The sequence below is a fragment of the Salmo trutta genome, chromosome 11 (assembly GCF_901001165.1).
Source record: "Salmo trutta chromosome 11, fSalTru1.1, whole genome shotgun sequence".
NCBI lineage: Eukaryota > Metazoa > Chordata > Actinopteri > Salmoniformes > Salmonidae > Salmo > Salmo trutta.
This window is the reverse complement of record NC_042967.1, coordinates 10866178-11010356: the sequence shown is the minus strand read 5'-3', so window position 1 is coordinate 11010356 and position 144179 is coordinate 10866178. Positions and strand designations below refer to the sequence as shown.

Here is a 144179-nt window from a genome sequence, read left to right as displayed (position 1 = left end):
ACCATGCTTTTTTTGTTGTTGCCATTTTAAGTAGTTAATGTAGTCAACTGGGTGGCGATTCCTATGGGTTGTAGCCTCAATGTCGCTGCCCATGCTGTCATAGATTCTATAATGGCGCAGACATAAAGAGGAGTCCTCTATCTAGCTCTATGTGTTTACCCTTCCCATGAGTTTCTTCATTGACAGTAGTCATCTTGTTGCTCAATATTTGTCGATGAACCAGATCTAATAAAAGCATTTCCAGAGTATAAAAAGTCAACACGGATCACTGTAAGAATAACAAAGAGTCTATGGGTAAACAAGAACTTAAAACTCACCTTTTGACTCAGGTAAAGAGGTTTGGTTCTTCATGCGATGATAAGTCTTCGCTGTGGATCCATGCAGGTGCAGGTGTACAGCCTAGTGAAGATCACTAGAGGGCTCTGTATCCTACTTAGACCATGCCAATTTCAGCTAGCTAGCTGGCTAACTCATTGATGCTGCTTTATTGCATATCATTCTGGTGAAAGCCAGCCTAAAAATGGACTTCCACCATTTTGTTTACACCTGTCAAGGATTTTCCAATCAGTGTATCTGAGTAAACTGAGGTGGGGCTTTTGCTTTCGTCTGTCCAATTGTCTTGCCAACCTTAAGAAAGGTCCTGTCTGGTTCAGTGGGTACGAGTGTGGAGCTACCACCAACAGCATCGTTGTGAGTTCAATTCCCACTGGTGCATGTTGAAAGGGCCATATTCCCATCAAGGGCTGCTCTGTGGAAAGAAACCTCTCTCTAAATATCTAATTAATCATTGAGCCATACTTCTCAAAAGCCCTGGTTCTAATCTTTGTCCTGATCTTGTCCACATTCTGACTGTGCCCACAGTCGTAGACGATTAAGATTGTGATCAGATCTTCCGACCTCCTCCAGAGGTAGTCAGGGACCCATTGTGTCTGGATATCTTACAAGTGTAGACGGATCTGCACAGTGAAATCATCATTATATTGGCCTCTAAAATCATTGACAGGTGGCACCATTGACTTATGGTGTCAATGTGTTTGTTAAAATAGATAATTAAACATTATTTTGAAAGAATATCTGTCAAATAATGTGCATACAGGCAGAGACCAGGAAATCTGGTCACAATGCGGACACAGTAGATGGATAAAAGACAAATGTGTCTTTTATCAGAATGTGGATAAGTTCAGGACAAAGGACGCATGTTTTTACCTGGGATAGAGCGAGGCAATGGTATTTGAACCAGGAGCATTCTTTAAACACCTGAAGGTGTATGCATTTCTCAAAGCAGGTTCGTGAATTCAGTTTTTACACCTTTGACTTTGAGTCAACATTTAATGACATTTCTAATAAATCACTGTGCTTATTTAATGAACATAACTCCAAAATATATTTGGAATAATTTACTTCCCTGAGCCTCCGTTGACACTTGAAATATTCAGTCTGATCGTATGGGCATTAGGAAACAATATAAAAATATATTTACATACACATCCCTGATTGGCTGATAGGATGGTCTAGAACCCATCCCTTTAACAGGATGAGCTGTCATTGGTTTATTATAATCATGATGTGGGCCAAATGTTCCATCCCACCTTAACAGGCTGAAATTTCAGGCATTTATTTCAAACAGGTCTTACACAAAAACGGTATTATCATAATTTTCACAATTTTCAGAGTGTTATTTTTACCTCATAGTGTGGAAATATCATAAAAAAATATGTTTTTACTGAACTGCCCCTTTAAGGCGTGGTTGTTGCTGTGCGTGACATTGCACACCATCACAAAAGGAAACATCAGGGACTATATTAGGATATGTAACCTTCTTCTTGTATAAATTAATTCAACACCCTGATACATGGAAATACCATATTATCACATGCATTTTAGTCATTGTGTAATTTGCATTCAACAGTGTGATGAATACATCATGCGTACACGCCATTCTGAGTAAACAGCTACGTGCGTCATTTGATCACAATGTGAGTTTTGAACAGGAGAGAGAACATCCTGTCTAATTCACAGGTAAATGTAAATATAGGTTTATGACCGGTGGTGTTAACTTAATGATATGATTTAAACTATAAAGTTCGTACCCAGCTCCTTGTCAATGTAGCCGCCCTATCATTACATATGGCCTAGCCCAACAACAGCAGAGAGAACATTCACACACACACATACACACACTCACACATTCCATCACTATACCATTCCACCCATCTCTCCTTCCAGGACCTATGACATAATTAGGCAGATACATTATCCTACTTAGCATGGGTGTGTTGCATTGTATCACATTGTATAAGTAGTCTTGCACGAGCCTTGGCTTGTGCAAGCCAAAACGGCTCATATGAGCAGGAGTCTCTTTTCTGTTCCGTGAGGCAGGTTGATGTACAAGTACACCCCCTGGACAGGACTGTAGTCTATCGCAGGGCCTTACCATCAATCTATCTCTTTAAAACTGCAATATGTAACTTTTTGAGAACCCTACCAAATTCACATAGAAAGTCTAAGCGTTAGATCTGTTCTATGTGCGTTATTTCTATGCTTCCCTTAAGTTTTGTTTTTGCGTCTTTTACTTCAAAACAGCAGAAAATACAATAGTTTTGGTTATTGAAAAAATATTTTGCGGTGGTTTAGATGGTACAAATTAGGCAAACTATTACATATTTAGCAGCCAGGAAATGGTGGAGCGAACAGAGAAACATCTGGTCCCATACATTCTTTGGTATGACTCGGCTAGGGATCAATCTTCCACAAGGTCCCTGAGTTGGTCTCTATCACATGTAGAGCTGTAATATCCTGGTTACTTTCCAAAAATTACCAGGTTTTCTAGAAATCTTGGTTGGAAGATTCCAGATTTCTGGCCCATTTCCTTCTAATTTCTGTAAAACTTGGGAATTTTGGAAAAATTCAAAAATCTGGAAACCCTGGTGTCAGGGACAATGTTTAAATAATGATATCATTTCATTCCATTACTGCTTGAGATATATCATTTCCATTCGGAGCTACATGTAGCTTCTTTAAGGACGATCTCCTCAAGGACTCCTGATACAGGGCAGTTTCTCAGCTCTGTGGAGGGGAAGCACAAACCTAAAGACCACTATGATAGAGAAACAAATGGACATACCAACCCCTACAACTCATCCAGAACGCCGCATCCCGTCTGGTGTTCAACCTTCCCAAGTTCTCTCACGTCACCCCGCTCCTCCGCACACTCCACTGGCTTCCAGTTGAAGCTCGCATCTGCTACAAGACCATGGTGCTTGTCTACGGAGCTGTGAGGGGAACGGCACCTCCGTACCTTCAGGCTCTGATCAGGCCCTACACCCAAACAAGGGCACTGCGTTCATCCACCTCTGGCCTGCTGGCCCCCCTACCTCTGCGGAAGCACAGTTCCCGCTCAGCCCAGTCAAAACTGTTCGCTGCTCTGGCACCCCAATGGTGGAACAAGCTCCCTCACGACGCCAGGACAGCGGAGTCAATCACCACCTTCCGTAGACACCTGAAACCCCACCTCGTTAAGGAATACCTGGGATAGGATATAGTAATCCTTCTAACCCCCCCCCACCCAAAAAAAGATATAGATGTACTATTGTAAAGTGGTTGTTCCACTGGATATCATAAGGTGAATGCACCATTTGTAGGTCGCTCTGGATAAGAGCGTCTGCTAAATGACGTAAATGTAAATGTAATACCAAATGTATTCTCCACTTGTTTTATAAAACGACAAATGATCAACTGAAGAACCAGTGGGAGGTACGTGACAACCATAGACACCATGATCATTGAAATGATTCTGCAGGCCTTCAGTTTCATGTTGTTCATCCCTTCCCCTTCCCCTGGCCCAGGACATTTCAGGGCCCAGAGAACAGCCAGGCAGCAGAACAACATCACAGAACACATAACCAGGGTGAAACCTAAAGTAAAGTCATTCATTATACATTTTGATTCACCAAGCATATAAGCAAAGCAGGACCCAAACACCATCAGTCTGACGACAGCACAACACCCCACCCTGTACCTAAGGGGTTTGTACTTCAGGAAGGTTACTGGGTAGACCACCGCCAGGTAGCGCTCCACACAGATACAACACTGGAACAGGGGACGGCCAGTAAGGATGAAACCCTTACAGAAAATCGCAACGCTCCATAAAACACCATCCTCTTGGAAGTAATTCAGGATGTGATTATGGAGTATAAACATCAGACTGGACAAGCAGGTGAGTGTATCAGACACGGCCAGGTTGAGAGAAAAAACGTCTGAGGCCATCATCCCCCCCGCTCACTATCAGCCACAGGACGTAGGCATGGGTGGGAAGACTCAGGATGAGGTTTATTGAGTCGCCAGCAGTGTATAGTTGTCAGGCGGTGGGTGTAGCTGGTGTATGAAGTCAGGCGCAGGAGAGCAGAGATGAGTGAACAACGCACTTTACTTAAGAAAATAGCACAAAGTAAACATACCAATGTGCGAACAATAACGGTTGCCACAAAGCACGGGTGAAAACAGCATCCGGAAAAAAAACAGCCGAAAACGTACCGACCTGAACAACAAACAATCACACACAAAGACATGGGGGAAACAGAGGGTTAAATACATGACCAGTAATAGGGAAATGAAAACCAGGTGTGTGGGAAACAAAGACAAAACCAATGGAAAATGAAAAGTGGATCGGCGATGGCTAGAAGACTTCGGCGGAAGTCGTGACAATAGTAGATACTGGACATAAAGTAGGGGTTTGGTGGAGAGGAGAGTAGAATTGCCGTCTACGGAATTGTTCATCTTTTCACAGCTGTTGGGGTTTGTGAATATACGTGACAAAAATGGCCTCAGAATGATATTGTAAGAATTGTAAACATCAACAGTTTACAGCTTATTAGATAAACGGTCAGATATTACAAATAAACCCTGACTATTGCTGTTATACGGCAACTTGAATCCTAAAGAAATAGAAGAGTATATTATGGAGAGATCTTCTCTCTGGTAAGGCTGTAATGGCAGTGGAGAGTGTCTGAATTTTGCATAAATACAGTAGGTAAAGTCTGTCTGAATTATGCATATTAGTAGGTAAAGTTAGCGGTCGATGTTCCTTCCTTGGTTATACGTGGGCTCTATCCCAAAATGGCACACCCTGTTCCCTATATAGTGCAGTACTTTTGGCCAAGGCCCATCGGTTAATGCACTATTTAGGGAATAGGGTGCGATTTGGGACTCAACCTTATAATGCATGTCTGAATTTGCATGATCAGCTACATTTGCTTTTGGGAGTTATGTTTCAGAACCATGATATAGCTAGACAAATCTGGGGGGGGTTATATGAAGGGACATTGTTGAACACGGTTGAAACACAATTCAGCAGGAGGAAGGAGCATTTCACATACCCAGGTTTGACATGTCAGGTCTGAGATTCACGTCTTGAAGATACTAAATATAATCCATGTATACCAGTGGAGGCTGCTGAGGGGAGGACGGCTTATAATAATGGCTGGAATGGAGACAATGGAATGGTATCAACCACATGGAAACCACGTGTTAGATGTGTTTCATACCATTCCATTGACTCCAATGACTCCACTCCATTCCATTGACTCCATATACATAAATACACTACCGTTCAAAAGTTTGGGGTCACTTAGAAATGTCCATTTAAAATAACATCAAATTGATCAGAAATACATTGTAGACATTGTTAATGTTGTAAATTACTATTGTAGCTGGAAATGGCAGATTTTTCATGGAATATCTTCATAGGCGTACAGAGGCCCATTATAAGGCCAGCATCCCGGAGTCGCCTCTTCACTGTTGACGTTGAGACTGGTGTTTTGCGGGTACTATTTAATGAAGCTGCCAGTTGAGGACTTGTGAGGCGTCTGTTTCTCAAACTAGACACTCTAATGTACTTGTCCTCTTGTTCAGTTGTGCACCGGGGCCTCCCACTCCTCTTTCTACTCTGGTTAGAGCCAGTTTTCGCTGTTCTGTGAAGGGAGTAATACACAGCGTTGTACGAGATCTTCAGTTTCTTGGCAATTTCTCGCATGGAATAGCCTTCATTTCTGAGAACAAGAATAGACTGATGAGTTTCAGAAGTAAGTTCTTTGTTTCTGGAGATTTTGAGCCTGTAATCGAACCCATAAATGCTGATGCTCCAGATACTCAACTAGTCTAAAGGACAGTTTTATTGCTTCTTTAATCAGAACAACAGTTTTCAGCTGTGCTAACATAATTGAAAAGGGTTTTCTAATGATCAATTAGCCTTTTAAAATGATAAACTTGGATTAACTAACACAACGTGCTATTGGAACACAGGAGTGATGGTCGTTGATAATGGGCCTCTGTACCCCTATGTAGATATTCCATTAAAAAAATCAGTCCTTTCCAGCTACAATAGCCATTTACAACATTAGCAATGTCTTCCCTGTATTTCTGATCAATATGATGTTAGTTTAATAAATAAAAAATTAGCTTTTCTTTCAAAAACAAGGGCATTTCTAAGTGACCCCAAACTTTTGAACGGCAGTGTATATATATACATAACCAGTCAAAAGTTTGGACTCATGTCACATGGGTCGTCGAAAGGGGACCAAGGCGCAGCGTGTAAAGTGCTCATATTTCCTTTATTTATGAAGACACTTAACCAAAATAACAAACACGACAGCCAACAGTTCCGTCAGGTACATCGACAAAACGGAAAACAACTACCCACAAAACCCAAAGGAAAAACAAGCTGCCTAAGTATGGCTTCCAATCAGAGACAACGAAAGACACCTGCCTCTGATTGGAAACCATACCCGGCCAAAACATAGAAAACAAAACATAGAAATAGAAATATAGAAAAAAACTCACATACGAACATAAAACCCAAAACCACCACCTGTCACGCCCTGACCACTCTACTATGGCAAATGACCTCTTACTGTCACGTCCTGACCAGTATAGGGGTTATTTGTGATTGTAGTTGGGTCAGGACGTGGCAGAGGGTATTTGTTTTATGTGGTTCGGGGTGGTTTGTTTAGAAGGGTGTTTGATTTATTATTTCCGGGTTTTGGGTTATGTTCTATGTTTTTGTATTTCTAAGTTCTTTCTAGTTTAGTATTTTCTATGTTAGGTATTGGGTGTTGGACTCTCAATTGAAGGCAGGTGTTTGTAGTTGCCTTTGATTGACAGTCCTATATATAGGGATGTGTTTTGTTTGTTAATTGTGGGTAGTTGTTTTTGCATTGCGTTGGTGTAGCATGCAAAACTGTTTCCTGTCGTCGTTTCTTTGTTTTTTGGTGTTCACATTTAATAAATTATAATGTTGAGCACACAACCCGCAGCGCCTTGGTCCTCTCTTCACGAAGACAGCCGTTACACTTACAAGGGTCAGGATTGTAAAATAATAGTGAAGACATCAAAACTATGAAATAACACATATGGAATAATGTATTAACCAAAAGAGTGTTAAACCAATCAAAATATATTATATATTTGAGTAGCCACCCTTTGCCTTGATGACAGCTTTGCACAGTCTTGGCATTCTCTCAACAAGCTTCATGAGGTAGTCACCTGGAATGCATTTAAATTAACAGGTGAAGCCTTGTTAAACGTTAATGTGAGGAATTTATTTCCTTCTTAATGCATTTGAGCCAATCAGTTGTGTTGTGACAAGGTAGGGTTGGTATACAAAGTTTGGAATCTACATTGAAGAATCAAAAAAAAAAATGTGTTTAACAATGTTTTGGTTACTACATGATTCCATATGTGTTATTGCATAGTTTTGATGTCTTGACTATTATTCTACAATGTAGAAAATTGTAAAAATAAAGAAAAACCCTTGAATGAGTAGGTGTGTCCAAACTTTTGACTCGTACTCTATATTATGGTGGTACCAATCCTTCCACCTTGCTGAGTATATCATTTCACAATGGGTGTGATACATTATGTATACAATGAGTGGACAAATCATTAAGAACACCTTCCTAATATTGAGTTGCCCTCAGAACAGCATCAATTCATCGGGGCATGGACTCTACAAGTTGGCGAAAGTATTCCACAGGGATGCTGGCCCATGTTGACTCCAATGCTTCCCACAGTTGTGTCAGGTTGGTTGGATGTCCTTTGGGTGACGGCCCATTCTTGATACACATGGGAAACTGTTGAGCGTGAAAAACCCAGCAGCATTGCATTTCTCAACAAACTCAAACCGCTGCGCCTGGCACTACTACCATACCCTCTTCAAAGGCACTTGACTCACCCGCTGAATGGCACACACGCACAATCAATGTCTCAGTTTGAATGAGGTAACCTGTTCTGAGCAATTGTTATTTTCTCCAACGCTCCTCCTTTGATGAGGTTTGTATCAGGCATCTTCCTTCACCTCCTGTGACCCATATCAAATGTGTGCCGCTCGCTCTCTCCACCCCTCTCTTTTCCTGGTCGTAGAATCTCTCGGAAAGCCTGTTTGGTAAACAAGTTAACACAGACCGCAGCTGATAGCGGGAGGGCGGGCGGGGGGGGCGGAGGAGGGGGGGGATATCCAGATGTGAATTGTTGTCACGCATACATCCTGGAATAAACTAAAAGCAGCAAAGGATTGAAAAAGAAAAAAAAAACTGTCTGTCTGTCTACATGCATGATTTACATAGTTCCTTGTCACAGTTTCTCCTCTCGTCAAAGCCTGTTTTACTGCATGGTAGTGGAGGTGAGGTGGACACTCCCAACGGCAACATACTTAGCCCAACGGCAACATGCTCAGCTAGGTAGCGTGCTGACAACTCCCCAGCCCTCAGCAGTCCTCTTTCTGCCAGCTAAACCTGCATTACTGTGTTACAGATACTGTGTTACGTACATAGTCATGTAACAAGGGAATGAGAAGAGGAAAGGAGCCAAAGTTTATTGTCTGACAGACAACAAAAATACAATTTTCACATATTCTATGATAATAAAGTATGCTATTGTATCATAAATATACTACAGTTATTTGGTAAAATTGTAAACACATATTGTGCTTTGTGATAAAATGTCCATTTCATAATTGGGTAATAAGAATTTTTTCTTGACTGACTTGCCGAGTTAAATAAATAAAATAAAATAAATACAGCAGTCAATGTGTACCAAGTCTCTCATATTAGTCAAATCAACTGGAGGATTTTATGATGAGGGAAATCCGAAAACTACCTTTGTTCACACCTATTAAGTAAGACTACTGGAATCTTGGTTACATCCAACGTAGGCATACAAATAGAGGTCCCATTAAATTACTATTCTAATTCCTAATTCAATGGGCCTACATTTCTACCAATTCCATAGACACATGGGTCTACTTTCTGAATGACTCGATACTCCGACCACTTTAAATTCCTTTGTCTGGGTGGGTGACAGAAGTTCGACGGTATTCCGTGTTGTTCCTCTCAAGCGGACAGGGGCTCGTAGGTGTGGAAGTGGATCCCTTTAGAGCAGGTGATCTTCATCACGGCGCCGTTTAGACCGGTATCAGTTATCAGGCGCAACACTCCCTCTGCGATCAGCGACGGTCTTGGGATAGAGATCGAGAGATAGAGAGATAACAGGGTCGTGTTAGGTAGGGAACACAGTGTCCAGATAGTTCCTCCCTGGTTCATTCAGTTGTCTTCCGCCTGGTGTTTAATGAACACGACCCAGGAAAGAGAGAGGCCATGATCATACATTCTCTTTCAATTCCTGAAGGTTTTTTGGATTGAATTGGACTAGCTAACAATTTAGATTGCAAAATGCCCTCATGATTATATCAGAGAATTCCTGAAATATGATGTAACTAAATTCAACAATTTCCTGGCTGAAACAGATACAAGATCAACATTTAAAAAGGCCTCTTTTTGACGCTGTAGCCAACAGATTTATCAAATCGCCTAGCCCAAGGCCAAACAGCTTGGACAAGGTATTGCGAAATACTGTACTTTAAAAGCAGCTGAGCTGGTAAATGTAAGCATTCAAGACTGAAGTGCATTCTGATATAAATAACAAAACTTGGCCTGCATATGATTTTAAGTGCATCTTATCTCAAACACACTTTATTTCTCAATATTTGTCTTCGCATGTTTCGGATGCATATTGTAGCAAACTTAATAATTTCAAATAATGTTGACAAAGTTAGTTAAGTCTTTCCTCAATTTTCTTAAGAACTAGATGACATGAGTACTGTAGTCAACGAGTAATGTTATGCTTTGTGCGGATGAAGGGATCGCGACAGAATGAACTGACGTGTGTATCTGTATATCTCTACCGCCGTTTGCTTCTGAAGTAGAAAACCTTATCTGATGTCATCCAAAGCACTCAAAACACAGTGACATAGAGAGGGGACAAGACACAAACACACCAGGAAGCTTCCAAGGCCCCCCTCTCTCCTCTCTCCAGATAAGACAGGGAAACTGAGGAGGGATAACAACCTCCATGGCCTCCCACACATACTACGTGGAGGGAGGATTTAAGGAGGAAATGGACACTGATTAGGGAGGCTTTGCTACTCCAGATACTGTATTACTTGATGTCGTAGAATGGAGTTAGTATTTGGGTGGTTCCGCGGGGCCATGTGGGGAGGGTACGCTGATTCTAGGTCTGTGCTGACTTGTTTAGGTATAAACAACACTTGTATACATTCATCTGAAGCAGTATCCTATATACACCACATAGGTATACTGTAAATCTGAGTTATAAAGAACGTGATAGGTAATGAGTGTAAAAGGAGGGAAATGAGGCAACTTCTACACAACATGTATATGAACTCACTGAAGCACCCCGAACTTGTGCACGCTCCTCTTTAAGTCGTCCTTGAACTTGTCAAACTTGCCCATGTTGTCCTCGTGTTCCACGGAGCGCAGGAGAGGGGTGTCCACGAAGGCAGGGCACAGTGTGTTGATCCTCACACCGTAGTTCTCCACCTCGGCTGCATCCTGCGTGGAGAGAGGAAAGGAACACAGACGTGTCAGGGTGTGTGTGTGTGTGTGGTTGTGAAAGGAGCAACGTGTGTATGTGTGTGTTATGTGTGCGTATGTGTGTGTGTGTGTGTGTCTGTGTGTATGAGATTGAGGAGCACAAACATGACCGAACACGGTCAAGCGTAATCACCCAAAGCAAAGGAATGTGTCTAGGCCAGTGTTCTCCATGCCTTTCCTGGAGTACCCCCAGCCATTCCACATATCACATATCGCAATTGTAAATGAGAACTTGTTCTCAACTTGCCTACCTGGTTAAATAAAGGTGAAATAAATAAATAAATAAATATCACGTATTCTAGTACAACATCTGATTCAACTGGTCAACTAATCATCAAGCCCTTCATTACTTAAATCAGGTGTACTGGTTTTGGATTACATACTGTATGTCTATTAAGGTAGTCCAAAGTTTAGTATTTGTTCCCATATTAATCGCTCATAATGACTACATCAACGATTATCTGTAATCATGGTAATCATGGTAGCAGCCACATTAATGTAGAATTGTTTAGAAACATATTCTATTCTTATTTACAATAAAAGTGACTCCAAAATTATTGGCACAAAATAATTTGAAACACAACCCAAACAAAACAGCAAATGCATCCAACAAATTTTTTGAGTCACAAGCTTAATGTAGTCATTGCGTGCTAGGAATATGGGACCAAAAACTAAACGTATATATTTTTTGTACTTTTACCCCTTTTTCTACCCAATTTCGTGATATCTAATTGGTAGTGACAGTCTTGTCCCATCGCTACAACTCCCGTATGGACTCGGGAGAGGTGAATGTCGAGAGCCATGCCTCCTTCGAAACACAGCCTGGGATCAAACCCAGGTCTCTAGTGACGCCTCAAGCACTGCGACAAGCCAATTGGTAGGCTATACTTTTTACTACTTTAATACACATAAATGAATTTGACAGTCTGCACTTTAACCTCATAGTCATTGATTTAAAATCCAAACTTTTGGAGTGCAGAGCCAAAAGAAGAATAAAGTGTTTTACTGTCCCAATAATTACGGAGGGCACTGTATGTGGAACGTCTAGGTGTACTCGAGGAGAGGTTTGGGGATGTGTGTTTGTTAGAACTCACCGCTATGGCTCTGGAGAAGCCTATCACACCATGCTTTGTGGCCGTGTACACTGGCTGGTAGGGGGAATGAAGGAAAGCTGAAAAAGAAATAAAAAAAGAAAGAATAAACAAAGTTTAGTCATGATAACTCATCAACATACTCTACATGGTACCCATTTCAATCTCAGACGTTTTTCATTGACGGCGCTTATCAACAATGCAATCACTCTAAAGGCATTGTTACAGAGGTTACTTGCCCTCTGTGTGTGTGTGTGTGTGTGTGTGTGTGTGTGTAAGCGCGCTATAGTGGAATCTACCGGTTTTTCTGAGATCTCATATCGCTTGCTAGAAATGAATGAGTACTGTAACTTATTCTCTATTCCTTTCCCATCATGGAAAAATAGGATCCTCCAAGGCAAAATATTTCTCCCTATTTCGCTTAATTCAAACATGAAAAAGCTGTGTGTTTGTGTATGTTGGGCCGGCCGCCGAGTTCTGTTTAAACCAGAACAATCTCCAGAACCTTACATTTCAGGAGAACTCGCTTTCCCCTCCAAATAATGGGCTCATCTTCCTTTTATGGACACATAAAACCTTCACCTTGTGAAGATCAATCATTAGTTTTCCCATTTAAAAAGGATAGAGCCAGGGCAAACCTTAAGAGAAACCTGTTCTATGGAGTACTGCAGGGACCATTGTTTCTGAAAACTCTCAACACCTTTGTATAAGAGAACAGAAGTGAAATTAGATGGAAAAATCCCTCTGGGAACATAGTCAAATCAAAGGGAATTGAGCTCAAAGAGAATGTTTACATGCATTCTTAAAAGAATGTGTGCTAAGTAGAACCATATAGTGTTCTTCAGTTTTTCTGAACCCTTTTTGGTGCTAGGTAGAACCCTTTGCAGAGGGTTTACCATGTAGGGTTCTTCATAGAACACCTTGTATATGGTTCTACCAATAACCATTTTATTATCTAAAGGTTATTCTTAGAACCCTCTATGAATGGTTCCACCAGCCATTAAAATCAAATTATTTATGAAAGATCTGTCTATCGTAAGGCCACTTGTTGGCGGGCTTAGTTAAACCCTAACACAGTGGTGTTAGGAAACCCTTGGTTTACAGGCCACGTCAGGCCTGCAAGTCACATTATGCTGGCTCGCAAAGTGATGTGTAATTGCTATTGGAATCCAGTCATAGTTACGATATCCAACAAGTGGAATTGTTTAAATCAACCGCAGCCTGCATTCAAAAAATTGCCAGGGTAGGGAAGATTAGATCCTTGACGTAGTCTCAGTATTCAAACTGGAACAACCATCTCAGTAACGAATGCAATAAGTCCAACTACTAACAGATTGATTTAGTTAAAATAAAATGTTATTTATCTTTGTGTAGCATAAAATGTATCAACCAATCAATGTACTGTACAGTTGAAGTCGGAAGTTTACATACACTTAGGTTGGAGTCATTAAAACTTGTTTTTCAACCACTCCACAAATTTCTTGTTAACAAACTATAGTTTTGGCAAGTCGGTTAGGACATCTACTTTGTGCATGACACAAGTAATTTTCCAACAATTGTTTTCAGACAGATTATTTCACTTATCATTCACTGTATCACAATTCCAGTGGGTCAGAAGTTTACATACACTAAGTTGACTGTGCCTTTAAACAGCTTGGAAAATTCCAGAAAATTATGTCATGGCTTTAGAAGCTTCTGATAGGCTAACTGACAACATTTGAGTCAATTGGAGGTGTACCTATGGATGTATTTCAAGGCCTACCTTCACACTCAGTGCCTCTTTGCTTGACATCATGGGAAAATCAAAAGAAATTAGCCAAGGCCTTGGGAGCAATTTCCAAACGCCTGAAGGTACCACGTTCATCTGTACAAACAATAGCACGCAACTATAAACCCCATGGGACCACGCAGCCGACATACCGCTCAGGAAGGAGACGCGTTCTGTCTCCTAGAGATGAACATACTTTGGTGTGAAAAGTGCAAACGAATCCCAGAACAACAGCAAAGGACCTTGTGAAGATACTGGAGGAAACAGGTACAAAAGTATCTATATCCACAGTAAAACGAGTCCTATATCGACATAACCTGAAAGGCCGCTCAGCAAGGAAGAAGCCACTGCTCCAAAACCGCCATATAAAAGCCAAACTACAGTTTGCAACTGCACATGGGGACAAAGATCGTAGTTTTTGTAGAAATGTCCTCTGGTCTGATGAAACAAAAATAGAACTGTTTGGCCATAATGACCATCGTTATGTTTGGAGGAAAAAGGGGGAGGCTTGCAAGCCGAAGAACACCATCTCAACCATGAAGCACGGTGGTGCACTTCACAAAATAGATGGCATCATGAATATGGAAAATGATGTGGATATATTGAAGCAACATCTCAAGACATCAGTCAGGAAGTTAAAGCTTGGTCGCACATGAGTCTTCCAAATGGACAATGACCGCAAGCATACTTCCAAAGTTGTGGCAAAATGGCTTAAGGACAACAAAGTCAAGGTATTGGAGTGGCCATCACAAAGCCCTGACCTCAGTCCTATAGAAAATTTGTGGGCAGAACTGAAAAAGCATGTGCGAGCAAGGAGGCCTACAAACCTGACTCAGTTACACCAGCTCTGTCAGGAGGAGTGGGACAAAATTCACCCATACTTATTGTGGGAAGCTTGTGGAAGGTTACCAGAAACGTTTGACCCAAGTTAAACAATTCAAAGGTAATGCTACCAAATACTAATTGAGTGCATGTAAACTTCTGCCCCACTAGGAATGTGATGAAAGAAATAAAAGCTGAAACGAATCATTCTCTCTACTATTATTCTGAAATTTCACATTCTTAAAATGAACTGACCTAACTGACCTAAAATTGGGATTTTTTACTAGGATTAAATGTCAGGAATTGTGAAAAACTGAGTTTAAATGTATTTGGCTAAGGTGTATGTAAACTTCCGACCTCTACTGTATATGCAAAAACACATTAAAACAAACAATTCTGAAAATCACCCTGCATTAGAGCATGCTGGGAAATATGATAAATGGTTGTACATAGAACCCTTCTTGCCTTCCAAAGAATCATTAAAAAATCCGTTCTTCCAAAAAAGGTTCTTCCGATCAAAACGGTTCTTGGTAGCACCAGACCAGTCCACAAAAAAATATTATTTCTAAGAGTGTGTTAAAATGAGTTTAACTATGAGAACTCCCAAACCACCCATGTGTTCCCGCTGAATTTCAGTCCTGCAGGAGAGGGCATAAATATGGTAGCTGGAATTGTATAGGAAACATTGTATAAAGTCTTGACTTCAAATCTTATTGCCACTTCAGCTAAAAACAGTCACAAAAGTGACAAGGAGGAAAGGGATCTATAGGAGCCACAGGTTTCCTGCTGGGACAAACAGGAAGCAAAGTATGTGCAATAACATGACAATATGGGGTAATTCATCATAAAACACCATTATCTTGCAGTTTCAGGCATACTTGTACTTCCCCTTATGCCTAAGCAGCTCGAACGGAGTGCTAACATAAAACGTCAGACTGCTCTTCCCTTATTTGGAACTACAGTGAACGATATACTGACTGTCTTAATTGGTTATTACAGTATAATACTGAACCAAATGCTTTCACCCTTTACCCTTGTGGGAATTGGCCTATATGCACAGGGCTACATTGAAATGTTTCATACAGAAGAAATATGAAAATGCATAACCATTTTAGAAATTGATAGGAAACAGTTAGGAGGTAATCGGAAAATGATTAGACCAAATGTGAGTACACAACAATTCACTTGACACAAGACTGAATCCAAACATTACACTGTTGATTTTATGTGCATTTTTTATTTAGTGTACTTTGCCACTTTTGTTGAAAACGAAATCTGAAAATACTCTGGATACATTCAGTAACATGATGAGACTATTCCTGGAAAATGTGGGGTAGGTGCAACATAAGACAAACATTACACAGGTTTGAGTGAGAAGACTAACTGCTGTCTCCAAGCGACCACACATCTCTCCAAAGTGTGCACAGTTCCTAAGCAATTTCAGTGCACTTTTATGGCTCAAAAGAAAAGTATTCAACTATAAAGGTACTTTTGTGAGCTCTCCTAGCTGTGCCATTGAGGAACAAGCTCACGTGTAGTTGTTTAGTTTGGAACACAGCCCTGCATCCCCACCATAACACAATAGGGTGATTCTGCAACTTCGGTCACTTTGGCCATGCAAGATTTCAGAAATGAAAATATATTGAAAAACCATTTTACCAGTATTATAATTGTCTTTAATTTGTCTAGAAATAGTATCTGATAATCGCTGTGATCGTACTATTCAGGAATTTATATATTTTTGTCATTTTTCTCAGACAGCCATTGACAAATGTTATTAAACATACATTTTAGTTGAAAATGAAATATCATACAATTAATTTATAACACATTTCTTATACATTTGTCTTGCATTGAACATTATTTTAAGTGCTTTTTAAGGTTTTCCTAAAATTAAGAATTCAACAGAACACCTGAATGTTATGAACTTGCCTTTGTGACAGCTGAAAACATTTATTTATCATAAAAAACAAGATATTTCCAGAAGTGAGGGGGGGGGATGTCCTAAAGCATACCGTTGCCTCTATTAGAATATGCAGTGTGCCACACACCTTTTCTTTAACTGCCAAATGTACAGTGAACTTATCTATGTTTCCCTCTTTGTTTTTCCTTTTCTCTCTCTTCAGCTTTGTTTTTCCTCTCAAACCACCATGTCTGTTCACCAGCAACAAAGTCAGATGTTTGAAGCTCTTTTGCTTGGAAAAGAGAGCCCTCCGTGTACGTACACTCTTTCTTCAGGTTCTCACAGTACAAAGACTCGATAAGGTTCTCATTGTTGCTGCAGCTGATCACTTTGTGATACTGTAGTTTGTTCGCCATGACTGGAGGTTGGCGTGCGTTTTGCAGAGGCATGTGTCCCTGTTCTGGACTGTTGGCTTAACAACCCAAAAAGGACATACTTTGCAGAATTCATAGCAGGACATTTAAATCTCTGAATATTCCCTCTTAAAATTCTGATAAAGGTTCTAAATTATGCCATTCAGGAAGCGCTTCTGCTTTTTTTCTTGCATGTCCTTTTCCCCCTGTTGTTGCTCTACTGTTGACATCACGTTGATAGAATCTAGTGATTTTCTCTTCTGTGGCTGTGCTAATTATGTTACACTGCTTTTTCCTGGAGTATTGAAGGCTTGTTGGCCTGTTTTCATTTGCCCTCATTGCTTTTGCTGAAAATCCAAATTCTCTGTTGACCAGGCCATACTTTCTCAGGATGTTGCCTCTGAGCATTTTTTTAAGCCACTTGTTTGTTCTTGGCACTGCGCATTTAAAAAAAAGACTTTTGCTTTAACTCTGCAATGACGGTATTTTGAAACAATAAAATCCTTCTCAAGTTCTTCGGAGTTCCCTTCATTTTCTGTTTTGTCTTGGGGAATCTTGTCTCTCCATTTTCTTCATCAGTTGATCGTACGTATTTTTTGTATTTCTCAGTTTCCCGTTAAGCTTGCATGACATTTGTATCAGGGCGTGCATCAGGGGAAGCTAAGTTAGGGGCAGGTATGATGGCCTCATGTTCTGGCTGCAGGTCATCTGGTGACTGAGGTGTTGTGGTGCCTGATGGGTAGGTCTCCATTGTAACTGTTCTCTTTAAAGTCTGTCTTCTATTCCGTTGGTTCCATTTCCATTGCCATCTCTTGTTTCTTTGTTCTCGCTTTGTAAGCTCAGAGATAGATTTCACTTCTCCCTTCTCTTTTTTCTTCCAGTATCTCTCCCTGTCTTTTTGCAGATGTTCCTGGTATGTCTATGACCTCTGTGCTGTTCTATGTGGCATCTTCTAAAAACAAAGAAAAATACTACTAAAGTTTTCCAATTGTGCACAACTTGGAGCGTCTAAATTATACCACAAATTAAAGAAATTATAGCCTGTGTGGAAATGACTGACAATAAAAATATTCTCTGCACAAGTAATATTTACCTAGTTTTTTCTTCAACCTCTGGAACAACTGTCTTCTGCAGCCATGTGCTTCAGTGTCACAATAAGTTTCCATGGTAACTAAGTTAACGTTCTCTTGACAACATTTTATTAAATGAGGAATTTGCCCTCAGTGGTGGAAATGACACCACTACCAAAGGACAGGTATATTTTGTTTAAATAACAATATAAAGGGCATACTCACAATACATATGATTTAGATTTTATTTAACTGACTCTTTCTCTAGAAGATAACATTACATAATGTGTAATTATGAATGTTTTCTCATCGAAAAACAGTGGAAGCTCAAAAGTCTGGGTCAGGGACAAGGGCATAACAGTGAAATTGGGGTATAAAATGCATCTGAAAAGTAGCTAAAATACTAGATAGAGAGGTGTTAAAAAAATCTGGGGTGATGGTAGTGTGAACTTAACATTTAAAGAAAAAAAACATATTTTTTAAAATAAAATCACAAAAATTGACCCTGAGGACATAGAAGTTCCTGTAGTTACAGAATCACCCAATTACTGTTGTTGTTTACGCAATCCAAAAACGGTCGCAATCAGGGTCAGGTGGGCTTGATCTGAACGCTTGTTCCGTTGTCAACATAACTAGCTGTTCTAAAATACCATCTTCCAATGTTAGGCTTTCACAAGGAAATTCAGAAAAACAGATCGGAATTTAGGTGCATTCAGGTGCGTGTGATGAAGCAATCTTTTTTCACAATAAACAAACATAGGCTCATTCTGTTCAGAAGACCCCAGGACATGACAACATTAACTGTACATCAAACATAGTGATCATAAACATTGATTTGGAAATGTGAAGTGCACATTTGGACTCACAGGTGTTTGGCTTGCTCGTATGACATCAAAGCGGTATTTATTATAATCCTCAACATCTCATCTTTCAAAATACATCCAGTCCTCTTCATTTACAGCAGTTCTCACCTGGACAACAAAAAATGTGCAAAAGTTGCCCAATTACTGGAAGGGATGGTGGCAACTTGTTGTTGTGAGCGGTGCTGAAGTTCAGAATGGCTGTCAATAAAAACCCATACAGCTCTGTGAAGCGCAGAACCAGAACCCTTACTGAAGCAGCCACTACGCTCCAATTAAGGCGCTTAATATTGCCCAAATCTGCCATTTACAACTCGTATACAGGGACGAGTGTAAAGGGCTACATGATTTATAATATATTTTACAAACTTTTTAACATATTTTTCCTGACTTTCCCAACTCACTCTGCTTGCTGTATAATCTGCAGTTCTGTCTATTGTGTCTTTGACTTGATACTGTGTTGCTTTTGTTGTCCTTTTTAAATGTACACATCTTCTCGCCTGGGGCGTTTTATTCTCAGCAATGACGTCATATATATTGTTGGGTATGTTCACCTCCAGAGTCTTGAATGATGCATGACAAAACACATCTAGTATGATTAATGACAGTCTATAATTACACAGTACGGTTTCTTGGGAGTTCTAGAGTCACCAAGAACACAACATGAAACAATCCCACACCACATACAAAATGCTAAGCTAGGGACCCTGGGACTAAACACCTCCCTCTGCGGCTGGGTCCTGGACTTCCTGACGGGCCGTCCCCAGGTGGTAGGGGTGGGCGGCAGCGGGTCTGCCACTCTGATCCTCAATAAGGGGGCCCCTCAGGGGGTACCTGCTTGGTCCCCTCCTGTACTCCCTGTTCACCCACGACTGCATGGCCAAGCACGACTCCAATACCATCATTAAATTGGGGCGGCAGGTAGCCTAGTGGTTAGAGTGTTGGATTTGCAACCGATAGGTTGCAAGATCAAATCCCTGAGCTGACAAGGTAAAAATCTGTCATTCTGCCCCTCAACTGCCCCTCAAGGCAGTTAACCCACTGTTCCTGGGCCATCATTGAAAATAAGAATTTGTTTGTAACTGACTTGCCTAGTTAAATAAAGGTTAAAGGTTGTGCCGACACAATGGCCTGATCACCGACGATGATGGGTCAGCCTATAGGGAGGAGGTCAGAGACATGGCGGTGTGGTGCCAGGACAACAACCTCTCTCTCAATGTTATCAAGACAGGGGAGATAATTGTGGACTGCAGGAGGAGGAGGAGGAGGAGGAGGAGGAGGGCTGAGCACGCCCCCATTATCATTGACAGGTCTGTTGCATTGCTGCCTGGTACAGAAACTGCTTGGCATCCGACCTCAAGGCGCTACAGAGGGTGGTGCGTATGGCCCAGTACATCACTGGGGCCAAGTTTCCTGCCATCCAGGACTTCTATACCAGGTGGTGTCAGAGGAAGGCCCTAAAAATTGCCAAAGACTCCAGCCACCCTAGTCATAGACTGTTTTCTCTGCTGCGGTACCGGAGCGCCAAGTCTAGGTCCAAAAGGCTCCTTAACAACTTCTACCCCCAAGCCATAAGGCTGCTGAACAGCTAATATCAACTGACACCCTTTGTACATTTCAGGTTAGGCTCCTCTTACCACACATCATGAAGAACAGGGTGAACCAAAACAATGATTTACATCAAACATACCGCAATCCAATATAGGAGCTGTCAGTTCGTCAATCAGTCAGTCATTGCATAACTTGCCAGTGAAGGAAGAAGCCTGTACCGAACACTACAGTGGGTCCACCTACATTCCAAAGTTCCTTGTCCCATTAGAGGCAGCTGCCATTTAAAGTGGGGCCTGTGAGCGCCTGCAGCTTTTGCTGCGGTTGTACATCAAGCAGCATCTTGCCAACCGTTTCTTCTCAACGGTAAAGAAAACAAACTGATGTCATGTCAGCGCTGTTTTGGCTTTGGGGTAGAGATGCTGTTGTCCATTGTAGCTAGCCTATCTTAACAGTTCTATCACTGTTACATAATCACAGTTAGAGTGATTAAAACAATATTTAGCATATTTATATATTTTCCCTTTCTGTAATACATTTCCAGTGTTCTATTTATGACACTCAAGGTGCACGTTGATAGTCACTAGGCTTTATACGGAATGTTTTGGATTATGCTCATATCGGTTGATAGTGATTGACGTCAGACTGGGAGGTACAAGGACACACAGATATTTCCCGGTTGTATTGATGACCTTCTGTGGACACTGATTCTGTAGCAGCTGACAAAAGCCGCTTCCTTTGTTTTGAACTGGCGAGGCTCTCGGGCTGGTGTTTACAGAACATTTGGTGATGTCTGATTTAGAATATAAAGGGCCTGTCTCCAAGAGGCCAGTTAGACATGATGTCTACTTCTGTGCAGGAGGTGTCTCCCTGTTGGAACTTGTAATAAACCAGCTTTTATTTCTCAATTCTCTTTCCTTTAGTCCATCTGGAAATACCGAAGAGGATGAGACCTTAAGGTTTTCAGCCATGTTCGTTTAGCGAAGCTTTAGAATCAGCTCTCTGGAGGTGAGTCAATTGTGTTAACCCCTCTGTGGTGAAGACTTTTCTGGCTTCTCTCACCAAGAGGTATTTCTGAAATTTGATGAATGAGCCTCGTTGTCAATTAATGATCTTGGTTTTGTTGTAATCGAGTTGGTTAAAAGTCCGTGGGTAAAAGTCGCTCCTCCAGTCAGCTGTGTGGTTTGTGTGCTGCAAAACAATGAATTTGGGAAGGGTGTGCCTGGTTCGACCCGGGTGGGGTTCTGAGTACGTGAGTGCTCTGTGAATATCGATAATAACCAATTTAAAAACTCAAGTGGCATCTGGCAGTGTCGTCCTGGTGGGAAAGTAACCAATCGGTTTCAAATAGCACACAATTGGGAGAGCCCTCTGGGACCAGGGATTAGCAGCATCTGGTCTTTTGTAGATACTGCTAGCAAAGGATACAGTGCTACTGTGTAGCAGGGTTGTTATTTTGGACAAGTAGGGCATAACCTCTCATGGGTAGAGCCTGTGTGGAGTGTTCATTTGCTTGTTTGGTACAGTTGGTACCTCAGTTTGTGGTTGTGTCAGAGTGCAGGCCCAGTTACCATTGGTGAACTATATGGTTCACTTACATTTTAGTCATGTAGCAGACACTCTTATCCAAAGCAACTTACAGTAGTGAATGCATACATTTCATTAAAAAAAAATGCCATACTGGTCCCCCATGGGAATCGAACCCACAACCCTGGTGTTGCAAACACCATGCTCTACCATCCGAGCCACACGGGACCATGCCTGTATCTAGTCCATTACGGATCCTGTTGTCACGTTTTAGGTTGTTGGTTCACTTTGTGACTGACTGTATTCCCTCCCCCAAATCTAGACTGGAGTTGTTTACCACTCATGTTCCTGAGTGGCCTAGTTTCAGTTTTGACTTACATCTGCTTGAAAGTCTATGGCAAGACTTGAAATGGCTGTCTAGCAAAGATCAACAACAAAGTTGAGAGAGCTTGAAGAATGTGAAAAAGAATAATGGGCAAATGTTGCACAATTCAGGTGTGCAAAGCTCTTGGAAATTTACCCAGAAACACTCACAGCTGTAATCATTGCCAAAGGTGATTCTAACATGTATTGTCAGAATCACCACTTTGACATTAGAGTATTTACCACTTTGACATTAAAGTATTTTGTGTAGATCGTTGACCAAAAATGATAATTAAATACATTTTAATCCCACTTTGTAACAACAAAATGTGGAAAAAGTCAAGGGGTGTGAACACTTTCTGAAGGCACTGTATCGGAATCACCCACAGGCATGGTTGGGGTATGTCTTGTTTTGGTTAGTAGCATAACTTTCACTTATCTGCTAGCGACAGCACTGAGGAATAGCATCTACAAGTAGCGTAATGATAGAATATGATGTTACCAGGTGCACAGGGATGTGTTTACGCATCTCTAAAATATTTGGATGATCGTGGACATGCACAGAGTTGTACCTCAGTACAACCACGGGGTTGTAAACTGGTTGAAATGACGTCATGTCAACCAGCTTTGCCTGTTGTGCTGGGACAACTTGAATCGGAAGCTTCTCTCTCCCTCTCGAAACTATTATGCAATGAGTAATGAACGAGGAACGACAGAGAAAGAAACGAAAAAGAGAAAGAAGTTGCTGAGACAGGGGGGAAAAAAACGAAAAAACATCACAGGAAGAAATGGGGTGGCAGGTAGCCTAGTGGTTAGAGCGTTGGACTAGTAACCGAAAGGTTGCAAGATTGAATCCCCGAGCTGACAAGGTAAAAATCTGTCGTTCTGCCCATGAACAAGGCAGTTAACCCACTGTTCCTAGGCCGTCATTGAAAATAAGAATTTGTTCTTAACTGACTTGCCTAGTTAAATATTAAATGTAAAAAAAATTAAAATCTACCTCAGCAGGAGAATGATTAACCTCCAGTCTCTAGTTAGGACAGTCAACTCAGTCGTCTGTCAAAAATTCAGTTGAAGTTTGAATTCTAGCCCAGGATCTAAACAACCTACATGGAATTATTTCACAACTCTCTCTTTAGTTGCTCAGTCTATGAGTTTGGGGATTAGGTCCAAACAACCACAAAATCCTGTCATCCAACATCATCTATCATCCAACACAGCCACAGAACAATATTTCACCAGAACCCCATGATTGACATCTGGGAGATTCTTGGCCCACGGTTGTAAACTGCGCCGGGTGATATTTCCTCCTTCTCTCTGCCGGCAAACCTTAGGAGGAATCTAACTTGGAGTTGACTGTGCTATTGTTTACCATGCAGGGTCTCAAATGTAGAGATGAGGGGATAGATATAAAGTGTCAATGTAAAGTGTGTGACTGAATAGAGTCACATGGAATATTTAGCAGAGAATCAACTTAATACTAAACGGTTTGTGAATTGGCTGAGGGAGAATGGAGTTCAGGCATATGTGTGTCAAAGTGCAGACAGAGAGAGAGACAGAGAGAGAGAAAGAGAGAGAGACAGACTGACAGACAGACAGACAGACAGACAGACAGACAGACAGACAGACAGACAGACAGACAGACAGACAGACAGAGACAGAGAGACAGTTGGTGATAAAGAGGGAGGGAGAGAGAAAGAGAGAGAAGAGAAAGAGAAAAGAGAGAGAGAGACAACATAAAACACCACCTAAAAAGGAAGCAATTCCCAAACCTTCCATAACAAAGCCATCACCTACAGAGAGATGAACCTGGAGAAGAGTCCTCAAAGAAAGTTGGTCCTGGGGCTCTGTTCACAAACTGACCCCAGAAAGCCCCAGGACAGCAACACAATTAGACCCAACCAAATCATGAGGAAATAAAAAGATAATTACTTGACCCATTGGAAAGAATTTACAAGCATTACGCTACACTAACATCTGCTAACCATGTGTATGTGACCAATAAAATGTGATTTGATTTGAATTAACAAAAAAACAGAGCCAACTAGAATGCTATTTGGCCCTAAACAGAGAGTACACTTGGGCAGAATACATGACCACTGTAACTGACACAAAATTAAGAAAAGCTTTGACTATGTACAGATTCACTGAGCATTTCCTTGCTTTTGAGAAAGGCCGCCATAGGCAGACCTTGCTCTCAAGAGAAGACAGGCTATGTGCACACTGCCCACAAAATGAGGTGGAAACTGAGCTGCACTTCTTACCTCCTGCCAAATGTGTGACCATATTAGAGACACATATTTCCACAAATTCCAAAACAAATCCAATTTTGATAAACTCCCATATCTATTGGGTGAAATACCACAGTGTGCCATCACAGCAGCAAGATGTGTGACCTGTTGACACAAGAAAAGGGCAACCAGTGAAGAACAAACACCATTGTAAATACAACCCATATTTATGTTTATTTATTTTCCCTTTTGTACTTTAACTATTTGCACATTGTTACAACACTGTATATAGACATAATATGACATTTAGAATGTCTCTATACCTTTGGAACTTTTGTGAGTGTAATGTTTTCATTTTATATTATCCATTTCACTTGCTTTGGCAATGTAAACATGTTTCCCATACCAATAAACCCCTTTGAATTTAGAGAGCGAGAGAAAGAGAGAGAGAGAAAGAGAGAGAAAGAGAGAAAGAGAAAAGTCACCATCCTCCAGTTTATATGCTGTCCTACCTTAATCAAACACAAGCAACTTTGTTTTCAGCACTGATGTTTACATTCCAAAGGCCTCCCAAAGATACAGTCTGTTTTCTGATCAAAGGATTATAATTTCTTAGAGTTCGCACTGGAGATTTCAAGCACAACATTCTCCAGTTGTATTTACAACTGTTTTATTACTGAAACTTAATGTATTACCTATGTTATTGTCAAGTAGTATTTCAACAAGCAGACCCAGGGACCGGCTCTACCTTTTGGGGCATAAGTGAGATTTAGTTAATTTATTATTTTTATTTTTTATTTAACTACGCAAGTCAGTTAAAAACAAATTCTTATTTACAATAACAGCCTACCGGGGAACAGTGGGTTAACTGTTCAGGGGCAGAACGACAGGTTTTTACCTTGTCAGCTTGGGGATTCAATCCAGCAACCTTTCGGTTACTGGCCCAACGCTCTAACCACTAGGCTACCTGCCGCCCCAAGTTGGGCCCCCCGGGCAAACCATTTTAGTGGCCCCTGTGATAGAAACATAACGTCTTTACCTGATTTATTTGATATGAATGGTTAACAATTAATATTTAACTAATAGTAAGATATTATGTCCTACTAATGCTGTGGTTTTATGGTCTCCACTCTAGTTCCCTGTAGCTAATCTTGGCATATGGTCACTAGAGATGGCTTGAGCTGACAAATAAGTTAAACACTGCATTACATCGACAAGAATGCGTTTTACTAGAGATAGCTTAAGAGTATAACAATCCCTCATTGTCTCAAAATCATCCTTGCATTTGGGAAACTAAGCCAAGGTGGGGTTAAGACAACAACCCCGTGCAGATAATGACCGGATGAACCCTTATGATGCTCCTTGGTCTGCAAGGGCCATGACTAAGCATTCTGCATTCTGAACCAGCCATGACTAAGCATTCTGCATTCTGAACCAGCCATGACTAAGCATTCTGAACCAGCCATGACTAAGCATTCTGCATTCTGAACCAGCCATGACTAAGCATTCTGAACCAGCCATGACTAAGCATTCTGCATTCTGAACCAGCCATGACTAAGCATTCTGCATTCTGAACCAGCCATGACTAAGCATTCTGAACCAGCCATGACTAAGCATTCTGCATTCTGAACCAGCCATGACTAAGCATTCTGAACCAGCCATGACTAAGCATTCTGCATTCTGAACCAGCCATGACTAAGCATTCTGCATTCTGAACCAGCCATGACTAAGCATTCTGAACCAGTCATGACTAAGCATTCTTAGTGTCAGCTATATAAAGAACTCTGCATTTACATTTTAGTCATTTAGCAGACGCTCTTATCCAGAGCGACTTACAGTAGTGAATGCATACATTTCATGTACTGGCCCCCCCGTGGGAATCAAACCCACAACCCTGGCGTTGCACACACCATGCTGGCGTTGCACACACCATGCTCTACCAACTGAGCCACAGAGCCTAACCTGTAAAGGTTAGGCTCTCGGGTTGACCAGTCTCATTTTTGCAATAGTTAAATCAATATTGAATAAAGATAATAGTTTGAAGAAATTACAAAGTTTCTCTCACTTGATTAGAATATTCCACGAACCCTCCCCCCCCCCCGACAGCGGAGAGAAAAATGTACGTTTGAAAGTAAATTTCCTGCAATTCTACCATTTTTCCATGACTTATGCCATGTAAATAATATATGAGTGAGAGTGACCAACAAAATCAATGGGGGCCACCTGGGGGTCAGGGGCCCTGGGCACGACCCCAGCATTCCCGGTTGGTATTCGGTCATGATTACTACAAGTTTAGATAGCTGGCTAGACTAACTTACCAATCCATTTTTATTTTGCTGACATGGCTAATTGAGTGACTGTCAGTGACGGACATAACAAGAGACAAATTGCTGATGCATAACCAAATTTCGAAATTGCACCTTATATATTCTACTATTCTAACTCTTAACAGTAAGTTGAGACCCCGAATGAGTACATTTTAAAAAAATAAACAGATAGATCATTCTTTTTTGGGGGAGCATAAGCTTATGTCACTTATGCCTGGAAGTGGCCCTGCGCAGACCAATGATAATAGATACAATTGTTGAAATTAGACAAGAGCACTTGACTCAAGTCCACGAGTACTATTGCACAAACTGTGGATCTTGGCACAGAAGTCACAACACCACATGACCACCACAGCCCAGTGTGAGGCTTGTCCACCTGTCTGGACTCTGCACTCTGTCGGCAGACATGTTAGCTCCCTGTGACCGCGTGTTCAAGAACCCAGAGGGGTCACGGGAAGGGAAATCTCTGCTGCTTACCAGACCAGGGGTCTCATTTATCAACCATGCATAAGCACAAATCTGTGTGTAAACCATGCGTTGAAAAACGTTCACGCAGTGTGAAATTGATCAATATGAACGTTTGCTTGAGAGTGTGCGTAAGTGTACACACAGCCATGACCATGCGTACACACAGGACCAAGTGGTGGATTAAGGAAACTGCTTGTCAAGCGTAGAATGGGGAAAATATGCTGAAATTGTGAGAGTAATAATTAAATCATTTTTCAATTTTGATTGCATTTCCATTGGGAATTCATGAAACATCGCTTGGCATGCTATATAATTTGACCACATAAGTGCATTTGTTACAATAATGATCAATATAAAGTTCAGTAATTTGTTCAAATGAGAGGTACGTGTCAAAGTGAAACCATTGTCGACATACTATAAGATTGAGATAATGGGAAATTGCATGAGAGACGGCTAACCTTGCTCTGTTGAAAGATTTGGCACACGCTGCATTTTGCAGAGAGCAAGTTTTTAGAGACAGGTGGCACATTTTTTGCATTAAGTACAGATTGGCTCATCAGATATCGTTTCTTAAAAAACAATCGTATAGGATTTTTGAGAAGATTTAAGATGTACTTTAAAAAGGCAAATGCATACCATTCCGGTGCACATCCAAGTGCTATCCACCCTTTGGTTTTCGGCAACGGACACTTTTCAGTGGGGGCTTGCCGATCACAGCCCTCCATGAGCCAATATTTTCGATGCAATCATCAGCAAAACAAACATTAAAGCATAAAATGTCCATGCACCATCTCACAACAGGTGGGTTCCCAAACATGAATGGAGCAATAGACGGCACCCACATCAGCATAACATCATCATCCTAAACGATTTCAACTATGTGAACAGAAATGGATGGATGGCTGGATGGATGGCTTATTGGCAAGTGTTGCCTGCTCATTTGAAGTATATTTGCCATTGCTAAGGCAACTTGAATTGTCCCAATGGTCCTCTTTTTGTAGTAGTTTTTATTTTTATTGGTCAGGTCACAACTGAGTGAGCCAAATAAAACCTTCTGGTTGTACTCAATCTGACACTAGCACCTCTATTTTAGTCACGGAAATGTTTTTTTTTGGTTGCACCGTTGTATTTCATGGTACAGAGTTGTAAATCCCCCTCGGGCTTTAAAGGGAGGATTTTGACCATATATGGTTAGTTAGGGGCGTTTCAAAATGCAAACAGCCAAGGTTGTGCTACAGTACTGAGGCTGAGAACAATTGGTATTTACCAGTGGTTAGCTCCTACCAGTGTGGGTATGACGCTTGTAGAATTGTTTGATAAATCACAATTTTTCTATGAGTACCACCATTCTAAAATCCATTTGTTAGTCCAAACCCCACCCAGCTGGTACTCAAGGCAGACTTGAGAAAACGCAGAAAGCATTTGAAAGATTTTGAATAGTATGTGAACCCAGGTGTGCCGCTTATATGAAAACAGATTTAGTGACACTTGACTGAGTCTCACAGCCAGTGGGCTGTCTGTCATGGCATTACTGTCTCCATTCCAACAAATCTCTCCCAATCCAACACAGCCCACCACACACCAAATTGACCCCCCCCCACCACTTCCTTGTCAGTTTAATGATTTTACTGCCGGATCAAGATGTAAGTCATTGAACCACAGACAGACATTCAGACAATTCTTGCACAAAGTGGTTCCGCTAGCTGACCTGGATTGCACTAATAACATGCTTTCTCAATCTCCACATGCCGCTGTGGAGAAAGATTGAAAAATGAGAAGTGCCGTAGTTGTTAGCTTGCCGACTGAGGCGATAGAACAGCCTTAACCTACCCCACTAAGCAAATAGTAGACGCACACAGCAATGCTTGTTGTCCACTGCGAAAAGAACATCAAGCTCTAATCTATCAAGCGGTAATGTTGCAATGTTTGCCTTACACCTGTGTTGTGTTGTGTTATGGTACACTGTGTAACCATATTGTACCAAAACAAAGGCCAGGGAATTTCAACAATAACAGTGAATGAAGTCAATGTGGTTCTTTATAGCTGATGACCTGTGACATATTCCATTGCATAGGGGTTGCTCACATCCGCTGAAAGCAACTGCATTGCCAAAGACATAGCTAGTCATTCCCACATCCACATACACCAATGTTTCCCTTTTTCTTATGTCTGTGAAGGCGTCAATGTATTGACGTGCAGCGTACAGTACATAAAGTATTGATGCATGTATGGAGCAGCCTTACCTGCCATGGATGAGACATTGATGATGACTCCTCCTTCTTTTCCATACTCTTTGCTCATATGATCCAGGGCCAGGTAAGTTCCCTTGATGACTGATGTCTATGGAGAGAAACAAGAGGGCTTGAGTTTCAATATCCGACACATACAACAGTCACACTGTATTGCTCTTATTCAGACTGTGTTAGAACTCTTCGCTGATGTCATGTAATGTAAACTAGGCTAAACTACAGCATCATGTAATATAATGTGAACTAGGCTGAACTACAGCATCATGTAATATAATGTAAACTAGGCTAAACTACAGCATCATGTAATATAATCTAGGCTAAACTACAGCATCATGTTATATAATCTAGGCTAAACTACAGCATCATGTAATATAATGTGAACTAGGCTGAACTACAGCATCATGTAATATAATGTAAACTAGGCTAAACTACAGCATCATGTAATGTAATCTAGGCTAAACTACAGCATCATGTAAGATTGATTTTGCAGTTAGTCAAGTAACAGATTGTTTTGGAAAAATAGATTTTCACAAACTATTTCAATGACAAGACATTCAAAGACAAAGATACATTCAATCTAACATTTACTGGTGTTAGTCACACACACACACACACACACACACACACACACACACACACACACACACACACACACACACACACACACTCCCCTCTTACCAGATTTACTTCAATGGTCTTCTCCCAGTCCTTCTCATTGTTGATGCCAGCATTGTTGACAACAATGTCCAATCTTCCAAACCGGTCAACTGTACTTTGAAAAGCATCTGCAATATGAAAGAAGAGTCCAACACTTGATTAACTATAGAACTATAGACGAACCCCTACAAGAAGAACACTACCAGTCCATACGAGATTGACATTTGTCAAGAACATTGCATCTTTATTTACATCTAAACTATAATTTCGATTCTATAACATCTAGCTCTTAGATTGATTATACAGGCTGTATTTACTACAATAACACTGCATCTTTGTCTATCTAAGTTAACAAGTACATCCAAACAATTATCTAAGCCACAAAAACTGCAGTATAACAGGTATTCACCAGCACCTGCCTTTCAGCTGAAAACATTCCACAACAAAACCTTCAATTAAAAAGATTATATAATTATAATCACCTTAACCAAGCTAGGAGCAACAAGTAAAGTATGTTGCTTTACTTTAACAACAAATGTCTAACAAATGTCCAGTTTTACAAGACTAAATAGACTGTGTCGACGTTTAAGTTTCAGTCGTGCACTGACAGTGTTCAGTGTTGGTTGAATGGACTCTTATAAGCGCAGATATTTAGGTAAGGCTACATCCAAGAACATTCCAATGTCTTTTGCCTGGGGCGTTTTGGAAATCTTGTCAAAAGTAACTAATTCATTTCCACACAATGAAAGTCTGTTTCAGAGGTGAATGATGTCTTAAAATAGGTAGGCCTAAGGCCTAAAGGTGATCGAAAATGAGAATATTCAGAATTCTAAACCACTGCGCAGCATGAAATAAAATAGACTATTATGCATTTAGGCAAAATGCTAAAGTTAGACTAGGCATATAGCTATACTTAAAAAAAGTAGGTTAGGCTAATAACTATAATAACCTCTAAAGAAAAAATAGCAGTACCCTAGTAAAGTTGCAATTACCTTTGCCTTGTCAGACTGTTACCATGGTTACCCCATAGACACAACAGTATCTTCTTTACAAGCCAGAATGTAAAATAAAATTAGATGTACATTTACTTTACCGGTTGTCCATATTGTTGGTCCTTTTTACAGTACGGAAGTGGCGATAAAATGTCCATAGGAATGTATAATCAAACCAACTTTTCAAACCGCTGGTAGTGGGTTCAGATGTTTATCACCTGAAACATGCTCACACGATGTAAATACGTGCACGCGATGTATGCATACTTTCCGAGCTCGTACACGTGTTTATATTGTTTCGTGCATGTGCCAGGTGATAGGAAGCAGTGCCAGCGCTTAGAGCTTGTGAGAGGAAATGTTCCAAACAAATTAATCGCATTCATCTCCGACTAAGAACCAGAAGTATCACAGTTTTATTGTCAGGCAACCATTACCTTTAAGTTTCAATCTGTCCGTCACGTCACACTGAATGAAAATGCAGTTCCCATCTCCAAACTCTCCATCTAAAATCTTCTTGCATTCCTCTCCGACACTTTCATTCAAGTCAACAAGTGCAACCTGCGGGTATAAAGTCAGAACATCTACAAAACTATGTCCAAATATTTAAAGAGGTTCTTGTGCAACACAGTTGGTTTTGGCTCCATACAACCACGATAGGTTGGTACAAGCGCCGCGCGTAAAATGCGTAAAGTAACTAAAACCACCGTCCATTTACGGGCGACAATAGGCTAATAACTTTATATATAAACACCAACCTTTGCTTCATTCTTCAGAAGGCTTTCTGCGACGGCTCTACCGATACCTTGCGCTCCGCCCGTAACTAGAGCCACTTTACCTCGCAGAGTCATCTTTTACGCTTCATCTGGCTGCGACACGCAGCGCTGCTTTATGTAGGCTCCTATATCATCGGGTACATTAGTTGTCAGGAAAGGGGCGTGTGGTGTATGTAGCGCTAAATAAACACACAGCGGATAATTACGTCTCGTCTTTCACCTTTTTCATATTCCAAACCGACCTCCTAATGAGATAGGCCTACAGTAGAAGCTCACTACTGGCATCATATAATTACATATTGCTCAATTTAATATGTTCTCTGTGACTGGCAACAAAGAGCATAAGGGAATATCTACTGCCATGCTCTTCATATTGTGCAACCATGCAGTGAAGTCATAAAGCTCGCTATTGGTAGGCCTACAGTCTGTTTTGAAAGGCAATCGCTTTACGTTCGATTGGGAATGCATTTTATGACGTTGAGATATAGACCTACAGTATATGATATCCCTTTATGTGACCATTTGCCTCTGCCAAGAGGCCTGAAACTTCATCAAGGACAACAACCACCCGAGCCACTGCCTGTTCACCCCGCTACCATCCAGAAGGCGATGTCAGTACAGGTGCATCAAAGCTGTGACCGAGAGACTGAAAAACGGTTTATATCTCAAGGTCATCAGACTGTTAAATTGCCATCACTAGCTGGCTACAGTACCACCCAGGTTACTCAACACTGCACCTTCGAGTTGCTGCCCTATGTACATGTCATGGAATCACTTGTCACTTTAATAATGGAACACTAGTCACTTTAATAATGTTAACATACTGCTTTACTCATTGCATATGTATACAGTATACTGTATTTTGGTCAGTGCCCCCCCAAAATTGATTGTCCTAAGATGTATATATTTATTAATTTAATTATTTTACTTTTTAGATTTGTGTAATGTTGTGAATTGTTAGATATTACTGCGCTGTTGGAGCTAGGAACACAATCATTTTGCAACACCCGCAATAACATCTGCTAAATATGTGTATTTGACCAATAAAATGTGATTTGAACTTTGCGGCACAGCAGGGTCACAGGTTCTATAACCACTCTATATGATCATCTGAATTGATACGATAACAAAGACACAATGACAAAATCTTCATTTAGAAATTTAACTGTTTTTTTCTCAATCTTTTTTTCTTTTCTCTCCAAAGAACCTTTATTAGATTTATGAAAAGTATTTACAGATGTACATTATAATGGAAAAAAAAGCACCTGTGTTCTTCTCATCATCACAGCAGCAAATAAAACACAGGTCAAACACAAGTTCAAAAATAAATATATTGACATTGAATTCAGTTCATGCACATAACATTTAATAATACTGTTATTTTTTTTTGTACAAAATAAAGTATTTAAATACACTTGCAATAGAAATGTACATGTAACGTATATTAATTCAGCCTTCACATTGTGTATAACTGTGTCAAATACTAATATGTAGAAGTGGTATTCAAATCTGTAGAACTATATGAAAGCTTTGTCACTTTATTAAGGAATGTGGGAGTATAGATATGTTTTTACCAAAACTATATGGCACAGTATCTCTTCATAGATTTAATCAGCAGTTGTTTTTAAATAGTGTAAAATTCTGGAAATGCCTTACCAAATATTTTGTATATCTTTCAAAAAACATCACAACAGTCTTGGAGTACAAGAACCCATCAACCATCTAGAAAAAGGGCAGGAGATTGATATATTGCACGTTTCAAAGATGTATCCATAAATATATTTATTTTATTGTCTTCTCCATTGTGAGTCAGCTTAAAATTAGGTCAGGCTTTTACACTGCAGTTTTATACTGTCTCTGTGTGTCATCAGGTTTGATCAAACACAAGAATATGAAACGACTGAATCATTGCCCATTTGTCCAATATTCCGCTGATTTGTCTGTTCATACAGCTCTGTTGTTGATAATAATTCATACCGTACAAAGTAAACAACCCCTCAGTTCTATAATTATTTTTTAAATATAGTTAAATAAAATGTTACTTCATCATAACAATTACAATCTATTCTAAATTCTTTCTTCATCTCTATACATGCACTTTTACCCCGCAACTTATGGAGAGTGTGAATTCCTTTCATTTAAAAGTCTTATATCCCATACATGTAACTATTCAAATATAGGTACTCTGGATACTGAACTTAGATCAGTTATAACTTAATTGTGATGGTGCTCCCCAGGGTTGTGTACTGCTACCAACACAGTTTCTGAGTGATATGCTCAGTGACACCAGAGCAATGGCAATTTGTGAGCATTTGATAGAAAAAAAATGATAAAATAAAGAACACATTGAAAGGCAAGTTGTAAACCAGGAAGTGAAAGGCCTGATTCAGGCTGTGTATAGTATTATGGCTAAATACTGTTAAAGTAACTGCCCAGTGAAAATCTCCCTTTTAAAAGTTCATATTCTGTTAACTAATTTCCAAATAATGTTGCTGACTCGTCCTATACTCGTATTTGTGACCAAAGCATAAATTGGAGAAAAAAACACTTCAAAAACCACACCTCAAACTGGTATCGCAAACAGACCATTCTGTTGATGGGGTACGTCCACACCCTTCAAACACAGAAAACCTGCTTTTTTAACATACTTAATTAAAACATTTAGCGAAGAAAACAATTTCACTCCTATTGTAAGAAATTATAGGTCATATTTAATAGAAATCTGAAAACACTGCATTTACTTTAATGATATCCTCAGCCTTCCAAAATCACAGTGGGGACTCATGGCGACTACATCGGTATCAAATCTCTCGTTTTATATTCTATTTTCATGTTGTTCATTCAGTTTTTCTCAGTAGGTTACCTCTTTGGTCGATCCTTTGTTAGCTTGTGTTGAGATTCTAGGTAATTTAAGGTTGATGCTTTCACATATTTGGCCCCCTGTTTGACTTGAGTGTTTCGGCAGTGGCTTGTTTGACCGAGTGAACGGAACAGTGAATAGTGAATCATCATTCTGTGGAAATAAGGAAATGAAGGTGAGAGAAAAACCTGTTAACACCGTAGTTGAGTTTGTGCTGAGTGTGGACCTGGGGAGTTGAATCACTCAACGAAGTCACAAAGAGGTTAATTACGTTTCTGTACGTGGTGAGTAGCACTAGGGACGGGACATTTAACCCACAACAGTGAGCTTGGAAATGTGCCAAAGTGGCAGCTTTTTATATCTGAGAAGTATAACAAACATCTGATGGTTATAATAAAGATACACTATAATCTGGTGGAAAATCTACAAAGGAATTGAGTGTACTGAAAGTTCTTCCTTGTTTACCAGTGTTGTATGGAAACTGTACTGTACATAGAACATTGGCAGTAAAGCTGTAAGACACAGTGTGGGTACAGTGTTTGGGAGGTCCTGTGTGTGTGTGGTTGTGTGTGTGTGTGTGTGTGTGTGTGTGTGTGTGTGTGTGTGTGTGTGTGTGTGTGTGTGTGTGTGTGTGTGTGTGTGTGTGTGTGTGTGTGTTCGTGACAGAGGGTTTGCAGAGGTGAATAAAAGCATTGCTCCTGTTTTGACTGCACATTGTGTGGGGTGGTGAAGTGGGACTCGTCCGATACTCCAAACTGGTCTCCAGTTGCATAGTGAGCACGGTGTCTGTCCTCTCTTGTTGTTGGTGGGCGATACGGACATAACTCTGCTCTGTAAATACTCTGTTCATCTCCCGAGTATAAGTCATCTCCTTAATCCTCTTTTTTAAAACCTTGGCAGGGCTTTGTTTTGGAACCCCAGGTAGTTGGTGAACTGCCAAATGTTAATGTAAAACAGTTCCCACATTGTAAGGAGGGACCGGGGTCTTCTTTCCCTTGTGTCATTGTACTGTAATGTACCCTACTGTACTGTACTATACCGTAATGTACCCTACTGTAATGTACTGTAATGTACCCTACTGTACTGTACTGTACTGTAATGTACCCTACTGTACTGTACTGTACTGTACTGTACTGTACCGTAATGTACCCTACTGTACTGTACTGTAATGTACCCTACTGTAATGTACTGTAATGTACCCTACTGTACTGTACTGTACTGTAATGTACCCTACTGTACTGTACTGTAATGCACCCTACTGTACTGTACTGTACTGTAATGTACCCTACTGTACTGTAGTGTACTGTAATGTACCCTACTGTACTGTAGTGTTCTGTACTAGTCCTTGTGCACATCCTCAGCCCGGAGAATCTTGTACAGGACCCAGTAGAAAATGTTAAAAAACAGGAAGGCCAGGGGGAAACCCGCCCGCGATACCGTGTCGATCTTCTTGGCGCGGTCGATGAACAGCTTTCTCATCTCTTCGTGGCTCTTGGCGGCAGGGTCCTTTTTGGGCTGCTGGGTGGGCTGTGGCCCCGCGGCGCCCAGGGTGGTGGCGGTGTTGTTGGTGGCCTTCGGGATGGTGCCATCCTTGACCGCTGTGCCGCCACCGCCGGTCGTGGCGGTGAAGCTCAGGCGGCTCTCCCTCACGTCGTCGTCCTACGAACAGGAAAGGCAGGAGTTAGTTAGATAGGGGTCAGAGGTCAAGGATGAATGAACTCCCCGAACGGGAGCGGACACTCCCCCGATGGACGGCCTTGAGGTGCTCCAGAGAGGGACACTGAAATGTCATCCCTCTCCCTCCATTGATCTTGCTCTCCCTCCTTGTCTCTTCACCATGGTGGATCGCTTGCCATAGCAACAGCAGTAGCAGCAATATGACAGGCTGACTAGGTCTCCCAGCCAAGTACACTTCAGTCTCCCTCCTGCTAACACTCCAAATAAACTTGACTTCAACTAAACTTCCGCCTTTGACTTCATGTTGAGTCAATGCCTATTCTCCCTAACTCAATAAATCTATCAAAGTGCAACATGAGCATGGAGTGATTTGTGCGTCATGAGACCTTGCTTAAAACATCTAGTCTATTATTGTTTTTATAACCCATAATGCCTCTGGTATTATGCTAGGACACACTCCTCTCTCTCTCTCTCTTTCAAATCTACTCATTCCTGTACCCTTTAAAGTTGTCACCACTCAAGCGTCCCCCTGGCCTTTTCCTTCAAATGTCAAAACTAGGGTCGAAAAAAGGGCTCAGAACTGGAAATTCTCTTTAAAAAGCAATTGACATCATATGAATGAAGGGGTATTACCTTTGGCCAACGCACAAACAAAGCCCTGCATGTGATAGTTTTGTTTGACATGCCCAATATGGAAATTATTTCAATGGAATGAAAACAGAATCAATTTGAGTTGAGCAATAATGTTTCCATGAGCGAATTCACAATGAACAACAAATGTTGACATGAGGGAAGAATAAGAAAGCAGGAAATGTTGTGGTATTTTCCTTGTTTCCAGGCTGAAATGCAATTTCTGCAGAAATGCATTTGGATAGGGAAATAAAAACAAACATCAACACCAACTGAAAGGAACAAGGAACTGGGAGTGAAAACAGTGAGTGTGTGTGTGACAAGTTGACAACAGGCCATTATGACATTGAACACATTATGAAGAATAATGGAAGGCCATTAGTGTAATGAAGAAAGTCCCAGAGTCAATGAGTCACCACACCAGCATTGTGAGTCACATTATCCTTAAAGGGATACTTTGGGAATTCGGCAATGAAGCCCTTTATCTACTTCCCAAGAGTCAGATGAACTGGATACCATTTTTATGCCTCTGCGTGCAGTTTGAAGGAAGTTGCTACTGTAACTGGCGTTAGCACAATGACTAGACTTCTATGGCAACATTTAGCATGCTAGCGTTTACCATAGACATCCAGTCAGTAGTTAGCATTGGCTCGCAAAACCACCTCCAACTTCCTTCACACTGGATGCTGAGATATAAAAATGGGATCCACAAGGTCATCTGACTCCAGGGAAGATTTAATTGCCACACATTTTTACAACACATTCTCTTCGATGAAATACCGTGTGTATGTGACAAATACATTTGATTTGATTTGATTTGAAATACTGTAAAAAATGTATGCTTCTATGCTGTCTTTGTTTAGTCCTCATACTGAGGTGTGAAAATCAATATGGATATGGAGAGACCACCGACAACGACAAACAGCAGAGGAACAGTGCACAACTACAAGAAACACAAACATACAAACTTATGACCAGATGGAGTGTGGGGTTCTAATAGCTGGGTTCTAATGTTCTTTACCCTGTCAGAGGAATAGTAGATGTGGCCCATAGATCCATATATGGGCGTATCGTTGTTTCTCAAACCATTAATACGTCTCAATGACTCAGCCAGCTCATTGGGATCAATGGAGTGATCCTCATCACCATTCTTTCATCACAGGAGAAGCATGCAAACGGAAAAGATAAACAAACAAACAAACAAACAAACTAAAATGATGATGAGAGTCACGCAATATAGAGGAATTCACTGTGGATATGCCTGAAACACTGTGGATATGCCTGAAACACTGTGGATATGCCTGAAACGCCGTGGACATGACTGAAACGCCATGGACATGCCTGAAACGCTGTGGATATGCCTGAAACACCGTGGATATGTCTGAAACACCGTGGATATGCCTGAAACGCAGTGGATATTCCTGAAACGCCGTGGATATTCCTGAAACGCCGTGGATATGCCTGAAACGCGCTATGTATATGCCTGAAACGCTGTGGATATGCCTGAAACGCTGTGGACATGCCTGAAACGCTGTGGATATGCCTGAAACGCTGTGCCTGAAACGCTGTGGACATGCCTGAAACGCTGTGGACATGCCTGAAACGCTGTGGATATGCCTGAAACGCTGTGGATATGCCTGAAACGCTGTGGACATGCCTGAAACGCTGTGGATATGCTTGAAACGCCGTGGATATGCTTGAAACCCTGTGGATATGCCAGAAACACATGAAAATAGACAAGAACATCAAACAAGAAGGTGAATCAAAACGAAAGTTGTGCCATGCTTTAAGAAACTGGGCGAGGTGAAATTGAACATAACATAATTGTTTTGTGTGTGTGTTGGTATTTGACTTCTAGACAAGTTGGTTACCTCAAGTTAGTTAGAGAAAGGCTGAGCCCTGCATGTTTGAATTGACAATGACCCCTATCCACGTACTACACTTCAGAGTGACTTTTTCCTCCTCTTGGTTACAAGCAGTGATCATTCATCTTTATCTCATCGTGTTCTATCTCAATTTCCCTCCATCTCTTTGATTTTATTGGCCTGAGTATTCCCTTGGTAAAATCCACACAGTATAAAGCAAATGGACTCTTCCCCTGGTACAGAGAGAGGCAGTCTTTTTTTGTATGTCTCCATTTTGTATTAATGGATGAGGGATAGGAAGAAACACAGACATCAGCCAAATGTTGAGACACTGACCCGTTCAGGAAGCTTTGTAGTAAACATGTCAAAGTAAACATTGGAGGTTTTATCCTTGGTGCACGACAGGTTGGTGTAGTAACAGTATATGGACACAGGGGAGCAGTGTTGACTCAAAGGTGGATGGTAGAACATGACCTGTTGGGGAAGTTGTTTTGCTGTTGTGCCTCAACTTTTTCTTTGTGTCAAACAAGGCCATGTTGTTTTGCCTAGTCCGAATACAAAGATTATGCTAACTTTCTATAGTCTACTTTCATGAGTAAGAATTTGTTCGCAACTGAATTGCCTGGATAAATAGCTTCAATAGCCTAAATAAGCAAGCCTTTTGACCATAGAGACATGATTTATCTGACCTGGGCCCAGAGTCCAGGCTGGGGCCCGATTTAGTGACAGACAGCGTATAATTGGACTTTTCCGTCTTAATCTTTTAAAATGTCCAAAAGGCCAGAAATCCAATTAACCACAGAGTCAAGGCCACTAAGCCGCCCCTACATCCGTCAAGTCACATTTTTGGCCGACTAATTCCCAGAGCTCCTCTGTCAACCTCATCTTTTGACATTTCTCAACATCCTCAGACAGTCTTCAGACAACATTTCATGTTACACCACTTTCATGGACTTTGACACAACTAGTTGTGGTTTGCTACAGTGCTACAAGCTCTTTACATTAGCAATCCAATATGATACAATCTGTGGTATAAACCCTCAAGGTTTACTCTAAGTATACAGAACATTAAGAACACCTGCTCTTTCCATGACAGAGACTGACCAGGTGAATCCAGGTGAAAGCTATGATCCCTTATTGATGTCACTTGTTAAATCCACTTCAATCAGCATAGATGAAGGGAAGGAGACAGGTTAAAGAAGGATTTTTAAGCCTTGAGACAACTGAGACATGGATTGTGTATGTGTGCCAAGGCAAAAGATGGGCAAGGCAAAATATTTAAGTGACTTTGAACAGGGTATGCTAGTAGGTGCCAGGCGCACTGGTTTGTGTCAAGAAATGCAACCCTGCTGGGTTTTTCATGCTTAACAGTTTCCCGTGCGTATCAAGAATGGTCCACCACCCAAAGGACATCCAGCCAACTTGACACAACCGTGGGAAAGGATTGAAGTCAACATGGGCCAGATCCCTACGGAACGCTTTTGGCACCTTGTAGAGTCACGACGAATTGAGGCTGTTCTGAGAGCAAAAGGGGAAGGTGTTCCTAATGTTTGGTATACTCAGTGTACTGTATGTCTGAGAAGGATATATCTGTGAAGGATAGAATTGCTTGTTTTTATTTGCTAGGTGCTAAAGCATTGAGATATGACTTGTTCATTAGGGCTATGTGACCACTTACTTCAGCCTCAGAGCTCCTTAAGGAACCACATCATAACGGCAATATGAAGTCATTGTTGCACGGAGTTGTTTGTTCACGCTCTGATTCGACGAACGTGTTCTAGATTGGTCTGTAAACGTTACCTTCTTCTTCGTTCTCCGCGGCCGGAGTCTTAAGAGTTCCTTGTGTTGCCTGGAGACGAAGTTGACGGCGGCGTACTCGAGCAGAGCGGAGAATACGAAGAGCAGACACACCGCCATCCAGATGTCGATGGCCTTCACATAGGACACCTACAACACCAGAGAGACAAAGTCACAGTCACACAGTCAGAGAGCAGAGACAGACCGACAGACGGAGACAAAGTCACAGTCAGAGAGCAGAGACAGACCGACAGACGGAGACAAAGTCACAGTCAGAGAGCAGAGACAGACCGACAGACGGAGACAAAGTCACAGTCACACAGTCAGAGAGCAGAGACAGACCGACAGACGGAGACAAAGTCACAGTCAGAGAGCAGAGACAGACCGACAGACGGAGACAAAGTCACAGTCAGAGAGCAGAGACAGACCGACAGACGGAGACAAAGTCACAGTCAGAGAGCAGAGACAGAGCGACAGACGGAGACAAAGTCACAGTCACACAGTCAGAGAGCAGAGACAGACCGACAGACGGAGACAAAGTCACAGTCACACAGTCAGAGAGCAGACAGACCCACAGACGTAGACAAAGTCACAGTCACATAGTCAGAGAAAAGAGACAGACCAACAGACGGAGACAAAGTCACAGTCACACAGTCAGAGAGCAGACAGACCGACAGACGGAGACAAAGTCAGTCACACAGTCAGAGAAAAGAGACAGACCAACAGACGGAGACAAAGTCACAGTCACACAGTCAGAGAAAAGAGACAGACCAACAGACGGAGACAAAGTCACAGTCACACAGTCAGAGAAAAGAGACAGACCAACAGACGGAGACAAAGGAGTTGAGAGAATGAATAGTCTGACATAGTCTGGCAGAATTTCAGAATTTCATAGAATTTCAACTGTGTGGCCAAGTTTGCAGCTTGTTTTATGTTTTCATTTCACAGAGATTGGATTGATGCTGTTACATAATCTGGAGTATGTTAGGAGTATATGAGAATACATAATATGCGTAAATATCAAATATATGTCATGGAGTATTTAGTTGTTTTTATCTTGATACTACCTATACTGTATATGTAAGGTTTTAAAGGCACAAAAACTATATTTGTCTGTGTTTTATATATATTTACACACTATTAGGTTGGAATAATGCTGTGAAATTGTGAAAATTATGATAATGCCCTTTTAGTGTAAGAGCTGTTTGAAAAGACCACCTGGAATTTCAGCCTGTTTAGGTGGGATGGAGTTTTGGCATCCCTGGTGATATCACCAGGCAGTAAATTAGTTAATAGACCAATAAGAAAGAGAGTTCCAAGCCTCTCTGCCAATAACAGCTAGTTTTCAGTTTTCCCCTCCCCACTCAGACCACTCCCACAGTCCTAGCTAAATTCTTGCTTGAGAAATTGCTCTGCTAAGAAGCTATTCTTTTAATTGTTACTCAGAAATGATTTGATATTGGCGGTAACAGCTGCATTGGACCTTTAATATTTAGTCTGTCATGATGTTACCATTTTATTTTTAAAGAAAATCGATATGCAATCACTTATATCATGACGGTGTAAAAACGTCTTCTTGCTGAATACTTAATTAAGTTACGTAACAGAACATTCCATATACTATACTGCATTATTCTTTAACACATACAGAACACTAAATACTACTCAAGGGTAAAAGGACAAGTTAGGTATTTTTTTTATTTAGATTTATTTGAAATTTGACCTTGACAGTAGTCTACAGCCCAGGAGAAAATTGTATCCTCGGTTTTACAGTCAGTCTAAAGATACTGAACTTGTCATTTAACAAGTAAGTGCCAGTATTTTGTTCTTCTACATGGGTAAATCCCAAACATATATACATGGGCCCTTTGGGAGGAGATGTATTAAACCGTACTGAGATGCTCCATATAGAAAGAAATTCTCTGAATACTAGCAGGGGCATTTACATATCTCAGAACATCGCTTATATATAATGTCTTAATGCATATCTCTCTTTAGGTAACTCTTTATACAGTCTATTTGAGATAATTTAGGTGTAAAAAGAGTGTATAAACAATGCAACACATTCAATCTTGTAAGATCTCTGCAATACTTCCCACTGCAAGGGTCCGTTAAGCAAACAGATAAGGTCACCCTGTACCTAGACCATAAATCAACAACGGACAGTCAGTCCTGAAGAAGGGACACCTTTTTGGGCGAGCACAGTGGTGATGCACACAACACACTCTCCTGCAAACCCACACACCCGCATCCCCACTCACACTCTCACACACTCTGCACCCGACCCACCTTAGGTAGAGACGTTCTAGAACCGGAGCTCTGGGTGGTCATGGTGAGCACGGTGGTGATGCCCAGTGCCACCCTAGCGGGCGCGGCGTCCATGTTGATCCAGAAGGAGACCCAGGAGAGGATGACGATGAGGAGAGAGGGGATGTACATCTGGATCAGGTAGTAACCCATCTGTCTCTCCAGGTGGAAACGCACCTCGATGCACGTGAACTTCCCTGTGGGAGGAGGGAGAGACAGAAGAGAGGTGAGCGACTGAGACAAGTGCCGATGTTTTCTTTGTTTCGTATTAAAGTCTGCCTGAATAACATACTTGGAAATGTACAGTGAAAATGTATAGGAGAGATGAGGCATAGTCCTTTGGAGACTATTAGGTTTCTATGTAGACCATATCTTACAAACGTCAGCATTCCTCCTCTCATACACACCGTATACTGTACATGTAAACAAACTGTACACATGGCTTCTCAGAAAATCTCAATTCTAGCAACCCATATAATATGCAAAAGCCCGTGCTGTGGGGGAGTTTAAATCAATCTCCATGTAGTCGGTCCATGCAGCTGTGGCTATCTTGATCATCAAAGCTCAGTGTATGGGCCTCAGATGAAAATGCCAGTCATGCTCTCTGCCTTTGATGCGTCAACGTTTGTCAGATCTCTCCACCATCACACACACAAACACACACACACACAGCCAACCCTCAGTTCATAGGTTACCAGTGCCACACTCAATAGGAAGTGGCCCGATGAAACAGACGCCAGGCTACAAGACTGTTTTTCTAGCATACAGACTGGGATATGTTCCGGGATCCAATAGCATTCAGGAGATTACCACATCAGTCACAGTTTTAATCAATAAGTGCATAGACAATGTCCCCACAGTGACTATAAGAAGGTATCCAAACCCCCAAAAAATGGATTACAGGCAGTATCCACGCTGGGCTAAAGGCTAGAGCTACCGCTTACAAAGAACGGGACACGGACACGGCCCAGACAAGAAAGCTCGCTACGAGCTCTGACGAGACATCAAACATGAAAAAGGACATTATAGGAGGAAGGTGGAATCCTATTACACTGGATCTGATGCTAGTCGTATGTGGCAGGGCCTGCAGATCATAACAGATTAGAAAGGGAAACCCAACTATGAGTTGCCCAGTGATGCAGAACTCCCAAACGTGCTAAATCCCTTTTATGCTTGCTTCGAAGAATACAACACTGAGTTTTGCGGGAAAGCCCCTGTTGTTCCGGATGACTGTGTGATCTCGCTCTTGATGGCCGTTGTGAATAAAAGTTTTAAACAGGTAAACACTCGCAAGGCCGCCGGGCCAGATGGAAAACCAGGGTGCATTCTCAAAGCATGCGAAGTCCAGCTGGCAAGTGTCTTCATTGACAGTCTCAATCTCTCCTTGTCCCAGTCTGTAATTATGCTTGAAAGGCTGGTCATAACACACATCAACACCATCATCCCAGATACCTTACCCACTCCACTTCCTGACAGTCCGTCCCCAGGTGGTGAGGGTAGGCAACAACACCCCTCCACGCTGACTCCCAATACCATTATCAAGTTTGTTGACGACACAACGGTGGTAGGCATGATCACTGACAGCAATGAGACAGCCTACAGGGAGGAGGTCAGAGACTTAGAAGTGTGGTGCCGGGACAACAACCTCTCCCTCACCATCAGTAAGACCAAGGAGCTAATTGTGGACTACAGCAGAAAGAGGGGAGAGCACACCCCCATCAACATCAACAGGGTTTTTGTGGAGCGGGTCAAGAGCTTCAAGTTCCTTGGCGTCCACGTCACTTAGGACTTAACATGGTCCACACACACCTGCACAGTCGTGAAGAGGGCACGACAGCACCTCTTCCACCTCAGGAGGCTATAAGTAATACAGCTGCTCCATCAAGAGCATCTTGACTGGCTGCATCACCGCTCGGTATGGTAATAGCCCCACCCTCGATCGCATGTCGCTAACGAGGGTGGTGCGGACAGCCCAATACATCACTGGGGTCGAGCTCCCTGTCATCCAAGACCTTTGTATCAAGCGGCGTCAGAGGAAGGAAAGACACCAGCCACCCAAGCCATAGACTGTTCACTCTGCTACCTCTGACAAATGATACCGGAGCATCGGCTCTCGGACCAACAGGCTCCGAGACAGCTTCTACCCTCAAGCCATAAGACTGCTAAATAGCCATAGGAATGATAAATAGTTAATTAAATGGTTACCCGTACTATCTTGCACTGACTCTATGCACACTCACAAGACTATACATACACACTACTGTAAATAAACATTCACTCACACACACACCATATGGTACTGCTACACTGTTCTTTTTTTACTCGTTTTATCATCTATCCTGATGCCTAGTCACTTCACCCTGCCTCCATGTACATATCTACCTCTAATACCTTTGTCACGTCCTGACCAGTATAAGGGTTATTTGTTATTGTTGTTTGGTCAGGACGTGGCAGAGGGTATTTGTTTTATGTGGTTCGGGGTGGTGGTTTATTTAGTAGGGTGTTTGATTTATTATGTCCGGGTTTTTGGGTAATGTTCTATGTTTGTATTTCTAGTCTTTTGTATTTCTATGTCTAGTTTATTGGGGTTGGACTCTCAATTGGAGGCAGGTGTTTTCTCGTTGCCTCTGATTGAGAGTCCTATATATGGTTATGTGTTTGGTTTAGTGTTTGTGGGAGATTGTTCCATGTATAGCTTATGGCCTTACAGGGCTGTTTATTCGTCATTGTGTTTCTTTTGGTGTACGTGTTTATTTTGGTTTTTCCTTCTTTCCGTAATAAAAGAAGATGAGTACACATATACCCGCTGCGTTTTGGTCTCAATCCGACGACAACCGTTACAACCTTATTATTATCTATCCTGATGCCTAGTCACTTTATCCTGCCTTCATGTACATATCTACCTCTAATACCTTATTATTATCTATCCTGATGCCTAGTCACTTTATCCTGCCTTCATATACATATCTATCTCTAATACCTTATTATTATCTATCCTGATGCCTAGTCACGTTAACCAGCCTTCATGTACATATCTACCTCAAATACCTTATTATTATCTATCCTGATGTCTAGTCACTTTACCATGCCTTCATGTACATATCTACCTCAAATACCTTATTATTATTTATCCTGATGCCTAGTCACTTTATCCTGCCTTCACGTACATATCTACCTCTAATACCTTATTATTATCTATCCTGATGCCTAGTCACTTTACCCTGCCTCCATGTACATATCTATCTCTAATACCTTATTATTATTATTATTATTATCCATCCTGATGCCTAGTCACTTTACCCTGCCTCCATGTACATATCTATCTCTAATACCTTATTATTATTATTATTATTATCCATCCTGATGCCTAGTCACTTTACCCTGCCTCCATGTACATATCTATCTCTAATACCTTATAATTATCTATCCTGATATCTAGTCACTTTACCCTGCCTCCATGTACATATCTACCTCTAATACCTTATTATTATCTATCCTGATGTCTAGTCACTTTAACCTGCCTCCATGTACATATATTCCTCTAATACCTTATTATTATCTATCCTGATGCCTAGTCACTTTACCCTGCCTCCATGTATATATCTACCTCTAATACCTTATTATTATTATTATTATTATCATCTATCCTGATGCCTAGTCATTTACCTTGCCTCCAATACCTCATACCTCTGGAGATTGATTTACTACTGGTCCTCCCTGTATATAGCTTCATTCTTGTGTCTTTTATTCCTTTTGCTATATAATTTATGTATTCGGCACATGTGACAAATCATTTGACAGGATACATAGACACTCTTACTGATAGTTGTGGCTGCTTGGCGTGATATATTGTTGTCTCTACCTTCTTGCCCTTTGTGCTGTTGCCTGTGCCCAATAATGTTTGTACCATGTCTTGTGCTGCTACCATGCTGGGCTGCTGTCATGTTGTGTTGCTACCATGTTGTTGTCATGTTGTGTTGCTACCATACTATGTTGTTACGCCTTACGTCTCTCTTTATGTAGTGTTGTGGTGTCTCTCTTGTCGTGATGTGTTTTGTCCTATATTTTATTTAGTATTTTTAATCCCAGCCCCCGTCCCCCCAGGGGGCCTTTTGGTAGGCCGTCATTGTAAATAAGAATTTGTTCGAAACTGACTTACCTAGTTAAATAAAGGTTAAAAAATAAATAAATAAAATACAAGGTGAGTGGTCACTTTGCCCAAAGCATGCCCCTGGCCTGTACTTCTACATATGTGATCAGCACATGCACCCAATGCACTCTAGTAAACATATGTACCCAACACACAAATACTCTCAATTCACTAAAATGTATGTATATCCAATGGACTCAAATAAACATATGAACCCAATGCACTGAAATGAATGTATAGAGTCAATGCACTGGAATGAAGCCATTATTTCCGTAAAGTAAACCTCTGACATTTGAGATAATGTATTGCAAAGGATTCCGCCAGCCTCAATATTTCCCTTGAGAATAAATCCCTCTATAATAGTTGCTTTGAAAGGATGAAGTCAGTGGGGTTTGTGAGCAATACAATGCAACAACCCACACAACTTTGAAGAAATGCCTTGCCTACTGTAGTGTTAGTTTACTGTAACCTAACAGACAAGGGCGTCATGCACCCCAAACATCTGATGGGGCACAAAGTACATTGGATGGCTGGTGGGTGATCTGGAGGGGGACAAGGCCCCCCAGTCTGTGAGTTGGTGAATAAAAAAAAAAAAAAACATCCTGAAAACAGAGTTTTCCTGCAATTTACAGCCACACTCATTATACTTAAAGGGAAACTTTGGGATTTTGGCAATGAGTCAGCTCAAGAGGTATGCTTAGATATCTTTATCTACTTTGTCAGAGTTAGATTAACTCATGGATGCCATTTTTATGTCTCGGCATCCAGTAGGAAGGAAGTTAAAGGTAGTTTTAAGAGCCAATGCTAACTAGCATTAGCGCAATGACTGGAAGTCTATGGTATCTACTAGCATCCTAGCAGTTACCATAGACTTCGTCATTGCGTTAACACTGCACTCAAAGACATAAAAATGGTATCTACGAGTTAATCTGACTCTGGAGAAGTAGATAAAGATATCTACAGTGGGGGAAAAAAGTATTTGATCCCCTGCTGATTTTGTACGTTTTCCCACTGACAAAGAAATGATCAGTCTATAATTTTAATGTTAGGTTTATTTGAACAGTGAGAGACAGAATAACAACAAAAATATCGAGAAAAATGCATGTCAAAAATTTTATAAATTGATTTGTATTTTAATGAGGGAAATAAGTATTTGACCCCCTCTCAATAAGAAAGATTTCTGGCTCCCAGGTGTCTTTAATACGGGTAATCAGCTTGTTACCTGTATAAGAGACACCTGTCCACAGAAGCAATCAATCAATCAGATTCCAAACTCTCCACCATGGCCAAGACCAAAGAGCTCTCCAAGGATGTCAGAGACAAGATTGTAGACCTACACAAGGCTGGAATGGGCTACAAGACCATCGCCAAGCAGCTTGGTGAGAAGGTGACAACATTTGGTGTGATTATTCGCAAATGTAAGAAACACAAAAGAACTGTCAATATCCCTCGGCCTGGGGCTCCATGCAAGATCTCACCTCGTGGGGTTGCAATGATCATGAGAACGGTGAGGAATCAGCCCAGAACTACACGGGAGGATCTTGTCAATGGTCTCAAGGCAGCTGGGACCATAGTCACCAAGAAAACAATTGGTAACACACTACGCCGTGAAGGACTGAAATCCTGCAGCGCCCGCAAGGTCCCCCTGCTCAAGAATACAATACATGCCCGTCTAAAGTTTGCCAAAGAACATCTGAATGATTCAGAGGACAACTGGTGAAAGTGTTGTGGTCAGATGAGACCAAAATGGAGCTCTTTGGCATCAACTCAACTCGCCGTGTTTGGAGGAGGAGGAATGCTGCCTATGACCCCAAGAACACCATCTCCACCGTCAAACATGGAGGTGGAAACATGCTTTGGGGGTGTTTTTCTGCTAAGGGGACAGGACAACATCACCGCATCAAAGGAACAATGGACGGGGCCATGTACTGTCAAATCTTGGGTGAGAACCTCCTTCCCTCAGCCAGGTCATTGAAAATGGGTCGTGGATGGGTATTCCAGCATGACAATGACCCAAAACACACGGCCAAGGCAACAAAGGAGTGGCTCAAGAAGAAGCACATTAAGGTCCTGGAGTGGCCTAGCCAGTCTCCAGACCTTAATCCCATAGAAAATCTGTGAAGGGAGCTGAAGGTTCGAGTAGCCAAATGTCAGCCTCGAAACCTTAATGACTTGGAGAAGATCTGCAACGATGAGTGGGACAAAATCCCTCCTGAGATGTGTGCAAACCTGGTGGCCAACTACAAGAAACGTCTGACATCTGTGATTGCCAACAAGGGTTTTGCCACCAAGTACTAAGTCATGTTTTGCAGAGGGGTCAAATACTTATTTCCCTCATTGAAATGCAAATCAATTTATAACATTTTTGACATGCGTTTTTCTGGATTTTTTTATTGATATTCTGTCTCTCACTGTTCATATAAACCTACCATTAAAATTATAGACTGATAATTTCTTTGTCAGTGGGCAAACGTACAAAATCAGCAGGGGATCAAATACTTTCCCCCCCACTGTAAGCATACCTCTTGAGCTGTCTGTATCCTCCTGACTACTTTAAAAAAAAAATGTATTAACTAAATATGCTTCTCTACATCTCTGCTAAAATCTGGGTAAAATATTGAAAATAATGTAAGTCTTATTCAGCACATTTAGTAACTGCTTGCTTTTCTAAAGTCTAACAACCTTGCCAGCAGGCATGCCAGCTAAGATAGTTAGACAAGCTAGCTACTCTAATGTGATTGATAGCCTGAAATGGCTTCTTGATAGCTAGTCATGAGGTTGGGAGATTGGTAACCCATCTGGGCTAGCTGAAACCAACTAAAAAAAAAATAGCTTGGTGGCTAGTAGTATTACATAGAAACAACAACAACAAAATTCCACAAAACATTATGTGTATATTTTGTATTTATTTAAACAGGACAAATCTGAGGGGGCACATGCCCCTGTGCCCCCTATGGGCATGACACCTCTGCTAACAATCACACAGCAATATACTTGAAGCTCTTTGAACAAAGTCACTCTGCTCTCTTTGAAAAGAGTGAGTCTCAAAGCATAGAGATTTGAAAGGGAGAGTAGGAGAGGAGGATAGGAGGTGTGTGAGGCCTCTGCTGCAGCTGTCTGTTTCTTTGCCCTCTGCCACAGAGGCTTGAAAACATATTTGAACAGTGGCAGTCTCTCCTGAAAGACAGAGAGGGAGCGCTCTCGGAGTCTCTGTCTGTTTGTGCACCGTCCCCGGGAGAGCAGCGCAGAGTTAGAATCCACAATCAGCAAACACACAAAGGCAGGCACACACACACACACACACACACACACACACACAACACACACACACACACACACACACACACACACACACACACACACACACACACACACACACACACACACACACACACACACAACACACACACACACACACACACACACACAGGTGTAAAGACACAGCACAGATATAGTATAACTACACATACACACCAGAGGAGGCTGGTGGGAGGAGCTATAGGAGGAGGGACTCATTGTAATTGCTGGAATTGAATAAATGGAACAGAGTCAAATATGTGGTTTCCATAGGTTTAATACCGTTCCATATATTCCATCAGGATAGATAATAATAATAATAAAAAGGTATTAGAGGTAGATATGTACATGGAGGCAGGGTAAAGTGACTAGGCATCAGGATAGATATTATTATTATTATTATTATTAAGGTATTAGAGGTAGATATGTACATGGAGGCAGGGTAAAGTGACTAGGTATCAGGATAGACCAGGGGTGGTCAAACATTTTGGCTCGAGGGCCACATCGGGATTTTGAAATTCAACGGAGGGACGCATTTAAAAAAAATGTTTCGTGGGCCGGATTGAAGTGCCCCCCCTTGCCCTAGACCCACTGAAATTTGCAATAGGTCCACAGACGACGCAATCGCCATCACACTGCACAGTATCCTATCCCATCTGGACAAGAGGAATACTTATGTAAGAATGCTGTTCATTGACTACAGCTCAGCATTTAACACCATATTACCCTCCAAGCTCATCATTAAGCTTGAGGCCCTGGGTATCAACCCCGCTCTGTGCGATTGGGTCCTGGAGTTCCTGACAGTCCGCCCCAAGGTGGTGAAGGTAGGAAACAACATCTCCGCTTCGCTGATCCTCAACATTGGGGCCCCACAAGGGTGCGTGCTCAGCTCCCTCCTGTACTCCCTGTTCACCCATGACTGCGTGACCATACACGCCTCTAACTCGATCATCAAGTTTGCAGACGACACTACAGTAGTAGGCTTGATCACCAACAACGACGAGACAGCCTACTGTATATAGAGGAGGTGAGGGCACTCGGAGTGTGGTGTCAGGAAAACAACCTCTCACTCAACATCAACAAAACAAAGGAGATGATCGTGGACTTCAGGAAACAGCAGAGGGAGCACCCCCCTATCCACATCGACAGGACAGCAGTGGAGAAGGTGGAAAGTTTTACGTTCCTCGGCGTACACATCACGGACAAACTAAAAAGGTCCACACAGACAGTGCGGTGAAGAAGGCGCAACAGCGCCTCTTGAACCTCAGGAGGCTGAAGAAATGTGGCTTGTCACCTAAAACCCTCACAAACCTTTACAGATGCACTATTGAGAGCATCCTGTTGGGCTGTATCACCACCTGGTATGGCAACTGCACCGCCCACAACCGCAGGGCTCTCCAGAGGTTGGTGCGGTCTGCACAACGCATCACCGGGGGCAAACTATCTGCCCTCCAGGACACCTACAGCACTCGATGTCACAGGAAAGCCAAAAAGATCATCAAGCACAACAACCACCCGAGCCACTGCCTGTTCACCACGCTACCAACCGAGAGACTGAAAAATAGCTTCTATCTCAAGACCATCAGACTGATAAACAGCCATCACTAACACAGAGAGGCTGCTTGCTGCATACAGACTTGAAATAATTGGCCACTCTAACATATAGAAATAATGATGTTTACATATCTTGCATTACTCATCCCATATGTATATACTGTATTTTATACCATCTACTGCATCTTGCCCATACCACTCGGTCATTGCTCATCCATATATTTATATGTACATATTCTTATTCCATCCCTTTACTTAGATTTGTGTGTATTAGGTAGTTGTTGTGGAATTGTTATATTACTTGTTGATAGTGCTGCACTGTCGGAACCAATACAATTTGATTTGAAATGGGTGATGGACATCCACAAAATAATACATACCATACAGAATGTACCATATCATACTAATTAGAGTGTCTTGGATTTTCTTACAAAATAATACGAAATGCTCTAAGACCAGGTTGGTGTGTGCCCGTCTGTGTGTGTATGTCCATCTGTGTGTGTCTGTTCTGGACCTTGACAGCACCTTGCCGCTCACAGGCATTAATTGTGACAAGCTGTCAGTGCAGGCATTGGGGTGGACTATGGAGGAATATTTTATTTAAACCAGTTTTGTAAAACAGACTTTATTGTACATGGACCGGATGGACAGAAAGAAACCTCACATTTTTTGTCTCTGGATTTCGGCTCATTTCAGGGATGGTTGACCCTTTGAATCGGACGAGCGAGAAAATTTCCCATGTTATTTTATTACATAAAATGTAATTGTCCTTTAGCTAGGTTAACTATGACTGTGTCCCAAATGGCACCCTATCCATTACATAGTGCACTACTTTTGACCCAAGCTCTGGTCAGAAGTTGTGCACCACATAGGGAATAGGGTCTTTTGGGACAAGGCCTGCCTCACTGATATCTGTACCGTATAGAAACCGTTACTCAGTTCTCACACTAGGACTCTGTAGTCTCTTGAGGAATATACTGCAATAATTCTGAATGAATTCCATGGCCAGCTGGGTTTTCAGGGCCAAATGCCACATGGCCCTTAATGCACTTCTCTAGTCCCATGAGTCACTGCTATAACCTCTACACCACATGACACCGCCCTACAACAAAACACCCACAAACGACTCCTTCTGCTCTCACTTACTCTCTGCTGGGTTGTGATAATATCAAATGTCTTCCTTTCCTTTCATCCTCTTCTCTGACTCTTTCTGCTCCACCGTTCCTTCTCTTTCTGCTCTAGGTCTCTGAGGGAGAGGAGGCATGCAGTAGAGATGTGTGTGTGTGTGTGTGTGTGTGTGTCAGGCCGTGTCTAGACTTGACAGTTCATGCAGCTTTAGTATTCTGATCATGGAATTCCAAACACGTCGTGCATATTCACCTACTTTGAAATGTGTTTACCGTATCCACGGTGTGTCCGGATTCCCTTTTCCTGCGCTATATTCAAATGCCAGTATGTATTCTACAAATGGTGGAATAGGCTAAATATGATAACACAACAACAGACGGCAGTAGCTAACTACTGTAGCAAACTAACCAGCTAACCTCTGTGTCTAGCCAGCAAGCTAGCAAGCAATACTAAAGGGATTGCAAATGGGTTAACATAACTCTAGCCAAACCAAAAATATGTTTAGCTAGCCGGATAGCATTTCCTCCAACGTTATAATGAAAAGGTGTCTCTCGGTCCCAAAACGCACGTTTTCTGGAGACTTGTGAGAGGAGTGCTGATGATGTCGCCCACTGTATGCACTTTCGGTAGCCTGATTGCATCCAGACTGAGGAGAAATCTGTACACAATGCATCCCTGACCACCTTCTGAAGTAGTCAGTCAGATCTGAACACAATCAGACCACAAAGCCACTTTTGTGCATCTAGACCCATCTATTCAATGCCGTCTTCACATTCTGATAGCAGAAGTCGCAAGTAAGTGTTGGGTTGCTTATCTTTCCCCCACCTTCTTTGTTGTTCTTTGATCTTCTATGAGTGTAGACACAACCTCAGTGTACTGATGTGTGGGTATGTGTGTGCGTGCGCATGTACACATTTTACTATTACTGTGAGTTTCCAAAAGCACTCAAAAGAATAGTAAACCAACAAAAATTCAGAGAAGTGAGGACATTTTGCCAGTCTTCACTTGTAAAAATGCTATTTTAGGGTTAGGTTTAGAATTAGGGTTAGGGGTGAGGTTTAGGGTTAGGCTTAGGGTTTGGGAAAATAGAAGTTTGAATGGGAATCAATTGTTGGTCCCCACTGAGTATACCAAACATTATGAACACCTGCTCTTTCCATGACAGACTGACTAGGTGACTCCAGGTGAAAGCTATGATCCCTTATTGATGTCACTTGTTAAATCCAATTCAATCAGTGTAGATGAAGGGGAGGAGACATGTTAAAGAAGGATTTTTAAGCCTTGAGACAATTGAGATTGTGTATATGTGCCATTCAGAGGGTGAATGGGCAAGACAAAAGGTTTAAGTACCTTTGAACAGAGTATGGTAGTAGGTGCCAGGCACACCGGTTTTTCACATTCAACAGTTTCCCGTGTGTATAAAGAATGGTCCACCAACCAAAGGACATCAAGCCAACCTGACACAACATGGGCCAGCATCCCTGTGTATAGTAAGTGTGTGTCTGTATACAGGTATGTATGTGTGCAATCACAACAAGCCAAGGGGTGCAGGCAGTCAGGAAGCTGGGAGGAAAGCATGTAAGCCCCATAGAGCAGCGTTTCTTAAAGTATGGGTCATGACCCAAAGTTGGTCGCGTACCTGTTAATGGTATGTCGCGACATAAATTGATCATTATTTCATTAATTACTGGAATTGATTTGGCCAAGTGCAACTGCGCTCTCGGTTCAGCGCGCTCTCTGCTTAGCAGCGGTCTCTGCTCTAGTTTGGCAGCTGTGCGAGAGGGAGAGGTAGAGGGAGATGCCCTTGTGCTTCGCGGTTTACCGGATCTTTTTTCTGCAGTTTTATTGAAGATCATTTTGAGACCCACACGCTGCAGCGCTGTGGTTCAAGCCACTGGCTTGTTATTCCCACACGCCATCACTCACTGCTGTCATGAAATGGACTCATGCTAGCCACAAGATCTGACTGAGCTCAATCGTCATGAAATGCAAATACAGTGATGACCTTTTGTCTCTTTCATACAAAGTTTGAGGAATAACGAGGAGTGCCCACAATGTGTTTTGTGTGTGGAAGTGCTTAGTAATGAGTCTCCCAAAACTAACAAAACGACAGGTCCTGACCAAACATCCACAGCATGATGGTAAACCCTGGGAGTTATTTCAGAACAGGGCAGAATGCTTCAGGAAACAGTGCTTCGAAAAGTGGAAAAGTAAGTCAACTAACAAGGCATTGTTGTCATTTTATAACCGGTGATGATAAGCAGAAATAAGGGAGTACTATCTATCATAGTATTAGATGTGAGTTTATCTTTCAAACAATCCCCTGGCCTTGTAACGCTACACAGCTAATAGCTAACGTTAGCCAAAGCAAGCTAACTAGCTACTGATAGTGCAACCCTAAGAAACAGTACAGATGGAGATGAAAAATTCAGGCCTACTGTACATTTTACTGTAGAAATTATTGTTGAAAACAAGTTTAGGTTGGAACTGTTGCTGTTACAAGTAATACTTTTTATTTTCAACTGGAATAAACTGATTGAAGCAAGATGCTTTTTGGGGCAAACACTCATACAGTCCTGGGTTGTTCATCTGCAGCAGGAAGTGGTCTCCTGCCTGACTGAGAAAGCAGTAAGATGTTCTAATCCAGTTTGGCATCACATATCCAAGTCGGGGTTCTCAAGTACAGAAACAGTGTCAGTGCTGAGCATGACCTCAGTGATGCACTGTCAAAAACTGAGCCCAGAATAGACATGCTTGTTGAAAACTTCAACCAGCCGCACACCTCTCATTAAGACTGTGTGTATGCGTGTGTGTTTCTGGTCTACATCTGTGTGATGTGATCAATCAGTTTATTCCAGTTCAGAATAAAATAAAAGTATTTTAACAGCAGCAGTTCCAAGCTAGACTTTCTATCAACAATCATTTATGCAGTAAGATGTACAGTAGGCCTGAATTCATCTATACTGTTACTTAGGGTCAAAAAGCCTGTGTGTGTGTTCTGTTATACATCTGTGTGATGTGATCAATCTGTTTATTCCAGTTCAGAATGAAATGATTTATTGTATTTAACCAACCTAGACAGGGATGTAAGAGTGTTTTTAATGGGGAAAAATAAACATGAAAAGATTTCTGGGTATTTCATTGCTTTTTGTTTTTGTATATATTGCATTTTTTGGGGGGCATAATGGCAATGAAATGTACCAATTTTTACATATAGTTGCATATGTTCCTAACTTTGGGTCCCAGGAAAACACAGCATTTCTTATTTGGGTCCCAGGCTGAAAAAGTTTAAGAACCCCTGCCTTAGAGGATAACACTCACATGCTGTACTGTAGTCACCAAGCATAAGTAGCCCCACTGCCTGCTCACACACACATAAAGAGGACACACAGGAAGAAACCAAATAATAAACAGGAAGTGCTGCTGATTCTTCATCCTGATTGGCTTGGCTTGGCCGGTTTTGATGCCTGCCCTCGAATTGCGTGGGTCAATGCCCCTGTGACACCAGCGTGGAGACCCTGTGGCCAGTCAGTTTGATTGACAAGGCTGACTGGTATGCTATGCTAGCCTATGGAGAGTAGTCTATAAGCACGGAACATTGAACCCATCAGTAGAGTACATTTTCTCCGCTCTGTCTCCCTTTTCATAAACACATGTCACACTGGCATTCACCAGAGCCAGACAGAGCACCGCTGTTGCCTCAGTCAGCATCCATTATGACTGGAAAGAATGGAGGAAGTTGGCCTTGGAGTTTAAATGGAAGCTGTCGGGAAACAACGTCTCTCTGGTTGGCCTGGGAGAGTGGTTCAGGCAAACAGAAGAGCATTGACACAGAGGTGTTGAAGAAGAATATAAAGATGGGCTGTATACTGTACAGCAAATCTGCATTCTGGTGCTCTGAGAACGCATGTTTGCAATAGGTTAACGGAGTGAATTTTTATTTATTTAACCTTTATTTAACTAGGCAAGTCAGTTTAACTAGGTGAGTGAAGCTAATGTGGAAGTTAACTTCACAGAGAGTACAATGACCTATAGCCAATGTTATTCATCTCCATAGTCTCTCATTAAGGATAATGCATAACTGTGTCTAATCGTTCCATCAATCAGATCCACAGCACTTCAGAAGCTCTTTCAGTAACTGTACTATTACAGTAAATGAGGCCAGGAAAATGGCAGACAAGGCCATCACAGATCAATGGGCCAAATCAAATCAGTGTGTGTGTGTGTGTGTGTGTATGTGTGAGCGCTCGAACGCTGACTGCAGTGCACTCGACCCTATCATGTGTGTATGTGCCTGTGTGAGTGTGCGTGCCTCCGTCCATGCACGTCTGTGTGTGTGGCCCCAGCCGTGCCATCTCCTCTGAGCTGATTGACAGAGTGTCCATCTCTCCAGAGTGACCCAGTGAATTGTGAAATATTGATCTCCTGTGGGATAAAATGCTGCACACCGCCTGGACACTAAATCGATGGCAATAAATCAGAAAGAGCACACACACACACACACACACACACACACACACACACACACACACACACACACACACACACACACACACACACACACACACACACACACACACACACACACACACACACTGTATGGATCTCAATCAAGCAGAAAGAAAAGCCTCGACCTCATTGAGGGTCACAGAATGACAGACTGAGACTAGGGCATGTTTGGAGAGACCCTATTGGATGATTGGACTTTGATATTCAATGACTTTCATGTCTGTGGATCTAAGTTGAGCACCACGGCTTCAGAAACAGCTGTGGAGTTGAATTATGTACAGTAAACTTAACTGTACATATTCTGTGTAAATAAACAAATACACTGAGTGTATAAAACATTAGGAACACCTTCCTAATATTGAGGTGTGCACCCACCCAGTACTCCCTTTGGCCCTCAGAACAGCCTCAATTTGTCGGGGCATGGACTCTACAAGGTGTCGAAAGCGTTCCACAGGGATGCAGGCCCGTGGTGACTCCAATGCGCCCCACAGTTGTGTCAAGTTGGCTGGATGTCCTTTGGGTGGTGGACCATTCTTGATAGACACGGGAAATTGTTGTGCGTGAAAAACCCAGCAGCGTTGCAGTTCTTGACACACTCAAACCTGTGCGCCTGACACCTACTACCAAACCCCGTTCAAAGGCACATCAATCTATTGTCTTGCCCATTCATCCTCTGAATGGCACACATACAAATCAGTCATTCTGATTATTGTGTAACCACTCTTTCAGATCGTAATGGGAACCTGGCAAAATTCTGGAAAACTGTCAAATCCCTGAAGAGTTCTACTTCCTCCTCTCTGCCAAACAAATTAATTCACTGGCCTCATTATGAAAAAAAAGCCATAATTGATGCATTTAATCACCATTTTATTTAAGTGGGCTATCTCTTTGAAATAACTTCTAAGCCTATTCACAATTATATTGGTTTGGATGCTGATAAGGGAAACTTGCTGAATAATCAGAGAAATTATAGTCAAAGCTTTTCTTTTAGGCCATTTACAGAAAAATAATACCTGGATATTTTGCTGGCAATAGATAACAACAATCCACAGGAGCCCATCAATTGGATATTTTCTTCCCCCCTACAATGTAGAAAATATACTGCTCAAAAAAATAAAGGGAACACTTAAACAACACAATGTAACTCCAAGTCAATCACACTTCTGTGAAATCAAACTGTCCACTTAGGAAGCAACACTGATTGACAATACATTTCACATGCTGTCGTGCAAATGGAATAGACAACAGGTGGAAATTATAGGCAATTAGCAAGACACCCCCAATAAAGGAGTGGTTCTGCAGGTGGGGACCACAGACCACTTCTCAGTTCCTATGCTTCCTGGCTGATGTTTTGGTCACTTTTGAATGCTGGCGGTGCTTTCACTCTAGTGGTAGCATGAGACGAAGTCTACAACCCACACAAGTGGCTCAGGTAGTGCAGCTCATCCAGGATGGCACATCAATGCGAGCTGTGGCAAGAAGGTTTGCTGTGTCTGTCAGCGTAGTGTCCAGAGCATAGAGGCGCTACCAGGAGACAGGCCAGTACATCAGGAGACGTGGAGGAGGCCGTAGGAGGGCAACAACCCAGCAGCAGGACCGCTACCTCCGCCTTTGTGCAAGGAGGAGCACTGCCAGAGCCCTGCAAAATGACCTCCAGCAGGCCACAAATGTGCATGTGTCTGCTCAAACGGTCAGAAACAGACTCCATGAGGGTGGTATGAGGGCCCGACGTCCACAGGTGGGGGTTGTGCTTACAGCCCAACACCGTGCAGGACGTTTGGCATTTGCCAGAGAACACCAAGATTGGCAAATTCGCCACTGGCGCCCTGTGCTCTTCACAGATGAAAGCAGGTTCACACTGAGCACATGTGACAGACGTGACAGTCTGGAGACGCCGTGGAGAACGTTCTGCTGCCTGCAACATCCTCCAGCATGACCGGTTTGGCGGTGGGTCAGTCATGGTGTGCGGTGGCATTTCTTTGGGGGGCCGCACAGCCCTCCATGTGCTCGCCAGAGGTAGCCTGACTGCCATTAGGTACCGAGATGAGATCCTCAGACCCCTTGTGAGACCATATGCTGGTGCGGTTGGCCCTGGGTTCCTCCTAATGCAAGACAATGCTAGACCTCATGTGGCTGGAGTGTGTCAGCAGTTCCTGCAAGAGGAAGGCATTGATGCTATGGACTGGCCCGCCCGTTGCCCAGACCTGAATCCAATTGAGCACATCTGGGACATCATGTCTCGCTCCATCCACCAACGCCACGTTGCACCACAGACTGTCCAGGAGTTGGCGGATGCTTTAGTCCAGGTCTGGGAGGAGATCCCTCAGGAGACCATCCGCCACCTCATCAGGAGCATGCCCAGGCATTGTAGGGAGGTCATACAGGCACGTGGAGGCCACACACACTACTGAGCCTCATTTTGACTTGTTTTAAGGACATTACATCAAAGTTGGATCAGCCTGTAGTGTGGTTTTCCACTTTAATTTTGAGTGTGACTCCAAATCCAGACCTCCATGGGTTGATAAATTGGATTTCCATTGATTATTTTTGTGTGATTTTGTTGTCAGCACATTCAACTATGTAAAGATAAAAGTATTTAATAAGATTATTTCATTCATTCAGATCTAAGATGTGTTATTTTAGTGTTCCCTTTATTTTTTTGAGCAGTGTAGTATGAGTAGGTGGGTCTATACTTTTGACTGGTACTTTAAATATCTCATACAGGGCACATTTGGAAAAGAGACCTAGGTGTCAGTGTCTTCCCTGTCCAAATAAAGGTTAAATAAAAAATAAGCATACACAATCCATGTCTCAACTGTCGAGGCTTAAAAATTATTCAACCTGTCTCCTCCCCTTCATCTACACTGATTGAAGTGGATTTAACAAGTGACATCAAATAAGGGATGATAGCTTTCACCTGGATTCACCTGGTCAGTCTGTCATGGAAAGAGCAGGTGTTCCTAATACTTTGTACACTCAGTGTATACTGCCCATAACTGTTTACAGCCATTCACAGTGTAACCAAACAAACATGGCAGGGCTCCAATGCTTGGCATCAAAACACAACATCCACATACGGCTTCTGCAGCACTACCTCGGCACCCCCTCCTCTCGCTTGGTTAAAAATAAAATGTTTTGTCTCTGTTGACTAGACTGACACGTTTCCACTGCCGATCATCAACCATCTGCAGCAGATAGTGTTAAACCGACAAAGTGAGTTGAGCTCCATAGAAACAGAATTATCACCCATCACGGAACATCAACATGAATAGGAATATCAGTTCAAGTAATCATGGATCTTGAATTAAAACCTCTTAGAACAGTAGGAAATCATCACTGACTGCATTCCAGGGCCTCAGCAGAGACCTAGGATATCACCCCACTACCATCCGTTACGTCTATTTACTTGCCAGATATCCTTTTAAAAAGATTATGAGACAGAGCGAGGGAGATGATTCTACCCTGGATATAATTTACAACATTAACAGACGCCGGGGGAGGGATGGCAGGATCCAAGCGCTCCACTCCCATAGCAGAGAAGGAAAAAAAACACAAGCAAAACAAACCTAATATGAATAAATCCAAAACCAAAACAAACGTTGAGGGATTTGTGACATTGGTTGTCATGATTTGTCATCACAGAATGACACACAACCTCCATTATACCATTAAAGAAGATAACATTCCCTTAGATCGAATTACAGTACGTTTAATCCTTTTTGTATGCTGCGTTTGCAACCATAGAGGAGCATAATATAAAACACGCTCATATCTAACCTATACATTTATTCAGAGCCACTTTTAAATCAGTACATTCAACTAAATGAACAACCACAGGCTATCACAATCACTGCAGGTTCTTCAAAATACCTGCTTTATATCTCTCTTCACTTTCTTATTAGCCACTTCAGTGAGTTTTACCCAGGGTTCATAGGGAACTCCAGATACAGATGTTGGATCTTAATTTGACCAGGATTGTCACAGCAAAATAATCCTGCGGCAACAGGATAGCTGGCTGACTGTTTCAAAGGAGAACAGGCTGTACGATGTGACACAGGCATTATACCGCGAGAAGTCGGATTAAGCATTATATGTTGATGTGTAAGAAAGAAAGATTTAACTCCACCTATCTAACCATTATTTAACCAGGAAGATGGTTAATCCCTTGTGGATGAAATCCTCTTTCACTAGGAACTTGACAAGGAAAGGAGACTAACCATAGGATCCGACACCAGGTAGCTGAATCCCCAGCACGTAGACCAGGTGCTCAAAGAAGATGGAGGAACGGTCTATCAGTTGGAATGGCACTCAGATCAGCTGGAGCTCGATGGACTGAAACGTTCAAATCTTAGAAATAGAGTTCCACAGCAATGCAGACTGGCTATGGGCCATGGCACCCTATGGGAGTGTCACGTCCTGACCCTTGTAAGAGGTCATTTTCCATAGTAGAGTGGTCAGGGCGTGACAGGGGGGTGTTTTGGGTGGTTTTGGTTTTCTGTTTCTATGTGGGTTTTCTAGATTTCTAATTCTATGTTTTCATTTTCTATGTTTGGCCAGGTATGGTTTCCAATCAGAGGCAGCTGTCTATCGTTGTCTCTGATTGGAAGCCATACTTAGGCAGCCTGTTTTTCATGTGTGGGTAGTTGTTTTCCGTTTTGTGAGTATCACCTGGCGGAACTGTTGGCTGTTGTTTTGTTGTTTTTGTTTAAGTGTTATCATTAAAAGTAAATATGAGCACTCTACACGCCGCGCCTTGGTCCCCTTTAGACGACCCTCGTTACAGGGAGTGTGTCCAACCCTTTTGTGAAGCCTGGCCCCACAGAATTTAATATTGAAGCATTATATCTCTCGCTGAGGGAGATTGGTAAAATCCTGCCTGGGTTTGATCTCACCAGGGGGCACTTTAGACATCAATGGGTGAGGGGGAAAGAAAGCCTCTGGAGAATGACGTCTGGGTTGTGTTCACTAGGGCAATTTTTCAATGGTTTGCAACAGAAACGGTGTATGTTTTTACCAAGGTCGCTACTGTCACTGTACCAGACATATCTAAGTGCATTTAGTTTGATCTAACACTCAGATAATGATATTTAACATAGTCCTTCTCCTAAACAACACATTTGAACTGAACGTCCTTGAGTGGCCCAGTCAGATGCCAGACTTGAACCCGATCTACCATCTCTGGAGAGGCCTGAAAATAGCTTTAGAGGATCTGCAGAGAAGAATGGGAGAAACTCCTCAAATACAGGGGTGCCAAGCTTGTAACGTCATACCCAAGAAGACTCAAATCAAACTTTATTTGTCACATACACATGGTTAGCAGATGTTAATGCGAGTGTAGCGAAAAGCTTTTGCTTCCAGTTCCGACAGTGCAGTACTGTAATACTGAACAAGTAATCTAACAATTACACAACAACTACCTTATACACACAAATGTAAAGGGTTGGAATAAGAATTTGTACATATAAATATATGGATGAGCGATGGCCGAGCGGCATAGGAGAGATGCAATAGATGGTATAAAATACAACATATGAGATGAGTAATGTAAGATATGTAAACACTATTAAAGTGGTATTATTTACAGTGAGAGAAAAAAGTATTTGATCCCCTGCTGATTTTGTATGTTTGCCCACTGACAAAGAAATGATCAGTCTATAATTTTAATGGTAGGTTTATTTGAACAGTGAGAGACAGAATAACAACAAAAAAATCCAGAAAAACAAATGTTAAAAATGTTCTAAATTGATTTGCATTTTAATGAGGTAAATAAGTATTTGACCCCCTCTCAATCAGAAAGATTTTTGGCTCCCAGGTGTCTTTTATACAGGTAATGAGCTGAGATTAGGAGCACACTCTTAAAGGGAGTGCTCCTAATCTCAGTTTGTTACCTGTATAAAAGACACCTGTCCACAGAAGCAATCAATCAATCAGATTCCAAACTCTCCACCATGGCCAAGACCAAAGAGCTCTCCAAGGATGTCAGGGACAAGATTGTAGACCTACACAAGGCTGGAATGGGCTACAAGACCATCGCCAAGCAGCTTGGTGAGAAGGTGACAACAGTTGGTGCGATTATTCACAAATGGAAGAAACACAAAAGAACTGTCAATCTCCCTTGGCCTGGGGCTCCATGCAAGATCTTACCTCGTGGAGTTGCAATGATCATGAGAACGGTGAGGAATCAGCCCAGAACTACACGGGAGGATCTTGTCAATGATCTCAAGGCAGCTGGGACCATAGTCACCAAGAAAACAATTGGTAACACACTATGCCGTGAAGGACTGAAATCTTGCAGCGCCAGCAAGGTCCACCTGCTCAAGAAAGCACATATACATGCCCGTCTGAAATTTGCCAATGAACATCTGAATGATTCAGAGGACAACTGGGTGAAAGTGTTGTGGTCAGATGAGACCAAAATGGAGCTCTTTGGCATCAACTCAACTCGCCGTGTTTGGAGGAGGAGGAATGCTGCCTATGACCCCAAAAACACTCTCCCCACCGTGAAATATGGAGGTCGAAACATTATGCTTTGGGGGTGTTTTTCTGCTAAGGGGACAGGACAACTTCACCGCATCAAAGGGACGATGGACGGGGCCATGTACCGTCAAATCTTGGGTGAGAACCTCCTTCCCTCAGCCAGGGCATTGAAAATGGGTCGTGGATGGGTATTCCAGCATGACAATGACCCAAAACACACGGCCAAGGCAACAAAGGAGTGTCTCAAGAAGAAGCACATTAAGGTCCTGGAGTGGCCTAGCCAGTCTCCAGACCTTAATCCCATTGAAAATCTGTGGAGGGAGCTGAAGGTTTGAGTTGCCAAACGTCAGCCTCGAAACCTTAATGACTTGGAGAAGATCTGCAAAGAGGAGTTGGACAAATTCCCTTCTGAGATGTGTGCAAACCTCGTGGCCAACTACAAGAAACTTCTGACCTCTGATTGCCAACAAGGGTTTTGCCACCAAATACTAAGTCATGTTTTGCAGAGGGGTCAAATACTTATTACCCTCATTAAAATGCAAATAATTTTATAAAAATTTTTACAAGCGGTTTTCTGGATTTTGTTGTTGTTATTCTGTCTCTCACTGTTAAAATAAACCTACCATTAAAATTATAGACTGATCATTTCTTTGTCAGTGGGCAAATGTACAAAATCAGCAGGGGATCAAATACTTTTTTCCCTCACTGTAAAGTGACTAGTGATCCATTTATTAAAGTGGCAAAGGATTTCAAGTCTGTACGCAGGCAGCAGCCTGTGTTAGTGATGGCTGTTTAACAGTCTGATGGCCTTGAGGTAGTTTTTTAGTCTCTCGGTCCCAGCTTTGATGCACCTGTACAGACCTCACCTTCTGGATGGTAGCGGGGTGAACAGGCAGTGGCTCGGGTGGTTGTTGCCCTTGATTGTCTTTTTGGCCTTCCTGTGACATCGGGTGCTGTAGGTGTCCTGGAGGGCAGGTAGTTTGCCCCCGGTGATGTGTTATGCAGACCGCACCACCCTCTGGAGAGCCTTGCAGTTGATGGCGGTGCAGTTGCGGTACTAGGCGGTGATGCAGCCTGACAGGATGCTCTCAATTGTGTATCTGTAAAAGTTTGTGAAGGTTTTAGGTGACAAGTCAAATGTCTTCAGACTCCTGAGGTTGAAGAGGCACTGTTGCGCCTTCTTCACCACACTGTCTGTGTGGGTGGACCATTTCAGTTTGTCCGAGATGTGTACGCCGAGGAACTTGAAGCTTTCCACCTTCTCCACTGAGGTGCCGTCGATGTGGATAGGGGGGTGCTCCCTCTGCTGTATCCTGAAGTCCATGATCATCTCCTTTGTTTTGCTGACGTTGAGTGAGAGGTTGTTTTCCTGACACCACACTCTGAGTGCCGTCACCTCCTCACTGTAGGCTGTCTCGTAGTTGTTGGTAACAAGGCCAATACTGTTGTGTCGTCTGCAAACTTGATGATTGAGTTGGAGGCGTGTATGTCCACGCAGTAATGGGTGAACAGAGAGTACAGGAGGAGGCTGAGCACGCACCCTTCTGGGGCCCCAGTGTTGAGGATCAGCGAAGAGGAGATATTTCCTACCTTCACCACCGCCAGTCAGAATGTCCAGGACCCAATTGCACAGGGCAGGGTTGAGACCCAGGTCCTCATGCTTAATGATGAGCTTGGAGGGTACTATGGTGATGAATGCTGAGCTGTAGTCAATGAAGAGCATTCTTACATAGGTATTCCTCTTGTCCAGATGGGATAGGGCAATGTGCAATGTGATGGCGATTGCATCGTCTGTGGACCTGTTGGGGCGGTATGCAAACTGAAGTGGGTCTAGGGTGGCAGGTAAGGTGGAGGTGATATGATCCTTGACTAGTCTCTCAAAGCACTTCATGATGACAGAAATGAGTGCTACGGAGCGATAGTCATATAGTTGAGTTATCTTTGCCTTCTTTGGTACAGGAACAATGGTGGCCATCTTAAAGCATGTGGGGACAGCAGACTGGGATAGGGAGCGATTGAATATGTCTGTAAATATACCAGCCAGCTGGTCTGAGCATGCTCTGAGGATGTGGCTAGGGATGCCGTCTGGGCCAGCAGCCTTGCGAGGGTTAACACATTTAAATGCCTTACTCAAGTCGGCCACAGAGAAGAAGAGGGGGAGCCCGCAGTCCTTGGTAGCGGGCTGCGTCGGTGGCACTATATTATCCTCAAAGCAGGCAAAGAAGGTGTTTAGTTTGTCTGGAAGCAAGACGTCAGTGTCCGTGATGTGGCTGGTTTTCTTTTTGTAGTATGTCATTGCCTGTAGACCCTGCCACATACGTCTCGTGTCTGAGCCGTTGAATTGCGACTCCACTTTGTTCCTATACCGACATTTCGCTTGTTTGATTGCCTTGGAGAGGGAATAACTACACTGTTTATATTTGGCCATATTCCCCAACATCTTTCCATGGTTGAATGCGGAGGTTCGCGCTTTCAGTTTTGCGCGAATGCTGCCATCTATCCACGATTTCTGGTTAGGGTAGGTTTTAATAGTCACAGTGGGTACAACATCTCCAATGCACTTCCTTATAAACTCACTCACCGAGTCAGTGTATAAATCGATGTTATTCTCTGAGGCTTCCCGGAACATTTCCCAGTCCGCGTGATCAAAACAATCTTGAAGCATATTCAGACCAGCGTTGAATGGTTCTAGTCATAGGTTTCTGAGTTTCTGCCTACAGGATGGTAGGAGAAAGATGGAGTCGTGGTCGGATTTGCCGAAGGGAGGGTGTGGGAGGGACTTGTATGGATCGCAGAAGTTAGAGTAGCAGTGGTCAAGTGTATTGCCAGCGCAGGTGCTACAGTCAATGTGTTGGTAAAATTTAGGTACCCTTGTTCTCAAATTAGCTTTGTTAAAATCCCCAGCTACAATTTATTCAGCCTCAGGATATATGGTTTCCAGTTTACATAAAGTCCAGTGAAGTGACTCTCTCTCTCTCCCTCTCTTCCCCCTCTCCTCCTCCGCCTGGCAAGTGAGTGAATGTTGGTGATCCTTGACTTGCCCTCAACCTATAGGTACACACAACTGTCCCACTGTTTATTCCTCCAGATCATGTCTTGAAAACAAACACAGAGAAATTTTGGAGTGCTACATGCCTCCTCCTGTCCTCCTACCGTCTCCTCCAGCACAGAGTGCTCTCCTTCTTTCCTGCCTGACTTCTCTCCCCCTCTCTCTCGTCTCCTTATGTGAGACAGGACAGAGAGCTGACAGCTTCTAAAAATAGCAGCCTGGGTAGAGGCATGTTCTGGCCCTCTCCATTCATAGAATAAGCCTACACTTTGGCTTTTTCGTGCATATAACAAAACTAAATGATTAAGCTTTTCTAAGAACTTAAAATTAGGTCCTGACAATTCTCAGGAGGGCTTTAGTTTAGCGACTGTTTGGTGGTATACCAGTTCACCAAGGCTGCACATTAAACTATTACCATAGAGTGAAAAGCAAGTGGAATAACAATTCCATAGCTAGTGTTGCTTTTACTCTTTTTACAAGTTGAATCTCTTTTCAAGTAGTCAGCAGCCAAAACACCTCTTATTGACAGGGGACTGTTTCAGCCTCACGCTAAACACTGTTGACGTGACAACCATGGAAGCCTAGACATGCACTAAGGAGCTTGTTATATATAATTAACTTAGCGAAAGGAGGAAAAAAACAAGCTTTTTCAATTATCAGATGATAAGGAGTATTCCTTCTCCTACAACTGGCCCCTCCTCTCTCTCTGCACCCCCACCCTCTCTCTGTCCCCCCTTCTCTCTGTCCCCTCTCTGCCCCCCCTTTTCTCTGTCCCCCCCTTCTCTCTCATCCCCCCCTGTCTCCATCCATCCACCCACCCACCCACCCACCCAAGCCTATTCGAGTCTCTCTGCTGCTCTCTCTTCCTTTTCTCCCTCTCGTTAATTGAAGCACAACATAATCCTGATTAGCCAGGAGTGAGGAAGCGGGTGTGCTAAGGCTGACTTAGCGTTGGCAATAAGGACATGACAGGCCCATGAAAGATGCAGGTAGAAGAAACTACATTATTCAGCCTGCAAAGCCTCCTACCTCACTGTGCACTTTACTTCACTGGCTGAACAAGGCCACACTTGAAATAGGGCCTGGTCAAAAGTAGTGCACTATATAGCGAATATGCGCGCCATTTCGGACACACCCTCACTCTAGCTAGTGCTGTGAGACTGGAGCCTCACACTTCACCGGCTGGCTGGCTGTAAACAAGTCTATAGTTGCGTTAATCAGGCAGCCCAGTTCTGATCTTTTTCCTACTAATTGATATTTTGACCAATCAGATCAGTTCTAAAAAAGATCTGACGTGAGAACATCTGATTTGATTGGTAAAAAAGACCAATTAATGGGAAGAATATCCGAATTGGGCTGCCTGTCTAAACACAGCCAAAGAAGCTGAATAAGTCCTGACTAAGGCCTAGGATTAATCTAGCACTGCAGTTAGCTGTGAAAGCCTGCAGCGATTGTGTTGTTATGAGAAGGAAGAAAAAGTTTGATTTGAGTTAGAACCGTGTTTCGTGACATTGCTCTCCAAAAGGTAATAGTAAAAAATTATAATAAAGCCAAACTTATAATATTGGATAGTGGTGCAGTTAGCTGGAGATGTGGAGTTAGAGACCTGCAGTTATTTTTCTGTTATGTTGTCATAAGTGTTGCCGTGTTGAATTGACCAAAACGCAGCAGGAATGTGGATACTCATCTTTTTAATATTTTAGAGCAAAGTATACACAGAAAACAATAAACACGAACGACTCCAGACAGGCTACTTACAAAATCATAGCAGTGTTAACACAACCACCCACAAACCCAAGTGACAAACATACTCCTAAATATATGACTCCCAATCAGGAACAATGATAACCAGCTGTCCCTGATCAGGAGCCACACAGACCAACATAGAAACACAACACCCAGAACAAACATACACAGACATCTTCTGCCACGTCCTGACCAAAATACTACACAACTACACCCTCTGCTGGTCAGGACATAACATATGTGAAAGAAGAGCAGGGTTGAATTCCTGAATTGGAACCATGTTCTCTGACATTGCTGGTTGTAAGAAATGGCAATAGAGCTCTGCTGATGTCGAGAATGTTGTGAGCCATATAGCATATGCAGTCTGTGAATATTGAAACCATCTTGAATTGAATAAAAAAGGCCTGACTGTTACGGCTCAAAGTCATTTAGATGAGCAATATGAATTTTCTAGTTTTCAAATGTAGATGTAAATGTACATTCATAAATGTAAATTCATGAATTGTTCATTCTTTCAATGATGTAGTCAAGCTATATGTGTCACATCCTGACCATAGAAAGCTTTTATTTTCTATGGTAGACTAGGTCAGGGCGTGACAGGGGGTTTTGTCTAGTTGAAATTTTCTGTTGTGTGGTTGTAGTTTCTGTTTTTCTATGTTTTTTGGGGGATGATCTCTAATTAGAGGCAGCTGGTCATCGGTGTCTCTAATTGGGGATCATATTTAGTAGTTGTTTTTTCCACCTGGGTTTGTGGGAGATTATTTTGAGGTAGTGTGTTGCACCTCTTTGTCACGGTTTGTTATTTTGTTTAGTAGTTTATTTGTGTCTTGCATAGTTTCACAGTTCAAATAAAATGTGGAACGATACACACGCTCCGCCTTGGTCTTCATTGAACAACGAACGTGACAATATGATTAACACGTCCCCATCAATCCATTACCTTGTGTGTGCATTCTGTTTTCTTTGAATGAGTAACAGATTTCCAAAGCAGAAGCGTGAAGACGCTTGTCCCACCATTATTCTTAGCATTGGTGTTGATGATGCCATACGAAAACATAATTACATTTCACAATAAAATATCCTTTTTTCAACTCTAACTGTGTGGAACAGCCTGAGGAAGGCTTTGTGCATATTCACTAAATTTCATCACATAATAGTAGTCTAATTTGGGATGGAAGATTATTTTGAGTGTTTCTGCACAGTCCGAATGCAATGGACTCGACCTCAAACACTCCCATTGTATATTACCTGTGTTATAGTGCTTGGTGCAGTATCTCAGATCCGTCTCATCCTTCATTATGAACTGTGGGAGGGTCAACCCATCAGCTACCTGGACTGGTCCATTCTCCTGCCACTCAAAGATCAGGTCGTTCATTGTGTAGCCAACTGGAAAAGAAGAGAGGTGGGACATGCAATCATATAATATAGCCTAGGCCCGGGTTACTGTACAGTAAAAGCACTGTGTCAACAGCTGACGTAAAAAATCCTTTATAAATACATATTCAATTGATGATTTATACATTTCATATCTCCACCTAGACCAGATTTATGGGAAGATCAAAATATCATAGATACCTTTGTGTTATATGCTGTATCATACATGAAATATCAATGCTATAGATTACACTGCATCAAGGATAAGTTGTTCATTTCAATAGAACAACCAGGAATCAATGGTGTTAAAGTCGCACTGTCTTTTGTGCTAAAGGAATAAGCACTGACAGACTTCATGGGCCAATCCGCTATTTAGTATGCCAATCCACAACAACCGCGGATTATAATGGTTTATCCATTCAAAAAATGGGTAATTCAGGCAATGATTTCCCAGGATGGAATGTATGACGGATGCCTTACAGATAATGGAGTGATTGACGTGAAAGGAGGAGGGATGGAATGTATGACTGATGCCTTACAGATAATGGAGTGACTGATGTGGAAGGAGGAGGGATGGAATGTATGACTGATGCCTTACAGATAATGGAGTGACTGATGTGGAAGGAGGAGGGATGGAATGTATGACTGATGCCTTACAGATAATGGAGTGATTGATGTGAAAGGAGGAGGGATGGAATGTATGACTGATGCCTTACAGATAATGGAGTGATTGATGTGAAAGGAGGAGGGATGGAATATATGACTGAGGCCTTACAGATAATGGAGTGACTGATGTGGAAGGAGGAGGGATGGAATGTATGACTGATGCCTTACAGATAATGGAATGATTGACGTGAAAGGAGGAGGGATGGAATGTATGACTGATGCCTTACAGATAATGGAGTGATTGATGTGAAAGGAGGAGGGATGGAATATATGACTGAGGCCTTACAGATAATGGAGTGACTGATGTGGAAGGAGGAGGGATGGAATGTATGACTGATGCCTTACAGATAATGGAGTGACTGATGTGGAAGGAGGAGGGATGGAATGTATGACTGATGCCTTACAGATAATGGAGTGATTGATGTGAAAGGAGGAGGGATGGAATGTATGACTGATGCCTTACAGATAATGGAGTGATTGACATGAAAGGAGGAGGGATGGAAAGTATTCCATTGTAATCAGATGAACAAAACGGGTCTGATTCTAAAGCCATGTTGACTTTACGATAATATCTCAGGAAATGCATGTAAAACTGGGACCTTGAAACGGGAAAAAAGGAATCCATTCGTTTATTCCTTGAAATAAGGTCCCAGTTAACTGAGTACTCGTCATCCTAATGACCTCTTTCCATTTCAAGCATTAACATCTCCTATGGTGTCCATCAGCCAGCTATAGGGAACGGGCATTCTAACAGGTATGCACTATTGTGCAATATGAAAAAGCTATCCAGTCTCCAGTAGGAAAATATATATCTTTGAATGTAAGGACACTGAAAGATACCGACAAGAGTTAAAAAATCAAGATAAATAATATGAAATATCTGCAGCTGGATATAGAAGCATCTTGAATATATCTCAACTAGAAGTTGACCGATTAATCGGAATGGCCGATTTCAAGTTTTCATAACAATTGCAAATCGGTATTTTTGGACGCCGATTTGGCCGTTTTTTTTTTTTTACACCTTTATTTCACTAGGCAAGTCAGTTAAGAACACATTCTTATTTTCAATGACGGCCTAGGAACGGTGGGTTAACTGCCTTGTTCAGGGGCAGAACGACAGATTTTTACCTTGTCAGCTCAGGGATTCAATCTTGCAACCTTACGGTTAACTAGTCCAACGCTCTAACCACCTGCTTTACATTGCACTCCACGAGGAGCCTGCCTGTTACGCGAATGCAGTAAGAAGCCAAGGTAAGTTGCTAGCTAGCATTAAACTTATGAAAAACAATCATAATCACTAGTTAACTACACATGGTTGATGATATTACTAGTTTATCTAGCCTGTCCTGCGTTGCATATACTCGCTAACCATAAACATCAATGCCTTTCTTAAAATCAATACACAAGTATATATTTTTAAACCTGCATATTTAGTTAATATTGTCTGCTAACATGAATTTCTTTTAACTAGGGAAAATGTGTCACTTCTCTTGCAACAGAGTCAGGGTATATGCAGCAGTTTGGGCCGCCTGGCTCGTTGCGAACTAATTTGCCAGAATTTTACGTAAGTATGAACTTAACATTGAAGGTTGTGCAATGTAACAGGAATATTTAGACTTAGGGATGCCACCCGTTAGATAAAATACGGAACGGTTCCGTATTTCACTGAAAGGAAAAACGTTTTGTTTTCGAGATGATAGTTTCCGGATTCGACCATATTAATGACCTAAGGCTCATATTTCTGTGTGTTTATTATATTATAATTAAGTCTATGATTTGATAGAGCAGTCTGACTGAGCGATGGTAGGCAGCACAGGCTCGTAAGCATTCATTCAAACAGCACTTTCGTGCGTTTTGCCAGCAGCTCTTCGCTGTGCTTCAAGCATTGCGCTGTTTATGACTTCAAGCCTATCAACTCCCAACATTAGGCTGGTGTAACCGATGTGAAATGGCTAGCTAGTTAGCGGCGTGCGCGCTAATAGCGTTTCAAACGTCACTCGCTCTGAGACTTGGAGTAGTTGTTCCCCTTGCTCTGCATGGGTAACGCTGCTTCGAGGGTGGCTGTTGTCGATGTGTTCCTGGTTCGAGCCCAGGTAGGAGCGAGGAGAGGGACGGAAGCTATACTGTTACACTGGCAATACTAAAGTGCCTTTAAGAACATCCAATAGTCAAAGGTATATGAAATACAAATCGTATAGAGAGAAATAGTCCTATAATTCCTATAATAACTACAACCTAAAACTTCTTACCTGGGAATATTGAACTCATGTTAAAAGGAACCACCAGCTTTCATATGCTCTCATGTTCTGAGCAAGGAACTTAAACGTTAGCTTTCTTACATGGCACATATTGCACTTTTACTTTCTTCTCCAACACTTTGTTTTTGAATTGTTTAAACAAAATTGAACATGTTTCATTATTTATTTGAGGCTAAATAGATTTTATTGATGTATTATATTATAATAAGTGTTCATTTAGTATTGTTGTAATTGTCATTATTACAAAAAAATAAAAAACGCCCGATTAATCGGTATTGGCTTTTTTTGGCCCTCCAATAATCGGTATCGGCATTGAAAAATCATAATCGGTCGACCTCTAATCTCAACCCTGCATGTCGGCTATTTATCTTTAACCTGAAGTATCCCATGATGCAGTTCACCAGCCCAGGGGACTAGGCAGTGCAGACATTTCGGTTAATATTGGGAGATGAAATTAGTCAAAGCAGCTTCCGCAGTATGAGTCAATGTACTGTAGTCACAACATGACTCAGAACTTCCTCTGCTCCTACATTCCTATTGGTTAGCACTAATGGCTGATTTTCTAATGCCAGTTTACATCTTAGGTGGTGGATGAGGTGAGTTTTCCCCTATGTGTGTTTTCAATATATAAAGCGCTATGCAAATCCAATAAATGATGACATTATTAGGCTAAATACTGGCCATGCATACATTCTAAATGACGCTACAGTACCCCAACAGACCGACCATCATAACCATTCATTATAATTGATACGATTTCATAAATCACATAAAATAACCCATGCCTATCTATTTCCCTCCATTCCAGACACCGGGCATTGACCCATCAACATCATTCCCTTTTCACTTTGAACTCACATTTCAATGGCTAAAGCCAGCCAGAATGGCCTCACCAACTGTGGTACATAGAATAATGAAATAACGCGAGGCCGTACAAATGAATACAAATGATCTCCCCAAGCATTAAACAGTACAGCGCCATGGTAACTACTAACTAGAGGTAGGACGGGGAGGAGACGGGAGAGTTAGAGGAGACCGGGGGGAGGGGGGGGGGTCATTTAGCATGGTCATTACTATTAATATAAATGAATCCACCCTCTGCTGCCCCTCTGAACATATTTAATTTGTAGGTAATGAAGGGAGACATAGAGGAGGGCTTCCTACTTGCTACCGGACATTGATTCACTTCCCACTCACTGCAGTGTCTTCCACTACGTCTCCCACATCTGGCCATGTATGCTAACCTCTGCCTATACCCAAGTCAAATTATACACTTTCCACAACACAGTACCTTGCTTATTAAAAATAGAGTCAATTCAGAGTCAATTCAAGTTCAGACCAAGTCATAGCACATCATACAGAATGTTGATACATTATTCATATTATATCATATGTGCTCCCTCTGTATTTCTTCAGTATATTCCTCAAGTCATTGACTCCATTTTATGCTGATTGGAGTATTTCTACATTATCTTCTGCGGGTTAACGTGCTTGGCCTATCTGATCCAAGCCGTTCAGCGGCTGGCTGAGCAGAGCAGGCTTTAGTTTAGTGGGTACAGTGTGTCCACTGCTGCTAGCTCTGTGGGAGTAAAGTGTTTTCTTGTGACTGGCGTTATCACAGTCATGTTTTGACTAGAGAGAGCGAGGGGTGGGGAGTACTACAAACTCTCTGACAAAGAGACAGATGTCCCAGCTAAAAGCCTCTGCAGCTGCGACACAGCAGCAATTGGCATGAATTATTTTGCGACACACTCGGGCCCCTGTGCAAATGTAAGAATTTGCCAATTTGCTACAACTTTTAGTGGGCAGTGGATACATGCAGTGCTGTGTCTCCTCAAGTCAAACACATCTTTAACAAGGTAATGGAGCACTTCCTTTACCCCATGTGGTAAAAGCTAATAGGGGAGTGTGCTGTAGAAAGATCGGGAACGCATAGCGATTGATGGTCCACAGGGATTGATTTCTGCTGTGTAGGAACCTGTCACGACTTCCGCCGAGGTCGGTCCCTCTCCTTGTTCGGGCGGCGTTCGGCGTCACCGGTCTTCTAGCCATCGCTGATCCGTCTTTCATTGGTTTTGTCTTTATTTTCTACACACCTGATTTCCATTCCCCAATGACATGTTCATGTATGTAACCTTCTGTTTCCCCCATGTTTGTTGTGTGTGATTATTACTATGTTCAGTTCGGTTCATGACGGCTGGTTTTTTGACGGGTGCTGTGTTCACCCGTGCGTAATGTTTACCGTTGGTTATTGGTCAAGTGTATTTGTTTACCTTGTGCCTTTATTTTGAGTAAAGTACATTGCTCACTTATTCTGCTCTCCTGCGCCTGACTTCCTGCACCAGCTCCACCCACCTTCTGACAGAACCCCACTCACAAACTGAAGCGGCTCATCTTGATGGATGGAGTGATTGGGACTTGAAATCCACTTAAATGGATTCAGGAAATGGACAAGTGCTACGGGTCAAAATATGGTTAAGATTATGTAGTAATACTATGCGAAAGAAGTGTATATGAATTGTAATATCTATGTACGCGGCTAGATATTGATGTTTTACGCAAGGACATTCTGAAGATTACCCCGTAAAATGTTCCAATAATTATGCTCCTTATATGCACATATTCAGATGGCACTTTATATGCTTACACGTCCTCCCTTATTAGAAGTGCAGACTTTTGCATATCTAAATATATGTTAATAATCCTCCACTAACAGCCTTCGTAGCCTTCATAGCCAATAACTACTGGTCTACTGGCCTGAATGAGTCCATTCCACAAGGCTATAGAGACAGTCCAGGCAGGAAGAGACCCTAGAGTATTAGGTCAGCGGTGTGTGTGTGTGTGTGTGTGTGTGTGTGTGTGTGTGTGTGTGTGTGTGTGTGTGTGTGTGTGTGTGTGTGTGTGTAAGCGAGAGCTTACATTCGTGCATCTGTGTGGTCACAAGAGGACATACCACCCACACTGGCATGACAAGGCATTATTATCCTACCCAGGTAAACCCATGCCCACACTCTCTTCACCACAAATCTTGTCATATTATTTTACCAGTGACCTCATTATTTTTGGAACTATAAAAAGCTCCCAACTGCTCATCAGATGGAAAATTCAATCTGAACATCTTACGTAACAGGCTTTTGTAATTTTATTCCAAATATCCATGACGGATACTGCAGTCACAGGGCTATAATGGGTGGATAATATACTAAATACTGCAGTACTACTACAGTAATACTATAGTGCTGTACTCACAGCTCTCTAGCTGCATGATACACGTCTGTACGTCCATGGGGAAGTTCTTCAGGTCCATCGGACAGGAAAGGGTTAATGTCAATCTGGAAAACAGATAGAAAATAAAAACATTTGAGTATACCTCACAACTATAAGGCATAGGTATGACTTGAAAGGGGCTATACATTAGGCATTCATAACTACTTTGCATATCCATCACCATTATCAAATGCCTTATGAAGTATGGGTTATGAATGTGTTTTGAATTCCTTTATGTACGTACCCATCACATTAGGTGGTAGCAGATTTTCTGCTAAGTCCAGACAAAATTGATTCGCTGTTTAACGGATTTTCCCCCCAGAAAAGTGAGGCGAGCGAGCACAAAAAAATAATATCATAATCATTAGGAGGAGAAGGAATAACAGTACTTTACCACATTGTCCTAGGCTATATGGACATATGGGCAATATGCAAAATATTCAATTTCAGACTGATTATCAGATTATTATTATTAATACACAAATTAACATTAATGAACATTATTCACATAGGATGTATAATACAATGCAATATTCTATCATATTCAAAAATTATTGAAGAAAAAAAAGTTACGTGTGAATATCACATCCTGACCAGTATAAGGGTTATTTGTTATTTTATGTGGTTCGGGGTGGTGGTTGATTTAGTAGGGCGTTTGATTTATTATTTCCGGGTTTTTGGGTTATGTTCTTTCTGGTTTGTTGTATGTCTATGTTTAGGTTGATGGGGGGTTGGACTCTCAATTGGAGGCAGGTGCTTTCTCGTTGCCTCTGATTGAGAGTCCTATATATGGGTAATTGTTTGATTTAGTGTTGTGGGAGATTGTCTCTTGTTTTGTGTGTCTATACCTGACAAGACTGTTTTGTTGATCGTCCGTTCTGTTGGTGTTCTTTTTGAGTTAAAATAAACTACAAGATGAGCATCCACATTCCTGCTGCGTTTTGGTCCTCCATTCCAGATGACAACCGTGACAGTGAATGTATTATCAGTGCAGTAATCTGCTTAATTGTACAGCCTAACAAATTCAAGAATGATTAACTGTAAATAATTGTAATCAAATTAAAATGTTGATGCATAATAATGAGTTCATTGCCTGAATGCATCTCTGTAGCCGAGGCGTTAACAAAATATTCATACAAATAGGAGTAGGCCTCTCATAGACTAGGCCTTGTAGAAAGAGGGTCAATCAAGTGAGGTCTGCCAAATGAATGTAGCAGTGGATAAAATACATAAATCCAGCCATACAGTATAACCTTTCATCATCATCAAAAAATATGTTGTTTATAACATGCCAAATTAGAAGCATACATCTATACAGATCAAACGTGACTAAATTTGAGCCCAGTAACTTCTCACCGCATCCTCCTTCGACTGTCTCATCTGGCTGCCACGAATAGCCCCCACCTGCTGATCTGCACAAAGTGTGTGCGTGCCACTGGCGATGTACTTTGCTCGACGTGCTAGCTGTTCTCGATGGCGCAATCATCACTTCAAACTCATTCCGTCGTGGTGTTATCGGTTGGCCTACTACTACTGGTAGTACCGGTAAAATGTAAGATATGAATCGCAAATCACCATACAGCTGACACACTTCAATTTCATCAATCATTTTGACTTCAATTTGGTTGTCCAAAATACTATCAGCTTGCATTGCGTCTTTGCTGATGAATGCCCTGATCTCTGATGCAATAACCATGAATTTAACCGACTGTTTGTTTATAATGAGGGACGTCCCACGTTTAACCTGGACATATAAATAGTAGGTATTTGCGCTGGCTTCAGCCATGACAGCATGAGAGAGAAATGAAACATCTGCACGTCGCCTGCAGGTGCCAGCGTGTGTGTTTCACTGTCCAATCCGAGGCTCGAACATGATCTGAGCGCGTGCTCTGAGGTGGTTTGGTCTCTTGGGAAAGCCTCAAAGGAGAGAGGTCAGTGAGTGCATTATAAACAGAGAGCCGCATATATTGGCCAGAAAATAACACATCTGATAAGTAGTATTTTTTTTTTTATTGGGGTGTGGAGAAAAGTGAGGCGGGGCATCCATTAAACAGTAATTCAACTTTGTCTTATACTCTCAGGAAAAAAAGGTGATTTCTAAAATGGTTCTTCGGCTGTCCGCATAGAAGAACCCTTCGAAGAACCCTTTTTGGTTCCAGGTAGAACCATTTTGGTTCCAAGTAGAACCCTTCCGAGTTACATGTAGAACACTTTACACAGAGGGTTCAACATGGAACCCATAATAGTTCTCCCAGGAACCAAAAAGGCTTTCCTATGGGGGCAGCCGAAGAACTTTGGAACCCTTTTTTTCAAGTGTACAGTCACATGTATCATGCCTGGACAAATCCTGTCAAGTGAACTTGGCTCAGTGTTGAACCAGTAGTGTTGTAAATCGCTGGTGAGGAGAGAGAGAAAGAGATAGAGAGAGGAAAAAGAAAGTGTGAAAGAAGAGAGAGGAGAGAAAGAGAGAGGCAGAGAGATGAGAAGGATGGAGAGAGAGACATCCAGTTGGAGGAGAGGGAATGAAAGATTGAGAAAAAGGATAAGAGACAAAATGGAGAAGGCTGACTGTTGCAAATTGGACATGTTTTAATTACGTCCTCCACCCCGGAGGCGCCAGGCTGCGGACGGACTCCATGGCCGATGGGATTCCTCCGCTCCGTCATGTCATATCCTCTCAGCCTTCCATCACAGCTTTCTACGGCCCCGCCACTACACAACTCCATAACTCAACCCGACTGATGCCGTCCACTCAAGGCTTTCAACAATTCACCGCTCCGCCTTGAGATTTACACAACATTGTGACACCCCCCATTTTGGCTTTCTGTTTAATGACGGAAGATGAGAAGTGTCTCAGCTTGATTGACGGTGTGGAAGAACATTTTTGTCAGTACACTCTTTGAAATACGGGTTCCAAAAGAGTTCTTCAACTGTCCTCATAGGAGAACCCTTTTTAGTTCCAGGTTCCAGATAGCACTCTTTTGGGGTCCATGTAGAACCCTATGGGGAAAGGGTTCTACATAGAACCCAATATGGTTCTACATGGAACCAACAGGGTTTTACCTGGAACCCCAAAAAATTGTTCAAAGGGTTCTCCTATGGGGACAGCCGACGAACCCTTTTAGGTTCTAGATAGCACCTTTTTATCTAAAAGAGTGTAGTGGATTGAATGTTTCGAGTTGAGATAAGACTCGGTGTGAGTTATGGGACATTCGACGGGCCTATAGTCTGATTATGTGATCAAAGATTTGAGTGGGTGGGGGCTTGATTGATGTATCAACGTAAGATGGTCATTTGATGATGCTCAGGCCCACACCTCTTGAGGGTTTGTCACACTACTGAGCTGAACTGAGCTGAGCCAAACCAAGCTGTACTGAGCTAGCCTGGTAATGAATCCACCATAGTTGATGGAATTATCCGAGCCAGCCCAGTTTGGTTAAGTTAGGTATTATAATGTGAAAAGGGTGTTAGTGGGATCCATACTGTACACACTCACCGTATAGAATAGAGGACGTTGCCATTCTTGAATATTCTTAACAGCTTGTTGTCTGTGGTGACTTCGTGGAAATGAGCCCCTTTCTCGTTGGCGAAGAACAAGTCAGGTTTCCAGATAGAGTCCAACATAGAGGGGTCCAGGTCCAGAGAACCGTCAGGGTACTCTGTGTACGCTAACCTGGGGTCGTTCCACTTTTGACGGAGGAAGATGTTCACTCTGTAGTCCTAGTGGATGGAGGGAGGGAGAGGGGAGAGGGAGCGAGAGGAGTAGGGAATTAGTTACAGGTTGTCGTTTGCAGTTGACTGCAGGGTTTTAACATGGCACACTGAGCTACAGTACTGTGTCCTGCCCCTCTGCATTCATGACATTCCCCCAGAGGTCTGAGTTTAGGGTCCTTGTGGTCCCAGCTGATTGTTAGAATAATTTGTGTGTTAGGAAAATGACTTAACTGCTCCACTCTGAAATTATAGAATAGGGTGATATGTTTGAGAATCATGGGAAGATAAAATCAGGATATGGGGAGATCGGTTAGGATTGTAAAACTTTGAGGTTATATCCTTTAGTAGGGATGTAAACAGAGTGAAGTTGTAGAGTCGGTCATGGAAAATCATTGGAGGGTTTCAAACCAAGAGGGTCATAAAGGGGGAGGGCAGGTGAAAGCCTTGAAGAATGTGGCAACTTTTATGGTTCTTTGTGGTGAGTGGAAAAGTACTGGTTGTTTGAGAAGGGAGTGGTCTAAAGATAGGAATGTATGTGTGTATTATAAAAGGACTGAGTCCTAATTTTTGACTTTAGAACGTTCTCTGAATAAACTGTAGACCTTTTGCAGAAAGCTGAGTTCTTGCCTAATTATTATTAACCCAGTGTCCTTACAAACCTTGGGGATTAGTCAAGGCTTATTGATGGTTAATTATTATCATTGGGATTCGAAAATGATGGGGATTCCCATAACACCGATGCTCATGGAGCAGACATCAATGAACCAGGCAGAGGGGCACCTACAGGGGCGCGAAGTCCGCATATGGTGGTGACACTTTGGGGACCCAAAGTCAGTACTGTATCCCCCCCCTCTAAGATCCTGGTGGCCCCTGCTGATGTTCAGAGAGCTGACATCAATGAACCAAGGCAGAGAGGACCATGAAGTCCCCATATGGTGGGGACCCGGGGGCGCGGATGCGTCGGATGCCTCTTGTGCTTCCGGGATCAACTCCCCTATTCTTTCAGTTCCTTTCCCTGTTCTCTGTGCTGCCGTCACTGTCACTTAGCCAGGCGCCACTGTGGCTTTCTAATAAAGCTGATGCTTTATAGGGATTTGCTTATTAATAATGTCCCTTACGTCTCTACGTCCGATCCCCATAGTCCATGTCGCAGTGTACGGCCCATGCCCTGTCCAGTTGAATTTGTGTATAGTACTGCACAGATTTTATGTTCCATAGGGGAAAAAGCCCTGTCAAAATTGACATGCCCTAAAGGCACTTCAGGTATAATTTTTTTTAATGAATGCTCCAACAATAAACATCTGGTTCCGACTTTGTTTACTTTCAACTAGATGATATATATATATATATATATATATATATATATATATATATATAAAAAAATCATACTACATTTTAGGGGATACATCAATCTAAATTGCCTTTTTTCTTACCAGTGTTGCTGAGCAAATACCAAGCTGTAATTACATATCTTGTCTACAGGCAGGAAAAACGCAATACATTTTTTATTTGCTTTTATTCGATTTTAGATGTTACATAAAGTGCAGTGGAGAGAAAAGGACTGGCATATCCCATCTGAAGGCATCTGCTGTTTGGAGACAACGTCAGTACAGCAGCTCTCCTGCTATCAAACATATGGCGTACTATTACCACCAGCACTCATCACTTAAAAGGGAATGACAATATCTATTCACTTGAGCTCGTTCAGAGCTGAAAACACAGACAGACCACTGAGAAGAACAGCTGGGAAAATTGGTATTGGTTTGATTAGGCATGATGGTGTTTGTTTTGTTCATGGTCCGGGGCCTGTGTAGTTGTTCATTTTCATAATGGTTAACGTTAGGACTCGGCTAGGGAGAGCTGATCTCAAATCAGTTGCTAATGGTAGTTCCACAATGTGTATTCGTTCAGCAGCTGATCATGAATAATGACACTGAGCCTGCTCTCTCCCGCTCTCTGACACAGACTGCACAGGGTAACACACCTCACATTTGGGAGTTCACTTTTCATTGAACTGACACTGATGCTCGTGAAAAGCTGTGGGATTTCGTCGCTTATTCAAACATCCTTTTTTCTCTAATCTGTGAAAGCGGACAGGGCCTCCAACCTATCTGGGAAATATCTAGCAGCGGTTTTCGTCCCACATTTTTCTGCAATACTCAGTCCATCTCTAGTCCATCTTATAGAAACACACTAACATACTGTAGTCTATACAGGCACCTTGAGGCCCTATTGTAAACATACTGTAGTCTATACAGGCACCTTGAGGCCCTATTGTAAACATACTGCAGTTTATACATGCACCTTGAGGTCCTATGGTAAACATACTGTAGTCTATACGGGCACCTTGAGGTCCTATGGTAAACATACTGTAGTCTATACGGGCACCTTGAGGTCCTATGGTAAACATACTGTAGTCTATACAGGCACCTTCAGGTCCTATAGTAAACATACTGTAGTTTATACAGGCACCTTGAGGTCCTATGGTAAACATACTGTAGTCTATACGGGCACCTTGAGGTCCTATAGTAAACATACTGTAGTTTATACAGACACCTTGAGGTCCTATGGTAAACATACTGCAGTTTATACAGGCACCTTGAGGTCCTATTGTAAACATACTGCAGTTTATACAGGCACCTTGAGGTCCTATGGTAAACATACTGTAGTCTATACGGGCACCTTCAGGTCCTATAGTAAACATACTGTAGTCTATACAGGCACCTTGTAACGCCCTGGCCATAGAGAGGGGTTTTTTGTTCTTTATTTTGGTTAGGCCAGGGTGTTACATTGGGTGGGCGTTCTATGTTCCTTTTTCTATGTTTTTGTATTTCTTTGTTTTGGGCCGTGTGTGGCTCCCAATCAGGCACAGCTGAAGTTCGTTGTTGCTGATTGGGAGTCACGCATAAGGAGCATGTTTTTCCTTTGGGTTTTGTGGGTAATTGTTTCTGTTAAGAGTGTTTCCTAACAGGACTGTTTTGCTGTCGTGTTTTGTTCATTTTTGTAGTATTCTCTTTGTTCTAATTAAATTTCAAGATGAACACTAACAAGATGAACACTAACCAGGCCTCCAGTGGATCTCTTCAGCCTGGTCCGTCCTGTGCCACCTCCCTGGACTAGGCCTCCAGTGGGTCTCCCCATCCTGGTTAAGCCTGTGCCTCCTCCACGGACCAGGCCTCCAGTGGGTCTCCCCATCCTGGTCTCTCCTGTGCCGCCTCCTTGGACTAGGCCTCCAGTGGGTCTCGCCAGTCCAGAGCCGCCAGAGCTGCCCGCCAGTCCGGAGCCGCCAGAGCTGCCCGCCAGTCCGGAGCCGCCAGAGCTGCCCACCAGTCCGGAGCCGCCAGAGCCGCCCGCCAGAACCGCCCGCCAGTCCGGAGCCGCCAGAGCCGCCCGCCAGTCCGGAGCCGCCAGAGCCGCCCGCCTGTCTGGAGCCGCCAGAGCTGCCCGCCTGTCCGGAGCCGCCAGAGCCGCCCGCCTGTCCGGAGCCGCCAGAGCCGCCTGCCTGTCCAGAGCCGCCCGCCAGCCCGGTGAGTCCTGTGGCTGCGCCTAGGGCCAAGTCTCTTACATGTCTCCTCAGCCTGGTGAATCCTGGGTCAGTAACGCCTGAGCCGCCAGGGACGCCCGCCAGCCGGGCGCAGCCAGGGACGCCCGCCAGCCGGGTGCAGCCATCGCCGCCCGCCAGCCGGGCGCAGCCATCGCCGCCTGCCAGCCGGGCGCAACCAGGGTCGCACGCCAGCCGGGCGCAGTCAGGGTCGCCCACCAGACCTTCGGCGCGGCCAGGTGCGCAACCGAGGGTGGAGCAGAGGCCACGTCCCGCACCTGAGCCGCCGCAGTAAGAAGGCCCACCCGGACCCTCCCCTTCAGTGTCAGATTTTGCGGCCGGAGTCCGCACCTTGGGGGGGTACTGTAACGCCCTGGCCATAGAGAGGGGTTTTTTGTTCTTTATTTTGGTTAGGCCAGGGTGTTACATTGGGTGGGCGTTCTATGTTCCTTTTTCTATGTTTTTGTATTTCTTTGTTTTGGGCCGTGTGTGGCTCCCAATCAGGCACAGCTGAAGTTCGTTGTTGCTGATTTGGAGTCACACATAAGGAGCATGTTTTTCCTTTGGGTTTTGTGGGTAATTGTTTCTGTTTAGAGTGTTTCCTAACAGGACTGTTTTGCTGTCGTGTTTTGTTCATTTTTGTAGTGTTCTCTTTGTTCTAATTAAATTTCAAGATGAACACTAACTCCGCTACACCTTGGTCTACTCTCTCTTCCGACAGCCGTTACACACCTTCAGGTCCTATGGTAAACATACTGTAGTTTATACAGACACATTTACATTTTACATTTAAGTCATTTAGCAGACGCTCTTATCCAGAGCGACTTACAGTAGTGAATGCATACATTCCATGCATTTTTCTTATATACTGCCCCCCCGTGGGAATCAAACCCACAACCCTGGCGTTGCACACACCATGCTCTACCAACTGAGCCACAGGGAAGCCACAGGGAAGCCAGACACCTTGAGGTCCTATGGTAAACATACTGTAGTCTATACGGGCACCTTGGGGTCCTATTGTAAACATACTGCAGTTTATACAGGCACCTTGAGGTCCTATGGTAAACATACTGTAGTCTATACAGGCACCTTGAGGCCCTATTGTAAACATACTGCAGTTTATACAGGCACCTTCAGGTCCTATTGTAAACATACTGTTGTCTATACGGGCACCTTCAGGTCCTATAGTAAAAATACTGTAGTCTATACAGGCACCTTCAGGTCCTATTGTATACTTGTCTGACATGACACAGTCTCCACTTTTGTTTAAGATGTTCTTCCAGAAATCCCATCTAGTCTACCATGTGACTCTAGTCTACCACGTGACTCTTGTCTACCACGTGACTCTAGTCAACCACGTGACTCTAGTCTACCACGTGACTCTAGTCAACCACGTGACTCTGTGACCCTAGTCTACCACGTGACTCTAGTCTACCACGTGATTCTAGTCTACCACATGACTCTGTGACTCTAGTCTACCACGTGACTCTGTGACCCTAGTCAACCACGTGACTCTGTGACTCTAGCCTACCACGTGATTCCAGTCTACCACATGACTCTGTGACTCTAGTCTACCACGTGACTCTGTGACTCTAGTCTACCATGTGACTCTGTGACTCTAGTCTACCACGTGACTCTGTGACTCTAGTCTACCACGTGACTCTGTGACTCTAGTCTACCACGTGACTCTGTGACTCTAGTCTACCACGTGACTCTGTGACTCTAGTCTACCACGTGACTCTGTGACTCTAGTCTACCACGTGACTCTGTGACTCTAGTCTACCACGTGACTAGTCTACCATGTGACCATGTCACTCTAGTCTACCATGTGACCATGCAGCATACCACTCTCGCCACTTTAATAAACAAGGGCAAAACTAGAATGAAAAAAGAAATAGTCAACAACCCTAGATAATTAGTCATCCTCAAGAATGTTGCTTACATAATCCACAGCCCTAAATGTTACTCACAACTCAGGTGGATCTCTGAGGACACACACACTTAGATCTCAACATGGTACCCATGACAAAACAGAAAGTCAAAAAATACATAATAAGGAATAAGGTTTCGAAGTGTCTGTCCTATAGTATATCTAGAAGATAAGACAGCTCAGGAAATATTGATGTTTTTTTGACTGTGACAGAGTCTGGGGAGAGGCTCAGTGAGGCAGAGCAAAACTAGGTTTTATTCCATAATTGACCAACAGAAATGCTTACAAATAACAAAGGCTATCTTAAACTGAGTCTTTCAGCCCCAACCTGTCTGCTGCTGTCTCCAGTCAGCAGCAGCCTAATCAACTGTTGGGGCTGATTGTCCAGCCAATCACACACTTGATTGACTTATTACCCTCAGCTGGACTCCATTAGCCTCCCAACAGGAAAAAGGCACGGCAGTAGGGCTTGTCTCCTCCAGTGCCACATGGACACATATTTAAGCCCTTTTTTTGTTGTCACAAAACTCCTTCCATACTTCCATGAATTTTCTAAAACCGGTACCAGCTTACCTGCAGACGAGTCCCAAATATCATCTTTCCATAGAGCGTTCATATTAGTTTGTAGCCCAAACGGTTCGGATGCTACAGATGTTTTCGTGAGAAGACAGAGATTCGAGATGTCTCATGGTCTGACAAACACCGCTGTAACTCGGTCACCTTCCACCGCAGATGCGGAAGGCCGACATAAGCGGATGCTATGGATTGAGACGCAGCCCATGCAAAAAACGGATATCTCTAGCCTGAACTGACGGCTTTTGATGGGGATTTTTTGAATTATGTTACCTAGATTGATGCAGTGGTCCAACATTAACACAGCCACCATCTTTAATGTGGTCACTATAGTTTGGTACTAGAGGATTGACCACTGAGGTTTATTCTCAGATCTGATCTGTCAAACCAACCCTCGTTGGTTGAGATGAGAGGGGGAGGATGGATACACACACACACACACACACACACACACACACACACACACACACACACACACACACACACACACACACACACACACACACACACACACACACACACACACACACACAGTAAATAAGAAGTGGCAGTGTGTAGCCTCCCCCTTTGTACTCCATGACACAATGTTTCCATCCATCACTGACAGCAGTTCAATCCCCATGTCAAAGCAGCACTGTGATATCAGAAGTCATGTCACAGTCAGAAAAGCATGTCGTCTGGTCTGCTGCTTGCTGGGAAGGAATCAGAGCCACACAGGGTCAGAGTCCTTTTCAAATCTAATCTAATCAAATCAGACCCAGAAAGGAATACATCAAATCTTTGTATGTCTCCCTTGTAAGTCTCTAACAGAATTCTCCAATCCACTCTCTCCCTGTAGCTCAAACAGACTTAACCCACCCACTCTCCGTCTGTCTCTGAATGAAACCTTTTCCCTGTGATGGGCCATGAGCAACGCCTTGCGGGTCAGGCCTTAGTGCTCTTCAGTAATGTGCCTCTGTATATTTCTCTCTCTTCCTCCCCCCCTGGAAAATGTTACATCATCTCCCTGTGTGTGTGGAGGAGGACAGATGGTGATGGTGGGAGTAGGGCTGCTGCTGCCCCCGAGGGTCTCTAATCCAGCGGTGACATACGGAGGAGAATGATCCCCCTCTCCTGTCTTTTTCCTTTCCCCCCCTCTTCCAGCCACACTGGACTGTGAAATCCCTCCATTTTCTCACTCTTTACATCTCTTGCAGTTCCATGCCATCCCCCTTCAAATATATTGGAGGCCTCAACATCGTCCTCTTTCACCATCAGACTTATCACATCACTCCATCAATCCCAAATTATCACTAATGCTAAGAAATTGAAGGATTTGTGTTCACTTCTGTTTTCTCACTTAGCTTCAGATGACTTCATCCTCATTTGGCACCTTTGTACATCCATGAAGGGGTGCTCATACAAACACCACATTATAAAAACTAAATCACTCCTACGCATGTCACTTTTCATTATAGACTTGCAAAACAGAGTCAAAGCCAGTGAGCCAATTCTAATCCTTTATGGGTCGTAGCAAAAACATTTCCATCTACATCGACTCATAAGAAACTACCCAAAACCCAAGAACCACTTGAAGCCAATTTGTCTTTTAAATCATCCCCCCCCATCTTTACGTCTAGCTTCACTGACCAAATTCCATTTGTGTGTATTGATATTTCATCTAGAGGGAAAGATAGAGAGATCTCTACCTCTACAACCACCACTGGGTCTGTGGTTCCTGAGGTAGTTCTCTAATTGCTGAATGATTTGTGAGGTGCCTGCTGGTTGGGTATCTATAAAGCAGGAAGCCTCGCAGTGGAGTGTGTGTCCTGCTTGTCTCATCACTGGTAATGACTTGAAAGCCTGTGTGTCAGCTCCCTGAGCCTATGACTTATTCAGACCGGGATGGGGAGGCAGGCGACAGGGGTGTGTGTGTGTGTGTGTGTGTGTGTGTGTGTGTGTGTGTGTGTGTGTGTGTGTGTGCGTGTGTGTGTGTGTGTGTGTGTGTGTGTGTGTGTGTGTGTGTGTGTGTGTGTGTGTGTGTGTGTGTTGAGCGAGTGAGTGAGCGAAAAAGAGTGACAAGTGGACACGTCACTGCAAAGTTAGCGCTGGCAGACTGACGCAGATGTCCCCTCTTCACATCCGCTGTGTGTGGTGTGTGTGTGTTTGCGCGCATGTGTGTGTGATGTGCATGTGAGAGTGTGCGCATGCATGCCCATGCCACTGTGTCTGTGCCTTTCAGTAGTCATACAAAGCCTTGCTCCAGGGGATCCTAGTCCTCCAATCCCCATCCAAACCCATCAACTTCATCTCTGATCCACGTCACAGACGCACGTTCAAATAAAACCTTCATCTTTAAGGAACAGTCTTTCCATCAGGCACGTTCATGATCTTATTAAAATAGTAAACGCCCTCTTATAAAATGATATCTTATTCAGGGGGATGTTTATTGTTTCAGTAAAGCACACTCTCTAATAGCTTAATGGTGCTTATTTAATTCGTCCGTTCAGTGGGAGAGGAAGGGAAGGGAAATGGATTCTTACGTAAGAGATTCTCCCCCTGGAAAGACTGGAGAAGAGGTCTGAGAGATGCTTGGCCCGGGAAACACGCTGCGTTATGATGTTTCCTTGTCCACATTATCAGTGTGTGTGTGTGTGTGTGCCCGGATGCATGTGTGAGAGAGTGAGTGAGTGAGTGTGTGTGTTTGTGTGTGAGACAAAGTGAGAGTGTGTGTACTCCGTCCTGTAGCCTGCTCACTGACACTACCCTGGGAGACACATGCAGGACCTAATCCTGGACCTGGGCTGGTAACACGCTGGCGCGCAAAACACACACTACCCCACGTTACACACACACACTACCCCCACCCTGTCACGTTGTTTGTCATCGTTTGGCAATGCCACCCTTTGGATTTCATTGACTTTCAAATATATGTGTTTGACATTGCCTGGAATGAAGGCAGTAAATGTATTTATATGAATGTATGAATATATACGTACCATTGTAGTCTCAGCTATGGAGCCAAAGCTGTTGATGAATATGTTGCATGATACATTCACAGGAGGACCTAGACAGGGGAAAAAAGCTTTAGGAAATAGGATATAGCTTCAAAGTAGGTTAAGACAGGTAGGCATAGAAATACATATACAGGGATTATTCAATGTCATTGAGAAACATGGTTCTTCACTTAAACCCCTCCATGAATATTTAAAACTGTGGTTCCATCAATCCATGCCATGATGGCCTTATACATGGTGTAATAGAATAGATCCTGCATAGCCTTGTAGCCCTGGAGCCATTCATATATCTTAATCTACTTCCCATTCTTGATAAATGATCTGTTTTTTTCCCTCAAAACAAAATCCATGACAACCTACAGATGTGGGATCTTAATTTGATCAGCTGTTGCAGGAAAACTTTCCCACAATGCAGGAAATGTAAAACTTGTAGTTATTCAAATGTGTTTTGTCCCTGCCAAGAAGTTTCCTTTCGTTTGAAAGTTTGTTTCTTTAGTCCTTTGTTGTTGTTGTAATTAATTCTTTACAGTCGTGTTTTTTTCCCATCATATTTTAAATAACTTTCTCCTGTGTCACTTTACTTAGACTAAGACAAATCCTCGGTCAAAAAGAGGATGTCTTGTCCTGCTGCTGCATTTATCCCACTCATCAGCAACATATCATTGTGGTAGGTGCATGTCCGACATCAATTTGTGTGCAATTACAATGATAATTCAATATTACATTTCAGAAAATGGTGTAATGGAATGTTTTGTCTTGTGTTGTAGGTTTTGACACTCTTATGTAGGTCTCCTAACCAGACATAAAATACATGTCACAACAGGTCTAAATATACAGTATGTGTCATGACAGTGTTATGACAAGTTATGTCAGCTATTATGACTTATTATGATATTGTTATGACCATGTGACAACATGTTATGATGCTGGGTGTCAAGTAAAGTGTTACAAAAATGTCAGACTTGATTTTCCCTTAAGAAAAATGTATAAACCCCTACAAAAATGTCCATGAATTATAATCCACGTAATAATTCACATTTCCTGTTGCTGCAGGATTATTTCCCTGCTTTAGCAAACTGGCTCAAATTAAAATCCTACATCTGTATCATTGACATCTGACAACATAATGTACTATTACGACATCAGCAATCATTTTCATTTCATAATTTCACATTTTTCCATTCAAGATGATTGGCATGTCTTATGGACAAATTCTCAAGGCCTTTCACTGTTGTATTACTGTACGTGACTCGCATAGAAACTGTGACCATGCTTTCTAAACTACAATAGAAACAGCAATACACTTGGAGCAGCATGTACAGTGATGTCAGTAAGTGGTTAGTGTATGTAAAATAATATATGACAGGTAAGTTTTTTTCCTAGGGGTCTAGCTGTCAAGCAGAGCCGGGCGATCCGTTTTCCCGTGGCTTTCTGCGTTCTGTGACTCTGTCATCGACAATGATGACAAAAGGAGAGATAAGGGAGAGTGTGGGTTTTTCACTTTGCTGTGTGTGTGTGTGTGTGTGTGTGTGTGTGTGTGTGTGTGTGTGTGTGTGTGTGTGTGTGTGTGTGTGTGTTTCTCTCTGTCGGTCCAACTGAACGCTCCACTGACCACTCCATCCCATTTCCCCTTCCTGCTCAAATGTGTGGATAGATGTGGCCACATGTGACAACCACAACTGATAGATCACATACCCTGTGGATGGTTCTATTTTTCAGCTGAATCCCACTTTGATTGGCTAACAAACCCTTCTCTAGACCATGGTCTTATCACAAACATCCTATCCTGAACACTCTCTTTACTCATTGTATTGAACATGGCCTACATGATGTCAATCAGGACAGCTCAGAACAGAGTGTGATGGCAAGCTTTCGTGGACGGCCTTCTACTCCTACTTCTTTTTGGGTAGTCACGGCAACTCCAATCTGACTCGTATTCCTGTGTTTGCCAAGATAAAAAGTGACAAACAGAAACAGAACGTGTCTTCCAGACAGACCATTCTGTTAACTCCCATTCCAATGCCAGGCCTCTGCCATGAGGGACAGGGCCAGGGCTGGAGGCAATCGGTCCCTGCCTGGCCAGCAGTATGGTAAACACTAGAAGCGATGGGACCTCTTGGTTAAACGGGCGTGTAAACAGTCTGTTCGGACTCCATTTTAGGAACTGTTTACTTCGGCCTCAGTCAGCAGCTAACAGCCACCTGACGTTGTGATGTTGGATGTTACTTGTAATACGGTACTTAATGAAAGGATTTTGGGGGTGATATGGGAACTTTATTCTGGAAAGTATTATTGTGGATATTCATGTAAATACGTCACATCAGTCGATGAACCGAGGATGAACTGACTTGCTCATTGGGTAAAGAGGAAAGTTACATTTAATGTTTGGCCTGAATTTAACTTGTAACTGCCAGTTCTACTTTTGGCCAGAAACAAACTGTAGGCCTATACTGTACCTTTAAAGTTGGGCCTAATTCTGGCGTCGTAGCCTGAGGTTCTCCCCATGAGTTTGTCCAAGAAGTCAGAGGGTGACGGAGGATGCACTGCTCTCCCCCGAGGACTCTCTGGCTCTTTAGACGCCACCAGACTAAAAGGATGGGAAGAGAGAGAGAGAGAGAGAGAGAGAGAGAGAGAGAGAGAGAGAGAGAGAAGGAAGAGACACACAGAGAAAATACAGACTTTAGTGAAATGTGCAGCAGAGGTAACCCAGGCCATTAATGTACACACTAACACTAATGTCCTCTGACATCATAATGCATATTCAGGACTTCTCTTTTGTGGCATTTAGATTCACAGAGAGAGAAGGAGAGGGGTAGAGAGAGGGAGGGAGGGAGGGAGAGAGAGAGAGAGAGATGGAGAGAGAGACAGAGAAAGACAGAGTGGCTGACCAGACAGATATAGGAACCATCTAATATTGAATGTGTTTGTTAATTATAGTTCCTCTCGCAGGACTTTCACTGCATCAATACAATAAAAGGCTCCATATGTTGCGGTATCATTACAGCAAACCTCAATCTGTTCATTTAGATACAACAGCTGAATATAACAGGGGTCTTTCGTGGCACCAATAATGCGCCATACTAAATATTTGAACATAAATATAAATAGCTGTCGATATGAATTTCCTAAAGGCAAAAAACTAAAAGGTTAAAAATACATTTGATACGGCATCCTAGACATCCCATCCACTAAAAGTCCTTATCCATTATCCAGAGGGAAGCTCAGGGGAGGACACGCTTATTTACCGTGCACTGGATTGGGACCCGTTGTCTAATTTTGTTCCCTCTATTGCTAAACCCCAATCCCTGAGAGAATGCCTGGGTAACTCATCAAATATGCTCAAGTACTTTGTGCTATAGCCCAGAGCAAACGGCATACACAACCCTCATCTTGTCTTCTTAGACAGAGTTTTGGCATGGGATTTGAAAACATACAAAAAAGACTAGATAGCTTTGCAACAACACAAAAAAACGTTGACAGCGAGAGGACAACCACCAAAACATAAACAGTGATTAAACTCCAAGATTCTCTTCCTCCCTAGCATATCACAATGCCAGCGCAAAGTTCCTCCATCAAGTATTTATTCACAGCTGTCAACCCACGTTGGCAGTAAAAGTCAAATCCTGCTAGAGGGAGAGAGCGAGGGAGTGCGAGACTGCGAGTCATTATGGTATAGCCCCGTTAGCCCAATGACTAATTAAAACATCAAAGCCTGGGATCTTCTCTCTCGTTCTCTCTTCTAAGGAAAATTACAGGTAGTAGAAGAATATAAAGTCTTCTCATAAATGAGCTGGGCCATGTAGGAATGATTAAATAGCCGCAATACAGAGAGTCTCAGTTTCTTAGTTCATCCCCTATTTTGATGTGTTGGTTCGGTAGCTACCAGCAGTACCAGTACATGTATCCTGCTGTGACGCCATCCCCTTTGCTTTAAGCAGACACAGCTCAGTGCATGTATTGCATCTCGCTCCCCCAGTGGATTACATGTTAGACGGTGCTACCGGTGCTCTCTTTAAGCCCTTACACCTAGGACAAGGCAAGCAGTTTTTTCCTGGAGAGCGGTAAAAATCAGTTGTGCTTTAAACCTGGTTCTTGGAGACCCCCAGGGTGTACAGGTTTAGTTCCTGCCTTGCGCTAAGGCTGCGTCTACACAGGCAACCTGATTCTGATCTTTTTTTTCACTAATTGGTCTTTTGACCAATCAAATCAGCTCTGAAAAAGATCTGACGTGATTGATCAAAAGACCAATTAGCGGAAAAAGATTCGAATTGGGCTGCCTGTGTAAACAGACCTTCTCATCTGATACAAATACAGACAATGAAGGTTACAGTAATTAGTTAAAAAATATCAAGCATTCATTTCTAATTGCATGACCACATAACATAGCTTCCTTACTACTAAGTAGGGTGTAAGTGGTGTGAAATCTTACACTGTCCGACTTCACAGAGACATCTACATTGACTCATTTCAGTGTTAGAAACCAGCAGTAGGCATAATGCCATGCTGTCTGCATGCCATGGACAAAACAAAAACAAGCTGGTTGAAAATGAAAACAGTAATTACCAAAGGGGATTTAGGTAAAGAAGAACAACATTTGCCCCCGGCTGAATATACAATATGAAAAGAGGGAACATTTGGAACAAACAAAACATTGCCAGCCTTAATTAACTCAAAAGAACCACACATACGGAACAGTACGCAACGAAACGTGATTGGTCAATTTCACAAGGCCTCAATTCTGAAATATAATTTGTGCTCAGTTACCAGTTATAGTGTACATGAGCACTTATATGCCATGAAATGAAAAGTAGTTTTTTTCCTGGGCCGGTCACGTAATCAGGCAAAAATAAGGGCACAAAGTAGGGATAGACATTTACAGCTCTAATAATAAGCCACTGAAAACATTCCCAAAATGCTATTGTTTTCATATTCCACATATTCCAATACTGGTATTATTTAAATCAAAGTTTATCAAATCAAATTTTATTTGTCACCTGCACCGAATACATGTGTAGACCTTACCTTGAAATGCTTACTTACAAGACCTTAACCAACAGTGCAGTTCAAGAAAGAGTTAAGAAAATATTTACTAAATAAACTACAATAAAAAATAAAAAGTAACACAATAAAATAACAATAACAAGGCTATATATACTGAGTCAATGTGCGGGGGTACAGGTTAGTCGAGGTAATTTGTACATGTAGGTAGGGGTGAAGTGACTATGCATAGATAATAAACAGCGGGTAGCAGCAGTGTAAAAAACAAATGGAGGGGGGTGTCAATGTTAATAGTCCGGTGGCCATTTGGTTAATTGTTCAGCTGTCTTATGGCTTGGGGGTAGAAGCTGTTAAGGAGGCTTTTGGTCCTAGACTTGGCGCTCCAGTACCGTTTGCCGTGAGGTAGCAGAGAAAACAGTCTATGACTTGGGTGACTGGAGTCTGACAATTTTTGGGAATTTCCTCTGACACCGCCTAGTATATAGGTCCTAGATGTCAGGAAGCTTGGCCCCAGTGATGTACTGGGCCATATGCACTACCCTCTTTAGCGCCTTACACTCATATGCAGAGCAGTTACCATACCAGCCGGTGATGCAACCGGTCAGGATGCTCTCGATGGTGCAGCTGTATAACTTTTTGAGGATCTGGGGACCCATGCCAAATCTTTTCAGTCTCCAGAGGGGGAGAAGGTGTTGTCGTGCCCTCTTCACAACTGTCTTGGTGTGTTTGGACCATGATAGTTTGTTGGTGATGTGGATACCAAGGAACTTGAAACTCTCGACCCGCTCCACTACAGCCCTGTCGATGTTAACGGGGGCCTGTTCGGCCCGCCTTTTCCTATAGTTATGTAGTCCACAATCAGCTCCTTTGTCTTGCTCACATTGAGGGAGAGGTTGTTGTCCTGGCACCACACTGCCAGGTCTCTGACCTCCTCCCTATAGGCCGCCTCATTGTTGTCGGTGATTAGGCCTACCACTGTTGTGTCGTCAGCAAACTTAATGATGGGGTTGGAGTCGTGTTTGGCCACGCAGTCGTGGGTGAACAGGGGGTACAGGGGGGACTAAGCACACACCCCTGAGGGGCTCCAGTGTTGAGGATCAGCGTAGCAGACGTGTTGTTGCCTACCCTTACCACCTGGGGGTGGTCCGTCTGGAAGTCCAGGATCCAGTTGCAGAGGGAGGTGTTTAGTCCCAGGGTCCTTAGCTTAGTGATGAGCTTTGTGGGCGCTATGGTGTTGAACGCTGAACTGTAGTCAATGAACAGCATTCTCACATAGGTGATCCTTTTGTCCAGGTGGGAAAGGGCAGTGTGGAGTGCGATTGAGATTGTGTCATCTGTGGATCTGTTAGGGCGGTATGCGAATTGGAGTGGGTCTAGGGTATCCGGAAGGATCCTGTTGATGTGAGCCACGACCAGCCTTTTAAAGCATTTCATAGCTATTGATGTGAGTGCTATCATTTAGTCAGGTTACCTTAGCTTTCTTGGACACAGAGACAATGCTGGTCTGCTTGAAACATGTTGGTATTACAGACTCGGTCAGGGAGAAGTTGAAAATGTCAGTGAAGACACTTGCCAGTTGGTCTGCAATTGCTTTGAGTACAAGTCCTGGTAATCCATCTGGCCCTGTGCCTTTCTGAATGTTGACCTGTTTAAAGGTCTTGCTCATATTGGCTACCGAGAGAGTTATCACACAGTAGTCCAGAACAGCTGGTGCTCTCATGCATGCTTCAGTGTTGCTTGCCTCGAAAAGAGCATAAAAAGGCATTTAGCTCGTCTGGTAGGCTCGTGGCTGGGTTTCCCTTTGTAGTCCATAATAGTTTTCAAGCCCTGCCACATCCGACGAGCGTCAGAACCTGGTGTAGTAGGATTCAATCTTAATCCTGTATTGACGCTTTGCTTGTTTCATCACGTACACAGTTTTGAGCAGGTATAAACGGTGCAGTGAAAAGCTAACTTGCAAGCTCCCTCAACAGTGCAGTACAAATGTCAATAACGTTAATAATCAAAAGTCAAGTTAAGAAAATAACAAGTAAGAAGAAGATATATACATGCATACAGAGATATAGTTCCTATACATAGTGTATACAGTAGCTTATAGTTATAACAAGACTCCCATCGACCAGCTGTGACATCACTGCTCAGCCTCTGCTAACAACGATAGGTCAAAGGTCACTGTAAGCGATTAGGATTAAGCCTTAATTTAGGATTAACCCTGATTTGCCTAGTTAAATAAAGGTTAAATAAAATTACAAATAAAAGAAATAGAAGAGCGTGTGTGGATACCTTCATGTGTCTTTTTGCACAAGTGTGTGTGTGAGACCTGGTTGTGTGTGGGGAGGGGGAGAAAGCAGAAAGAAATGTTCCAGTATTATAGCATTACTCTATTCTGAGTGTCCAGAGCTGTGCCCTAGCCGAGGCCCGAGAGCCCCCAACCCACTTACCTCAGCAAGGATCGGCTGAGTGCCGTATGGATTTATAGTATCTCGTCCACATTCTCTTACTTCCCTCTTTCTGTCAGTTCCAGTTGTACTGATTACATGTAGCCTGGCTCCTTGTTTCTAATTGTCAACAGAGCAGAAACAGACCGGCACCCAGGCTAGATTACATAATGTTTATCAAGGAAACAACCGTTGAATGGATAGTTCAGGTAAAATCTATATTTGGGTGGAATAACCCTTACCTTAAGATGTGTCTACAGCCCTATAATGATAGAACCCACAATAATCCATTGTAAACAGTTAATCCATTGCCACAGCTAGGAGCTAGCATAATTAGCATTGTGAAAATTCAGGAATGTAAACAGCGGCATCGATGTTAGCAAAGCTGCATTGCAAGCTGAAACTTCCTAAAAAACCACTTTAAACTAAGCTTGGTGGAATTTGCAGGGATTGTTATCGTTCAGACTGCTGAAATAATCGCTGGAATTTTGTCACTCGAAACTGGAACGATTTCCTTATGTTATCTCACAGCCTCATCTCTTTCTGTTTGCTGTTACATGGACAACAAAGTTATATTATACTGTATTGTATTCCATAGGGCACTCAGATGCGGATTGATTACCAGCTGTGAATATACTCACCCATGGCTTGATGGAGCATTGGAATATTCTGGAATTCTCGCGGTGAAGAAAACATGAACAGGTCCTTCGCCAGTGGCAGACGTCAACAATGGATTATTGTGGATTCTCTCACTATGGGCCTTCAGACACATCTTAAGGTAAGGGTAATTGCCCCCAAATATAGATTTTGCCAGAATTATCCCTTTAACCTCCAGCTATGAGATTTCCCTACGTTTGATCCCAATCCAATATCTTTATTCCAGCCCTATCTCAAACCAGCCCCACAATGAGCCATTGTAAGTCCAACTTGTCAATGCTTGAGTTAGTGGCTGCAGGGGGAAAGCTGAAAGACTTTGAAAGACTCTTGAAGGAAGACAGCGACATGATATCTGCCAGAACCTATCCTTGTACACAGAAAGACTTAACAATAATACACAAGAAAAAATGTCCCGGAGGGTACAAACTAACATCAATTAAATTGAACATATAAACATTGATGTCACTGCCTACTGTACAACCCCACTTCAGCACTACATGGAGAATCTCCTCCTGGTTTGACAGATAAGATCTCTGCTCTCTGAATAACCTAGTGATAGGAGACTGTCTTTACGCTGAATACAGGAGAAATTCCTAAATACTTTCACATTACTCAGCACCAGTGTTACCTATGAGGAAATGGGGAATTTGCATTTTTATCCCTTGTGGCTGAAGATACTGAGGGAAAATGTATACTGAGTAATGCTGAGAGAGCTACAATATGTCTGATATGGGGGTTTGGGCTGGACGCATCTGACCCCCCTGATGATGGCGATAGAGAGACTACTGACAAGGCCTCCTGAGGCAGCAAGTAACCTCCTTGACTGGGGTCTCACTCATGGAGCTCCATGACAGAGACAGACAGGGGTATTTTGAGGAGCTCTGTGTCAGGGACCCGGGGTCCCTCACAGGGCTCCATGACGAGGCTCAAGCCTCTCCTCAGGGTCCCATAGTGCCCTCGTCTCACCCAAAGAAAAGCTCTGCTGTGATTCATAATCCTCCAGGGAGATGGTTGTCAGGCCAGTGTCCCTCTATCCTTCCATCCATCCTTCCACAGTGTAGTCTAGAGCCAACGTTTCAGTCCATCCGCCATCTCCCAAACAAACAAGAAGCACCCTGGGAAAAAACCTTCCAGCAGCAGGCAGACGAGGCAAGCCATAGAGATAGGAGGGACAGTCGTCATGGCAACCCTGTCCTGGCCGCTGGAGCGTCCAGCTGCAGCCGCGGTGGTCGACGGAGCGGAGTGGTAGGTCGCCCGTGTCGGCTATGCTTTTGTGAACCAAACCAACCGGTTGAACAGACCGAGTAAGAGAACTGTTTAAAACACAGCAATCCTCATGGGATTCCCCTCAGTTTGGTAGAGAAAATGTCTCATAATATAGAACAGTCACAGAATGGATAAAGAACAGCCCCAGTTTGGTTATTGAATAGTCACAGATTGGATAGAGAACAGTCACAGATTGGATATAGGACAGTAGCAGAATGGACTTAAATGAACCCTTCTGGCTCAAAGGCGCTCCATAATTGGAAACAATATTCCGTTCAAAGTCCTTGTTTATCTGAAGCTTGCGGTCTACTATACATCAGCGGAAGCATAGTAAACAAGCAAAAAAAATACACAGGCCAATATTCTCATGGACACACATTTTGGTCTCTCTCTCTCTCTCTCTCTCTCTCTCTCTCTCTCTCTCTCTCTCTCTCTCTGGCTCCCTAACGGGGACAAAAGAGTGTGTCACACTGACAAAGAGAGAGGGAGGGAAATAGAGGAGGCACAGGACGGGAGATTGAGAGTGCTTCCCTGCCTTTCCTCCCTTCTTTCACTTCCTTCCTTCCTCCCACCCTCCAAAACTCTTTCTCTCTCTCTCTCTCTCTCTCTCTCTCTATTTCTCTCTATTTCTCTCCCTCCATCCCTACTTCCACATCCCTCTTTCCTTCCCTGCCCCCTCCCTCTCTCTCCTCTTTCTCTCCCTTTTCATCTCTTTGTTCTCCCACCTTCCAGTTCCTCCCTCCATCCCTCTCTCCTCCCCAGCTGCTTGGAGGCATGGCAGAGAGGCTGGCTGATGGGGATGTGAGTCAGACGAGCTGAAGCGTTCAGGAGTGGGGAGATGGGGGAGGGATGTGGAGGAATGGTCGAGCGGACAGCTAAGTGAGATTAACCGATAGCAACAGTGTGCAGCCCAGCTATGAGAGAGAGAGAGAGAGGGATAGGATGGGAGGGAAGAGAGGGAGGAGGATGAGGATGAGGGTTTAACTGACAGATAGCTATACACCCTTCATCCCCACAGTGACCAATAGGCCAGACAGATGTGCACTTACAATATTGAATAATGTAGCATCTTGCACCACAAACTCTTGCACGTACAAACAAACAAAACAAACACACACACCTTGTAAATATACAAAAAGGCTGATGTCTACCGCTTGAAATAGAATTGCCACATTTGATGTGTAATTGCTGTTCAATTATTCATCATACCTCTCCCCTCCAGCTTTGCCAGGTCGTCGGTAAACAAATGACATTGATTGCTGCTGTTGTTCTGAAGGGTGTAAACAGTGATGGAACGTCTGACAAACGTTTTTTCAATTTTCTCAGCTCTTGATCATTTGAACACAATTCATGTGTGTGTACTGTATGTGGTTTGTGTGTGTGTGTGTGTGTGTCGGCGGCGCCTCTTGTTGTTCGAGGCATCAAAGCACCCCCTCTAAAACATGAAAACCACAAACCGTTGTATTTATTTCAGCTCTATCTACCCGGACAATACACCCATTGTCTGTTGTTTCTATCATTCAAAACACAAACGCACAGCATAAACTCTCACAGTTTATGATTATACACGGCTCGTGTGCTCCGTCGCGTTCTGCATTCATTTGAGGCCTGTAGAGAATAAGCAGCGCTTCAACTTTATGTGACCCTATGGACAATACTATATTCTAGGAAAACAGAAGTACTTCTCAGCAGGAGGTGCCCGTGTCATACTGGAGAACAACAAACAACCCACTAAACAAAAGCCTAGAACACTATAGCACTATTTGTTCTGTAACAGTGAAATGTCCCCATAACCCAGTGGCATGACAATAGACTAGAGAGCCGGGAACCGTTCCAGGCCTTAGTCTCATTGTGTTGTCATTGCCAAGGGAAGTAGCCTACGACCACCAACACCCACAGTCAATCGCTCTGTACAACCTCATCTCTGTCTCCCCCGTGGTGCGTATTGCTAGCATACAATCCCATGTTTCATTCTGTCTTGTTCATTGGGATTTGTATGTGTAAGTACGAGATGGCAATATTGTATAGGCTGTCATAGTATATATACTCTGGCGTGTGCCTCCTTTCACCCTCTCACACAGCCTCCCCAGGGGACTACAGGGGCACTATAGCTGGTTCCACATCACCCATAGGCTAACATGATGTCCTGTTCCATTAAAGGGGATGGGAACAAGCTATAGCTCACATGCTGAAAACAGGCTGTACCATATAATGAATTACATGGGCTGTGCTTTACCATTAGAGACTTTAGGCCTAACATGTCACTGGCATTTATGGAACTACGGCTTCAAAGTTGCTCTATGGTTCCGTTGGGATCTGCGAGAGGGAAACGGGTTTGAAGGTGTAAATGCCAAAACAGGGTGACAGTTGGCAACGGAGTGTGTGTGTGTATGGGTGTGTCTTTCAAGCGCAGCTGTGATGTATAAATTCCCACCTGTGAGAGGAGGTGTTACTGAGTCACAGCTTTCTCTGACCGAGAGAGAGAGAAAGAGAACGAACCAGGTTGTTTGTACGCTTCCGCGGCGTCTGCACAAACCGATACATATCTGTCCTGTCTGTCTGTATCGTGACTCGTGAGGCTTCACAAACGCCAGCAGCGTCTTTGCAATCAGTGACAGTTGCTTAGTAACCAAACCCTGTCCCCTTCACCTGTAGAGTGATACCACGGTAACCACCATCCATCCGCTGACGTTTGCCAAGCCTTCTGGATGAAACGATAGGGATGTTTTTAATGAATCGGCTCCAAAAACATGATACGTCATCAATTAAACAACAGCGGAGAAATGACTGGAGGACAGTGGAGAAGAAGAAGTGTTTTTAGATCCTGAGCCACCAATGTTTCTTATTTTAGTCTGTAAATATTCACGATGTGAACAAAGGATTGCTGTTTGAAAGAAGGGGTAAGACCTACCATATAGAACAACGTGCTGTATATCGCCCCGTCCAATACATGAAGCATGGAGCATGAAGGAAAAGGACACAGCTAGATGAGAAGCCAAGCTATTGAAAGCGAGGCAGAAAATAAAGATTTTTGAAAATCAAGGTAAAATAACATTGTCAAAGCCGTGCTCTGGCTCCCTCCCTCTTTATTTTGACTCATTCTTTTTTGTCTTAGCCCAAAGAGAGAGGCGATGCAGCCAGAATGCATGCAATGTAGCATTTCTTTGCAACCTCTTTTCTTTTTTTTGCCTTTATATTCCATGCCCGTGCTCTCAACCGAACTGGCATTTCATCCCTTTATATGCGTGGCGAGAATGTCATTCCGTCATTCCCGAAACGTGCTGTCAGTGTCAGTGCCGTTATACGTACGGTACTCATAACGGAGATGGTGATGATGATGATGATGGGTTATGTGTTGGGGGGGGGGGGGGGGAAATGACATTAATATTTCACAAGTACATCTTGGCCTATAAGCCATATGTTTATTTTACGGTAAGCCATATGTTTCTTTTACGACGTGTCTAAAGTACCCTAAAATAGATTGCAATCACGGAACCCTGCACATACATACCATATGCTTTATACAGTATAATCAATCCATCCATATGTGTTTTGCAGTCACTTTATGGACCTGTCATATTGTCTGCTTGACTGAAAAGGTTGCGTCACCAGCAGGGTCCCTACTCTGTACATGTATGTGACAGTACTCCTAAGCAGTGTTTAAAAAACGCATTGGGCTTAGTTTGGACAGAAGTGGTTTCAACTCGTTATTTGCATTTGAGGTTTGGTCCAACAGAATTGATCACATGGACACCAAAACACATCGAGACATTATTTTACTGTAATAGAGAAGAAGTGAACCTTTCCAACAATACCCTTTTTACTACTCACATTGATGCTTGAAAATGAATGTTCAGTTTGTCGCGTGCATACCGCTAACAGCATTTTAGCCAAAGACTGCTATACTAGCTGTCTAGTCTGTGTTTTATAAATGTGCAATAAGCATAAAACACTATTCTATAAGGAATTGGCAACTCATTGTCATTCTGAGAAATAAGGTAGGCCACTTGATTTGAACATCTGAACAAAGTGGGCAGGCCAGCACGCTGTTCAAACAGTTGGAGACAGACAGAAGGGTGTGTTCATAACAATTCAACTGTTCTGCCTTGTTAGCTGGGTGTTCTAGTTGTAGAAGCCTTATATTTAGCCTAGGTATCATTTCGCAACCCATGAAGTCATTAGCTTATTGCTGACTATTTGAAATGCAATGTATTTGACCTTTCGTTGAACAACAAAGCTTATTTCGAGAATTAAACAAATTGAGATATATATTGTGAATCGTCCACAAGTTTGAACAAATTTAGATCTGATTTTTAGGCCATATCGCCCAGCCCTGACACGAGCACACACACAGCGTTTCATCTCTCTGCACGGCGCTCTCTTTACATTACAGGTCACTTGGTCGCAGTCAAACACATGTCCAGTCAGTTGTCATTAGCCAAGTCATTAAAAGGACTCACTAGGCATGCATAGGGGAGAAAGGAGGGATGAAGGGAGGGAGATAAGGAGGGTAGAAAAAACAATCACCTTCAATCAGGAGCAAGGCATTCACCAGGCAGGTTGGTTAGATAAGACAGGTGCCATATGCAAGTGCACTGTAGGTGGAAGACATAACAATAACAAGCGCTATCATTCTCCAAGCTTCTCTGTGCAGGATGTGACAATGCTGGAAGTAACAGCGGCGACCATTTTGGATTGAGGGAACATGAAGTCCAGAGCAGTTCATATGACATCAAATTCACATTATGGACAACCTTACTCATATGTATGTTTGTTAAAGCATCAGTTTTAAATGTAGATACGGTTTGGGGAAACTATGCCCAGAGGAAATGTGCAGATTCTCATACAGTATTACACTGTACACTTGAGTGCTGAACTTAGTAATGAAGATAGACCTGGAGCAGTAGCAGCAGTCTTGACTACATAATGCAGATAGACCTGGAGCAGTAGCAGCAGTCTTGACTACATAATGTAGATAGAGCAGCAGTAGCAGCAGTCTTGACTACATAATGTAGATAGAGCAGCAGTAGCAGCAGTCTTGACTACATAATGTAGATAGAGCAGCAGTAGCAGCAGTCTTGACTACATAATGTAGATAGAGCAGCAGTAGCAGCAGTCTTGACTACATAATGTAGATAGAGCAGCAGTAGCAGCAGTCTTGACTACATAATGTAGATAGAGCAGCAGTAGCAGCAGTCTTGACTACATAATGTAGATGCAGTAGCAGCAGTAGCAGCAGTCTTGACTACATAATGAAGAAAGAGCTGGAGCAGCAGCAGCATAGAAGCAGTCTTGGCTACAGTATAGTGAACAGATAAATAAAGACAGAGCCAAGCTGGGAGACTAAAACACAAGGAATCCAACATCCAGCCATGGGTATGTGTACAGTGTGTGCCCTCAGGGGTCCCTGGAGTAATTAGAGTAGATGCAAGAGTCCAACTTAATATCCAACAGCGCAGCCTGCCTCCTTTGCAATTAACATGAACAATAGCTCCCTTTTGTTGCTATTTTTTCATGGATCTACAGTTCATATTATTGCCCGTAATTTCCTTTAATACAAGGGGGAAGATGTGGGAAAAACAGACGTCGCATCACACACGTGTAACTTGATTTGTTGTCTTTGCTAGCACCGTGGACAGGCAAAACGCATACACACGCAAACACACATACGATGCGTATTCTGACCCCTTGACTTTTTCCACATTTTGTTACATTACAGCTTTATTTTAAAATGGACTAGTTTTATCCCCCTCATCAATCTAAGCACAATACCCCATAATGACGAAGAAAAACAGGTTTTTATAATGTATTAAAAATAAAAAACTGAAATATCACATTTACATTAGTATTCAGACCCTATACTCAGTACTTTGTTAAAGCACCTTAGGCAGCGATTACAGCCTTGAGTCTTCTTGGCTAGGACGCTACAAGCTTGGCACACCTGTATTTGGGGAGATTCTCCCATTCTTCTCTGCAGATCCTCTCAAGCTCTGTCAGATTGGATGGGGAGTGTTGCTGCACAGCTATTTTCAGGTCTTTCCAGTGATGTTCAATCAGGTTCAAGTCCGGGCTCTAGCTGAGCCACTCAAGAACATTCAGAGACTTGTCCCGAAGCCACTCCTGCGTTTTCTTGGCTGTGTGCTTAGGGTCGTTGTCCTGTTGAAAGGTGAACCTTCGCCCCAGTCTGAGGTCCTGAGTGCTCTGGAGCAGGTTTTCATCAAGGACCTCTCTGTACTTTACTCCGTTAATTTTTCCCTCGATCCTGACTAATCTCCCAGTTCCTGTCGCTGAAAAACATCCCCACAGCATGATGCTGCCACCACCATGCTTCACCGTACAGATGGTACAAGGTTTCCTCCAGACGTGAACCTTGGCATTCAGGCCAAAGAGTTCTGTCTCGGTTTCCTCAGACCAGAGAATATTAGCCTTTTGGCAAACTCCAAGCGGGCTGTCATGTGCCTTTTACTGAGGAGTGGCTTCCGTCTGGCCACTCTACCATAAAGGCCTGATTGGTGGAGTGCTGCAGAGATGGTTGTCCTTCTGGAAGGTTCTCCCATCTCCACATGCAAAGCTGTCATCAAGGCAAAGGGTGGCTACTTTGAAGAATCTAAAATATAACATATATTTTGATTTGTTTAAAACTTTTTTTGTAACGGCATGATTCCATATGTTTTCTATTTCATAGTTTTGATGTCTTCACTATTATTGTACAATGTAGAAAATAGTAAAAATAAAGAAAAACCCTTGAATGAGTAGGTGTGTCCAAACTTTTGACAGGTACTATATACAGTGAGGGAAATAAGTATGAGCTGAGATTAGGAGCACACTCTTAAAGGGAGTGCTCCTAATCTCAGCTTGTTACCTGTATAAAAGACACGTGTCCACAGAAGCAATCAATCAATCAGATTCCAAACTCTCCACCATGGCCAAGACCAAAGAGCTCTCCAAGAATGTCAGGGACAAGATTGTAGACCTACACAAGGCTGGAAGACCATCACCAAGCAGCTTGGTGAGAAGGTGACAACAGTTGGTGCGATTATTCGCAAATGGAAGAAACACAAAAGAACTGTCAATCTCCCTCGGCCTGGGGCTCCATGCAAGATCTTACCTCATGGAGATGCAATGATCATGAGAACGGTGAGGAATCAGCCCAGAACTACACGGGAGGATCCTGTCAATGATCTCAAGGCAGCTGGGACCATAGTCACCAAGAAAACAATTGGTAACACACTACGCCGTGAAGGACTGAAATCCTGCTCAAGAAAGCACATATACATGCCCATCTGAAGTTTGCCAATGAACATCTGAATGATTCGGAGGACAACTGGGTGAAAGTGTTGTGGTCAGATGAGACCAAAATGGAGTTCTTTGACATCAACTCAACTCGCTGTGTTTGGAGGAGGAGGAATGCTGCCTATGACCCCAAGAACACCATCCCCACCGTCAAACGTGGAGGTGGAAACATTATGCTTTGGGGGTGTTTTTCTGCTAAGGGGACAGGACAACTTCACCGCATCAAAGGGACAATGGACGGGGCCATGTACCGTCAAATCTTAGGTGAGAACCTCCTTCCCTCAGCCAGGGCATTGAAAATGGGTCGTGGATGGGTATTCCAGCATGACAATGACCCAAAACACACGGCCAAGGTAACAAAGGAGTGGCTCAAGAAGAAGCACATTCCTGGAGTGGCCTAGCCAGTCTCCAGATCTTAATCCCATAGAAAATCTGTGGAGGGAGCTGAAGGTTCGAGTTGCCAAACGTCAGCCTCGAAACCTTAATGACTTGGAGAAGATCTGCAAAGAGGAGTGGGACAAAATCCCTCCTGAGATGTGTGCAAACCTGGTGGCCAACTACAAGAAACGCCTGACCTCTGTGATTGCCAACAAGGGTTTTGCCACCAAGTACTAAGTCATGTTTTGCAGAGGGGTCAAATACTTATTTCCCTCATTAAAATGCAAATAATTTTATAACATTTTTGACATGCGTTTTTCTGCATTTTTTTGTTGTTATTCTGTCTCTCACTGTTCAAATAAACCTACCATTAAATTATAGACTGATCATTTCTCTGTCAGTGGGCAAACGTACAAAATCAGCAGGGGATCAAATACTTTTTTCGCTCACTGTATACCCTTGTTATTGTTCTTTTATTGTGTTACTTTTTAAAACCTATGTTAATATTGTAATTCTTTTCTGAACTCTTTTTCTCTTAAAACTGCATTATTGGTTAGGGTTTGTAAGTAAGCATTTCACGGTAATACCTGTTGTATTCGGTGGATGTGACAAATACAATTTGATTGGATTTGATCACAATGTTCTCTACTCTTCTCTCATATAGTATGCAGTATGATTCCCTATGACAGTAGTAAATAGGACAGAGCAGCACAGCTCAACACTATATGGAACATTTGAAGGCAAAACAATAGAGGACGGACATGAAAAATACATAACAATGAATAAATCATCACCTCCCATTGGATGAGCTCTGTTTTGGTTGAAAGTAGGACTTCCGAATCCCATGCTGTGTCGTTGATGTGAACTTTCAAATGAAGCTCAATCCAAATCGCTCTCTCTGTTTGAGCACTGCGGGGGGTCCGGGTCAGTTTGTCACAGGAGAATGCGTCAAAATCATAAATCCGCCAAATTTAGATGCCTGGTCTAGATGTACAGTGCCTTCAGAGAGTATTCACACCCCTTCAGTTAATCCACATTTTGTTGTGCTACAGCCTGAATTCAAAATGAATCATATTGTTTTTTTTTCTTGCATCGATCTACACACAATACCCTGTAATGACAAAGTGAAACCATGTTTTTAGATATTTTTCCTAATTTATTGAAAATGAAATACAGAAATGTCTTATTTACATAAGTATTCACAACCCTGAGTCAATACTTTGTAGAAGCACCTTTAGCAGCGATTACATACTTTGTAGCACTTTTGGCAGTGATTACAGCTGTGAGTCTTTCTGGTTAAGTCTCTAAAAGATTTCCACACCTGGATTGTGCAACATTTGCCCATTATTCTTTTCAAAATTCTTCAAGCTCTCTCAAATTGGTTGTTGAACATTGCTAGACAACCATTTCAGGTCTTGCTGTAGACTTTCAAGCAGATTTAAGTTAAAACTGTAACTAGCCCACTCAAGAACATTCACTGTCTTCTTGGTAAGCAACTGAGTGTAGATTTGGCCTTGTGTTTTAGGTTATTGTCCTGCTGAAAGGTGAATTAATCTCTCTGTGTCTGGTTGAAAGCAGAACGAACTAGGTTTTTCTCTAGGATTGCCTGTGCTTAGCTCCATTCCATTTATTTTTTATCCTGAAAAACTCCCCAGTCCTTAACGTTTACAAGCATAGCCATAACATGATGCAGCACTATGCTTGAAAATATGGAGAATGGTACTCAGTAATGTGTTGTATTGGATTTGCCCTAAACATAACAAATCAAATCCAATTTATTTATTAACCCCTTCTTACATCAGCTGTTGTCACAAAGTGCTGTACAGAAACCCAGCCAAGAACCCCAAACAGCAAGCAATGCAGGTGTAGAAGCACCAATATAACACTTTGTAGTCAGGACAAAAGTGAATATTTTGCAGTATTACTTTAGTGCCTTGTTGCAAACAAGATGCATGTTTTGGAATATCTTTTCACTCTGTCAATTAGGTTAGTACTGTGGAGTAAATACGAAGTTGTTGATCCATCTTCCATTCAACTCTGTAAGTGACAATTGGCCTCATGGTGAAATTCCTGAGCGGTTTCCTTCCTCTCCGGCAACTGAGTTAGGAAGGACTGTATCTTTGTAGTGACTGGGTGTATTGATACACTATCTTGAAAGTAATTAATAACTTCACCATGTTCAAAGGGATATTGAATGTCTGCTTTTTTTTACCCATCTACCAATATGTGCCCTTCTTTGTGAGGCATTGGAAAACCAGCCTGGTCTTTGTGGTTGAATCTGTGTTTGAAATTCTCTACTCGACTGAGGGATCTTACAGATAATTGTATGTGTGGGGTACAGAGATGAGTTAGTCAATCAAAAAATTATGAGAACACTATTATTGCACACAGAGTGAGTCCATGCAACTTATTATGTGAATTGTTAAGCACATTTTTTCTCCTGAACTTATTTAGCCTTGCCATAACAAAGGGGTTGATTACTTATTGACTCAAGACATTTCAGCTTTTCATTCCTAATTAATTTGTTAAAAAAAATGTAAAGCATCATTCACTTTGACATTATGGGATATCGTGTGTAGGCCAGTGACAAAAACTCTCAATTTAAACCATTTGAAATTCAGAATGTAAACAACAAAACGTGGGAAAAAAAGTCAAGGGGTGTTGAATAAATTCTGAAGGCACCGTAGGTGGTGTGTCATGCCAAGTACATTGAGTATACCCAAATACACCACCCACGTCCACTGTCCAGCGCCCAGAAAGCAGCTTTCAGATCAAAGGTGAGTGACAATCCCCCTCAGTCAACAGCTGATCTGTCCGTCTAATGACATCGTTGGGGTTTGGCTGTTTACATACCAATAGTGACTAAATATACAGTATCCACACTCTGCAGGATGTCTTTTAGAAAGAGATATCAGTCTCAAGTACACATACTACAAGAAAAGTACAGGATGCCAGGCTTATGAGTGAAAACATCGTGTAACCAAAAAACAATGGTAGAGGGATTAGGAAATATGAACCTGGAATAGCATTAACCCTCAGCAACAACCCTCTGTTCTCTCCTCAGCGTCTACTTCGACCACTGACATCATCTCTTCAGTAACAGATCTCATTTCACCTAGATAACGGAGCAGAATTCACTAAGCTGACAGCTTGCTAATGGGGGACAATAAATTGCTCACAACCACAAAATACATGTAGCAATAGCCTGCTAGGCTAGCTAACTCAAGACCTTTTAAAATCACCTGTCACTGTTGATGGTAACTGGGCTGTCAGCGTTAGGCACAAACACACACACACACACACAAACAACGGCAAATAGAAAAGCCATTCACTCCACACAAATAGGTTATAACTGAGGTGGTATAGCGTGCAAACGTAATATGCGATATGGGCTTCATACAGCAATACATTCTCCCATTTCCTGTTTACTGTCTGGGTCTTTGTCCGTGTCTGATGGAATGTCAATAGCTGTATATTACGTTCACACACGAGAGTAGCACTAACAATGCCCAATATCTTATATCGTCTGGAAGGTACTACATAGGCTTTATTTCTCCTACCAAAGGTATATTGGCAAGGGTAATTGCACAAATTCAAATCTAATTCAATTCCCTTTCCCTGTAAATTACATTTCATTTAACTCATATTCCAGGCCAGTCATTGAATTCAGATCATTCAATTCCTCTCCATTTCAATGTTAGCTAAATTCCAATAATTAAATTCCCAATTTAATATATTTTCCCCAACAATTTCACAAATTCCAATTCCAATGCATTAATTACATTAACTGGGAAATGTACAAATATTGAATTCCCAATTCAATTAAATTCCAAAGATGTCATGTTTTATCAACTTCAATTCAAACAGTCCAAACTGTCTAGTTACAATTCATTTCCAATTTCATAACTTAAAGATAGTTGATATTCAAATTTAATTCAAAGTAAATTCTCGACTTCATGAGTGAATTCCTTAATTGAATTTACATTTCCAATTAAATTTGAATTGACCCCAACCCTGATATTGGCATTGCCTATAGGGCAAATCCAGATGCATCCCCCTACTCCGCTTGGTTGCTTTCTTCCACACACAAGACTGCTCTTGCTTTTTAAATCTCTCAGCTCAACATCTTTAATTTAGCATTGATTCCAAAACAAAGGGCTGTCAGTCACTATAATTACAGGTTAAATACAATGATTAAACCCCCTAACTATTGGACAATTGCATGTTCTGTCTGCGTGAATTACGCACACGCACGCACACGCATACACACACACACACACATACACACACGCATACACACACACAGAAACACTTCCCTGTGTGTGGCCTGCAGTCTCTTATTCTCTTCCCTTGACTGGCTATTACAATGACTGCGTGAATCTGCCTGGCCAGATGTTGGATGTATTGCTGTAAAGTTGACATGCATATGGCGATGACTTGGGATTGATGGACGTGACGAGACCTTTTTTTGATCCCCTTGAGGCTTGATTACTTCTTGAATCCAAACTGCCCATTTTGACCCATGTCATTTTGACCCCTAACAGCATTAGCCACTGATCAGGTTGCTTTAGAGGAGTTATTGGATGGTAGTACTTTACATTGGAAGGGCAAGGCCAAGCTTCAATTGTTTTCAGGAAATTAATATTTAGCTTTTTTTGAAGGGTCACACACGCACACACGTAATCTTCACACACCCTGAGAGCCTCCAACTCTGCAATACATCTTCAAACCCTGAGCCTCCAACTCAGCAATACTTCTTCACACACCCTGAGAGCCTCCAACTCTGCAATACATCTTCAAACCCTGAGCCTCCAACTCTGCAATACTTCTTCACACACCCTGAGAGCCTCCAACTCTGGAATACATCTTCACACACCCTGAGAGCCTCCAACTCTGGAATACATCTTCACACACCCTGAGAGCCTCCAACTCAGCAATACTTCTTCACACACCCTGAGAGCCTCCAACTCAGCAATACATCTTCACACACCCTGAGAGCCTCCAACTCTGGAATACATCTTCAAACCCTGAGAGCCTCCAACTCTGCAATACTTCTTCACACACCCTGAGAGCCTCCAACTCTGGAATACATCTTCACACACCCTGAGAGCCTCCAACTCTGGAATACATCTGCACACACCCTGAGAGCCTCCAACTCAGCAATACTTCTTCACACACCCTGAGAGCCTCCAACTCAGCAATACATCTTCACACACCCTGAGAGCCTCCAACTCTGGAATACATCTTCAAACCCTGAGAGCCTCCAACTCAGCAATACATCTTCACACACCCTGAGAGCCTCCAACTCCGCAATATATCTTCACAAATGCACATGTAACATAAGTGATTCCTTCGAGTCATGCAGACTTGGCTGAGACCTGAAGACGTGTGTTAGCTTTCCCACTGAATTCCCTGGCTTTAGCTCAGCAGGCTCACATAGCGTGGCTCACAGACAACCCGGTTTCAAAACCAGTCGGGCACACGCTCAAACATAGCCACGCAAGCCCTCCTAACCTATCACAAACACTCACACACACTTCATTTAATCCATTTACTTAATGCTTCCATATCTGTCTGAAATATATCTGTCTGCACAATAGACTGATTGTGTGTGGGTGTGTGTGTGTGTGTGTGTGTGTGTGTGTGTGTGTGTGTGTGTGTGTGTGTGTGTGTCTGACTGGGGCTCCACAACATCAATACCAACCTCAGCCAGTCTAGCGATCAATCCACCAGCCAAGACCGATGGGCTCCCTGGGACATCGATATAGAGCACGACTCACTGCCATCATATCTCTGACAATTTAATATCCTCTTCTACAGCACGTTAGCCTCACATCAACCATCTGAGGCAGAAAACACAGATCTAATCGTACCAGGGCTGAAGACAAATATAGACTAGAGTCCATTGCCTTTGTACTGTGACGAGTCTTCCGTTAGGCTGTTTGGTGGTGAGAGAGCGATAGAGAGGCAAAGAGGTAGAGAGAAAGAGAGAGAGAGAAGCTCTTCAGATGTACTGTATCGAGTGAATTCAAGTGAAATGTCCATGATGTCTGATGTCAGAAAGATCTTTCATATTGAGAAAGAGAGTGAGGGGGACATGTGTTACATGCTGTCTCTACTGTAGTACCTCTCTTAGTGGATGGTTTCTCTCTGATCTGGCCTCTTCAGAACACAGCAGGTAATAAAAGGCATTGTATGTCTAACCTCCCACATTAAAAAATACTCCAGTACTACTAGTATACTGTAGAATACTATACTGCACATTGTAATATCCCTCAATCATGTGTAGTACTTACTATAGCATATTCTAGTATACTGTAGAATACTATGGTAAATAATACAGTATTATCCACCAAAAAAACACTGTAGTAAATATTATGTCAGCAAAAACATTCATGTTTTTTAACTATAGTAAATACTACAGTATTTAACTAGCATATACGGTACCCTACCCATCCCCTCCCCCATATCTCAATGTGTGCCACACATGAGTGAGAATCCTACATATACTGTGTTCCCTACAGGTTATAGAAAAGAGCAGAAGCTTTGAACTATCCATTCAGACCAGGCCCCAGTGTACGGTCTGGAGTGTGAAGTCACGAGCTCTGCTGGTCGGCTACTGTGTAGCAACCTAGCAGGGCCAAAAGCCCGGGTCTGCCCTAGAAAGCATGTGTAAATTACAATCGCCAGAACGGCCAAACAATATTTTTTAGACAGCCGTTTTGTGCTCTAAAATGTGTTTATTTTGATCAAGTTCGATTATTTTAAAGTTTGATTTATTATTAAGCTCGCTACAAGTCGAGATATTTAATTAAATATGGATCCATTCTGACTACTACATTTGTCGTCACACGGGCCCTCATGCACGCTCTTGCGCGTGTATCTCAGGCTGGATGAAAACGACTACATCGACCATGATCCTTTGCTAGTTATAGCCACTTTGGTGCCATTCAGCTCCATTCAACAATATGGCACGCTTCAAAATTAAATACTGAATGTGCCATCAGGAGTTTTCCAAATGAATACATGGATGACGTCAGCGCTATCACTAAATCAAATCAAATGTTTTTATATGTCACATGCGCCGAATACAACACATGCGCCGAATACCTTACAGTGAAATGCTTACTTACAATCCCTTAACCAACCATGCTTTAAGAAGAAAAAATATATAATAATAATAATTAAACAGCAGCAGTAAAATAACAAGCGAGGCTATATACAGGGGGTACCGGTACAGAGTCAATGTGGTTAGTTGAGGTAATTGAGGTAATATGTACATGTACGTAGCTGTTCAGGAGTCTTATGGCTTGGGAAGCTGTTAAGAAGCCTTTTGGACCTTGACTTGGCGCCCCGGTACCGCTTGCCGTGCGGTAGCAGAGAGAACAGTCTATGACTAGGGTGGTTGGAGTCTATTTTTATGGCCTTTCTCTGACATCGCCTGATATAGAGGTCCTGGATGGCGGGAAGCTTGGCCTCAGTGATATACTGGGCCGTACTCACTACCCTCTGTAGTGCCTTGCGGTTGGAGGCCAAGCAGTTGCCATACCAGGCAGTGATGCAACCAGTCAGGATGCTCTCGATTGTGCAGCTGTAGAACCTTTTGAGGATCTGAGGACCCATGCCAAATCTTTTCAGTCTCCTGAGGGGGAATAGGTTTTGTTGTGCCCTCTTCACTACTGTCTTTGTGTGTTTGGACCATGATAGTTTGTTGGTGATGTGGACACCAAGGAACTTGAAGCTCTCAACCTGTTCCACTACAGCCCTGTCGATGAGAATGGGGGCGTGCTCAGTCCTCCTTTTCCTGTAGTCCATCTCCTTTGTCTTGATCACGTTGAGGGAGAGGTTGTTGTCCTGGCACCACACGACCAGGTCTCTGACCTCCTCCCTATAGGCTGTCTCATCGTTGTCGGTGATCAGGCCTACCACTGTTGCATCAACTGAAAACTTGATGATGGCGTTGGAGTCGTGCCTGGCCATACAGTCATGAGTGAACAGGGAGTACAGGAGGGGACTGAGCACGCACCCATGAGGGGCCCCCATGTTGAGGATCAGCGCGGCAGATGTGTTGTTACCTACCCCCATCACCTGGGGACGGCCCGTCAGGAAGTCCAGGATCCATTTGCAGTGGGAGGTGTTTAGTCCCAGGGTCCTTAGCTTAGTGATGAGCTTTGAGGGCACTATGGTGTTGAATGCTGAGCTGTAGTCAATGAACAGCATTCTCACATAGGTGCTCCTTTTGTCCAGGTGGGAAAGGGCAGTGTTGAGTGCAATCGAGATTGCATCATCTGTGGATCTGTTGGGGCGGTATTGCAAATTGGAGTGGGTCTAGGGTTTCTGGGATAATGGTGTTGATGTGAGCCATGTTTTCCTGTTTGCTTATGGCCGTATACAGCTCATTGAGTGCGGTCTTAGTGCCAGCATCGGTCTGCGGTGGTATATAGACAGCTACGAAAAATGTAGATGTAAACTCTCTTGGTAAATAGTGTGGTCTACAGCTTAGCATGAGATATTCTACCTCAGGCGAGTAAAACCTCGAGACTTCCTTAGATTTTGTGCGCCAGCTGTTTTATACAAATATGCAAAGGCTGCCTCCCCTTGTCTTACCAGAGACCGCTCTTCTATCCTGCCCGAAAAAGCTTAAAACCCGCCAGCTGTATGTTAATCATGTCGTCATTCAGCCATGACTCGGTGAAACACAATTTATTACAGTTTTTAATATCCCGTTGGTAGGATATATGTGTTTGTAGTTTGTCTATTTTATTGGCTAATTGGACCGATGGTAAAGGTAGATTACCCTTTTGGCGATGAACCCTTACAAGGCACCCGGACCGTCGTCCACGATACCTCCGTCTTTTCCTCCTGTGAATGTCGGGGATGTGGGCCTTGTCGGGTGTCTGGAGTAACTCCTTCCCATCTGCCTCGTTGAAGAAGAATTCCTCCAGTACGGGGTGAGTAATCGCTGCTGTCACGTCGTTCGTCGGATGATGAAGGAGCGGAACAAAGCGCAGCGTGTGTATTGTTCCACATTTTCTTTATTAAACTGTGAAACTATGCAATACATACAAAATAAACTGAATAAACAAAAACAACAAACCATGATGAAGAGTTAACATACAGTGGGGGAAAAAAGTATTTGATCCCCTGCTGATTTTGTACATTTGCCCACTTACAAAGAAATGATCAGTCTATAATTTTAATGGTAGGTTTATATGAACAGTGAGAGACAGAATAACAACAACAAAAATTCAGAAAAACGCAGGTCAAAAATTTTAATGAGGGAAATAAGTATTTGACCCTCTGCAAAACATGACTTGGTACTTGGTGGCAAAACCCTTGTTGGCAATCACAGAGGTCAAACGTTTCTTGTAGTTGGTCACCAAGTTTGCATACATCTCAGGAGGGATTTTGTCCCACTCCTCTTTGCAGATCTTCTCCAAGTCATTAAGGTTTCAAGGCTGACGTTTGGCAACTTGAACCTTCAGCTCCCTCTACAGATTTTCTATGGGATTAAGGTCTGGAGACTGGCTAGGCCACTCCAGGACCTTAATGTGCTTCTTCTTGAGCCACTCCTTTGTTGCCTTGGCCGTGTGTTTTGGGTCATTGTCATGCTGGAATACCCATCCACGACCAATTTTCAATGCCTTGGCTGAGGGAAGGAGGTTCTCCCCCAAGATTTGACAGTACATGGCCCCGTCAAATGATGCGGTGAGTTGTCCTGTCCCCTTAGCAGAAAAACACCCCCAAAGAATAATGTTTCCACCTCCATGTTTGACGGTGGAGATGGTGTTCTGGGGTCATATGCAGAATTCCTCCTCCTCCAAACACGGCGAGTTGGGTTGATGCCAAAGAGCTCCATTTTGGTCTCATCTGACCACAACACTTTCACCAGTTGTCCTATGAATCATTCAGATGTTCATTGGCAAACTTCAGACGGGCATGTATATGTATTCTTTAGCAGGGGGACCTTGCGGGCGCTGCAGGATTTCAGTCCTTCACGGCGTAGTGTGTTACCAATTGTTTTCTTGGTGACTATGGTCCCAGCTGCCTTGAGATCATTGACAAGATCCTCCCGTGTAGTTCTGGGCTGATTCCTCACCGTTCTCATGCTCATTGCAACTCCACGAGGTGAGATCTTGCATGGAGCCCCAGGCTGAGGGACATTGACAGTTCTTTTGTGTTTCTTCCATTTGCGAATAATCGCACCAAATGTTGTCACCTTCTCACCAAGCTGCTTGGCGATGGTCTTGTAGCCCATTCCAGCCTTGTTTAGGTCTACAATCTTGTCCCTGACATCCTTGGAGAGCTCTTTGGTCTTGGCCATGGTGGAGAGTTTGGAATCTGATTGATTGATTGATTGATTGCTTCTGTGGACAGGTGTCTTTTATACAGGTAACAAGCTGCGGTTAGGAGCACACCCTTTAAGAGTGTGCTCCTAATCTCAGCTCGTTACCTGTATAAAAGACACCTGCCAGAAATCTTTCTGATTGAGAGGGGGTCAAATACTTATTTCCCTCATTAAAATGCTAATCAATTTATAACATTTTTGACATGTGTTTTTCTCTATATTTTTGTTGTTATTCTGTCTCTCACTGTTCAAATAAACCTACCATTAAAATTATAGACTGATCATTTCTTTGTCAGTGGGCAAACGTACAAAATCAGCAGGGGATCAAATACTTTTCCCCCTCACTGTACACGTACTCAAAAACAATCTCCCACAAACCCAGGTGGGAAAAACACCTACTTAAGTATGATCTCCAATTAGAGACAACGATGACCAGCTGCCTCTAATTGGAGATCATCCTAAACAAAAACTCTACCTAGAAATACAAAACTAGAACATCACAACATAGAAAATCTAAACTAGAAACCCTCCCTGTCACGCCCTGACCTACTCTACCATAGAAAATAACATCTTTCTATGTTCAGGACGTGACAGCTGCCCTGATATCAAGAAGCTCTTTTCGGTCGTAAGACACGGGGGTGGAAACATTATGAACAAAATAAGTTACAAATAACGAGAAAAAACATACACAATAGCATAATTGGTTACGGGATCGTAAAACGGCGGCCATCTCCATCGGCGCCATCTAGTTTTAATGTCTATGGTTCAGACCTCAGACCTACCTAAGTACAAGTTATGGAAAATGTGTATTTGTCCAGTAGGTTTCCTCAAAGAGAAAACCCCCACTTCTATGTCAAAGAAAATATAACACTACAGTAATTACTATAATATATACTACAGTATTCTTCCTACAATATTTCAACTGCAGTAATAATACAGTATACTACAGTAAAGTCTACAAAAACATTACAGTGAATACTACAGTAAAGTTGGCAAAAACACTACAGTGAATACTATAGTATTTATACCATAGTATACTATAGTATTTTTTCCAAGTGGGCTGGTAGGCAATTTAAGGTCTTTGATCACTGTCTTTGTTCACACCCTAGAGGGGGAATTGACTTCAGCTGTGTGCTTTTGAGTGGATTTGAGCACATCACAAGTGCTAGACTATTATGACTTATAATAGTGTAGTTATAATACATCTATTAGGGCTTGCATGACTTTTTGTGTAGCTTATTTATTTATTTTACCTTTGTTTAACCAGGTAGGCAAGTTGAGAACAAGTTCTCATTTACAACTGCGACCTGGCCAAGATAAAGCAAAGCAGTTCGACACATACAACAACACAGAGTTACACATGGAGAAAAACTAACATACAGTCAATAATACAGTAAAAAAACAAGTCTATATACAATGTGAGCAAATGAGGTGAGATAAGGGAGGTAAAGGCAATAAAAAGGCCACGGTGGCAAAGTAATTACAATATAGCAATTAAAAAACACTGGAATTGTAGATTTGCAGTAGGTGAATGTGCAAATTAGAAATACTGGGGTGTAAGGGAGCAAAATAAATAAATAAATACAGTAGGGGGTGAGGTAATTGTTTGGGATATTTATAGATGGGCTATGTACAGGTGCAGTAATCTGTGAGCTGCTCTGACAGCTGGTGCTTAAAGCTGGTGAGGGAGATAAGTGTTTTCATGTTTCAGAGATTTTTGTAGTTCGTTCCAGTCATTGGCAGCAGAGAACTGGAAGGAGAGGCAGCCAAAGGAGGAATTGGCCCTGGGGGTAACCAGTGAAATACACCTGCTGGAGCATGTGCTACGGGTGGGTGCTGCTATAGTGACCAGCGAGCTGAGATAAGGCGGGACTTTACCTAGCAGGGTCTTGTAGATGACCTGGAACCAGTGAGTTTGGCGACGAAGTATGGAGCGAGGGCCAGCCAACAAGAGCGTACAGGTCGCAGTGGTGGGTGGTATATGGGGCTTTGGTGACAAACCGGATAGCACTATGATAGACTGCATCCAATTTGTTGAGTAGGGTGTTGGAGGCTATTTTATAAATGACATCAGTCAGAACCGTCCAGAGTAGTGATGCTGGGTGGGCGGGCAGGTGTAGGCAGCGATCGGTTGAAGAGCATGCATTTAGTTTTACTTGTATTTAGGAGCAGTTGGAGGCTACGGAAGGAGAGTTGTATGGCATTGAAGCTCGTCTGGAGGGTAGTTAACACAGTGTCCAAAGAAGGGCCAGAAGTATACAGAATGGTGTCGTCTGCGTAGAGGTGGATCAGAGACTCACCAGCAGAAAAAGCAACATCATTGATGTATACAGAGAAGAGAGTCGAGTATACAGAGAAGAGAGTCGAGCCCGAGAATTGAACCCTGTGGCACACCCATAGAGACTGCCAGAGGTCCGGACAACAGGCCCTCCGATTTGACACACTGAACTCTATCAGAGAAGTAGTTGGTAAACCAGGCGAGGCAATCATTTGAGAAACCAAGGCTGTCGAGTCCGCCAATAAGAATGTGGTGATTGACAGAGTCGAAAGGCTTGGCCAGGTCGATGAATACGGCTGCACAGTAATGTCTCTTATCGATGGTGGTTATGATGTCGTTTAGGACTTTGAGCGTGGCTGAGGTGCACCCATGACCAGCTCTGAAACCAGATTGCATAGCGGAGAAGGTACGGTGGGATTCGAAATGGTCGGTCATCTGTTTGTTTACTTGGCTTTCAAAGACCTTAGAACGGCAGGGTAGGATAGATATAGGTCTGTAGCAGTTTGGGTCAAGAGTGCCCCCTCCTTTGAAGAGAGGGATGACCGCAGCTGCTTTCCAATCTTTGGGAATCTCAGACGGCACGACAGAGAGGTTGAACAGGCTAATAATAGGGGTTGCAACAATTTCGGCAGATCATTTTAGAAAGAAAGGGTCCAGATTGTCTAGCCCGGCTGATTTGTAGGGGTCCAGATTTTGCAGCTATTTCATTAGCTGACTGAATTTCGGAGAAGGAGAAATGGGGAAGGCTTGGGCAAGTTGCTGTGGGGGGTGCAGTGCTGTTGACCGGGGTAGGGGTAGGGGTAGCCAGGTGGAAAGCATGGCCAGCCGTAGAAAAATGCTTATTGAAATTCTCAATTATAGTGGATTTATCGGTGGTGACAGAGTTTCCTATCCTCAGTGCAGTTGGCAGTTGGGGGGAGGTGCTCTTATTCTCCATGGACTATACAGTGTCCCAGAACTTTTTTGAGTTTGTGTTGCAGGAAGCAAATTGCTGCTTGAAAAAGCTAGCCTTGGCTTTTCTAACTGCCTGTGTATATTGGTTTCTAACTTCCCTGAAAAGTTGCATATCACGGGGGCTGTTCGATGCTAATGCAGAACGCCACAGGATGTTTTTGTGCTGGTTAAGGGCAGTCAGGTCTGGGGAGAACCAAGGGCTATATCTGTTCCTGGTTCTAAATTTCTTAAATGGGGCATGCTTATTTAAGATGGTGAGGAAGGCATTTTTAAAGAATAACCAGGCATCCTCTACTGACGGGATGAGGTCAATATCCTTCCAGGATACCCGGGCCAGGTCGATTAGAAAGGCCTGCTCGCTGAAGTGTTTCAGGGAGCGTTTGACAGTGATGAGTGGAGGTCGTTTGACCGCTGACCCATTACGGATACAGGCAATGAGGCAGTGATCGCTGAGATCTTGGTTGAAAACAGCAGAGGTGTATTTAGAGGGCAAGTTGGTTAGGATGATATCTATGAGGGTGCCCGTGTTTATGGCTTTGGGGTTGTACCTGGTAGGTTCATTGATAATTTGTGTGAGATTGAGGACAACAAGCTTAGATTGTAGGATGGCTGTGGTGTTAAGCATGTCCCAGTTTAGGTCACCAAGCAGCACGATCTCTGACGATAGATGGGGGGCAATCAGTTCACATATGGTGTCCAGAGCACAGCTGGGGGCAGAGGGTGGTCTATAGCAAGCGGCAACTGTGAGAGACTTGTTTTTAGAGAGGTGGATTTTTAAAAGTAGAAGTTCAAATTGTTTGGGTACAGACCTGGATAGTAGGACAGAACTCTGCAGGCTATCTTTGCAGTAGATTGCAACACCGCCCCCTTTGGCCGTTCTAACTTGTCTTAAAATGTTGTAGTTAGGGATGGAGATTTCAGAGTCTTCCTAAGCCAGGATTCAGACACGGCTAGGACATCCGGGTTGGCAGAGTGTGCTAAAGTAGTGAATAAAACAAACTTAGGGAGGAGGCTTCTAATGTTAACATGCATGAAAATGCTTATGCCAAATTATTTGCAAATGGTGTATTTTCAAGCGGTCATTACGAAAATATATATATCACAAACCAACTAAGTTGTGAAGAAGTTGTTATTTTTCATTCCTACTAGTCTCTCCAGTAACATTAAGTTTATATTGAAACATAAAAACCATCACTGCGTAGCTCGAGGACCCCAAAGAGCAACAACTGCAGTATAATGCATTTATGTTGGCAAAAAGTCACAATAATGACTTGAGTAAATTTAATTTGTGGCATGGAAAACTTTCGCGTCAATATCTTTCTCTGTGAGTTGATTTATTTTCAGAGTCTACCCACATGATGAGCAGTTTGTCTCAGAAATGACTCACAGCTATTGATTCATTTCTTTAATAAACATAAAGCCACAAGAATACAAACCACCCCCTAGTCTTATTGCCATAGCGATGCTCTAGTCTCTCTAGCCTAGTGATACAAAGTCAAAAAATTATTCCTTGTGAAATCAAATTGTTACCAGGTATATTTAAAGCCTCCCTCCAGATCCTTGCTTCCTTCTCATCCCCCTGCATATGAAGCAGGCTCATGCTAAACTCCTCTTGGGCTTTACCCGCCTTGTTTTCAGTGCCTGTCAAATGCACAGCGTGATTCACCATTACTGCCGCCTCATCCACCGAAGAAGAAGCCATTCAGATCTGCTCCAGCGGGGTATAATACATAATATGGTGGGAAAAAGATTTGGGATTATGTGATAATTGTTTCTATATATCTAAGACTTCTTATATGCAGAAAAAAGCTTGCAGTTTATATCATTCAGCAAGCCAAATGAGATATCCAGTCTGAGAGACAAATAGTATTTGACGTCGTATTGTGGTCGTAAAATACTACCTTCTCTTTCCCTTAGCTCCAGCCAGGCCTCTCCCTTGTCTGATTACAATGACTAGTGACAAAACAGCGGGCCTTCGCTGGCATTTCTCATCTTCTGCGACGTGTTCTCCTCTCCGGAGTGTCAGTTTGTACTCTTGTTCCCACAAGGACATTACAATGAGGGTCGTGCCTGTCACACACACACGCACGCACAAAGACATACATACAATAAGATGCACACACACGCTGAGTTGACACTAGGCTGACACTGGGCCGACCCTCCAACCCCTCAGGCAACATGCCAGCATGGCCAACGGTGCCCAATGACCTCTTGACCTTGCATCATTCCCCCTTGCCCCCTGTGTCACCCCTGCGTGTCACGGAGGGTTTCGGAAGAAGGGGATGACAACTCAAGGGGGGTGACACCGGACTGGCCTGCCTCACAATAGACCGCGTCAGGCTGCAGCCCAGCTGTTTGGGATTCGCTCAAATGGCAGAGTCACAGGCAGAGCCATGGGTAAAGAGATGGCGGCGGAGTGGCACGACATGATTATTTTGGGCTAACCGTCTGGCCCTTTCGCTTGCTTGCTCACTCGCTCACTGACCCTACCTCCTCAGGTCATGCAGCTGTATGGAAGTAAGTAAAGAAGAAAAACTACCCAGGTTGGGTTAGTTTCCATTGTTTTCTAGTATCTTTGTAGGATTCATATAACAAGCTGTCAGGATAACTACTTCAGTGTCCAGTTCACTCTATTTCTAAAAGCTAAAGGGTGAAATAAAGGTCTGCTTGGGAATGTTTTGGCAGTGTGCCGTATGACAAAGCCCAGTGTATGTGTGTATGTATGTATGTATGTATGTATGTATGTATGTATGTATGTATGTATGTATGTATGTATGTATGTATGTATGTATGTATGTATGTATGTATGTATGTATGTATGTATGTATGTATGTGTGCTAGTTTGTGTTCAGTGCAACCATGCCTGACCCTGACTCACTCTTGATGTGCTCACTCAGTCAACTCAGTAGGCCACTGAACACTGGGCTATACACTCTACCACTTGGTTATCTACAGAACACAGAGGGTTTGAATCACTGTCAGCACGAAAACATATCCTCTGTCAAAAGAGGGGCTTTCTTCGACTTAATACTAACATTGTTATTAAGTAGTACGCTAAGGCGTTATTAACCTCTTTATGTCAAAACCATCATGAATCCTGTTATCTTAAGAACATCATGTTTATTGTATTAAAATTGTGTTTCATCATAATTCAAGAATAAAACCCTATTTTCATGCAATAAACATGTTCTTAAGATAATAGGATTCATATATATATATATATATATACACACACACACACACACACACACACACACACACACACACAGTGCATTCGGAAAAGTATTCAGACCCCTTGACTTTTCAATATTTTGTTACATTTACGTTTTACAGCCTTATTCTAAAATGGAATAACGGCAAACCAAAAACTGGTTTTTAGAAACTGAAATATCACATTTCCAATAAGTATTCAGACCATTTACTCAGTACTTTGTTGAAGCACCTTTGGCAGCGATTACAGCCTTCGAGTCTTCTTGGGTATGACGCTACAAGCTTGGCACACCTGTATTTCGGGAGGTTCTCCCATTCTTCTCTGCAGATCCTCTCAAGCTCTGTCAGGTTGGATGGGGAGCTTCACTCCACAGCTATTTTCAGGTCTCTCCAGAGAAGTTCGATTGGGTTCAAGCCTTGGCTCTGGCTGGGCCACTCAAGAACATTCAGAGAATTGTCCCGAAGCCAATCCTGCATTTTCTTGGCTGTGTGCTTCGAGTCGTTGTCCTGTTGGAAGGTGAACCTTCACCCCAGTCTGATGTCCTGAGCACTCTGAAGCAGGTTTTCATCAAGGATCTGTCTGTACTTTGCTCCGTTCATCTTTTCCTCAATCCTAACTAGTCTCCCATTCCCTGCAGCTGAAAAACATACCCACAGCAGGATGCTGCCACCACCATGCTTCACCGTAGAGGTGGTGCCAGGTTTCTTCCAGACGTGACCCTGACCAAGGCCCTTCTCCCCCGATTGCTCAGTTTGGCCAGGTGGCCAGCTCGAGGAAGAGTCTTGGGTGGTTCCAAACTTCTTCCATTTAAGAATGATGGAGGCCACTGTGTTCTTGGGGACCTTCAATGCTGCAGACCTTTTTTGGTACACTTCCCCAGGTCTGAGTCTCAAAACAATCCTGTCTCGGAGCTCTACGGACAATTATTTTGACCTCATGGCTTGGTTTTTGCTGTGACATGCACTGTCAACTGTGGGACTTTATATAGACAGGTGTGTGCCTTTCCAAATCATGTCCAATCAATTGAATGTACTACAGGTGGTCTCCAATCAAGTCGTAGAAACATCTCAAGGATGATCAATGAAAACAGGATGCACCTGAGCTCAATTTTGAGTCTCATAGAAAAGGGTTTGAATAATTATGTAAATAAGGTATTTCTTTTTTTATAAAAAAAAAATAAAAATCTAAAAAATCTAAAAACCGTTTTTTGCTTTGTCATTATGGGGTATTGTGTGTAGATTGATGATTTAAAAAAAAAACATTTTAGAATAAGGCTGTAAAGTAACAAAAAGTATTCAGACCCCTTGACTTTTTCCACTTTTTGTTACTTTACAGCCTTATTCTAAAATGGAAAAAAATGATCATCAATCTACACACAAATATGTATGTGTGTGTGTGTGTGTGTGTGTGTGTGTGTGTGTGTGTGTGCATGCATAGCATTAGCATTAGCATTAAGCTAGTGCTGTCAAGCAGTGAAATCAGGCCTGAATGTTTCTGCTCCAGATCCTCCATAGCTCTGAGATAACTTAAATAAACATAGTTTTAAGCAGCTTACTAGGCCAGTTTGCTGCTTCTGCTTTGCCTCTGATTTCCAGAGGCAGCTCTGAAGATTTTCACCTAGCGAAAAGACAGAGAAAAGGGGAGACGGAGAGAGAAGGAAGAGAGAGACAGAGAGAGAGAGGGGGGGACCGAGTGCCCATACAGAGAGAGGGGGGAGAAAGAGAGAGAAAATAACTTCAAGAAAGAAAAGAGCGTTGGGGCAACGAGTGACGCATCCAGCAAACGTCATCTATAACTCAACACTTCCCCTCCTTAATCTATCTGTTAAAATGCAAGCCAGTGACACAAGGCCAACGGAGGGGGGAAGAAGGGAGCGGATCAAGTTAAAGACCACCAGATTCTCCTCTCTCTCGTCGCAGAGAGAGTTATTACTGAGAGTCAGAGAGCCAGCGTTTTCAAGCGTACGGCTTCTATGTGCTAATGTAGTCAATGGTAAAACATAATGGATATGTCCCTAAGCAGGGCAAATCAGACACTGAAAAACATATAATGGAATTGTCCTAAAGCACACATTCAAGTAGAGGTAGAATGGCAGAGCCGCTACTGGAGCATAGAAACTATGAGTTAGCGGGGAGACATAAAAATACATTATAGAATTGTCCCAAAGCACACCTGGAAGCATAGTTACAGTATAATGGAGCAGATGAACTATGGCTGGGCCCTGGTCAAAACAAGTGCACTATATAGGGAATAGACCAAGACTATAAATGAGCAGTTATCTGTGCCCCGGCGGGTAGGGTAGATGCCCGCCTCATGCCCCTTGCCCTGCACCCGGAACATTCCGCTCCAGCGAGCTGCCAGTGAGTCGCCCTATCTGGAGACAGAGGGCACAGATGTGGTTTCACATCTGCCCTAGCATCCCATAGGGGGGTGAGAAGACGTTTATATTGTTGTATCCAGTCATACATCAAGTACCACGCAGATGTATAGTTACTTAGCTATCTGTATATCTCAGAGTTAAAGCTCAAGTAGGAAGAGGGAAATGTCCAATTGACTCAGACAGGCAGGCTCAAGGGAATGTACAGTAGCTAGCTGGTGTAGATATGCAAGGCAAAAATCCATAGTGCCTCTTGTAAACCAGCTCATGTTAATACAGGCCAAGTCAGTGAAACGAGCCATCAAGCAGACAGTTGCTCTTTTCCTCTTATATCCAGAACCTTACATCACAGTCACATGTATCTCAAAGAAAACCATCCAGCTGCACACCAGTGCTTTAGATTAGAACGTCCACTGGGACACCAGCCAGACTGTGTTAAAAGTGTTGTTAGTTCTATGGCAGCAGGCGGATATCTACCAGAGCTTAGATCATAACCACATCTTCAAACTTCCTTAAAGCTTTATAACAGTGCTTTAGAAGAGCCACTATCAGGCTTTGTGAGTGTTGGTAGTTCTAGCAGGCAGATATCTATCTTCCAGAGCTTATGTCTTGGGACATGGTTTGTAGTTTTAGAAGGCAGATATCTATCTTCCAGAGCTTATCTCATGGGACTTGGTTGGGATTCTAGCAGGCAGATATCTATCTTCCAGAGCTTATCTCATGGGACATGGTTGGTAGTTCTAGCAGGCAGATATCTATCTCCAGAGCTTACATCCTGGGACATGGTTGGTAGTTCTAGCAGGCAGATATCTATCTTCCAGAGCTTATCTCATGGGACATGGTTGGTAGTTCTAGCAGGCAGATATCACAACAACACACGTCCTTCTGCCCCATTGAATCACACGCATCATTTTTGTGACGTTGTCAGCTAACCCTTCTATAGCTGCATGCCAGTGATTTGTTTAGCATAGCAACCACTGCAAATAGAATGGATAGAATGAACAACCAGCCCATTTGGCTAGCAACTTCACAATTTCATGTGATAACTCCCTTCTAAGGGCTGTAACTCCCATCTAAGGGCTGTAACTCCCATAACTCCCATCAAAGGGCTGTAACTCCCATCTAAGGGCTGTAACTCCCATCTAAGGGCTGTAACTCCCATCTAAGGGCTGTAACTCCCATCTAAGAGCTGTAACTCCCATCTAAGGGCTGTAACTCCCATCTAAGGGCTGTAACTCCCATCTAAGGGCTGTAACTCCCATCTAAGGGCTGTAACTCCCATCTAAGAGCTGTAACTCCCATCTAAGGGCTGTAACTCCCATCTAAGGGCTGTAACTCCCATCTAAGGGCTGTAACTCCCATCTAAGGGCTGTAACTCCCATCTAAGGGCTACTCCCATCTAAGGGCTGTACTCCCATCTAAGGGCTGTACTCCCATCTAAGGGCTGTAACTCCCATCTAAGGGCTGTACTCCCATCTAAGGGCTGTAACTCCCATCTAAGGGCTGTACTCCCATCTAAGGGCTGTACTCCCATCTAAGGGCTGTACTCCCATCTAAGGGCTGTACTCCCATCTAAGGGCTGTAACTCTCATCTAAGGGCTGTAACTCCCATCAAAGGGCTGTAACTCCCATCTAAGGGCTGTAACTCCCTCCTAAGGGCTGTAACTCCCATAACTCCCATCTAAGGGCTGTACTCCCATCTAAGGGCTGTACTCCCATCTAAGGGCTGTACTCCCATCTAAGGGCTGTAACTCTCATCTAAGGGCTGTAACTCCCTCCTAAGGGCTGTAACTCCCATCTAAGGGCTGTAACTCCCATCTAAGGGCTTCGCATCGGGAGTTATCATATGATAATCCCCAGGTTCTCATACCTGATTGCTTACTGAAGACCCTGTCAGGCCTGTCCAGCACCTCGTCACAGGCCACTCACTCAATCGCCCTGATACAGAGAATTGAGTCACTGTGTGTGTGAGTGTGTGTATGTGTTTGTGTGTGGAAGACACAACCAGGGTTGTATGAGTCAGCAAGCCAGTGTGGCCACATTCATGACAACCAGTAAAGTGCAGGGGCCAGAGAGACCGCAGGCACCCACATGACCAACTCAGACACACAAAAACGCACACGAGCGCACACCAATCAAAACCAATTTCAACCCTTAGTGCTCACCACTTTTCCCCAAAACATAGATTGCCTATCACAACATCCAGCTTTTATTGTCACATCTTGTATTCTTCCACATTGGATTGATACACGCCTGTAAATACACTAGAGGAAAAAGTCTACGTCCCAAATGACACCCTATTCGCTATATAGTGAACTACTTTTGACATTGGGCTCTGATCAAAAGTAGTTCGCTATAGTGAAAAGGTTGCCATATGGAACGTAGGCTAATACACTAAGGCTGTTTTTACAGAGACAGCCCAATTCTGATATTTTTACCACTTATTGGTCTTTTGACCAATCACTTCCGATCATTCCACATCAGATCTTTTTCAGAGCTGATCGGATTGGTCAAAAACACCAAATGAAATCAAATCACATTTTATTTAACACATGCTTCATAAACAACAGGTGTAGACTAACAGTGAAATGCTTACTTACGGGCCCGCCCTAACAGTAAAATGCTTACTTACGGACCCGTCCTAACAGTGAAATGCTTACTTACGGGCCCGTCCTAACAGTGAAATGCTTACTTACGGACCCGTCCTAACAGTGAAATGCTTACTTACGGGCCCGCCCTAACAGTAAAATGCTTACTTACGGACCCGTCCTAACAGTGAAATGCTTACTTACGGGCCCGCCCTAACAGTAAAATGCTTACTTACGGACCCGTCCTAACAGTGAAATGCTTACTTACGGACCCGTCCTAACAGTGAAATGCTTACTTACGGGCCCGTCCTAACAGTGAAATGCTTACTTACGGGCCCGTCCTAACAGTGAAATGCTTACTTACGGGCCCGTCCTAACAGTGAAATGCTTACTTACGGGCCCGTCCTAACAGTGAAATGCTTACTTACGGGCCCGTCCTAACAGTGAAATGCTTACTTACGGACCCGTCCTAACAGTGAAATGCTTACTTACGGACCCGTCCTAACAGTGAAATGCTTACTTACGGGCCCGTCCTAACAGTGAAATGCTTACTTACGGGCCCGTCCTAACAGTGAAATGCTTACTTACGGCCCGTCCCAACAATGCAGAGAGAAAGATTTAGAACATAATAGAACAAATAATAACATGAGGAATAAATCCACAATGAGTAACGATAACTTGGCTATATACACGGGGTACCAGTACCAAGTTGATGTGTAGGGGTACGAGGTAATTGAGATAGATATGTACATGTAGGTAGGGGTAAAGTGACTAGGCAACAGGATAGATAATAAGCAGTATCAGCAGTGTATGTGATGAGTAAAAAAAGTTCGTCCAGGTAGCTATTTGGTTAACTATTTAACTATTTAACTATTTAGCAGTCTTATGGCTTGGGGGTAGAAGCTGTTCAGGGTTCTGTTGGTTCCAGACTTGGTGCATCGGTACCACTTGCAGTGTGGTTGCAGAGAGAACAGTCTATGACTTGGATGGCTGGAGTCTTTTACAATTTTTAGGGCCTCCTTCTGACACCGCCTGGTATATAGGTGATGGACGGCAGGGAACTCGGCGGGCCCCCGTGTTGAGGGTCAGCGTGGCGGAGGTGTTTGCCTACTCTCAGCACCTGGGGGCGGCTTGTCAGGAAGTCCAGGATCCAGTTGCAGGGGGAGGTGTTCGGTCCCAGGGTCCTTAGCTTAGTGATTGCACGGTGAGCTGTAGTCAATGAACAGCCTTCTCACATAGGTTAATTTTATCCAGGTGGGAGAGGGCAGTGTGGAGTGCAATAGAGATTGCGTCATCTGTGGATCTGTTGGGGCGGTATGCAAATTGGAGTGGGTCCAGGATTTCTGGGATAGTGGCGTTAATGTGAGCCATGACCAGCCGTTTAAAGCATTTCATGGCTACAGACGTGAGCACTACGGGGCGATAGTCATTTAGACAGGTTACTTTGACGTTCTTGGGCACAGGGTCTATGGTGGTCTGCTTGAAACATGCAGGTATTACAGACTGGGTCAGGGAGAGGTTGAAAATATCAGTGAAGACACTTGCTAGCTGGTCAGCGATAAGTGAAGGCCAGAATTGTGCTGCCTGTGTAAACGTAGCCAAAGAGATTACAGCTAATTGACACCAATTCCAAATTCCCCAAGGGTTGCTCTGGCATTTACACTTAGAACTTTACACCAAATAGGGGTTAAATGGTTAAAGGTATCTTCCAGCCAACAACACATTACTGTACAGTATTACCATTGGTCAAAGCTCTGTTAGAAGAGATCCTCCAATACATTATGTTCTTATCAGCTAGAGGATGGGAAATGTACTCTCAAACAAACAATGAGACACAGAGAAGTGGGAGGGATGCATACCTCAATTTGCCCGACATTGGCTAACCGGGCTACCACCCGCCAACCCATCTTTTTACGCTACTGCTACTCTCTGTTCATCATATATGCATAGTCACTTTAACCATACCTACATGTACATACTGCCTCAATAAGCCTGACTAACCGGTGCCTGTATATAGCCTTGCTACTGTTATTTTCAAAATGCCTTTTTACTGTTGTTTTATTTCTTTACTTACCCACACAGACACACACATACACACATACCTTTTTTAGCACTATTGGTTAGAGCCTGTAAGTAAGCATTTCACTGTTGTATTCGGCGCACGTGACAAATAAACTTTGATTTGATTGATATATTATACTATTTTTGTTGCTAAAATCATCAGCCCTTATTTGTCGTGAGTCCTCAATCCGTGAAGACGTCAGATAAACAATAACCACCCCCACATCCTATAAAGCAGATAATACCACAGTCAGTCAGTTCATCCGTCCGTCTATCCATCCATCCATCCATCCACATGTTCAATATCATCGACCTAGCAGATCTGATTAATAAAATAAACTTTAAAGTCACCGATAGGAAGATCACTATAGTACCCTGAATGCTGAGAGAGAGAGAGAGAGAGAGAGAGAGAGAGAGAGAGAGAGAGAGAGAGAGAGAGAGAGAGAGAGAGAGAGAGAGAGAGAGAGAGAGAGAGAGAGAGAGAGAGAGAGAGAGAGAGAGAGAGAGAGAGAGAGAGAGAGAGAGAGAGAGAGAGAGAGAGAGATCTCTGCACTACAGCACAATAGAAACCTGACCTCTCAAAACACCCCCAGCACTAACAGCAGCACACCTCCCTCTCGACACAGGACCTGAATAGTAAAAGGAGAGAGATGGAGTTGAGTGACAGCAGTCAAGAAGGTGCTTCTTAGTGACCTCAGTATATTTGGCTGAGCATGGTGTTCGTTTCCAATACCAAAGCTGGGATTTGGTTTGATTTCCTGCATGGGACACTAAACATAATTACAGGTTCAACTGTTAATCCCTTTTGCGTAAAAACGTCTGCTAAACGACCATATTATATGATATTATCAGATTACAGATTGAACAGGCTCCCTCCAGTGGGCTCTCCCTACGATGTCTGATTCCTGCATTGGACACATGTATAAAAATGACTAGGTGTTGAACTGTAAATCCTTCAGGATGAACGAGCGTATCATCATTACCACGTATGGCCGTTTTAATAGGTTTCCTCCAGTGTGCTCTCTCTGCGTGGTGTAACCCGCCTGCGTGTGCCGCCCGCTGGTTGGCACGGTAATGCCCGGTGGGGTGTGGGAACACTCGCTGTTTACCTCGAAGATCATTTAGTAATCCCCACAGGGCAGGCGCGTACAGAACGGCAGCGCACGTAAAACAGCGCATGTTAAACTAAACCCAGGAGGATGGATTGGAGGATACAAACAAATGTGTGTGTGTGCGTGCGTGCTTGCGTGCGTGTGTGCGTGTGTGTCACAGTGAGGGCGGATAGACACACAGTAGATGCACACACCACATGGGTTCTGGTGACATTCATGTCAGATTGCCCGACAGAGGATTTGGAGATTTAGACTCTTTGTTCTATGTTAATGACTCACGAGGCTGGGCTGAAGAAGCCTAGCTGTTTGCGTTTATCAGTGATTTAGACTCTTTGTTCTAAGTTAATGACTCACTAGGCTGAGCTGAAAAAAAGCCTATCAGTTAGTGTTTATCAGTGTTCCCCAAAACTCTCCTCAGGAACACACAGCCTCGTAGCTATACTTACTTGATGTGTCTCAGCACTGGTAAGCCTTGATTAGTTGAATCAGGTTCCAGTTGTGAAATAAATGAAATAAGTGGAACTGGCTGGGAGTAGGCTGACTCCAGGAGTGGTTTGGGAAACCCTGGTGTACATGAGTTACTCCCCAAAATATAGTGACTGCCTGCCTAAACGTCCGCAGGTGGGGGACACGAATGAGTCCAAGCATGAAATCTACAGTGAAATATTAAAAGCTCTGCTTTCTAAAAATCCCCCTCCCAAAACTCCAGTCTGCCTGTAACATCCTCTCCCTCAGACTGCCATTTTGTAAGCAGTCCAGCAATGACATGGATTCAAAACACAGATCCTATAAGAGCCCAGATGGAGGTCATTCAACTTGCAGAAGCAGGACAAAAGTCAAGGCCAACTTCCAGCAGAGCAGAATGATATGCGAGATGTGATTCAAACATCCCTTTCTTGTCGAGTCTTGTCGAGTTGTCAGGAAACCAAGCAAAAGTACAAGAGTGTATATAGCCTCCTTGTTATTTTATTGTGTTACTTAAATGTTTTACTTTAGTTTATTTAGTAAATATTTTCTTAAAACTGCATTGAAGGTTCAGGGCTTGTAGGTAAGCGTTTCACAGTAATCAAATCAAAATCAAATCAAATGTATTTATATAGCCCTTCTTACATCAGCTGATATCTCAAAGTGCTGAACAGAAAGGTCCACACCTGGTGTATTTGGCGCATGCGACAAATACAATTTGATTTGATTTGATTTGAGTGCTAAAAATGGAATCCACTACTTCTCTTGCCAGTGCTGCCCGCCAGGTCACCTCCCTCTCTTCTCCCAGCCCTGGTATGACATATGGCTTTATAGTGGAATACTACCTCTAAAATGGTGCCTACCAGAGCTTACCCCTACCCTCTTCACCATGCCCCTTGCCACCAACTATACAACCCCGTCTGATGCCGCTTCAATGGTTTCTGACCGTTTGCTCATGTTGCTCCACATTGCCATAGTACAGGACAAGGGCCTGCTCTAGAGGAAAGCTAGCACCCCTCGCGGACCACAATGCCCAGCACAGTGCAAGCTCTGCAAACAGTGGGCTAGGTACCCAAGTGAAATGTCTCCCTTGATGAAGATCTATCTGGCCAGCAAAACAGACTTTCCCATAAATGTTTCATTTGCAAGTACATAGCTTGCCCTACACAGTGTGCAAATAGTCCCTTTCGTCATTCAAGTGAAGTGACAAACCCACAGGGGAAAATACAGTGCTCCAACATGGACTGGCTGCCATGCAGGCCCAGAGTAATGAAGATGAGGGAGAACAGTGTTTAAAGCCTAGACCCCTCAACCAAGAATAAGCATCTGACCTATATATCCTCGGAATTCGAATTACACATATTATCTGAGTCCCAAATGGCACCCTATTCCCTACATAGTGCACTACTTTTGACCAAGGCCCAAAAGTAGTGCACAACGTAAGGAGTAGGGTGCCATCTGGGACTCAGCCCATAGATAAACCCTATAGAAAATTCTCCAGTCTCCTTGGACACTGAGCTGACACTAAACCAATACACATTGCAACGTGTGCCATTCAGGGACATGGCAACAGGCATGGTCTGCATCCCAAATGGTACCCGGTAGCCTAAATAGTGTGCCACGTTTGACCGCTTACGGTGCCATTCGGGACACAGCCACGATATCAGTAATTCAATAGAGGGGGATGCCAGCGGAGGACCATTACTATCACAGAAACGTCACACGAGAATAATGCATTGCGTCGTTAAATAACAGAGGATGATCGGCGGTGCATGTACGGGGCCTTTGAATGAGAAGACTTGTGGCGGTGATGCACAGCTTGAGTGGGATTAGACTTTTCAGCAATAGCATTACCTCTGTGGAGTTGTACTGTGCTTAGTTGAGAAGGACTCAGGGAAGGAATGAGAGCCAGAGAGAGTATTGAAGTGGGAAGAGAGTATTGAAGTGGGCGGGCTAGAGACATCCTTAGAGAGAGAGAGAGAGTAGCTATTGAAAGGGGAGTCCAGCCCGCTCACAAGGAATATTGCAACATGCCGTGTGTTTTGTAGAGATGAGTGGTCCCGACGGTTTGCTCTGTAAGCATAGCTGTTTGTCAAGCCTGACATAATGTCAATTAACATGGCCCTATGACATGGGTAGACTGTCAAACTCGTTACACACGAACCAACATCTGAACACTGCACTTGGCTTGAGCAAACATGTGTGGAGCAGACATGTGTAGGTGTATCAACATGAAAAAGGCTTTTGTTGTATCTATCAATGTTTCATATCATGTTTCTTGGACACGTGTGTATGTATCTGAGAGAGAGAGAGAGAGAGAGAGAGAGACAGAGAGAGAGAGACAGAGAGAAACAGAGAGAGACAGAGAGAGACAGAGAGACAGAGAGACAGAGAGACAGAGAGACAGAGTGAGACGCAGAGAGACGCTTTAATATGAAAGCCTTAATATTTTCACCAATCCAACACACCAGCCTCTCCAGCATGTTGTATTACATAACAAATGACAATGGCTGTCTGGGACCATAATTGCACTATAAAGATTGCTTCTATGTGAGAAAGCTTATGTTACAACTTGATCTACAAATACCTTCACTTTCACATCCAATAGCCCATAGTGTTTAATCGTTAATAACTGTCAATCATACAAGGTGTTACACACATATATATATATATATATATATATATATATATATATATATATATATATATATATATATATATATATTACAATTCTGCTCATTCGGATTGCATGCAAATATACAATTTCTTTGGATAATTCAAGCGGCTTTTTCTTTGATCTCGGCCCAGAAATCTATTCCATGAGATTTCTCGATAATGGCACCTGTTACTGAGAGAGCGAAGAGAAATCCTCGTCAGGATCAGATCAGGACACTGAGCATGCCGATCAAATTCCTGGGAAACGGGGATTTGAGATACACGCAGGCAGTTTACAGGGTCTTAATTTAATACAGACAGAAATTTAATTCACTTATCACGAATACTAAACGGCGCGTGCGTCATGATCGTACCGTTTCTGACTGATTTGTTGGGCAATGGCCAAAATCCCTCGCGGAAGGATCACCACATGTATGTTTTGTCGAGATAAAACACCATGCATAGATGACTCTCTTAGAGGCTTTTGTACTTGATATGATTCTTATATACATGTGCCTGTAGCCCAATCCCCAAATTTGAGAGGAAAATCCACTCCGTATTGAAAGCTCCCAGTGTTTTAGGGTCATATAGCCTATTTGCGAACCACTCAAATCACTGGCGCACTCAAAGCACCTAACATGAATCAAACAGTTGAAACTTCAACAATCAGTGTGAGTAAATCAAGCCGCGTAATGTTGGCTCCTGCCGAAGTCCCTTACCTGAGCAACACAGCTATTTCCCACGCGAAGAATCCCCATACAGCTACAGAGCGCAGCCTTTTCCGCGTCATCTCAAGATCTGAGTTGCATATACATATACCCGGGAACGCCTCAGCTGCCTCTGTTCGCCACTTAGGGTAAGACTCTGGACTTTCAGCACCGTGGACAGTGCTCCAACTGATGTCGACACAATCCAACACGCGGCAGGCTCGTGGCGCACGGTAAACGCAAACGCCTAACAGTTTCGGAATCCCACATAATACTAATCGACTTCACTACTCATAACTGGACAGGTTTTACCGACCTAGCAACGACACCAACAAGAGAGCATAGTAAATTCTGAAATACGACTCTTAAAGTAGGAATAGCAGTAATTTGGGGTAGCGCTCGGCAGGGGTACAGATTCTTGACACATTCACAGATCTCAGCGGTCTTGGAGACCCGGGCATAGAGAGAGCCCGCCCCAGACGCGCGCGGCACCGGTGACTGACAGCGCATAATTCCACTCGCTACTATAAATGTTCCAGCAGAGCCACGCTATAACTTCAATTAGACAAGCACTGATGTGGAACATCATTACTGCATGAGCATCCCCCCATCTCTCTCTCTCTCTCTCTCTCTCTGTTTCGTTGACATATTACAGCACAATCCTGTAATATGTATCCAATTTGTTGTCATTTATTAGATGTTACTTGTCGAGGTGCTGTCCAGATCAGCCTCATGTGTAAGCTATAGCAGCCATAGCTTACACATGACTGTTTACTATTTTACACAGAATATTACAAAACAACAACATCGAATGTTATTCATGATTGATTTCAAGGACCATGATGGATTACTACATTATGCATAGTGTCTCTACGGGTATGATAATCAAACAATACGAGTGATGGTGATAGTTTTCCACCGCTATGACCATGAGCAAAGCAGTCAGGAAAGCTTAATTAATAAATAAATAAATAGTACATTCATGGATTTTAGAACATGGACATTTAGTTTAGGGTTACTGCTAGGGGATGTGACGTTTCAACCAAAGCTTACCTTCATATGAGCAATATGTCCGTTCATGTATACAATATTGAGAACATCAGTATGCATATATTATGTATAAGGTCGGGTCGGATCTGCACGCACGCGCGCGCGCGCACACACGGGATGACGAGTAAGATTGTGAGTAAAAAGGGGGTGTATGGTGCCAGGCTGACGGAGACTGGCAGTGGGGTGCCATGGGCAGGGTGTTCAGCATAGCTGGGTGGAGGTGGTGGCATCTGTGTGGGCTGTACTGTAGACACACACACACATTCACAATCAAACGGAGTGTGCCGTGTTTTTGTCAAACCAATCTGGAATCAGATGATAAGCAGGCATGAGGCAGCAGGGCATGCACTCCAAGTTCAGCCTGCCGAACAGAGCACTCGTGCGGTCAGACTATTTGGCCTGTCCCGGTCAGTTCGACATGCATTACTGATGCTATCAAAAATCCAGTCTCTACACGTGAAAATTGCTTTTGAACTGTCCATAGAATGGTCTGTAATGATTTATTGATGTTGCCAAGGTGATGGGGGTGATGGTGTTGAAGTGTAGTGTGGTCTAGTGCTGGTTCCACAACAGCTTTGATGACTACACCACAGGCCAGGACAGGTCTGTAATGCCTTTGGGCTGCTGGTGATAGCTTGCTGAAGGTGTGAGGAGCACAGCCCTCTCCAATATCACCGTGGATGATGGTGTGAGAGGGAGGTGTGTGTATTTAAGAGAGAAAGAGAAAGGAGGATTGTCCTGTTAAATTATATGCTGTCAAAATATTCTCAAAACACTATGATTGTGTAATGAAACCATGAAAGGTAGTGTACCTAACCTGAGATATGGTGTTTGGAGGGTGTTTGAATATAAACCTAATGCAAGTGTTATGGTACACAGGTTTAAAACAATAGAAGTACTCTGAAACACCCAAAGTGGTTCTTAAATCTGAATATTGGTGTTTTTAAGAGAATGTTGCGAAAACACTTTTTGGGGGGTTTCAGTGCATGTAAAAGGTAGCATCACAACAATATTTTTGCAGACTGTGTCTCTCATACAATCAAATGGTAAAGAAATGCAAATGGTTTATAGCCTAAATATTGATTGATGATAAGGGCATATGGATTTTTTGAGGGGGTCGAATTCCACCTTAATTTTTTCAATGCTTTCTTTAGACAGATTAGAAACAGGAGACAGAGAAGGAGTGACAGTGGGACAGGCGGAAGCGGGAATTGAACCCATGACTTCTGGGGTAGTAGGATGGTACATTTCATTGGAATTTAATTGGCATTTTATACACTCAACCACACAGCCACACTGTAAAAAAAAATATATGAATTTGACAAAAAATGAATGCAAGTCGTTTCAATGATTTGTTAATTTCATTTTACCCCAACATTTTAAAAATAAACGTAATATGTTGCTCAAAAGATGGAGAAAATTGAGTGATTGAACTCATTGGAAGTCTGGTTTAAATCTCTTTGCACTTCTTATCTTGACATGTGGCTCTGTTTTCAGAGGACTGTGGGTAATTCAAACATTTTAGACTTATTCATTATTTTACACAATTTTGTATGCATGCTTGCAGAAAGAAAAGTATAATCTATATTACTATTAGGCAGCTTGTTCTGGCACGAAGAGTGTAGCCTAATGTATTATGATGAACGGACATCAAAACCATCTGGCAAAATTACATTTAATGATGAGATGAGTCATTTCCACATTTCCCACTTTTAATAGCGGAGGCAAATACATTATCCTGCAATGTTTACCGTAAAACCTCTACCCACTGCTGGTGGTTTGAGCACTGTGCTGAACACCAAAATGGGTTAAACTGGCAAATGATCGCATACATAAACCAATGCTAAACATAAAAATACTCCAGAAGGTATCTAATGATGCATTAGACAGGATTCGAAACACCATCATAGTGTTTAGAAGCTATAGAGCGGAAACAACACCTAAAGAGAAGGCACTAAGGTTCTGCACTAAACAGATCTCGAAACACCAAAATTGTGTTTTCAGCCTTTTCTGTTAGTGCTCCCAGTCCTTGGCAAGGTGTTGCACAACACGTGATTAAGGGGTGTTACAACACACCATGTAATGTTTCAGAACATGTCAGGACGGTGTTTCAATACTCCAGCAAAGTTAAGGTTTCGTCTCCTTCACGTTGGTGGCAGCTCAGTTGCCAGTAGTTTTGGTGTTACAAAGCACTTAATTTTAACAGTGTATGAACAGTAAAAGAACAAAGACATATTTGAAAAAAGGATGTCGGCTGTCAGGCAGCTCATTTCTTATAAAAATGTATCAAAAAGTGACACATGACATGCAACTTCTCCAAGCTGGCTCCCTAATTGCTTTCTGTATGCCATCTAGCGCTAAAGCACTGGCCTTGCTCTCCCGATAGTTCTTTCTATCCTGTTCAGGAAGGATTCTCAAACTTTTGTGTAATTTCAGCCAGTAGTTTTGAAAGTGGTGCTCACAAGCCAAAACGGTTCGCCGTTATTTGTGTGCTAAGTCATCCATTTTGTGTTTTATGTTCCGAATTCTACAATTCGTATGATATTGTCAGAATTTTGGAATTTTTGTGATATGTTTACAGATCCAATTCTCGCAATCTGTTACGAATTTGTTCTTAAGATCCCGGAGTGCATCTTTAAACGAGAAGCTCCTCTTTGGAGAAGGTTGAGTTATTTACCATAATAAACTCAGTTTCACAGTTTGCAACATTCCCTTTAACCACTTGCCTCCCTAGAGTGCCTGGTGACTCAAACTGGCATATACCTCATAGTTTCAGAACTCAAAACGCCCCCTGGTTGGAAGTTTACAGTCTAATTACAAAATATCCTAGTGAGTGTGAAGTCGATGCTGGTATCTGCAGATGTTCTTCTGATGCGCAGTGAGAAAGAGAGAGCTCTTATGGATGCTAAGTTCATCGCCAAGCCATGTCTGCCACTGTCAACGTTCTCAGTCAGGCTCAGAGCTTGGGGTGAGAGAACGACAGAGGGTGAGAAGGTGAGAGAGAGGGTGGTTGGGATGTTATGGATGCTAAGTTCATCGCCAGGCCATGTATGCCACTGTCAACGTTCTCAGTCAGGCTCAGAGCTTGGGGTGAGAGAACGAGAGAGGGTGAGAAGTTTGAAAGTCTGTGTGGGTGGGTGGGTGAGAGGGTATGACAGATGAAGAAGGTGAGAGAGAGGGTGGTTGGGATGTTTTGGATGCTGTGGATAGGTGGAGAGGATGAGAGACAAGGAGGGGGTGGTCTGGTATCTAAGGGCTTTTATTATCCATACTCATCTACAGCCACTTGTTAATTTGCCCTCTGATCCTTTCCCCATCCTTCCTCAGTGAGAGAGAGAGATGTTCAGCAAGGCCAGTGATCCATGACTGATCAGTCCCTGTCCCTGTCCCTGTCCCTGTAATAGATTCATATCAGGGACTAAGTCCCCATATTCACACTAAAATGCATGACATAAACAGTGCTTCATTTTAATTGGTTTGCTAGTGTGGATTTAAGAATAGAGCTTGGGACTCATACATCTTTATACAGAGTGTAGTATGAGTTTGGACAAATCTTATGGCCTTGTTGGTAAAATGTAATTTAGGAGAGCCAGGATAAGGAGGACATATCAGATCTAAGTGGCCAGTACATCAGGGAGACTAGAGGGACTAGAGAGGAGAGAGCAGCTCGAGAGTGATAGTCTGTAAGCCCTGGATGATGATTGAAGAGTGTGGTCAGAGTGGAGTACCCACAAAACCCACAAAACTCGAAATAGTGAAATTGCAGGAGTAATAACAAGTAGCTTCAAAGTCTTACAGAAGTATTTAAATTTACCATTTTAAGTGCAAATGAGCACATCATTTTGAATGGAATGATACTGTGAAGCTATCCAGACATCTAGTTCTCTTACCTTTGAACGAGGCACCCATATTATAACTCGACAAATGTATCTACAGAAACCCTTTCAACGGAGCAGAGTCCATATCTTTGATCGTGCATATTAACCAACTGTCATCTCTCAGGCATCCCTCCCTGGGATGATGGTGTTTCCGTATACTTAACCAATAGGATTGATCTAGTGGATTATACCTCATTAGGTTGAGTCCGGCCTCGTCGCTAAGACGATACGCATGTGCATGGATAAACAGACACTCCCATCAACATGACTAGAGGTTGTTAGGCAGGTGATGAACGATATTCGACACACAGGCAGCCAAACGACTTCCCCCATTCACATCCATCATTAAACAGAATACACTGTATATCTCAGCCTCACAGTCAACAGGCAAGCTGCTGATCGTATTATTAAACACATTTCTTCATCTACGGGATGAAAGCCAAGCATAACACAGTGGAGTGGCTCCATATGACAGAGATTAAGGCTACTGTATCGTAGCTGCGGAAAAGATAAATTGCTCAATTGTGGTTTTGTGGCCAGCCGTTATAAATCTCCCCCCAGTGTGCTGTGGCAGAGTATTATGGAGAGGTTTATATTGGAGGTGTCGGTGGGGCATGGTTGTAGTTCAGCGGGTCTGGAATCTAAAGCATATGGAGTGATTCATAAATGATGGGATTATTATTATTTGCCTTGTTTTTATTCCTATAGGGCCATTCAAGACAACGCTACAATGTCTTCTGTGTTTATTAACATGATAGACAATGGAATATGAATAACATGATTATATCATTGTATTTACAGATGTAGGATCTTAATTTGATCACTCTTTTGTTGCTGAGAAATGTCCTGCACCTCATGATATACAAACTTGCATTCAAGGTTTCAAAATGCTTCTAAAGTTTGTAATTTGCACTATAAAATGTCAGACTTGATTTGCCCTATCAAAAAATGTATCAACCCCTACACAAATGTCCATTAATTATAATCCACATAATAATTCACATTTCCTGTTGCGCCATGATTATTTTCCTGCTGCAGTAAACTGACTCAAATTAAGATACTACATTTCTGTATGTTGTCTATAGCACAGATATACACTACATGGCCAAAAGTATGTGGACACCTGCTCGTCGAACATCTCATTCCAAAATAATGGGCATTAATATGGAGTTGGTTCCCCCTTTGCTGCTATAAACAGCCACCACTCTTCTGGGGCTTTCCACTAGATTTTGGAACACTGCTGTGGGGACCTTCTTCCATTCAGCCACAAGAGAATCAGTGAGGCTGGGCACTGATGTTGGCTCGCAGTCAGTGTTCCAATTCATCCCAAAGGTGTTTGATGGGGTTGAGGTCAGGGCTCTGTGCCGGCCAGTCAAGTTCTTCCACAGCGATCTAGACAAACCATTTCTGTATGGACCTCGCTTCGTGCATGCTGAAACAGGAAAGGGCCTTCCCAAACTGTTGCCACAAAGTTGGAAGCGCAGAATCGTCTAGAATGTCATTGTATGCTGTAGCGTTAAGATTTCCCTTCACCGGAACTAAAGGGCCCGAACCATGAAAACCAGCCCCAGACCATTATTCCTCCTCCACCAAACCTTACAGTTGGCACTATGAATTTGGGCAGGTAGCATTCTCATTTGGCAGTCCATTGGACTGCCAGATGGTGAAGCATGATTCATCACTCCAGAGAACGTGTTTCTACTGCTCCAGAGTCCAATGGAGGCAAGCTTTACACCACTCCACCTGACACGTGGCATTGCGCATGGTGATCTTAGGCTTGAGTGCGGACGTTGCTTCCAGAGGCAGTTTGGAACTCGGTAGTGAGTTTTGCAACCGAGGACAGACAATTTTTACTCGCTACACTCTTCATGCCCTCGGCAGTCCTGTTCTGTGGGCTTGTGTGGCCTACCACTTTGCATCTGAGCCGTTGTTGCTCCTAGACGTTTCCATTTCACAATAACAACACTTACAGTTGCATACAACATTGTGTAAAATAATGAATAAGTCTAAAATGTTTGAATTACCCACAATCCTCTGAAAACACAGCCACATGTCAAGATAAGAAGTGCAAAGAGATTTAAACCAGACTTCCAGTTCAATCACTCAATTTTCTCCATCTTTTGAGCAACATATTACGTTTATTTTTAAAATGTTGGGGTAAAATGAAATTAACAAATCATTGAAACGACTTGCATTCATTTTTTGTCAAATTCATAATTTTTTTGACAGTGTGGCTGTGTGGTTGAGTGTATAAAATGCCAATTAAATTCCAATGAAATGTACCATCCTACTACCCCAGAAGTCGGGGGTTCAATTCCCGCTTCCGCCTGTCCCACTGTCACTCCTTCTCTGTCTCCTGTTTCTAATCTGTCTAAAGAAAGCATTGAAAAAATGATGGTGGAATTCGACCCCCCCAAAAAATCCATATGCCCTTATCATCAATCAATATTTAGGCTATAAACCATTTGCATTTCTTTACCATTTGATTGTATGAGAGACACAGTCTGCAAAAATATTGTTTTGATGCTACCTTTTACATGCACTGAAACCCCCCAAAAAGTGTTTTCACAACATTCTCTTAAAAACACCAATATTCAGATTTAAGAACCACTTTGGGTGTTTCAGAGTATTTCTATTGTTTTAAACCTGTGTATCATAACACTTGCATTAGGTTTATATTCAAACACCCTCCAAACACCATATCTCAGGTTAGGTACACTACCTTTCATGGTTTCATTACACAATCATAGTGTTTTGAGAATATTTTGACAGTGTATAATTTAACAGGACAGTCCTCCTTTCTCTTTCTCTCGTAAATACACATACCTCCCTCTCACACCATCATCCACGGTGATATTGGAGAGGGCTGTGCTCCTCACACCTTCAGCAAGCTATCACCAGCAGCCCAAAGGCATTACAGACCTGTCCTGGCCTGTGGTGTAGTCATCAAAGCTGTTGTGGAACCAGCACTAGACCACACTACACTTCAACACCATCACCCCCATCACCTTGGCGACAAACTGACTTGTTGGAAAGGTGGCATCCTATGAAGATGCCACATTAAAAGTCACTGAGCTCATCAGTTCATGCCATTCTACTGACAATGTTTGTCTATGGAGATTGCATGGCGGTGTGCTTGATTGTATACACCTGTCAGCAACGGGTGTGGCTAAAATAGCCGAATCCACTAATTTGAAGGTGTGTCGACATACTTTTGTGTGCTAGTGTACATTGTATTGTATTTGACGTAAGACAATAGAAGAATAGCCATAACATAACAGATCTTTCTGTTGAAATCAACACTGATCTCTCTGTCCTGCACAGCCGTGATCACAACATGGCCCCTGATTCACGCTCTAACAGAACTCACTTTATCATATAGCGTACCCTGCAACAAGGACAAAAGTCTTCCCTTTCATGCACAGTTTTACGCCATCTTTAGCACTCTGTGGGTATGCTAATTCCAGGAGCTTTGCAGTTGTTAATGATTTACTCACAAGCTGCCAAAGGGAGGCTCGTACTGTAGTAGCACAAACCAAATGGGTCACTCCAGCGCTAAATAACCCTCTAGCTAGTGCTTATACGGACCTCCCATAAGAGGACTGTAGTGCAGACACAGCTAGCCCCATGGATGGATCCAAACAGAACAGGCAATTTGGGGGAGAGTGAGGGAGAGCTATCCCTCCATCGAGTCATCAACATTGGGCCTAGTCATCTGGACTGGATTGGTCTGGCTGTGTGTTAGGGAGGGGAGCATGGTGTGTGTGTGTGTGCGTGCGTGCGTGCAGAAGAGGAAAGACCAGGAAAATATTTTCCTCCACACTAAATCCCCAATATTCAGCCCTGTGCCGAGTTGTTCTCTGTCTGGAAGGTGGTTTGATTGTCTGCTATTAAGAGCCACAGGCTGGCTGGCTGGCTGGCTGGCTGGCTGGCTGGCTGGCTGGCTGGCTGGCTGGCTGGCTGGCTGGCTGGGGAGAGATATTGGAGAGAGAGTCTGGTTGGAAGAATGGAGTGTATTGCGAGTCAGAGTAAATACATTAAAGGTAAACAACTGACTTATACGAAGAGGTAGGAGTTTTGATTCCACCATGCTTT

General features: G+C 42.9%; 2 protein-coding genes across 3 annotated transcripts; both read right to left on the bottom strand.

The window, feature by feature from the left end:
- Positions 1–8841: 8841 nt before the first annotated feature.
- LOC115202205 (15-hydroxyprostaglandin dehydrogenase [NAD(+)]) lies at positions 8842–32130 on the bottom strand. The gene is made up of 7 exons (XM_029766183.1): positions 31988–32130; positions 31667–31790; positions 30262–30368; positions 29578–29674; positions 12038–12114; positions 10738–10901; positions 8842–9507 (listed from the first exon to the last, which is right to left on the bottom strand). Exons 1-7 carry the CDS (start codon positions 32078–32080, stop codon positions 9384–9386), a joined length of 786 nt encoding a protein of 261 aa, XP_029622043.1. The 5' UTR covers positions 32081–32130; the 3' UTR covers positions 8842–9383.
- A 4009-nt stretch (positions 32131–36139) lies between these two features.
- Positions 36140–135590, bottom strand: LOC115202204 (glycine receptor subunit alpha-3-like). 2 transcript variants are annotated; one of them, XM_029766181.1, is made up of 9 exons: positions 135169–135590; positions 91827–91957; positions 89353–89420; positions 80113–80336; positions 76599–76681; positions 70300–70437; positions 43124–43338; positions 40838–40984; positions 36140–36524 (listed from the first exon to the last, which is right to left on the bottom strand). In XM_029766181.1, exons 1-9 carry the CDS (start codon positions 135237–135239, stop codon positions 36204–36206), a joined length of 1398 nt encoding a protein of 465 aa, XP_029622041.1. In that variant the 5' UTR covers positions 135240–135590; the 3' UTR covers positions 36140–36203. The 2 variants fall into 2 exon arrangements, with proteins under 2 accessions (XP_029622041.1, XP_029622042.1); XM_029766182.1 differs by lacking the exon at positions 135169–135590 and adding an exon at positions 101641–101799.
- Positions 135591–144179: the final 8589 nt, after the last annotated feature.

Coding starts and splice junctions, on each gene's coding strand:
- LOC115202205 (XM_029766183.1), bottom strand. CDS start 32,080: ATGACTCTGCGAGGTAAAGTGGCTCTAGTTACGGGCGGAGCGCAAGGT. Junction 31,791..31,987: donor TTCTGAAGAATGAAGCAAAG/GTTGGTGTTTAT, acceptor TTATACCCGCAG/GTTGCACTTGTTGACTTGAA. Junction 10,902..12,037: donor GCTTCTCCAGAGCCATAGCG/GTGAGTTCTAAC, acceptor CTCTCCACGCAG/GATGCAGCCGAGGTGGAGAA.
- LOC115202204 (XM_029766181.1), bottom strand. CDS start 135,239: ATGACGCGGAAAAGGCTGCGCTCTGTAGCTGTATGGGGATTCTTCGCG. Junction 70,438..76,598: donor TATCATGCAGCTAGAGAGCT/GTGAGTACAGCA, acceptor CTTCTTTTCCAG/TTGGCTACACAATGAACGAC. Junction 36,525..40,837: donor CGCGGAGAACGAAGAAGAAG/GTAACGTTTACA, acceptor TCCTGTTCGTAG/GACGACGACGTGAGGGAGAG.